We start from the raw sequence: 121,896 nt of genomic DNA, 5'->3' as shown, positions 1-121,896 counted from the left end.
AGATTGTTGGAGGGGGGCTAGTTGGCTGAGGAGGAGGTGCTCAGAGACTGGGATTCTGGGATGAGTTCCGAGGTCGTGCAGTCTCCAGCAATGAACACGGGAAAGGTATGGTGAAGGGAGTGGGGGGCTGAGGTGGACGGAGGAGGAGCACATTGGAAGTGAGGAGTCGAGGCACTAGGAGGCTAGGGTGCTCGACACACGCTCTCCCTGGATGTTCAGTCACCAAGAATGACCAGAGGACTAGAATGCAGAGGGGGCCAGTGAGTGAGCCAGGCACTAACATCTGGGATGACTCAAGAGGACTCACAGAGGTCAGCAGATGATTGCTGCAGGGGGCTGGTGGGGGCTATAGTTGGACGGCATGGGCTTCCAGAAAATCTGGGGTTTTTGAGCGAAGGAGGAGAACCATCTGTCAGCAGCAGTGAGGATCATGAAAAACACCCACTCCACCCCAGGCCGTGTGGTATGTGGGGCGTGGGAGGGAAAAACAGCCGCCTCTTGAGAAGGCTCTGGGGCAGGCTGGTTTCAGTTTTCAGTTAGAGCTGCAGCCAGGTTTCTGCATAAGAGGGCGAAGAAAATATTCAGAAAGAGGTGGAGGGTGTGGAAGATTTGGCAGATAACCTACTGGGGTTCTAGGGGATCTAGTGGAAGGTTTTGGGGGCTGGGGGGAGCTTTTAGCTTAAGTCAAATAGGGGATGAACAGAGCCGTGTGGGGAAAAGAATGTGATGATGATGGATGACACTGGCGGTTTGCCTCTGGGGGGTTCTGACGCATGGTGGAATTATCCTCGTGATCTTTTAGGGGAAAGTTGGGGATCAATTCTAATTTTAGCTTCCTTTTTAGGACTGGCCTCATAAGAAGTTTACAGGGAGGGGTGACTGCCATTGAATCTTCTGAGGGTGGGTCATGGTGGTGGGGAAGGCGGTCTCACTAAGGCCCTTGGGGCTCTGGAGGCTTCTCTTAAGTAGATTGATTGCTCAGGTGAGCCCAGCTCTAAAGGCCATTGTGTGTCCTGCATGGTGCTGGCTACCGTGTCTACCGTAACCGTATTCTGAGTAAGTGATGTTTTGGCGAATGGAGCTTGGACCCTGAGTTGGGACTCTCGGGACACTTTTAATGATTTAAAAAAGGGCACATGGCAGATGATTTGGAATTGGGTCTATCCAGGAAAATCTCAGGCACAGGGTTGCAATAATTATGAGAAATATAAAGAAACAGATGATCTTTCTCCTCAAAGAGGTTATCTCTAGTTGGCCACACAAGACATATTTAAGAATGAAAAACTAGTTCTGAGATGGTGTGAAAGTAAGTGCAAGAAAGTGTCTAATAGAAGTGAGTAAGAGCTAAAATGGGACGTTGGGATTTAACCTCTCCTGGGGACAAAAGGATGAAGAAGGAACTGGTATTTGTTGCATGCTTACTATGTTCTGGGTATTGTGCTTTCACAGAGGTCATTTAGTCTTTGCAGAAACCCTATGGAATAGATGTTATTTTTTAAATTTAAAAATGGGGAAACTGAGGCAGAGAGGTTAAGCAATTTGCCCAAAGTCACAGGACTAGTAATCTGTTTGTCTGGCCATTCTTGTTTCATGTAAATAGTCCTTCAGGAACTTCACTTGCCAGGAAGACCCTGAACTTCCAGAGAGCAATGATTTTCAACCTAACCCGTTTAAAACACTGGTTCCTGTTCTGAAAGAAACACAAAGCCCCTCCCCCCCCTTTTTTTAAAAAAGCAAGACATTTACTTTTTTACATGCTATTGTTATATCATTTACAGTAAATTTTAAAAATAGAAAGTTGCACTCATATTGTGAGAGGACATTGTATTTCTATGAGGAGGCAAAACCACTCCATTAATAGTTGGAAATTGTATAATTTTCTTGAGTATAAATTTTACTTCTATGGAAACTATAAATCAAATTTATAATGCAGTGTTGCTACTAGTAGGTAAGACTGGTAGGAGATGACATCACACTTGAAGCTTGGTCTGGCAGCTGAGGGAGAGCTAGCTGGTAACGGTTATGAAGTCTGTGACCCACCCAGACCACCCCTGTGTCTCTCTAGGGGTAAGACTGTGACCTTCTGGCCTGTAGAAGCTCAAGGAGCCCCGGGGGAGTTTCTCTCCTTATTTAACCTATAACTTACTCCACTTTCTTTAATCTCACTTTAGCACATCAGGGGCCTGAGTTCATGTTTCTGTGATAGAAGAAGAGACATCAGTTTCAGAAAGTGGAGAACGCAAAGTGAAGAAATGGAAACAAGTGTAAATGCTTTCAAGAAGTTTAGCTTTGAAGGGGAGGAGAGAGCAGAGTGTTCACTAAAGGGGAACGAGGAAGTTAAGGCAGATTTTGTGTTTGCTTTTGAATGATGTGACAATTGAGCCTGTTTAGATGACGAGGAGGAGATGATGCGGGCTCGGTGAGCTGAGGAGTCAAAAGAAAGATTTCTTGCACTCTCAAGTTCTAGTAGTAGTGCTCTTTATTCAGAGAATAGCATGGGGACAGGACCCAGGGGCAGTGAAGAGCTGTAGCATGGGGACAGGACCCATGGATAGTGTGGAGCTGCAAGGGTTTGAGGGTCAGGGCTAAATTTATAAGGCATAGGTATGTGAGTTATTTCTTTATAAGACAAAGGAAAGATCATGTAAAAAAGTTCTTAAAATTGTATCAGTGCAGGTGGGGTCTGGTTATCGGGTATTCGTATAACTTTGGATACAAGTCAGGTCGGATCAGGTCAGGACGTCCTATATTTCCTGGAGGATGATATAGATCAGTATGTAGGGCAGGACGCCTTGGGCTTTTCTCCCTGGGGCAGTCTTGATCCTCATCAGAGAGGGAGAGGTTGAAGATATTGGGGAGATGGGGAGAAGGGGAAAATTGGTGGACTGAGGTCTCTAAGGTTTGGGATCCCCCAGACTATAGGTAGAGGATCATAGGAAGAGACACCTCTTTTCATACTGAAAGGAAGGAGGGAGGAGGAAAGGTCAGGAGAGACGAGGCAATCATGGATCTGAGAGTGGAGGTTCTTCCACATGGGTGCTGAGATGAGGAAGGGCGATGCGAGGAAGACTGTGAGCCAGATTCCTGTTTTGAGCGAATGAGCGGGGAGTAACAGCAATAAGGGTGGAGGGGAAGACGGCCGCAGGAGCAGGGGTTTTCAGGAGAAGGGTGGCACGCTAATGGTTTGAGAGGATGGCCAGGATATAGTTAAAGCAACTGGCCAAGGGAAGGTTTGGTGCAGTGGTGGAGGATGTGGGGAGTTTATTTATATTGGAATGAGTAATATTAGTTATAACTCTTCTGGTTGCAAGTGACTGAAAGAGGATATATTGGACTGAAAGTTAAAAGATTCAAAAGAAAAGCTTTGGGAATCAGGGTGCATCGTGGATCTTAGGAATTAGAACAGGCATTTGACCTCAACAGGACTCTCTCTCTCTCAACCTCTTATTCCTGTCTTTTGTTTCAGCTTGGCTTCATTTTTCCCGGGTGTAAATGGACTTTCTTTACATGGCAGAGAACATGGTCACTTGCAAGTTCTATCAGAACAATCCCAAGGAAAGACCTAGACTAAGCTGGCTTGGTTGCATGATTATTTCTGGGTCAATTTTTGTGACCCACCTAGGTCACATGCTTTTCCCTGTGGGTAAGGTAAGTGAGTCTAGCACCAGAAGGTGTGGAGGAAGGAGTGTTGGGCAAATAAGAACATAGACTGCCACAGGGGTCCCAGAGAACATGGTGGAAAGATTCTGGAGGTAGAGGAACAGCAGGAGGTGGTTGGATCAGGAAAGAAAAATCCAATAGTAGTATGAATGTGAGTGAATGAGAAGAATAGATGAATACCATCACCTGTATTTGAAGCAACGGCCAGGGGCTATGGAGATGTGTAGTAGGGTGGATTTCTGAAATAATCTCAGCAGACACAGATAGAGGAGGGGTCTTAGTTTGAATTTGCTGCGCTTTCAAGAGCGTCCTAGTTCTCATGAACAGACAGGAAAATGGTGGTAGGTAACTGGTTCCTGGGGAGGCTGGCACAAGCTGGACACAGCCGCAGAATTGGGGGATGTGTCAAAGGTAATTGGGCACTTACATCTGTCAGGGAGGTCCCCCACGAGATCACTTTCACTTGAGGAGAATGAAATAACTAGAGCATGATTCTGTGCAAAACGCTCTCCTGAACTGCTTCTAAAATTAGATGGTCTTATGCTTCAGGGAATTTGTGACTGCTTGAACTGAGTTGATATCTCACAGCCATCAAAAAATGGCATATGGCTCAGTGCCTGGTAGAACCAAGGTCTTGGAGTGGTGGCCAAGCATTCTTCGGAACTGTTTCCTTGTTTGCATCAGCTGCCGTGCTCTAAGACAAAGCTTACAGCACAAATGAAGACAACTAAAATGTAGACAATTCTTTGCAGTCCTCCAAGCACTGTCAAAATACATGACTAATTTTAACCTCATAGCAACCTAGAACATAATGTTATCCCTGTTTCAAATGAGGAAACAGAGGCTCAGTAAAAGAACTTAAGATTTTACAACTATTAAATTTTAACTCCCAGGATGGAAGAATGTGAATTTTATAAAGTTATGGTAAGATTTTGCTAAAGAGTAAATATGGTATTTTGTGAAACTCAATTGGTATAAGTCAAAGTGAAATAATCATGAGGGAGTATGTGAATGTATTCTGTTAACAACAACAACAACAACAACAACAACAACAACGTAATAGTAAGTAATATCTACTGGGTGCCAGTGACTGTGCTAAACACTATGAACATTTAATACTCGACAACTCATTGAGTTAGGTACTATTACCATTCCTTTTCTACAGATGAGGAATTGATTGGACAGATACTATTACTAAACTGTTACTGCTGTTACCACCACCATCACCGTCACCAAGATGGATGGAAACAGGAAATGGCCATGTACAGGGAAATCAATTAGTAGTAGTTTATTTTAATTTGGGAAATGAGCACTAGGCTGGAGAAGAAAAGAGAAAAGGATTCATCCCCGAGACTGTCTAAGATAAATAATAGGTTTTGTCCCTGTGAAGCAAGCCACTTTCATTTCCTAGGCAATTTATCACTCCTTCTGAGCATCCCTCATATTTACCGGCCTTTTCTTTGGTCTTCAAATTGCATCTACATCCTCAAATGATAGCACAAATATTGCCCTGCAAAGTGAAGTGGGGATTGAAAGGACTGATTCAGCTCGGGACATGGGAGAATGGTGATGCTATTTACCCAGATGGTGAGTTGGGAAAGGGAGGTCATCAGGAATATGAAATCATGCAGTAAGAAGAAAAGGGGCTGGCTTGGTGGCTCAGTGGTTAAGTGCACATGTTCCGCTTTGGGCGGCTCAGGGCTCACTGGTTCAGATCCCAGGTGCAGATGTGGCACCATTTGGCACGCCATGCTGTGGTAGGCGTCCCACATGTAAAGTAGAGGAAGATGGGCACGGATGTTAGCTCAGGGCCAGTCTTCCTTAGCAAAAAGAGGAGGATTGGCAGCAGATGTTAGCTCAGCGCTGATCTTCCTCAAAAAAAAAAGAAGAAAAGTTCACTTTTAGATGTACTGAGTTTCTTCAAGTTGATGCTTGGACTTTGGGAGAAAACCAAACGAGGAGTTTCTAGAGATAGCAAAAGACTTAGGCCTGGGGCTTTGGTGAATGATTCAAGCTCAAGCATCTATCTGGAATTCTTCAGCATGGTGGTAATGGTTAACACCACTAAAATGGATCAGATCTTTGAGGTGGTGAATAAAAAGAAAGAAGGGTGACGTAGTTAGTCTTGCGGGTGCCCACAGCGAAGAGGCTGAAGGGGGATTAGGAGCTTAATTACATATATGGCATTGAACAGCAATGATTTTCAGAGTGCTTTTCAAACAATCATTTCCCACAAAGTCTCCACCAAATCTGAATGACGAAACTTTTGAGCTCACAATATTCTTTCAGTCTATAATCCTAAAAACTGATTTATTTTAGGCTTACATGCTATTGCAAGGAATATGCTGGTCTAAAGGATAGTATTATTATCTGTTATTTCCTCTGAAGTTGAAATTCATTCAAAACATACTACACAAGACAAGTAATCCAATGGGGGGGAAAAAGGAGAATAATTATATCAAATAACTGAATTCCAAGAAAAATCACTGTGAGACTAGCTTCCAGGCAGCCAAGGCAAAAAGTGAACATGGTGAATTAACTAGATATTGTTCCATGCAGATTTTTTGAAACATGGGTGATTAGCAGTGTCACATGGATCCTCCCTCACCTGGGGATTCTGATGAATGGGTCTTACATGGGGACTGGGAAGCCGTGTATTTTTAAAAAGTTCCCCAGGGGATTTTGAGGATTAGTAAGACTTGACAAGAACTCGTCTAATAAAGGAAACATATCAGTTCACAGGAGAGAAAACCTTCTTCCTAGCTCTGAAATCTGAAAGAGATTTTGTTCCACGGACACTGAGGAACACTGACTAATAAAACAGACACTGTTCTCAACAGCATTTTAAAAAACCCCAGATTTTATATGTGTGTATCTCACACTGACCTTTGATAAAACAAAAACCAATAAGATAATACTAAAGTATAATTCTGTTGATGTGGAAAAGAACCATCTGGGTTGATGGAAAAAATTATATTGTTGGTCCTCTTCAGAAATTCTGATTCAGTAAATTTGGGCAGGGAGCAGAAATTTGCATTTGTAATCAGCGCCCCAGCTGATAGTGGAGCAAGTGGTCCAAGACCACATTTGTGCCTCGAGAGAATGGATGGTTAACAATATTCCTTACAAGTTTCAGATTTAGATATAAAATCCTGAGATACACCATTTGTGATAGATATTTTTGCCATTTTTGAAAATCGAGGCAGGGAAAGGGAGCAGGATGAAGCGACTTCCACAAAGTAGGCAGGGAAGACTTTTGGGGTATAAAACCAGAGAGCTGCTTCTAGTGAAAGTTTTTCTTCAACCCTTGGGAAAATATTAAAATCTTATAGAATCATGGGAAAAAACATATGGGAAAACTGACTGACTAGTCTTTTGGTAGAGATCCACTTTACTCAAAACACTTAAGTACCAAAGATATCACAGTATTAATATAATCGTGCACAAAATAAGGTCATAGACACGTATCTTGAATTGCTGCAACCTAACATAGTTGGAAACCTCTGATTTGTAGCAACACATGCTTCTCCACAGTAGTCTTCTTTTTCAAATACATCAGGAAAAAATATTGTTTTTTTCAGAGGAGGGCTTCTTTGTGGTCATTAGCCATCTCAAACTTTAAAGCACTAGTAAAAATAAGTGAGGGAATCTGTCATGTAAGTGTTAGCTTTCCCGCAGATTTTGTAGTGGGTAACTTGGCCAGCCATAGAGAAAAGGTGGTGTTGGCTGCAGACTCTGAGACATACAGGCAGAGTCCTCTTGTCTTTACATTGGCTAGTTACTAAATCCTAATTCAATTTAGACCCAATATGAGAAACTTGAACTATGATAGGTCTTTACTACTCTACCATGCTGTGACTGGAAAACACAGCTGGGATCTCCATAGAGATATGAATAGCACTCTGCTGGATTCAGGTAGCCTGGGGTCTAGTTCTCTTCAGATGGTTTTCATACCACAGTGAAACATTAAATGTCACAGAGGTCTCTGACTCCAGTTCACCTGAATTCTCCAGGTCCTTCAGTTTAGATACTAGGTACAGGATTTCCTCTTAGGGAAAACTATACGCTTGAGGATTGTATCCATTAAGGAACATGAACTTAAAAATTCCTATCCTTAGGCCTAAGGCAACATTCAATAAGCTTGTACCTCTCATCGTTTCCGATTCCTGATAATTTTTTTAAAGATTTTATTTTTCCTTTATCTCCCCAAAGCCCCCTGGCACATAGTTGTGTATTTTTAGTTGTGGGTCCTTCCAGTTGTGGCATGTGGGATGCCACCCCAGCATGGCCCAATGAGCGGTGCCATGTCCCTGCCCAGGATTCGAACCAGCGAAACCCTGGGCCGTGGAAGCGGAGCGCGTGAACTTAACCACTTGGCCACGAGGCTGGCCCCCCAATTCCTGATAATTTTTGCAGGAGAAAATTCTAGGACAAAAGTTTCTCCTCCATTGGACTAAAGAGTTGAAACTCAACCATTGCATATTGTCAGTATTTTGACATTAAAATGTTTCATTTGTGGGGCTGGCCCCGTGGCCGAGTGGTTAAGTTCGCGCACTCCGCTGCAGGCGGCCCAGTGTTTCGTTGGTTCGAATCCTGGGCACGGACATGGCACTGCTCATCAAACCACGCTGAGGCGGCGTCCCACGTGCCACAACTAGAAGGACCCACAATGAAGAATATACAACTATGTACCGGGGGGCTTTGGGGAGAAAAAGGAAAAAAAAAAATCTTTAAAAAAAAATGTTTCATTTGTATCAAACTAATAAATGTACCTAACTTAAAAATTAAATAGTACCAACAGGAAAACCATTTTCTCACTCTCTTTCTCTTTTTAAGATATTTCTTCTGGTGTTAACCAATAAAACGCTTAGACTTCTATTTCTTGATTTGTCAATTTGCCTATTGACTTTCTATCATCCTAGATGATGAGATGATTTAGCATTCTCAATCTCCCACTTCCTTTCCTTTATTATCCTTTAACACATTTTTTAGTCAGTGTTTACATTATTGTCTATGTAAAATCGCAGAGTCAGGGAGTATTTCATAATTAGTTCCTTCCTCATGTAGCTTTTGTTTTTTGGAATCAATAACTGCCTCATTTTTTCCCACCAGTGTAGCGGTCTAGTAACTGGTCCTTGTTTCAACTGCCCAATTAGAGCTGTTGTATGACCACCAGCAGTGGTTTGCCCCCCAAATTCAAACCTACAGATGATTTCTCAGTTCCACATCCCCCCCCGGGAGAGCTCTCTGAAGCCCCCACCTCCCACGGGTGCAATCTGGAGCAGGCTTCGGCACCCCTTTGTCTTAGAACTTCCTTTTGACATTTTCCTTGTTGGATTTACTATTTCAGTTGCATGCCTTCCTTCTTGTTTTTCTGGAGTACATTATTGAGCAATTCCCTAAAGGGAGGCGCATGGCAGATAGACTTTTTGAGTAGACTTTTTGAGTTCTTACATTCACATGTGATCGATAGTTTGGCTGGTTATAAACTTCTAGGATACAAATAATGTCTCCCTCAGATTTTTGAAGGCAGTGTGTCCTAATATTCATTGAAAAAGCCAGTGCCATTTCGATTCATGCCCCCTTCTAAGGGATTCCAAATCCCCAATCCTACCACCATACCCACAACTTGGAAGCTTTTAAGAGCTTCTCTTTATCCGGGATGTTCTGAAATTCTGTAATGGTATGACTTGGTGTGGACTGTTTTCTCTTTTTCACATTGTTGGGCACTAAGTAGACTATTTCAATTGAGACTCATGTCCTTCAGTTCTGGGAAATTTCCCTGTAATTCTTCTTTGATAATTTCTGCCTATTTTCAGTTCTTCTCTCTTTTCTATTTTCCATCTTTGTTTTTCAAACACTTGATCAATTTTGTTTTCCAACCTTTCTATTTATTTTGGTTACATATTTTTACTTTCCAAGGCTTTTTCATAAAGCTACTTTTCATAGTATCCTGTTCTTGCTTCACAAATTATAATAGCTTCCCTTATCCAAGGATACTAATAATTAAAAATTTTTTCTCTACATTTTCTTTTTTCGTTACTCCTGCTTGTTTTGCTCTTTCATTTCTGATGATCTTTGGATTTCTGTTTATATTAAGAGATACTGATTGGAAACTGTATCTATGTGTGTGGGTGGGAGTATCGGAGGATGTGTCAAATTGTAGGTTTCACTGGCGAGAGATGTGGCCATTCTGTTGGAGAACCACATACAACTGTATGTGGTTTTTTCCTCTAGATCATTCACTGTCTGTCGAGACGAAATTTCCAATCGTCTACCTGGCATTCATCGACTTGGAAGCCGCTGTTCTGTGGACAGGTGAGGAAAGGGGAATGGAGGTCTACTGTTGTGACTTTCACTTAACTTTTTTTTCTGCTTTTCACCTCCAAGAATAAACTTTGGTTTCTTTTTTGGGGTGGTGGCTACCTGGCTGTGTAGCACCAGTGCACATATAAGCTTTCAACAATCCAACTTTTAGAACAGAGCGGTATCCCCAGCTTCAGCAGGGCCTGGTGCCTGCAAGGCCTAATCTCAGAGGGCTGTCAGGGTGAAGGGGCTCTCCCCGCTCCTGCAAACATTTTAGGCTAGAGTTTTGTCACTGCCCTAGCTCCATCTGCTGTCTTTCAAAATTTTATTTAAATCTTTGCATTCTCCTTTTGCCCTCTGTCCTCTCAGGTTTATACCTTTTACTACTATTTTTTATCTGTCTGTCTTTTTACTTAATATGTATTTTTTTTTTACTGGGTCTTGGAAAGGAGTAGCAATGAACATATGGTCAATCCGCCATAAATAATCAGCACTAAGAATTACATTTTCAAAGAATAATGTTTAATATGTTTTTAAAAACTGCCTATAATGTTAATGGCTTTTAATGTGGATTTGTTGGTGATTCAAAATTTCAGCATTTATGAGCAATCCTTCAGGATAAAATTGGCAATAAGCAGTCACTTGGTTGAGAATTTAATGTTGTACAATGGATAAAATAAGCATAAACAGTACATAAAACAAGAGTCTTCATTTAATGCTCTTGCCCTTTTTTGGGATACTCTCCTGGGTGCTGTACCACCACTCTCCCAGGGATTGTCCTATCCTTGAGCAAGCTTTCTTAATCTTCCTTGCTAACTTCCCTTCCTGTACACCCACCCCAAGGTCTTCTACACACGCCTCTCCATTGCTTTAATTGCAACCTCAGTGCTGAGGACTTCCAAATACCTCTAACGCAGATCTCTTTCCTAAGCTTCTCTGTACCTTCTATTTTCCCAGTGGTCATGTGCCTCCTCACTGTTTTGGGGGACTAGCATGGGAGATCCTATGAGACTGGCTCAGGCCTTTTATTTTGATTAAAATATTTTATTATGTATATTTTGAATAGGCAATACACTCAACTCCAAATTCAAAAGATATAAAAGGGTATATTGTGACATTTCCACCCCATCTCCTGTCCCTCGGCTACCTGTAAGTTCCCCTCCTGGGAGGTAATCAATGTTATTGGTTTCCTATGTTTCTGGTATCTTTCTAGAGATATTTTATGCATACACAAGTTAATACAGTTATATATGCCCCTCCTCCATTCTCCACTTTACTTTCAAATGTTTCAAAAGGCCCAGCACGAGTATGGCTGGAACTAAGACTTTCACCATCAATATTTCAAATATTGAACTTTTTTTTTCTATCAAAACATCCTTTAGGCATTCCCAAACATGGAATAAGGGGAAAAGACTGATAATGATGAGTTTTCCTGCGCCAACAATGCCTGGGAATCAGTAGCAAGTTTCATGCTGATCCATTGCTCTGGTAGGCACAGAGAGACTCACAAGGGAGGGGATACTGATGGATAGTGCTGGCAGAACTTAAGAAATATCTGCACTTGAATCTTTTCTCACTTTCTCCAGGATTCCAGCTTCCTTGCTACTAGCCAACTTTACTGACTTTTTCTTGAAGTGACAATCTGGAGATATGAAAATATTCCCAAATAACTTAAATACTCAAAAAGTCTCACAGAAACAGAGAGAAAAAGATTCAAGTTGCACGCAGTTGGCCCAAGCATGCTGTGAGCTACTACAGAGAGCTCTGTTTTACACACATTGGAAAGAAACGAAAGCTATTCAGTGAGGAATCAATATTGGTTCAGAATCTTCCTGTGACACTCTTCATCTGAGAACAGACCTCACCCACTCTGGCACAGGGGTAGGCACACGACCAAAGCTGGACCAGACCACTGGGACCAGCCTAAGGAATGGGTAATTGGCCACTGAGTCCTTCGCCTAGGATTTCCCAAACTCAAGCTGGAAGAACCAGCATTTCCTGCTGGTTATGGAGAGGTTAGGATACGTGCCCAGAGCGGCCCATAGCCATGTCCCCTGCTACGTGAGTCGCCAATCTGCCGTGGGGCCTCTGACCCGCAAGAAAGAGAGGCGAAGGTTTGGGGTTCTATTGATGGGATCCAAATCTTCATTCGTGTTCATAAGCCTGGCTCCACTCACATCCTTCTCAGGTTGGTTACATGCCCTGACCGACTTCTTCCCATTTGCTTAAGCTAGCTGAAAATAAGCCTGCAACAAAATATATCCTATGTAGCCCCAGCTCCGTATATCTAAGTGCATACTAGGTATCTCCCTCTGCATGTTCCTCCGTACTTCAAACTCATATCTCTAGTACAATGCATCTTTCCTCCTTTTCCCACTCCACCTACCCCATTTCCTGTATTCTCTCATCCTGATTATCAAGTTAATATCTACCCAGCTGCCTAAGCCAGAGATCTATAGCTCTACCAGCCTCCCTTCCTACTTAATCCCCAGCTCTCAAGATCTAATTGGTTTCTAAGTCCTATTCCTTTTCTTAAATATTTCTCATATCCGTTACCCTATCTTCTGCTACCTTTGAGACCCCTCTGCTGCTTTTTTCTCCTTCCCCCACTGTACTGAAAAGGCCAAATCTCAGGGACCACCAGAAGCTGAAGCTATAAAGGCAGAGGTGATGACAAGGGGAATGTACAAACTCTTGAGTAAACAGAAAATGGGTAAGCAGAAGCTATGAGTAACTCAAAACTACTGGGCATATTGAATGGAGGGTAAAGTAATTGTCCGGAGTGATAGAAACAAAAAGAGGAATGAAATCACCATAATGGCTGGAGACAAACTCTTGCTGTTGAGGAGGCAACAAACTCCTACTACAACTGCCCTGAACCAGGCCTGCTTTCCAATTCCTAAATTATGTCTACTCCAGCCTGTATGAAGCATGGGTGGATGAGAGTCCATTTGTTCCTGTGAGATTTCTGTGTTCTTATCCCTATTACCTTAACCCACAAACACTATATAGTTTAGCCTTATTAATTAGTTCCCCCAACCATGTGATGCTCTGCCATATCTTGTTTATGTGCATACACTATTTCTTCCAACTGAAACAATTCTTCTCATCTCCCAAATATCCCTAACTTCTTCACCTGGCTACCACTTACTCATCTTTTATGATTGAGCTCAGGCTCCTCTAAGCAGCTTTCTATAACCCAACCAGGTTAGATACTCTTCCTTTACTCCAAACAAATTTAATGGTACTGCACATTGGAATTCTGTGTCTCCACAACTAGAATATGAGCTTCTTTTGAGAGCAGAGATGCTATTTTGCTCTCCTTTGTATCCTCAGCGCCTGACCCCAGCAGATACTTAGTGAATGCCATGGTTTTTGCTAAAGCTCAGTTGCCTCGACTCTTTCAAGAACCAGTAAGTTTAACAGTCTTCCATCATCACCCCTCTTCCAATAGACCCACTTGCAGCTTGAAGTGTGCCAGGCTATTTAAAAAGACTATGATATGTAATCATGGCTTTGTGCATATTTCCTCAGTTCAGGAATTCAGTTCAGAATCCTCATCCCTGTCCCCCAACTCCCTCCAAGAAGGGAAGTACGAAGACCAGAGTTAAGGGTTATTGCAGTTGTCCCGGCAAGAGAGGATGATGGCCTGGCCTAAGGAGTACTGGCGCAGTAAGAGGTAGTGATCAATTCTAGAGGTAAAATAGTTAACTACTTGGTGAAGAATTGGATGTGGGATGATGGAGGGGGGATATCAAAGATGACTACTGGGTTTTCTGGTTTAGTCAACTGAATGGTGCTTTTATTCAAAGAGAGAGGAAAGAATGGAGGAGAAGCAAGTTAAGAGTTTAACTAAACATTCACATATCATATAATCAGATTTCTTCTTGTCTGAATTTCGCTGCTGTGTGTTGTACTTAGGGAATGGGAGTACTGATTTTGTCTTTATTGGTGGTGGTGTTGGGGAAGACACTTACAGTTGTTATTATTTTTTAATTTACCACTTTAACCATTTTTAAGTGTACCATTCCGTGGCATTAAGTACATTTACACTGTTCTATACAGTCATGACCACCACCCATCTCCAGAACTTTTTTCATCTTCTCAAACTGAAATTCCTTACCCACTAAACCATAACTCTCCATTTCTCCCTCCCCCAAGTCCTTGGCATCTACTATTCTACTTTCTGTTTCTATGAATTTGACTACTTTAGGTATGTCATAAAAGTGGAATGATATAGTATTTGTCCTTTGGTGACTGGCTTAAATCACTTAGCATAATGTCTTCAAATTTCACCCATATTCTAGTACATATTAGAATTTCCTTCCTTTTCAAGGCTGAATAATTTTCCATTGTACGTCTATACAACATTTTATTTATCCATTCATCCTTCAATGTACTCTTAGGTTGTTTCCACCTTTTTGGCTATTGTGAATAATGCGGCCATGAACCTTGGTGTACAAATATCTGTTCAAGTCCTTGCTTTTAATTCTTTCGGGTATATACCCAGAAGTGGAATTGCTGGATCATATGGTAATTCTATGTTTAATTTTTTGAGGAACCACTATACTGTTTTCCATAGCAGCTGCACCATTTTACATTCTCATCAGTAATGTACAAGGGTTCCAATTTCTCCATATTCTCCTCCAACACTTTTCTGTTTTTGCTTTTTTTTGATACTAGTTATCCTAACTGGTGTGAAGTAGTATCTCATTGTGATCTTAATTTGCATGTCCCTAAAGATTAGTGATGTTGAACATCTTTTCATGTGCTTATTGGCCATTTATATATCTTCTCTGGAGAACTGTCTATTCGATTCCCTTGCCCATTTTTGGATTGGGTTGTTTGTTTTGTTTTCTTGTTGTTGAGTTCACAGTTATTTTGTAATGTGGAATGGTTTCAGGAATATAACAGGTTTCCAGGGCATGAGAATAAGTGTTTAGAATAATCTGAAAGGGGTAGGGACTTTGGGAAAAGGGCCAGAAAGAGGTGAGGATCTCAAAGAAAGTTGACCTCGCTTGAGTTATATACCTGACTTTTAGTATATAATTCATATATATGCTGATGACTATCTATATAGTAAAGCCTACACTTGGAAAGTAAGTTGGTTATACTAATGGATTACAGAAATAATTATTTATTCTATAATGCCTTTAACTGGGAATTTAATACTTTTTGATTAGCAAAAATTGATGTGCATAAATCATTTGTGGGATATCATTATAAGAAAATACACGTGATACAGAGCTTTAGAATTAATACATAATCATGACATAATTGATAGAAACATGAAAACAAAGCTCTTATCTACAGATGTAGACAAAGGTTGTAGAAAAGGAAGGATTACATAGAAGTCTGTGCTGCTAACTGAAGCAGCTAGAGAAAATAGTACATGGGCCAATGGTAATAGATAACTAATCTCCAAGAATAATATCCACTTTAAATTACATAAATTTTACTATTTTTAATGTAACCATTTTACATAATCTATTGAAACTGGATACAATGCTGGATTCTGAATTTTTGGTAAAATGTTGTAAGACCTAGGTTAAATAAATAACCTGTATGATAAATGTGAAATGTGATTTATATATTTTATAATAAATATACATCATTTTAAAGTGTATCTAGGGTTATTTTCAATGCTTTATACTCTATATTCTCTGTAAATAATTAATAGTTAAGAAAACATACCATTCTCTAAAAACAAAACAACAAAATCATCCATTAATCTGACACTAAAGATTAGCTTTCCATTTCTTGTCAGGATCCATGTTGCTAACTGTGGAAAGAAAATTAGAGAGTAAAAATTTAACAACTGATAAGCAAATTCCCTGGATTTTAAGCTATCTTGTGCCTAGAAAAGGCATTCATTCCTAAAATAATTTTGTTGCTCAATTCAGAGTTGGTATGTTTTTTGTACATGTAAAAACATTGCTGAAGCTTCTACACAAAATTCAATCTTTGAACCTCTCAATTTTAAGGATCAAACTTCTACAAGGATTATTAATTTGATGAATTAATCTAACACTAGTAAACAATTATAGAATTCCTGCTGGAATATCTTTGCGTTTACTACTTTTACTACTGCTAAAACCTTTGGCTGTTCTCGAATCTTCTACGTGTAAAATTCTTCGTGGCCTTGTGGTCTGGGAGAAGAGAAGCTGTCCTCCTGCTTTTGACCATCATTTTGGAGGGTGAGGACTGGAACCCTAAACAAGATTCTAATTCCTGTGGGAGCTTTTGGTTCCAATTTGTGGTCCACCTGCCTTTTGCTACTAACCGTTCTTAGTGCCTGTCTCTCCAACTTACTGTGATATTCAAAGGAGAACTCTGATGGGTGTTATTTTTCCTAAAAGGAAACTAGTTTGTTTGTAAAAAACATATTGTAAATGCTGGTAATAAAAGAATTAAAATTTGGAAGTATACTTACATATCTTGCCTTCTTTTTCTAATTTCTTCAAATGAAGCAAGAGATTACGTTCAGCCATTTTATATAAATGCTCAGGAGTATTCTAAAAGAAACACCAGAGTGAAAAAAAACATTTCTTTTTAAAAAAAGAACAGAGTTAATCCTTTTGAAACTTTTAAAGAAAAAATGCAACAGAAGAGAAAATTTTAGCTTAAATACATTTTTATATAGTAATAACCAAAACAATTTCACTGTGTACATGTGTTGCTTTAGGCCACTATATTCTTATACACATTCCTATGGATAAAACAGACTGTAAGCTCCATAAAGATAGCAGAAGTATGTTTTGTTCACTACTGAATACCCAGTGCTTAGCATAACATCACACAGTAGAAACTCAGTATTTTATGAATGAATAAATAAATGCAAAAATTAATCTAGATACTTTTGATGATGCTACAGACAGCTGGCTCTGTGGTTTATTTATTAGGTTACACGATGATATCTCTGCACATTTCTCTTGGTTATCTCACCTCTCTTCTCATTTGGTTTTCATCCTGGATAGTCTTCCTTGGACTTCTCTTAAACATTGATGTTTACAGTGAGTTGTAGCACTGACTCTCCTCTTTCTAGTCAACCAACTTGCCATAGCAATGTCACGCATTAATGGTTCCAAATATAAGCCTCCAACCCTAAACTCTCCCTTAAGCTTCAGAACCATACACTCTTATCGATCAGTGTGATCTTCTAGATCGCATTCTGTGACTCCCCTGCCTAAGATCCTTGAGTGGTCACTCCCAGATTATTGGCTTATTCCCCAGTTTTGTAGAATGGCAGTGAAGGCTTCCCATGATCTGACCATGCCTGCCCTTCCTGCCCATACACATATGCATCTTGTGCTCCAGTCACATGCAGTTTCTTTGTGGGTGTCCAAACACAAACAATGCTCTTTCATCACTCTCAGCGTTTGAACACATCTTTCCCTCCATATGAGCGACTTCCTTTCTCCTGTTCTCTGGCCTGGGAAACGCTGGCTCCTTCTTCCAGATTCAATTAAATGATTAAGTTTCTGAAGCTTTTCCAGACAAACCTCATTTCCCTGCATCTTCATCAGGTAGCATTTATTCCTCTTTCCTTTATGCCCTGACATACTGTGTATAGGCCTTGGAGGAAGCTTGGTGTGATTGAAAAAAACAAGACCTGAATATCTGACACCTGACATTTGAGTATATGACATCTGATAGCTGCATGCCTTTGGAAAAGTTACTTAGCTCATACATTCTGAGTCTGTTTTTCAATCTATTAAATTGGAATAAGAGTATCTTTGTGCAATGAAAATTTGAGGTATTTGTATTAAGTACCTCAAATTATATTTGTAAATGTAAAGCATTTAGTACACAACAGCATGCTCAACAAATGGAAGCTCTGATGACAGAGTCAGGATTACAAGTATCTGTTGAAGGTGAGGGGTTCTTTATCTATCAAGTCAGTCTCCTCACGTTCTTTTACTGGTACCCTCTCCTCTTCCTCCATCGTTAGGCACTGCCGCTGCTTTTCACTGCTTGTATCCCAACTTCTGTCTCTAGCAGATTACCCCTTCTCATTTGCTACAGGCTAGGACATCTGATAATCAAGATGGTTGGAATAATACGTAGATCATTGCAAAACAATCACCAGGCTGTTCATAACAGTCTCGACTACAGAATGAAGTATATAAGGTTCAGTCATGGCTCAGAATGGTTATTTTTGTTCTCCAGGACAGTTTTTGTTTGTCTAACTTCTGTGTTCTAGAAAGTGGAGATTCCTGGTCTGAAATCTATACAAGTGGCGTTACCTATAAAATTAACAGAGTTATTCTGTTCTGGGATGTGATAAGTTTACCATATCTATAGTCTATTAAAAGATTATTCTAATAAAATTGTGGCTATGTACAAATAAGATAAAAATTACCTTGTAAATAATTTTTACAAGCTCCATTGCTGTAAATGATTCTTGAAAGTTCTCACTAAATATCGTAAGAATTTGCTGTTCTCGCATATTTCTGTGAGAAATGTATTGTAGAATTTTAGCTTCAGCATTATGGATTACTGGGCCATGTCCTGAATTAGAATAATTATGAAAATTATTTCAACTAGATAAAACATATTAAGCACAAATGAAGTTAATTTACTCTATTTAAAAATAATTCATACGTTGTATTGAAAAAGCATAATAAATACACAACCAATATGAATTATTTGATTACTATACAGGTATAAAAGATTGAAAAATTATGTACAATGCCAACATTAGAGAATTATGTAAAATAAAACCTATATAAAAGGTTATTGGGTACATTACAAAATATAAAATAAAAATTTAACAACAAAAATATAGCAATGAAAACAGTAACGATAGGTAATATTTACACAGTGCTCATTATTTGCCAGGCACTGCTCTAAATGCTTAATATACATCATTCTTACAAGAATCCTGTGAGGTAGGTACTCTTATTATTTCTTTCTATAGCAGCAGTTGAGGCGCAGGGAGGTAAACAGCCCGCCCACAGTTACGCAGCTAAAGCGGGGGGAGCTGGAGTTCTGACTCAGGAGCTTCTAACTAGTCTATGCTCTTCACCACTATACTACACTTATAAAAGATGGAAAAGGGGAATGTAAAAAGTAGCTTCATGCAAGTGACCAAGAGCTATTAAAAGTCCATAAGAACCACAGTAGAACTTGAAGAATCTTATGTATATAGGCCAGGAATTCAGAAATGTTGCCAACCTAAAGTTGTACTGAAATTTACTTGCTCTTTAAGACAGTGCAAATTAATATAGTACACAAGTCTGCAAGAGGGAGGTTTAAAATAGCCAGAAGCAGGCTGACCTATTATCACGTAAAGAACATGGGCTTTGGTTAGAATATCCACTCTGACTTACTAGTTATGTGGCCATGGAAGTCTCTCAATCTCTGAGATTGTTTCTTCAGCTGTGCAATGAGGACACCGCTACCTACTTCACTGGGTTTTTGGGAGGGCGACAGCTGCAAAGGTCCCTGCACAGAGCTTGGCAGGTAGCAGGCTTTAATGGACGGTAGCTATGACTACAGAACATAATTTACATATAAACTCCTGCTGTGCTAATAAGCTAGTACACCGATTCATTAAAGCAAAGACTCTAAGAGCCTTTCCTAGGAAGCCTCTCATTAGCTTTGCTTGAATGTGAGTGCATCAAACGTCTACTCTCTCCTCTTTAAAAATAGCTGTCAACTTCCAGTCCTTTTATGTCATAATATTAATCCGAATGCCCAGCTCCACGGTATGTTTCCTGTCTCCTCAGCAGGAGAAACTCATGAGAGAATATAAGGGTATTGAACACACTGTATTTACAGATCTTTTCATATCTTTTTGGTTAGGAACGAGTTAGAAGGACTTAAAACATTAGGTAACCCAGTCTCTTTTTCCTTCTGGGCCCTCTTGCTGGGTCCTGTGTCTTTCTTGGCTTTTAAGATGGAGGGTAGATTCACATTGTAGAGCAGTGCAGTGATAACAACAGGTTTCTTTTTCTAGAGAATCAAAATAAATATACGGTTTTACAGTTGATATGGAAGCTACTGATAGTTCAATAGTGTGAGTTAAAAAACTAAAGCTCACAGGTCAAAAGTTACCCAAGGTTACAGGGCTAAAATGTGGTCCACAATGTAAATCAAGTTAACAAAACTGAAGATAGCTTATGGAATGAAAAAATTTTCCTGTTCCAATATAACTTTATTTCCTTTGTTTAACAGTTCCATTGATACCTATGTAGATGTTAAAAAATAACCCTCATATCTTTATAAAGGTTATTAATATAACTCTTGGCCTTCTTTTTAATTGCATGGCTGGACAAGACTTACCAGTATAATTTAAAGAAGCTGTTCATATGTATCTCTTCAAAACTGAAAACAGAAAGAACTCACACACAGACAAACCAAAATGAATCTTCCTCATTATGTGACACAAATGGTTTTTGCTAGTAAAAAATTACCCACCTGGATATATAATATCAGCTTTGATTTTCAATAACTCTCTTAGGGAGTTCATATAATCATAGAGGTCTTCAAATACAGTTGTTCCTTCCCCTAGGATGCAATCTCCAGAAAAGACAGCATTTTCCTCTTCTAAAAGTAAAGCCATGTGATCATCAGTGTGGCCAGGTGTGTATATAACTCTGGTTGAAAGAAGAAATAGTGACAACTATGAACTCTTAGGCTTAGAAGAAACTATGAGAAGTTAATTATTCTCTCTCCGTATCTCTGGACAAGACACAAATAAATGATGTCAACGAGTTAAAAAGCTCCTCTTTTTCTTGTGGCCCACTGAATATTATAATCAGAAAACTCTTTCCTTTAACTAAATCAAATTACTCATGCTGAAGTACAAACTCAATACTTTTCCCATCTTTTTTATTATTTAGTAAGTAATAAGCACTGATTACAAATTTGGAAAGCAGAAAAGGAAAGTACTTAAAGGAGATAAAAATCACGAATCATTCCACTACACAGAGGTAGTGTTTTTATTATTTAAAAATATACATTTTCCATTTTTATTTGCATATATATATATATTTACAATATACTTTATGGCAAGATTATGAGGAAAAAGCACTTATATATGTTGCTGGTGGGAGAACAAACTGGTACAGTCTATATGGAGATGAATTTGGAATTTTCTAGAAAAATTACATATGCATTAAACCCTTTTGCCTATCAATCCCACTGCTAGAAATTTACCCTGAAAATACACCTTCACAAATACAAAAATTATGTACAAATTATTCATTACATTATTTGTAATAACAAAATATTAGGAACAACCCAGATGCCCATCCATAGGGTACTATGGATAAGTTACAGTATATGCCACATGGAATACTATGCAGCCATTAAAAAGAATGAGGAAGATCTCCATGAACTGATATGGAGTAATTTGCAGGATATCCTGTCAAGCGATAAAAAGCAAAGCACAAAAGAGTGTTTATAGTATGCTCTTTGGTATAGAAATATGAGAAAATAAAACCTATATGTATATATTTCCTTATTTTTGCACAAAGCAAGTCATGAAGACTAAATCAAAAACAAACAAATATAGCTGCCTACAGGGGGTAGGCAGATGGGGTGTAGGGAACAGAGGTGCAAGCAAGACTTCCCTGATTAGAACTTTTCGACTAGTTTTAACTTTTAAGCTATATAAATATTTTATATATTCTAAACCTAAAATTAAATAAAAAGATGAAAGAAAACCTTAACCTTGAAAACAGAATGCAGTGAATCTTACCGTACGTTAGATAGATAACATAGCCATAGTAAAAAATGAACTAATTGAAGTAACTTTTAAATATAGTACAAGACTGTACATCCTTAACAGAATATATCTTAAGATCAAAAGAATTGCAAAGATATCTTGAACTTTAAGAGGTTTATTGTTGGCAGTGTTATTGGCTATTGTGTTTCTGAAACTATCTTGTGTTTGCTGTTCAACAGTATAAACAAGTAAATAAACTGATGTCACTAACCAAGGTTTTCACTGTGGGATAAGGAAAAAATATATATGGAATAAGGGAATTATGGTTTTGGGTTGTTTGTTAACTGAATCGAGGAATCATTACTAACTCATCATTTTATTTTTTTTCTGGCTCCGTCTATAAAAAGGCCCAGGAATAATGATACTCACACCCAGAGTATCCTGTGAGCGTATTTCACACTCAGTTCTTTCTTTCTAAATATTGATTCCCACTCAAAGAAACCAGGGCTTCTTACAGATGTGGCTGGCTCCAGGCCTGAGGCAGGGGAGGTAGAATGCGGTATTGAGACACCCCGTATCAGATAGCAAGGAAATGATCAAGATTAATGGGGCTATGTCAAAAGGACAAAGACGCACTGAAGCACAAAAAATCCTAAGTCTCAGAAAAGAAGGATGGGGGAAATCTCTTCTTTAAGAAGAGTGTCAGCAAATAAAGAAAAAAAAGAAAGTGGAAGACATAATAGAAGGAAAATAGCACAATTTGGCACCTTTAATATATTAATTGATTAAAGCAAGTATCATCAACTGATGCTAAAACCACAAAAACAAGTACACAGAAATAAGCTTAAAGTTATTTGCATTAAGCTTAACTCACAGGACTATATTACTAATATGCAACAATGGAGCTCCACGAAAAAGATGTGTAATTGTCATTAGCAACTAAGGGCTCAGTATTTTCACAAGACAATTCTACCAAACATTTAAAGGTCAGGTAATTTCACTACTCCTCAACCTATCCCAGAGCCTAGAAAAAGAAGGAAAATTTATGAATCTCAAACCTAACAAAGGTTGCACAGAATGAAAACTACTACCTAATTTCACTAATGAATACTGTTATAAGAATCTTAACTAAAATATTAACAAATAGAATCCAGGAGCATATTTCAAAATAATAATATCATGACCAAATAAAGTTTATTCAAAAAATGAAAGTGTGATTCAATATTATAAGATCCCTGAAAATAATAATAAGGTTATGGAGAGAACTAGTAAGATCATCTCTCTAGACACTGCAAAGATATTTGACGAAATTCAACTCTTAAATAACACTGTTTAAGACGACTGAAATGACTATAACTTAGAAGAGTTTCTCCTTTGTCAAAAGAAATAAAAACCAATCAAATCCTTAACACTGAATATTGAAACTATAAAGCCTTTTTAAAAAATCTGCTAAAAATGTAATAGATGTAAGGTACAAAAAGATAAGATACTAGTGTAACAGGAGCAACTATTTTTGAGAAGCATTAAGAACTGACATTAATGGGGCTGGCCCCGTGGCCGAGTGGTTAAGTTCATGCACTCCGCTGCAGGCGGCCCAGTGTTTCGTTGGTTCGAATCCTGGGCACGGACATGGCACTGCTCATCAAACCACACTGATGCAGCGTTCCACATGCCACAACTAGAAGGACCCACAACAAAGAATATACAACTATGTACCGGGGGGCTTTGGGGAGAAAAAGGGAAAAAAAATAAAATCTTTAAAAAAAAAAAAAAAAAAGACCTGACATTAAGAACTATTATGCTTTTATGGTTTCCAAGTGTACGCTTTATCTACTGCAAACACTCACTATATTATGGTTGCACCAATAGTGAGATGCTAATGTTAGAAATCATCTCTTTTGTTTGATTAAACACGCTGTGACCTGTTAATCAAAGTATTCAATGTTATATGAAAATAATTCCAGGAGGTCTTTTCCAGCAACTATAAGAACACATGGATGTGGGGATGTATCTTATCTTATGGACAGTCTTATGAAGGGTCACACACAGAATCATTTACAAACAGAACCACTTTACAAATGCATTACAAAACAGAACGTCTTTTTTCTTAACCTACAGAAACTCATTTGGAGAACCACTCTTTTTCAGAGTCTGCAAGCTGTCTTATCCGTCCCTTTGCTCACAATGTCTCCTTTATCATTCCCCTCCCACTCCCCATGCTAGAACTCAGTAACGGTTTTCTTTGATATTTTCTAGGCTAAAGGGAATAAGATTTCTTAAATGAGGGGATCAGAAATTCTAATTCTCCAGTCACCTGGGTGGCTAATGCTTTAATTTTCATAAAAACTGTGTTAAAATTCACTTCACGTAGGCAGGAGGAGAACAGGAAACGACATCAGAGGTGCTTCGCTAAAGATGTGAGGACCTGTTGCTGTGGCCTTCCCATTCATCAGGTAGAACATTTATTGAGCTCTGCCACCTCTTAATAGAGGAGACTTTTTAAGGATGGCTGTCTTAGAAAATTCAGAATAGTCAACAAAAGCTGTCAGACTGACTTTTCTTCCAGAAACTTGGTTCACTAGAAAAGTCCTGAAAGTTATGTACAGAATCAAATCCTTACTGAAAAACCTTGCTAATTTCTACTTTTTACCAAAGGGTTCTAGGTGGGTATTATCTCTCTCTCTATTGTATTTTGTTTTTTTCAAAATTGGCAAGTAGACAAGATCAACTGGACATCAAATACTTGGGGACTGAAGTAGATTTTAACCTTCTGTCATGGAACTTATACTTAACAATGAGTCTCTCCTTAATATTTAAAACTATAGGGTTTTACCCACTTTATAAAAATGGAAATTGGAAACCATGGTCATCACTAAATTAAATGTTTTATTCAGATTTATTAAAATATATTTTAACAAAATGTAAATATTTTAATAAAATGTAAATATAATACAATTTAATAAAATATAACTAGAATTTCTATTTTAAGAAAAGATTTACTGTCATTTTTAAAATGTTTGTCTGTTTTTGATTCTTTGTGTTAGTTTTCCCCCTGAATCTTAAAATAGATAGATTCTCATACTTAATTTATCTTAATCAGAATGCAGTAAAACAAAAATTAGACAGAATTCAGATAAGGCTGAGATCCTGGGCGTCAATTCACTCCCTGAATCTAAGAGAGCATTCAGCCAAGGTGGGGCCAGTGACAGGATGCACCCGGGGAGGCCTCGGGGCACTGATATTGTTGTTTTGGGATCTGACTGCTGGCTACACGTGTAACAATTCACCACGTTGTACAGTGATGGTATGCATACTTTTCTGCTTGCATACTTCAATAAAAAGCTTAAAATATGTGGTCTGTTCATGGCAGATGGGTGGAGGTCAAATTCCAAGGGCTAAATATTCTTAATCTACAAATTAGGTATAGGTCTAATATCCATGATTCTGTGATAACTGATAAACCAGTAATGGGATTCCCAAACTTTTGAGAGAGAAGACCCAATGAACCACCCCTTTCATTCACTTGGCCTAGGGCTGGTGTGCAATGGGGGAAATTCATCATTGTCAAGAATACTTTCTGAAGAAGTAGTAATGTTTGTTTTCCTTTGGTATCATGAGCAAATTATATGAGATACTATCATATTTTCAATAAGAGTATCCTAAAAAAGTTGCTCAGAAATTAGTTGGTTTATAAATTAAATTTTGTAAATCACTGGCAGAGTGGAAAAAAGGGAACACTGAAAGGTGGCATAGAAACCCATTATTTCGCTTTCTTTTTCTCATTCATCTGTTCATCTGCTTGCCTCTCTGTAGATATTCACTATATGTAGGATAAATATTCAGTGCCTTCTATGTGCCAGGGACTGGGGATATGAAGATCAATCTGGTATCTGCCTGTGCTTATCATCAAATCTGTTTCCTCTTTTTCCTGGGCATGAAGTTAAACTATATTTCCAAGCCTCCCCACAGCCAAGGGTGGCATGTGACTGAATTTACAGCCAATGCAACAGAAGACCTGGTCCATGAACACCTCCCATGCAAAGTCCCTTCCATGCTTTATCCACTTGTTGGACTGACTGAGGTGAGCACGGCACCCCTGAAAGCCAAGTATTGAGACGGTGGAATCACAAGATGGAAGGAGTCTGAAACACGACTTGCAGGAGGGCCAAGTGCTAATCAGGAAACGTTTTGGCTTTTATGTTACTGAGAAATAAACATAGTTCATGTTTGAGCCATTATACATTTCTGGGTTGGTTTGCTATAACAACTGGCATTAACTAATATTGTGAACCTAAGGAGCTGATTGCCTTTTAAGGAGAAACCTAAGGGGAAGGTATAAGGAAAGGCAGGAGCACACGTAAGGTGCCCAGGAATATCTGGATACGACTAATGGTGGCTGTGAGGGGAGTGGGAGGAGCTAAGGCCAGAACAGTGGCTTGGGGCTGGACTGTGTAAGGAGAGTAAACATGATCTTTAATGCACTGAGAGTTATTCAAGCTTTCAAGGGGGTATGGGTTTCAAGTGAGATGGGGTACAAAGGGTACACTAGAAAGGGCAGAGCTGGGAGACAGGAATATTAAGCAAGAAGTAGTGGTAGCAGACATGAAGAAAAAGGGACAGCACTTACAAATATTTCTGAGGTAAAAACTAACCTGGCTAGATGCGGTGGGTGGGGGAGGGACGGTGATAAAGGTGAGGAGGAATCAGCTTCTGTCTAGGAAGGAAAAATAAAATCCTAAGTACTGAGAGCAGTAGACGCTCTGAAATCAGAAAGCAAGCACAGATTGTGGGAGAGAGAGGAGAACCACAATTAGTTCAGTTTTAAAATTACTGTGTTTGAAACACCTTTCTGAATCCCTCAAACAGGTCACGGGGGACTATGGGTCTGGCCTAAAGTGTATTTATTTTAGGTATGGCTCGTCTTTTGGAAGTGAGAACAGGAGAAAGCTCTAAATTTAATTGATGGATAGATCCCTAAACCACTTCAGCAGGAAATACTAATCTATTTTTTTAAATTTAAATTACATTTATTAAAAAAAGATAATCATATAATTCAAACAAATAATTAAAAAAGGGTGGATAGAGTGAAAAGCCTTTCTTTTACCATTTCTCAAGCAACTGATTTTCTCTTCCCAGAGTAACCAACGTTAGCAGATCTTTTGTATCCTTCCTGGGACATTCTTCACTCGAACAAGCAAATATGCAGAGATCTTCCTTTCCCCCGTTTTATAACACATGTACACAGACCCCTCCCCTCACTGCTGCCCTCTCTGGCTAAAGGCCATTCGCCTACCTGAGAGTGGCACCCTCAGTCTTAATCACATCTCCATCTTTCAGATAAACATATTGCTGCTCTCCATCTCCTATAATTTCTTCTTTATGAGGATTCCGTGGCAGTTTTTTAATGCAATATACAGTGTCTAGGCACAAAACATGTAAAACATATTAAGTCACCCTTTAAATGAGAATTCAGCCTTTTAAGAGATCAACTTTCATAAAGCTAACACGTGAATGGCTGCAAAAAATATTAACGTTAAGAGACAATAGAAAATGGCATGAATTACAGCAGCTTATCTCTGGGATGGTAACTATTTCTTCTATCTCAACAAAAGGGCTTTTTACTCTCTCATGCCCCTCTAAATCTATATAAAAGCCCTTAGGTTTTTCTAGTTACTCCTATTTTATACAAAAATTTGAAAGTAGTTCTTCATAATCTAGCTAGCTTTGATATCAAGATGGGTGTTGAAGGGCAGTAATACAGAACCAGGGAACTTTTCTCTATCTAGGTGCCTAACAGAGAGTAAAAGAAGTCATGGCGTCATGGCAGTAGTTAACAATAAAAGGATGACAGCATAAAGTTCCTTCTGTGAAAGCTGAAAGGAAGCCCCAAACCCAGGGCTAAGAAATTAAACCATTAAAATAAATTTAACCCATACTACCACTGACACAAAGAAAATCAATTAAAACTAATCAACAGCTGAGTGCCAATTACGTAATCAGTATACTATGTATAGTGAATACAAGCACCATGACAGCGAAGTGCTTAAAAAAACTGTCATAGTTAGGAAGATAAAACTTCCAAACAGGAGATAATTAAAGAACTATATTCAGTACCATTTAATGAATATTAAACAAACAATTTAGCTAAGAAAAGCAACAGGAGTTTAGAGACAGGAGAAAATTAGGAAAGGATTCATAAATATTATAGAACTTGAGGTATGACTTACAGGATGAACAGGATGGGAAAAGGTATAGGGAGAGTTATAGGTAAGAGTAGCATTAGTAAAGGCAAAGAAAGGAGAATGAGATGGCATATGTGCAACAGTGTAATGCTACCAACTTGTCTAACGCCAAACCCTGGCTAGTAAGAGTGGAGATAAAGTGGGATAGGTAAGATGAGCTCAGATCATGGAGGGCCTTAAAGTGCCTTTCACAGAATAAAGGAATTTAAACTTTACCATACGTGGCCACTCTTCAGTAAGAAAATGAACCAGTGTTAACAGGTCGATCAATATGGCGCTATAGATGCAGAGACTGCAGGGGGAGAGATCAGAAAGACCAGGAGGGGATGACTATAATAACTCAGCTGGAAGGTAATGAATATTAGGGCTAGGGTGGTAGCAATGGAAATAAGGAGGGAGAAAAAGACCTTCAGAGAAAAACTGACAAGGCATAGAAATCTGGCTAGTACGGAGGACAAAGAAGACAGAAATATTGCAAATATAATAAAAATAAAACAAAACAACAGCAACTGGACCTTCCCTCTCTAGCCCCAAACTCCATTATTTTGTACCCTAGAGGCTGAAGAAAAAAACAATATGCTAGTCTGGGAAATGACATTACATAACAAGGTTGTCTTCACTATAGAGTAAGATGGTGAGGTTTTCTTGCCTGTTTTTATTTTTAACCTGCATAATTTTGTCTTTCAGTAAAGAAATGAAGGTACTATATTTCTAGTTATGAGACCTTTGGCAGACAATCCTTCCAAAAACTCTCGATCATCTCAAAATTACAAAGCAAATGTTATACTATAAAATAAGTTCGTGTCAGTTTTAAAAATTATGTGGAAATAAGAAAACACATATCCTATTCATAATAGCAATCTATACAGGCAGGATGGAGAAGGGCATGTTGAAAGCAATCATATAATAATTAATTATTACTACTTTTAATAAAAGCTTATTGAGATATAATTCACATACTATAAAACTTACCCTTTTAAAGTGTACAATTCAATGTTTCTCTAGTCAGCAAAGAATTGTACAACCATCACCACTACCTAATTTCAAAATATTTTCAAAACCCCTTAAAGAAACCGTGTACCCAAGGTAGTCACTCCCTATTCTCTTCTCTCAGTCCCTGGCAACCACTTAGCTACTTTGTGTCTGTGACATATGATTATCATTATTTTTGTTTCCCGAGGAATATTAGCCCTGAGCTAACATCCATTGCCAATCCTCCTCTTTTTGCTGAGGAAGACTGGCCCTGAGCTAACATCTGTGCCCATCTTCCTCTAATTTACATGTGGGACGCCTGCCACAGCATGGCTTGATAAGCAGTGCGTAGGTCTGTGCCCAGGATCCGAACCTGCGAACCCTGGAGTGCCGAAGAGGGGCGTGAGAACTTACTGCTATGCCGCTGGGCAGCCCTCTCTATCATATAATTATCTTAACAGGAGGAAACCCTCAGTCATTTGCTAAGGTTTGAATATTGGATTATAACATCATTGCTAATGCTAATTATTTAAGCTGATACAAACGTGATATTGTTCATGTATAATACTTTCCAATAAAAACACATTCTAATTGAATAACAGAAACAAACATTTGACTTCTAGGATTTGAATGTGAGATATGTGGTCAAGAACCAACTTCAGGTGCAAAATAATAATTATGAGATAAAATATATTTTATAAGATTTACTCAAAAACAAACCAGAACAAAACACTTAAGCAGCCTGGAGCTACATAGTTCTTATGTCTAGTAAAATTCTGGCTCCCTGTAAGCAACCAGGAGTTCCCAAATTATACAATGATTGCATTTTAAAATTTTGTAAGCAAGTTGTTTCAGAGTTACCGTATATTTCCATAGAAACCTTACAAATGGCATTCATAATGTCAATGTGGCCTGTAAAAACACAGGTTGTTTAGCGTTGAAAAGCAGTTGAAAAACTTCTCCATACTAATGATTGAACAGAATAGTAAAGCAATGTGGAACAAAAGAAAACAATAAAATAACAAAATGGAACAAGAATGCTAGTGATTAAGGATTTAGAGAGTGAAGAAATACATAGAGCTTTTGGGAGATGAATCTGAAAGGTACCTCTGTACAATTTTAGTGCAGAGCCACTCAAGGTCTGCATGCACTTGTCTAGCTTCAATACAGTTCAGAAAGAAAGACAACAAGCCACTTCTCAAACAAAATATTAAAATTTTAGCGGCTATAAAGCAGTGTCAAATTTCTCCTTGATTTTCTTTAAATCAACTTAATAGGTAATCTATGATGCAAATATTCATTATTTTATATAGTATTCAAAACTATTTTGATTTTTAATTTAAAGAAAGTGGGTCAAATGTCCATTAATTGGTGAATGGATAAACAAATTGTGGTATATTCCTACCATGGATTACTACTTGGCAATAAAAAGGAACAAACTACTGACACACGAAACACGAGTGAATCTCAAAAACATCCAGTATGAAAGAAGCCAGACAGAAAGTGATTCTGTATGCTTCCATTATGTGAAATTTCAGAACAGGCAAAACTAATCTACAGTGAAATAAAGCAGACCAGTGGTTGCTGGAGGCGGAGGGGAAATCACTGTAGAGTGGCATGACCAGACTTCTTTTTGGGGCAGTGGGAGTGTTCTTTATCTTTTTTGCTTTTTGTGAATTTTTTTTGGTGAGGAAGATTCACTCTGAGCTAACATCCGTTGCCAATCCTCCTCTTTTTTTGCTTGAGGAAGATTAGCCCTGAGCTAACATCTGTGCCAGTCTTCCTCTGTTTGTATGTGGGATGCCGCCACAGCCCGGCTGATGAGTGGTAGGTCCGCACCCAGGATCCCAACCCACAAACCTAGGCCACTGGAGTGCAGAACTTTAACCACTCAGCCACCGGGCTGGCCCCTCTTTATCTTGACTGGAGTGCTCACATAGGTGTTTACCAAACTATACACTTAAAATGGGTACATTTTATGTATGTAAATTCAAGCTCAATAAAGTTGATTTATGAAGGAGAAAAAGTGGGCCATAAACATTTAAGTTTTTCAAACTGACCCTCATGTTAAAAGAGTTGACCAAAGCTAATTATAACCCTCAGCATAGTTTTTTCACAAAATTTAATGAGTAGATAGACAAGAGAAAGAATGATGAGAAGTGAGACTGGGAGACAATGACTTGCACAGTCCCCTCGGTTGGAAGAAAGGAGGTCAGAGGGTAAGAAAGTTAGGTTAGATGGTTTTTTACAACGGACAGCCTGGTGACATTGAGTGCTATAGCTGAGAATATCTGGGTGTCCCAATTGTAGTCTCAAGGCCTAAAAAGAAATACTTAAAAATATTTGTTGAATGCATACGTGCATTCCTTTTGTGAAAGAACATTCATTTGTTTTTTAAAGATTGGCACCTGACAACTGTTGCCAATTTCTTTTTTTTCCCTGCTTTTTCTCCCCAAATCCCCCCGAGTACATAGTTGTATATTTTAGTTGTGGGTCCTTCTTGTTGTGGCATGTGGGATGCTGCCTCAGTGTGGCCTGATGAGCGGTGCCATGTCCGCACCCAGGATCCCAACCGGAGAAACCCTGGGCCGCTGAAGTGGAGCACTTGGGCACGGGGCAGGCCCTCTGCATGAACATTCTTGACCTCCTTGTCTTTCACGTGCCTTGAGCATGCCAAGCATACCCCCATTCCAGTAATGGGTCCTGCAATGCCCTCTGCCCGGTGTGCCCTCCTCTCAGATACCCATATAGCTTATTCCCTCTCCCTGTCCACCTTAAATATAACAGACACTGCCCTCCTCTACTTTATTCTCTCTTCCTTTTCTTCCCTTAGCTTCATTTTTCTTCAAAGAACCAATCACCACCTGATCTATTATTTATTTACCATTTACCTTCCCTAATAGAATGAAAGCTCCATGAGAGCAGAGTCTTTGTTTTGCTCACTATATATCACTTGTGTCAAGAACAGTGCCTGGATATAGTGGTCATTTGAGTATTTGTTAAAGGAAGGAAGGAAGGAAGGAAGGAATGAATCCATGTGATGGTAGGATAAGGGAATAAGGAGAGAATGGTCAAGTGTTGGTACTGAATAGGTTTCAGGGACAGAAAAGTATCACCACAATGATCTTTCACCAGTATTTCAGTCCATCACAGTAATTGCCTTAAAGTTATGGAAGACCTGAGATCATGTTTAGAATGTGGACGTTAGCACCTACCTCACAGTATCCACGCATAAGGTGTTCAGCACGGTGCCTGGCCCATGTAAATGCTCAACATTAGTTAGTTACTATTAAATCTGAAGTAGTAACTGTCACACAGACTAAATTAAAACTGACCTTTATCACTGGGCAAAGGGGAAAAATAAGAGGAAAAAGATTTGAAATAGAAAACAGAACTTTTCCTTTCCTCCTTTGTTAAAATTGGGAACAGTATTCAAGTTATATTAATTGCAAAAAGTACAATTTAAATATAAGGTATTCATTCAGTAAATGGTTTACTAGCTTACTTAGCTCTGTAACTGAAATAAATTATTCTGAAAACATAGTTTTCCTCAATGAGATTAACGGCAGTTTTCTCTTTACCATTACTGATGCTTTTACAGATATCTCTTATGCCTCCAGTATGATCACGGTGCCAATGAGTCACTATGATTTCCTGGATTGCTGTGTTAAATTCAGTCAGAGCCTGCTTTAAACAGCTGATATATTCTGGAACTGCAGGTTCTCCAGTGTCAATGAGGATTCTCCTGTAAAGTAAATGGAAGATAATCACACAATTGGAACACAGAGTTAATATTAGCATATTTCTCACATAGATAATTTACATTACATTTAAGAAACTGCATATATTGCTTTGCTTTTAACATGCTTGACAACCAGCTATATGTTACTTCAGCTTAATCATAGTAATCTCCTTAAGAAAGTTCTTTGAAAAAATTTATGGCTAAGTGTAAGTCTGAACAAGGAATAAAATTAATACTGCACCCTTATATAGCACTTAAATATGGCACTGTTTCAAGGATCTTAGATATTTAGACAATCATATCCCCCCTAATAACTATTTAAGGTATGTATTTCATTACTATATCCAGAAATTAAGTAACTTGCCCCAGCTTACTCTGCAAATAAGTGGCAGAACCAGCATTCAAACCCAGGTATTCTGGTGCCAGAATATGTCCTTTTATTCACTCTGCCTTTGAGATCTTCTACAACACCCTCAAAGGTCTCATAGATATGAAAGATTTAATTCACGGGCATCCCTAAAGAAACCCAGTCTTCTGCACTACATATACCACCTCCCACTGACGTCTTCCACTGCCCTTTACACACGGAAATGAGGGCAGCAGGGAGGCACGGGGCAATGTCTGAGGGGCTTGCTTCCTTCACTGAGACAACCCTGTTAGTTATATTTCTCTGCTTGCACTTCTGAACCTTCCTTATATTTTGTCTGCCCTTCCTCAACATCTTATGGGACGATGGTCTTTCTCTATGACGTTTTCCTGAACTAAAGAAATGAAGGGTGACGTTTTCGTCCTCAAGGACCAGTTCAGAAACATCTGACTTCAGGTGGTTTCACAGTAACTCCTCTCTAATGCAGGCAGGGGGGAGATTAGCCTGATGAAAAGTCTGAGTCACTCGTTCATTTGTTAATTTATCAGTAACTGTTTATGAATTATCTACTACATGCCGTGCCTTTCTTGCAAGACAAAAAACCCTGTTTACATTCTAGTGGAGGATGGGAAGGGGAGCTGTAAAAACAAACAATAACAGTAACAGTGACAGATAACAGACAGCATTTTGCAGAACATAAAATGAGGTAAATATGACAGGAAGTAACTGGATGGCTCTTTTATGTTGGATGGTTTGTTTTCCCAAGACCTTCAGCCACAAGGGGAGGGCAGTGGCCTTAGGATTCAATGGCTTCTATCTACATCTTAGTTCCCTAGAGTAGTTCACAAGTACACAGTGTTACAACTGTCCTCTCTGGAGATAGGGAAACCAGGCCAAAGGGTAAGTTATACAGTCCTTTGGCCGTGGAAATGTGAGGAGGAGATGGTTTAAAGAACACTTAGGAGGTGTGATCAAAACGATTTTTTTTAACAACTGGATGTGGAAGGGAAAGGAAAGAGTTGATGATTCTGAGGTTTCTAGGTGGGATGACTGGTGTGTCAATCAAGATTGTAAACACTGGAGGCAGCAAATTTGAGATGGGTTTGGTTTGGGTCAGGGTGAATTTTGAGTACTCTGCCTGCCATCTTCCCTGGCTTTTTCTCCGTAGTACTTATTACCATCTGAGATACAATGTATTTACATGTTTATTTATTTGTTGCCTATTTCCACACCCTCCCCCATCCCACAAATTTAAGCCCCATGAGTGTAGGAATCTTGTTTGTCTGGTTCTGCCAGAGCCTACACACTGACAGGTACTAGGTAATAAGTATTTGTTGAATGAATAAATAAGGCAGTAGCTTTATTTTTATCTTATTTAATTATTAAAACAATTCTATGAGTTTACTCTCATTGTACAGAGGAGGAAGCTGAGGCCTTACAAGTTGACACACATCTAATACATTAACTTGCTCTATGTCACAAACTCTAGCAGAGGATATATTTGAATCCACACCTCTCTAACTCCAATGCCCATTTTCTTTGGATGTGAGAATTACTTCAGCAGGTTTTGATGAACAACTTTACTTTTTTTTCATTTTTCATTTTTTTTGCTGGGGAAGACTCACCCTCAGCTAACAACTGTTGCCAATCTTCCTCTTTTTTTTTCTCCCCAAAGCCCCAGTACATAGTTGTATATCCTAGTTGTAAGTCCTTCTAGTTCTTCTATGTGAGTTGCCACCACAGCATGGCTACCGACAGACAAGTGGTATGGTACCATGCCCAGAAATTGAACCCGGGCTGCTGAAGCAGAGCGTGTCAAACTTTAACCACTAGGCCATCAGGACTGGCTCTGATGGACACCTTTAGGTAATGAGTTCTTAACTATTCTTATGTCTTGGGCCATTTTGGCAGTGTGGTGAAACCTATGGGCCAGTCTCAGCACAATGTTTTAGAGTGCCTAAAATAAAATATATAGGATTACAAAATAAACCAATTATATTGAAATACAGTTATCAAAATAAAAAAATTATGATATAGTATTACATGTGCTTCCTTATTATCATATGAAGTAACAAGACCAGCACCAAATCTTATAATGACTCTAATTTCTAAACAGTGGTGAATATACATACTATTTTGAGATACCTGTCATGACTGTAATATACTATGAAAATATTAGACAAAAAAAATCTCCGGCACGGCCAATTACTACTATGGTTTGTTGCTTATGTTCACACTTGAACAAAAGGTTAATTTTCAGTTTGAGGTTAATAAAGGTGTCATTTTTTTTCCTCCAGCTAAGGTTACATTCTCTGAATTATACCCTTTGGAGGACCAGAGAAGATCCCAGGTTAAGAACCCCTGATTCTGGTAGAGGAGGAAGGAGAAAAGAAGATAATAAAATCAAGTCTGAGCTACTTGAATTGAATTAACTATTAATTGTTTGTTGATGAACCTCCAGTTGTCTAGAGCAGTTCTGGCATAAAATAGGTACTCAATAAACGTATACTGAATAAACTTAGTTCAAATTCTAATGAATGACTACTAGGTACAAGATATTGTGCTATATACCTTATGAGATGAAAAGCTGAGCAAGACGGACTGTACAGTCTAGGAATTTACGGTTTATTTCTATATCTACAATACATTGTGCCATGCTTGGCACTGTGCACATTTAGTCATACAAAATTAAAAATACACAAACTATGGGGCTGGCCCAGTGCCGTAGTCATTATGTTCACATGCTCTGCTTTGGTGGCCTGGGGTTCACAGATCTGGATCCTGGGTGGGGACTTAGCACCACTTGTCAAGCCACGATGTGGTGGCGTCCCACAGAAAATACAGGAAAATTGGCACAAATGTTAGCTCAGTGACAATCTTCCTCACAAAACACAAACAAACAAAAAAACACAAACTATAATATTATAATACTCTCAACAATACTCTCTAGCCTACTATCTTACATTTTGGCTGCCTCCACGCATTTGGGGATATCTGGCATTTATTAACCACAAATTCTTGTTGCCCTTTAATTAGCATCACTTAAAGACTATTTTGGAGGTCTTCTGGCCCTTGAGAAGAATCCTTCCATGTGTCAGCACAAGACTTCTCAAATTTTTTCAAACCACCAACACCCTACCCTTTTTCAATCCTTGCCTCCTCCTCCTCTCAAGGAACTCTGTTTTGAAATGTCCTGTAATCTAAAAATGAGTTTAAGTAATAATGTCCTTATTTTAAATTAAAGGCCAGATTATATCAAGTCGATCAAAAGTCATGACAAAATTAATGGGGTTAATACATAGATTTGATAAAATCTAGTAGTAAAGAAAACAATTCTTTTAGAATGACCATGCTTTCTGTTTGCAAGTGAAAGTGTGAGTGACAGACCTCTGGCCCTACAGAATGTGGTTCATGGTCCTTCCTTCTTAGGTCTCCTAAGGGTGCCGATCTGGTCTAACAAAATTGGTATTGGCAAAGTAAGGACTTTCAAAGTGAGGAAAATAGGACTTTCACAAGTCCTGGAATAAACACAATCTATTCAGAACAGAGGAGAAGTGTCTAGATGCTATAAAACTTAAAAATTAAGTTTTTATCAAGCATTAGGGAAAAAACAGTCACACTGATAACATCTTACATTGACTGACATAGCAATTTAAAGTAACACTTGGCGCTTTCGTATTTCTTATCTCTTTGACCCTCAGAGCAACTCTAGGGAGGTATTATTACTTTTTATTATTTTATTTTATGGAAGAGGAAACTAGCCTTGGGAAAGGCTAACTGATTTGCTCCAAGCTCCAGGAAAAGGCAGTGCTAGGAAGCACCAGATATTCAGATACAAGGTCTAGTGACTTCTCTATTGAAGACACACTGCCTCTGGTGGAAGGGACTGCTCAGGCAAGCCCCTAGATCATCCTTCATGTGCATAAAGAAAACTTCAGCTGTAAATTAGAAAAAAATGTTCTCAGTTTCCTCCTTAACAAATAGCAGTTCCATCAATGACGTTTGGGAGTAGTTATCGCAAAGGATTAGACAGTGTCATCTCTATGTGGGCTGGCTGACTTTGCTGCTCATGGCCACAGACAATATCCCATCTCAGGAGGTCATTTTGCAAATGCAAGTTATGCTAATAAAGGGGGCAAGAGAAGAGTGCAGAACAATCTGTACAGGTCTGTAACAGATTTAACCACTAGACCACACTGCCTGGCACACAGTAACAATCTGCTACGTGAATGGAGAAAAAAATTCTTCAATTGCTGGAAATTAGTGGAATCAACTTCCTCTTTTAGGTATTTTATATCAAGAAAGCTATTAAATAGCCTCTGTCAATGTCCTATCACTCTTACAAAATCATTAACTATTTTCTGGGCACCTACTATGAACCCAGAATTGTCTGGCTGCTATGAGGGAAGAAGTGACAAAAATAACAGCTAACATTATTGTATGCTTTCCACATGCTGCAATTTAAGTGCTTTTGATATGACTTTTCACTTAAATTTCAATGAATCTTTATACCATCCTTATGACATAGGTACTATACAACCCTCATTGTATAGATAAGGAATCTGAAGCTTAGAGAATCAACTGTCTTCTCCAAAGTCACAAGCCAGGGTTAGGAGCTACGTAATCAGAGTCCAGAGTCTTAACTCTACTGCACTTTTCCTATCAATAGGAAATAGTATATTTGCCCTCAAGATATTTACAATTTTATAGTAAAGGTTAAAATTGCAGTCTTTAGAGGTTCTTAGGCAGGGGAGGAATGTGGAAATACTCTTTGGAAGATGTGACTATTATTTGTCCACTCAATGTTTGTTAAATACCTATGTACTAGGTGGGCATCACAGGAGGGCTAGCAGTGCTTTAGGGAAATTCATTTGGTATTCACGGGTTGATCAGAATGAGGAAGGAAGACCAGCTTAAACTGCAGTGATCCAGCAGTCCTAAAATCATAACAGAGAAAATGTAGAGAAGGCTCATTTATTCAGCAAATATTTACCATCCTACCTGTACTACATACAAGGCTCTGTGCTAGCTGCTGGGGATAGAGTAATGAATAAGCCTTCACTGAATTTTTATTCTAGTGGGGAGTGGAGGTGGGGAAAGACACTAAGCTTTTTCTTACACAAAATAATCGTTTTATTATCATTGAGATAAGGGCCACGAAAAACATGGAGTGCTAAGGCAGTGTATTACATAAACCTAACGTAGCCTAAGGGGTCAGGGAAGGCTTCCCTGAGGAAATGATATTTTCACTAAGCTCTAAAGGATGAGTGAGGTTAGCTGGGTGAGGAGGATAGCGATAAGAGGGGTTCAGGGAGGAAAGCATGCATGAAAGCCCTGAGGCAGAATGGATACAATTCATCTGGCTGGGAGGGGAGAGAGGCTTGAGATCAGGCTGACGAGATGCAAGGAGACCAGAACATGCAAGGTCTTCTAATTTTCATTAAAAAAAAAAAAATACTACTTTGGCTACATGGAAGAGAATGGATCGAAGAGGGACAAAAGCACACGCAGAGAACACAGTTAGAGGATATTTTAGAAGCCTAAGCAAGAGTTGCACTGGCTTGGACTGGGCGACAGCAGTGGAAATGGAGAGATGTTCGTAATGGCTTGATGTGTGTGCAGGATGCAAAGAAAAATGTTAAGTATGTACTTAAATATTTGCCTTGATCAAATGTAGAGATGGGGGGCCGGCCAGGTGTTGCAGCGGTCAAGTGCACATGTTCCGCTTCGGCAGCCTGGGGTTTGCCAGTTTGGATCCCAGGTGCGGACATGGCACCACTTGTCAAGCCATGCTGTGGCAGGTGTCCCACAATAAAGTAGAGGAAGATGGGCATGGATGTTAGCTCAGGGCCAGTCTTCCTCAGCAAAAAGAGGAGGATTGGCAGTGGATGTTAGCTCAGGGCTAATCTTCCTCAAAAAAAAAAAAAGTAGAGATGGTTTTGTTTGCCAAGATATACACAACTGGAAAAGGACCAGGTTTAGTTTCCCACTCAACCCCATGAGTTCATGTTTGGGAAATACTGAGTTTCAAGTGGCTGTGAGTCATCCAAGAACAGGTTTAAGAAAGCAGTTGGCTACTCTAGTCTGAAGATCAAGTTTGGATTTTGTCTAAACTGGAGCTATAAATTTGGGAGTTATTAATAAATAGATAATAGGTGAAGTGAAGGAAATGGACAAGATTACCTAGGTAGAGAATACAGCATGAGAACAGAAAAAAGACTGTACTGCATCTTGAGGAACTCAAACACTTAAAAGATCTGGTAAAGAGGATGATTCTAGAAAAGAGACTGGGAAAGAACAGCTAGAAAGGTAAGAAGAAACGAGGACAACGTGATGTTAGCAAATCAAGGAGGGTGGTCAACAGGGTCAAAACAAAGATGCTGAAGTTTGAATAAGATGGGAATGGAAAAATGCCATAGGGTTTAGTGATATAAGAGCCACCTGTGATCTTTACCGGTTTACTGCAGTAGAACAGGTGAATACCAATATCACAAGCTCTTACTTGGACCCAATTAATACTCATTTCTAGCCACTCGACTTCTACTTTGCACAGGAGAAAGGCATCACTTGTACATTAACTTATTCTAGCCCAACTATATGGACTCATCATTTCTCTCTCTCTCATATATGAGTGATTCTACCGGTCACTCCACTGCCACATTCCACTATGAGTTTATGTGAGCTGTAGTGTACGCAGTATAAGATGGGAGACCATGAATCTGCTCTTCCTTTAGTCAGTTGCAGGTTCTTTCCGTCTCTTTTAGCATAGGCACTTTGCTACACTGAGTGTGATTCTAGTGTTTAAAGATACAGAATGTACTTTTCACACAACATGGCCTCTAAACACAACTTCTTCTGGTTTTCAAATGAAATCAGCCATCTGTTCATGTTGGGAGGAAAAGAAGTAAGCACGGGACTTACTGAGAGACAGTACATTGATCTCCAACACAGAGTTCTCCTAAGAGACTTTCTAGGGTAATTCTGACTATCTGCTATTTTCATGTTGGGTATCGACTTAAGAGATAGTTTAAGATGACACCCTGAAGAGAAGAGAATGCCTAGGGACTGCCTGGGGCGGAGTCCCAGCCAACACTGACTCTAGCCTAGACATAAGGTATTTTTTCTGCTTAATTCTCTATCCTCCTAGGTTCTGGAGGCAGCCTAAAGCTCTTGTACCTACCTAACTCATTCTTGTTTACTCTGGACTTAATCTTTGGCCCGCCTGAGTTGCAATACTTTCACTTTTTCCACTCTGCTGCTTCTAAAATTCTGATTTACTGGAAAAAGGCAAATACAGTAGATGCTTCAAATGAAAACTCAATAAACCATACTTATTAATCTGTATTTAGTGATTAGCTATATTTTATTAATTGTAACACGTTGTGACTGCACAATTAAACTCTATGCTCAGGGGGAACTATATCTTTTGTATACTAAAGACTATACAAAAATTGCTCAATGCACTTATTGGGCAGTAAACCTTATCTCCCCATTTCTGCATAATTCCACTAAAACAGAATGCAGATGAACAAGAGAAAAACCTTAGAAATACAGATAGGTTATTCCATCCGCAAAATAACTTAAATAAGGCCACACAGTAACAAAACCCAAAATTAGTCAGCTCCTCTTTCCCAAGGGCTAGGGGGCTCTTTCGGGTTTCAGACTCGAGCAATGTGGAAGCAAGAAAACCCTGCCCTCTGCCGGTGAGTTAAGAAAAAGGCCTCAGCACAATTAATCGCTTTGGCGAAGGGAAGTTACACTTCGGTCAAAACGCTAGTGAAAGTCAAAGGTGAGCCAAGTAAACGCCTTCCTGGGTTCTTAACAACTCTGGGCGATCCTAAATTCTCAACAGGTTAAACACGCTCGCCCTCGCATTCAACACCAAACAAAGCAAACTGGGTTTCAAGAACAGGAAGTGTTTTTTTTTCATTATTTCTCCCTCACAGCCATGGTTAAGTCAGAGAGTTTAGCACCCGGGGTGGTCGTGATTAGGGGAGGTCCTGGGTGGGGCTGCCCGGCCCGAGCAGGACGCCGCGCTCCCGGCTGCGGGCGCACAGCCTCCCGGCCCGCGGCGACCCATGGGCTCAGCCTAGCCCCGTGGGTCTCGAGGGCCGCTGTGCATGTTGGGGAGAGACGAGGGACGTTTACCTGGGGCCGGTCCCCACCAAGTAGGTGTTGGTGCCCTGCAGGGTCATGGGCCCCGGGTTACAGCCCAGGACGCGCACCACCCGGCCGGACAGCCGTTCGATGGGCCGCAGCGAGGCACTCATCTCCGCCGCAGCCGCTCGCCCACTGCGAGAGCACCCGGGCGCAGGCCCCAGCGAGGCCCGGAAGGGGCGGGGCCACGGCTCACGTGACGCCGCGCGAGCACGGCGAGGCCACTCGGCGGCGAGGCCGGGGGCGGGGCCATGGGTCACGTGACGTCGGGCGGGTCTGGCGGGCGGTGGCGGGAGGGAGTCGGCGGGCGCGTGGCTGAGGGGGCGTGAGGCGAGGCTGGCTCCGGGCCCGCCGGCGCTGCGGCTTCTCCCGGGAGGTTGTGTCCCCGCAGAGGAGTTCATCCACGTGGACGAGTTACATTTTGACCTGGAAAGTCTTGTGATGGAGCGAGGGGCAGGCAGGTTTGGGGTTAGTTTCCGATTTACTAAATCCTGGGCAGGATTGCTTGTCAGGTTTGTAGGCAGTGGGTCTGTGTGGGGGTGTGTGTGGAGGAGTCTGTCAATCTTTTATAATAAATAGCAAACTAGTGTTTGCTTCGTGCTCGCTGCTGTGCTAAGGGCTTTTTGGAAACACTACTGTGTTTAATCCTCTGCGTCGGAGTTTTGTCCCCGTCTGCCAGGCACCAACACTTGCCCCCATCTGGCCGACTCGGGGAGCTGGCCTCTCCTCTCTTGTGCCACCCTCCTGCCCAGAGAGCCGGGTGGCCTCGTGGAGGAGCTTCATTCCCAAGACACAGGGACCTATTTTCTCTGTAAGGAGTCCTTTACTGATTTGCTAAGCGTTAACTATTCCGGTGTTAACGACGGCTCCCCTTCAAAAAAATCGAGTCACAGTTTACCTAAAAGGAAACGCGCAGATCCTAGGATGTTTCACCCAGTTATGACAATTGCATGCAACTATTACCCCAAAGAGGTATAGAATATGTCCCCTCTCCCAGCCCAGCCCTTTTCCAGAACAAGTGAGAAACTGACACACTTGGTGCTCGTAGTCCTAAAATTTAGGACAAGCTTTTTTAACATTCTTTTTTTGCAGGTATTTCTGAAGAAAAGACTGCCATTAATTTATAAAATATTTGTTTTACAAATCAGCAGTTTAATAGTCCAGATTTTTTGATACACCTGTATTGTGTGTGACAAATTGCTTTGCCTTCTGTCTCAAACAGGTACTTTTAATGGAAAAGTGTTTCAGAAACCTTCTCTGAAATAATCGTGTAAATTATCCCCCCTGCAATGAGAAGGCAAGCAGTATGCCTTTAAAAAAAATTCTTGGAATAACCGTCAAAATTCCATACATCAGGAATTTTCAACTCACCAAGATTTATTAATTTTTAGCATCATTAGTGGCTATTCAAGCAGAAAAGTACCTCCATCTTCCCTTTTTAAGAGCTCTGTGCTGGAAAGCCAGCAAACCTTTGAGAAGAGGGTGGAACAGTAATTTCTGGACGATAGTGCTCTTCCTGAGACTCCTGGCAGCTCTGTTTTCTTATCCCTTAGCTTTTTTTTTCCTTTTCAGTTAGAATTTCCCTTGAGCTTCCATCTCAGTTTCATTTAGTCCATTGCTAAGTTCTTTATTTGGCAGATGAAGCAACGGGTCTGACAATTTAAGAGTTAAGTGACTTAAGTAGAGTTATACAAGAGACGCTAGCGGAGGAGCAGGAACAGAGGGTAGCTAGTGAACTTGCTTTAGACGAGTTGAAATTGAGGTCATCGTGGGATATTTCCAGTAAAGAAATCTATAGGCAGTTGGGTATATGGGTTGAGCTCAGAAGACAGAGCTTCTTTGTGGATAGTTTAGCAAAGTGACTTTAAGTTCTTCTCCAAGAAGTAAGACCAAAGATTTTTACATTCTGTTCAGTGACATTTATAGTCGTTTATCATCTGCCTACAACGTGCAAAGTGTTGTTGTAGATGTATTGAGGGGGTGTTAGAATGAGTAAGGTAGTAAGCTTTCTAGAGGCTTATAACCAGGAGGGAGTCATACATGATCTTATTTTAAAGCATATGTGGGTAAATCCTAGAGGAGAAGTACAGCTAAAGGATGGGATTGCAAGGATGAAGGGAAGTATCACGTTCATTGGGAATATCTGGGAAAGCTTAAAGGTGGTGGATTTTGAGCTGATTCTTAAAGGATTGATAGAACTTGATCAGGCAGATAGAGGTAGAAGGGCATTCTGGAAAGTAAATAACCTTGAGCAAAGGCTTGGAATTGGAAGAAATGTAGTATTTATTTTGAGAATAGAAACTGACAATCATATGTTCTTGGGGCATCGCATTTGACAAGGTACAAAGTTTGAAAAAGTAGGTGGGGCTACATTAATTATACTTTGTAAGTTCTTCATCGGAGTATCTTAAATTCCAGAATCTCTCTCCCTTTCTGACATGACCACTTGGACATGCTGTGAGGCAAATTGTATATTCTTAAAACTTAATTGATAAATCCAGTAAAAGCTTGTTATGTACTCAACCTAAAAAAGGAGCCGTGTTATTCCTCCTCTCAATGTGATAGTTATGAAGGGATGTACTGACGTTACAATGATACAGACTCTGTTATCACTAGATTAGAAAATCCCACGTGACTAACAGGTGATTTCAGTTTCCTTTTAGCGTTTGATCTTAAAGGTTTACATGCCCTTTAATTATACTTGTTTTCAGTGAAGAAGAAATAAATATTTGCGGGATGAAGATTTTCCAGAAAGGACTTGGATTTAAAGAAGGCTTTTTATATTTGACAAGTAAGTCTGTATTTTATGTATGTTAAATTTGGTTGAAAAATGAAAGTTTGCTGGTTTTTACTTCTTCAAATATTTTCTTTGTCGCAAAGAGATCATATATAGTGGGCAAAGGTTACCTACTTTGGCTGGCAGCCAGGTAGCCACACAGCTGGGTTGACCTCTGAATGAAGTTGGATTGTAACTGTCCTATAAAGTCAGTGAGTGTCACAAGTTCTCTATGAAGTCACATTTTGGAGGTGGCGTTATTTCTCCTAAGGTGGTATTAGAACAGAGATCAACTGAAGGGATCAAGATGAACTATCCTTCATACAAGTTATACCACTATGTGGTTATTGAGAGAGCTGTGTGTTCTCTTTATGAGAGCTGCTATATATATCATCTTGCCATATAGTTTTCTTTCCATTTAGTGTTATGTTCTGCCTGACTAAATTAGGAGTATAAAAGTTTACATATCAGATGAGTCTAAAGGTGTAACTTGTTTTGTTGTGCTTCACTTTATTGTGCTTTGCAGATATCACATTTTTTACAAATTGAAGGTTTGTGGCAGCCCTGCGTTGAGCAAGCCTATCGGCACCATTTTTCCAGCAGCGTTAGCTCACTTCATGTCTCTCTGTCACATTTGGTAATTCTCACAATATTTCAAACTTTTTCATTGCTGCTATATTTGTTATGGTGATCTGTGATCAGTGATCTTTGAAGGTACTATTGTAATTGTTTTGGGGCACCATGAGCCACATATAAGATGACCAGCTTAATCCGATAACTGTTGTGTGTTCTGACTGCTCCACAGACCAGTTGTTCCCCTCTCTCTCCCCCTCTTCTTGGCCCTCCCTGTTCTCTAAGACACAACAATAATGAAATTAGGCCAATTAATAACCCTACGGTGGCCTCGAAGTGTTCAAGTGAAAGGAAGAGTCGCACATCTCTCACCTTAAATCAAAAGCTAGAAATGATTAAGCTTAGTGAGAAAGGTATGTTGAAAGCTAGGCCTCTTGTGCCAAATAGTTAGGCAAGTTGTGAATGCAAAGGAAAAGTTCTTGAAGGAAATTAAAAGTGCAGCTCTAGTGAACACACGAGTGATAAGAAAACAAAACAGCCTTATTGTTGATATGGAGGAAGTTTTAGTGGTCTGGATAGAGGATCAGATCAGCTGCAACATTCCTATAAGCCAAAGCCTAATCCAGAGCAAGGCCCTAAGTCTCTTCAATTCTATGAGGGCTGAGAGAGGTGAGGAAGCTGCAGAAGTAAAGTCTGAAGCCAGCAGAGGTTGGTTCGTGAAGTTTAAGGAAAGAAGCTGTCTCCACAACATAAAAGTGCAAGGGGAAGCAGCAAGTGCTGATGTAGAAGCTGCAGCTGGTTATCCAGAAGATCTAGCTGAGATCATTGATGAAAGTGGCTACATTGACCAACAGATTTTCAAGGTAGATAAAACAGCCTTCTTTTGGAAGAAGATGCCACCTAGGACTTTCATAGCTAGAGAGGAGAAGTCAGTGCCTGGCTTCAAAGCTTCAAAGGGCAGGCTGACTCTCTTGTTAGGGGCTAATGCAGCTGGTGACTTTAAGTTGAAGCCGTTGGTCATTTAGCATTCCGAAAATGCTAGGGCCCTTAAGAATGATATTAAATCTGTTCTGCCTGCGGTCTATAAATGAAACAACAAGTCTAGATGACAGCATATCTGTTTACAACATGGTTTGCTGAATATTTTAAGCCCACAGTTGAGACCTACTGCTCAGAAAAAAGATTCCTTTCAAAATATGACTGCTCATTGACATGCACCTGGTTATCCAAAAGCTCTGTTGGAGATTTACAACAAGATGAATTTTCTTTTCATGCCCGCTAACACACCATCCATTCTGCAGCCCACAGATCAAGGAGTGATTTAAACATTTAAGTTTTATTATTTAGGAAATACATTTTGTAAGGTCATAGCTGTCAGAGATAGTGATTCCTATGGTGGATCTGGGCAAAATAAATTGAAAACCTTCTGGAAAGGATTCACCATTCTAGATGCCATTAAGAATATTTGTGATGCATGGGAAGAAGTCCAAATATTAACATTAACAGAAGTTTGGAAGAAGTTGATTCCAACCCTCATGGATGACTTCAAGGGGTTCAAGACTTCAGTGGGGGAAGTAACTGCAGATGTGGTGGAAATAGCAAGAGAACTAGAATTAGAAGAGGAGCCCGAAGATGTGATGGAATTGTGGCAATCTCATGATGAAGTTTTAGTGGATGAGGAGTTGCTTCTTATGGATGAACAAAGAAAGTGGTTTCTTGAAATAAAATCTACGCCTGTTGAAGATGTGAAGATTGTTGAAATGACAGCAAAGAATGTAGAATATTATATAACTTAGTGATAAATGAGCGACAGGGTTTGAGAGGATTGACTCCAATTTTGAAAGAAGTTCTACTGTGGATAAGACGCTGTCAAACAGCATCGCGTGTTACAGGGATATCATTTGTGAAAGGAAGAGTCAATTGATGTGACAAACCTCATTGTTGTAGTATTTTAAGAAATTGCCGCAGTCCCCCCAGCCTTCAACAACCACCCCCCTGATCAGTCAGCAGCCATCAACATAGAGTCAAGACCCTCCACCAGCAGAAAGGTTCTGGCTTGCTGAGGGCTCAGATGATGGTTAGCATTTTTTAGCAATAAAGTATTTCTTAATTAAGATATGTACGTTGTAGTTTTAGACATAATGTTGCACATTTAATAGGCTATAGTGTAGTTCAAACATAACTTTTATATGCACTGGGAAACCAAAAAATTTGTGTGACTCACTTTATTGCGAGGTTCGCTTTGTTGCGGTAGTCTGGAACCAAACCCTCAAGATCTTTGAGGTGTGCTTGTATTGAGCCTGATGTTCTCCCAATAAGGCAATTTCTAAGTTCCTTAGAAATTATTTTTTCCATCTTGTAAAACTTGACCACAAACTGCTAGTGTTTCCCTCATCCATGCCAGGTAAAGGACGCTCTCTTTGTGGGGAGAGTGGTTCAGAAATGCACACGTGGAGTGCTTAGGTATTGTCTGTAATTGTTTTTTTCTGCTTTACGTCCCCAACCCCCCCCTGTACATAGTTGTATATCTTAGTTGCAGGTCCTTCTAGTTGTGGGATTGTCTGTAATTTTAAGGAAACTATCTACATTAAAATTAGCTTACTCGTTAGGGATACCTAACCTGAATACCCAACATCTCTAAGCCTCGGTTTACTGACCTGTTGAATGGGACCCATAATGCTCCTCTGGTGGGGATTTGTGAGGATTAAATGTAATTATTTTATGTAAAACACTTCACACTTAGTAAACGCTCAGCAGTGGTAGCTGTTGTTATTACTGTCTATTCTTCCATACATATATGGAGTGGTTTTTTTCCTTAGATAGTGAAGCTTAAGACATTACATTTTTTAGAATGGTGTTAGAACACACCCTGGATACACATTAAACACACCCAAGATAACCATGCTAAGAAATCTGCCAACATTTTGTGGAACTTTTGTTTCTGGAGGACATACTCAAAATCTAGTACATTAGACTTTCGAACTAGCTGTTCCTTCCACGTGGAAAGCTTTTACATGTGATATCCACGTGGCTAATTCTTTTACTCAAATGCCACCTTCTCAGTGAGGCCTGCCCTGAGCATTCTAATTAAAATTGCAACCCATAAAATGTCTGCCTCTATTCCAGCTCCTAATCTCCCTTAACATGCTCTGTGTTTTTTCCATAGCACTTACCACCTTCTAATATAATACTGAATTTACTTGTTATTTTATTGTTAATGGACTATCTTTCTCTGCCAGGATTTAAGTTCTGCAAGGGCAGGGGTTTTCGTCTCTTTTGTCACTTGATATATCCCAAGAGCCTAAAACAGCACGTGGTAGATTCTAAGTAAATATTTAATTAATTCAATTGAATAAAACCTTCTGATTAAGTCTCATCCTCCTTAACTCCATGCTTATGTTGGACATGATGTCTTTCATTTTAAGATAAGAAACCTACTGCAGGGAAATTCATGGCCTGCTAGATTGTAAAACCTCCTATATATATATATATATATATATATTTTTTTTTTTCTTTTTGCTGAGGAAGATTCGCCCTGAGCTAACATCCATGCCAATCTTCCTCTATTTTTTTAGTATATGGGCTGCCAGTGCAGTGTGGCTGCTGAGAGAGTGGTGTAGGTCTGTACCCAGGAACTGAACCCAGGCCATGGAAGTGGAGCACACTGAACTTAATCGCTACGCCACCCGGGCTGGCCCCAAAACTCAGATTTTAAAATTATTTTTTCCATCCTGTTGACCACAACATTCTTGACAGGAAAAGTAGTGATAATGGACTCTTGGTTTTTTTTTTCTGTTAGAAGAGTGAAATACTTTCTAATATGATTCTGAAGTCTTTTAAACAAAATACTGCTAAGTGGTAAAATGATAAGAACCCTGTAAATATTAGATTGTGTGTGTTTTTAGTCATACTTTTCCCTCTGGTTTCTGAAGTAATAAGTGTTCTTTATAGGTTACATAAGGGTATTAGTCTAATCAGGCTGCCATAGGAGAAGACCACAGACTGGTGGCCAGAACAATGGCAATTTATTTTTTCACGGTTCTGGAGACTGGCAGTCTAACACCAAGGTGCTGGCGTGGTTCGTTTCTGGTGAGGCCTCTCTTTTAGGTTACAGATAGCTACTTTCTCACTGTGTCCTCACATGGCCTTTCCTGTGTGTGTGTGTGTGTTAGGGGATAGATCTCTGGTGTTTCTTATAAGGACACCAGTCCTGTCGGATTAGGGCCCCAACTTGTGACTTCTTTTAACTTTAGTTACCTCCTTAAAGTCCTATCTTTAAATACAGTCACCTTGTGGGGTTAGAACTTCAACATGTGAATTTTGGGGGGAAACAACTCAATCCATATAGAAAAGAATGAAGAAGGAAAAATTCATCTATAATACAATTAATTTCCCAAATAAAGCCATTATTAACATTTTGTATTTCTGCAGTCATATTTCCTTTGCACAGTCAAAGCTTTGAGATCCTGTGATAGTATTTTTCCACTTAACATTCTTTACAGTGAAGTCAAAGATGGCAAACTTAGATGCTTACAGGGATTAGGCAGACAGGCAAGGTCATAATGGTAACTTAGATTTTTTGAGTCCTAACTGTATGCCAAGTACTCTTCTAGAGGTTTATATATATTATATGTGTTATATTAACCTTCACAACAACCCTGTGAGGTGTATACCATTGTTATCTCCGTATTTCTGATGAAGAAAATAAGGCATAGGGAGGTGAGAGAGCATGTGCAAGGACACACAGCCGGTAGGTAGCTGCATTAATGCTTGAGACCCGGTTGCGGAAGTGACTGAAGTGGGCTGGCCAGCTGCTGTGGCAGGCTCGAGAAGGCGTGTCCCATCTCAGGGAGGGCCCAGAGCTGAGGAAGTACTGCTGGTCTAGTGTAGTGGATCTTCCCGGTCTTGATAGCAGTGAAAAATCTGGATTTTTAAATGAAGTGTTGGCAATTAATAGGAACATTTTTAAAAAACACTGTTGAGTGTTTTTTTAAAAAAATTAAAAAAACATTTTAGAAACACTGTTGAGTCAGGCAAATCTTGTCTGCAGGTTACATTTAGCCACATTTATAAAATAGGGGTCATAATAATAGTATCTACATCTTAAGTTTGGTGTGAGAATTAAATGGGAGCATTTTATATACAACATTTAGCTGAGTGCCCGGCACATAGTGCTAAGTGGATGGTAGCTATCATTAGTAGCATAAACATCTTCTCCAGTCATCGAAATCCTCTATAAATATCACTTACTGTTGTTTTTATTTTAAGAAATTATGTAAGTAAGATGAGTACATGTCTGTTGTAAAAAACTCAAACAATATAAAAGAATAATTAATTAAGGGATGGAAGTTGCATTTGCTTCCTACTCTCAAACTCTTGAGATATATAATTAAAGCCATATATATATATAATTATATATATTATATATGTAATATATAATTAAAAAATATATATAATATATAATTAAAAACCATAAATGTGATATTTATCCTTCTGGCACTTGCTTTTTTCAGTTAATACCTTCTGAAGATCTTCTAAAAGTCAGTTTGTACAAAGCTGCTTCATTCTTTGTTAAAGGTTGCATGGTATATTCTTTAGTATGGATGTACCATAACTTATTGAACTCTCAGTTGTCATTTAGGTGATTTTCAATTTTTTGCTATTATGAGAAAGGTTCTGCAAAGAGCGTAATATCTTTGTATACATTGGTGAATATTTCCCTAGGCTTGATTCTTAGATGGAATTGTTGAATCAAAAGCCTATGAAGAATTTTCACAGCTGTTGCACCTTTGTTAAATAAATTTTTAGTAGGTTTTTAATATTCTACTTTATGAATCTACAATTATTTACCATTCCTTATATTGACATGTTTAAATTGTTTCCAATTTTTTCCCACTATCAGTGGCCCTGTGATAAATATCTTTGTGAGTACGTTATGCTTTTTAAAAGGTAAATAGTCTGAGAGGAAGGTGTCAACTAGTAAGTATATTTCTGAGACTTTACTTTCCCAAAACTGTTATAAGAACTATCTTTAGTGGTAATTATTATTTTTAGAAAAGGTAGAGCTTTGATAAAGTCATGGTCTAGGGTTTTTAATATTATTCTCAAGATTTTTAGAATCTTTTGTATATGTTTCATTTTAGGTGTTGTCATCTGTAATGAAGATCATTGTGAGACAGAAGATTGAATAAATACTTGTAACATTGGCCCAGGATTAGAGATTTAGAAAAGAAAGTTAAAATTAGTGACTTTGGTTTTAGTGTTCCAATTTCATAATATTTATTCTTTCTTCTAAATAGATTTAGGAGGTAGAAATTAAAATTCAGTGCTGTACCAAAGGCTGCACTAATATTGGTTCTGGTACTTTTTTTTTTCTTTTTGTATGAGAGAAGAAAGTGGATAACCAAGAGCCGTAGTGACTCATGATGAAATATACTAAATTGAATTTTATGATGTCAGCTCTTGGCGTTATAATCTATATAACTGATTTAATTGTGGACATTTGGGTATCCGTCAGGTTTTTCTATGAAGGGCAGTACGTATTTGGTGTTTTAACAGTGAGCTTTATGCTCTTTGGAACAATTGTGGTCCAGTGTTTTAGTTACTCTTGGTTCAAGGCCGATTTAAAGAAGGCAGGTCAAGAAAGTCCGCGTTGTTTTCTTCTACTTCATTGCTTGCAAGGAGGAGTTTTTACGAGGTGAGCATACATTTTTGATTGTTAACACTATTTTTCTTTTATCCAAATGGAAACTACCTTTCTGTATCTGGATAGTCAAGAGTACAAAGGTCCCCTACTTGCGTGTAGGCCAAAGGTTGCTTGCCCCTTGCTATCACTGCTTATATGAGTCATTGCTGTACTGTCAGAATGTTCCAGGGTCATTAATAGAGTTCTTAATTTAATTTACCTAATGAAGTTACTTTTTCTGATGTGTGCTCACTTTTTATGGGAAGGAAACAGACTTATTTCTATGTCTTGTGAATCTTTTATCTTCTATTTTATATTCCAAGCCTGATTGTGTAAATATAGCCCATCACTTGCAACTCTGATAGAGCACTTAATTTTTTGTTATTTATACCATCGATTTAACTAAAAGAAATTTTTACTATAATAATACAGTAGCCATGTGGTTAGCTAGGTACGGAGTCATACACAGAACTAAAAACAACCTTAAGAATCATATTGTTCACACCTATTTTGTAGTTAAACTAGGATCTAAATAGGCCCTGAGAATTCTGTGATTCTCTGTCTATCTGATTTCCTATGACCTTTTCATTATTACCTTAAGGGATTTAATTCTGTTAAACCAATGTTTAATTGTTAAAAGCAAAATATATATTAAAGGTAAAGAGAAAAATTAAAGACAGGTTTTGAATTTGGGCTATTTTAATAGCCATCTTTCTTGAGAGAGTTCAGTGACTATAGAATTCTAGACGAGTAGTTACTTTCTCTCTGCACATTTCATTCTCTTGTCTTTTGGTGTCCGTTGTTGTTCTTGAGGAATTAGATGTCATTCTTACTGCTGTTCTTTTAAAAGTATTTTGTCTTTTTTTCTCTCTGCTCTTATGATTTTTCTCTTTATATTTGGATTTCTACAGTTTATGATATATCTAAATATAGGTTTATTTTTATTTCTCTTGCTTGGGATTTGCTGGTGCTCTTGATTGTATGGATTATTATCTTCTATCAGTTCTGCACAGTTCTCAGCCATTGTCTTTTCTAACATTTTCTTTATCTTACTTCTATCTCTTTTCCTTCTGAGACTCCAAGAAAGTGTAAGTTAGACCTTATCACTGTATCTAACATGACTGTTATATGTTAGATATTTTAAATTTTTATTTTTGACTCTCTGTAGTACATTTTGTATAATTTTTTCACAACTCTTTTTTATTTCACTGGCACTTTCTTTTGCTATGGCCAGAATGTTATTAAATTCAACCACTGAGTTTTAAATTTTGACTATTAAAATTTTTATTTTTAGAAGCTCTGTTTTTTTTTCAGGCTGCTATGTCACTTTTTATAGTTTCCTGTTCATTGCAGGTATTTTCAAACTTGGTATTTACATCTTTAAATGTAGTAAGCATGGTTTTTTGTTTTTTGTATTTGTAAAGATTGGCATCTGAGCTAACGTCTTTTGCCAATCTTTTTTTTTTTTTCCCCTTCTTCTTCTCCCCAAAGCCCCTCAGTACATAGTTATATATTCTGGTTGTAGGTTCTTCTGGTTGTGCTATGTGGGATGCCACCTCAGCATGGCCTGATGAGTGGTTCCATGTCCGCACCCAGGATCCAAACTGGCAAAACCCTGGGCTGCCGAAGCAGAATGCTGAACTTAACCACTCGGCCACGGGGCCGACCCCATAAGCATATATTTTTTTTCATTTATAGTTCCAGTATCTGAAGACTTTTCAAATTTGTTCCAACTGGTTCTGCTTCTACTACTGAGTACCTATATTGCCTTGTTTTCCAGTATGCCTGGTATCACTAGTTATGTTCTGGTCATTGCCCTTGAGAGAATTACTTGTGGGGCCTTCCCCAAGCCCTATCTAGAAGCTTTGATTTTATTCCTAGGAGCTAGATGCCTAGAGGTTCTGTCAGATGCTGTCTACACTTAAATTCATGGCTTGAGGTTCCTGGCCGACATAGGTTATGCATACCTGGGGTGCAGCACTGTTCAAGGAAAGTCTGTGTCAACAATACACCAATCAATTTTTAAACAAGTCGACTTATTGAGGTATAATTTTACATACAATAAAATACACATGTTTTAAGTTTACAGTTATAAATGACCTCAACAATTTTGAGTCATTGAGTCTTCAATCCATGAACAAGGTTTTTCTTTCTGTTTATTTAAACTTTCTTTAATTTCCTTCAGCAGTATTTTGTAGTTTTTAATGTATAGATCTTATATATATTTTGTTATAATTGTCCCTAAGTCATTATTTTTGGATGCTATTATAAATGGTACTTATTTTTAATTTCAGTTTCTAATTTTTCATTGTTGATATATAAAGTTATAGTTGGTTTTTATATTGATCTTTTATCCTATGACTTTGCTAGGCTCACTTGTTAGTTCTAGTAGCTTTTTTATATACTCCTTAGGATTCTTTATGTAGATAATCATGTCATTTGTAAATAAATAAATCAATATTTGCTTTATTGCGGTAGTCTGGAACTGATCCTGCAGTATCTTCGACTGATGCCTGTGTATTTAAAGTGTACAACTTGATGATTTGATATATGTATACATTGTAAAATGATTGCCACAATCAAGCTTATTAACATATCCATCCCTCTTAGAGTTGCCATTTTCTTTTCCTTTTGCTTTTTTGTGTGGTGCGAACACTTAAGATATACCGTCTGAGCAAATTTGAAGGAGAGAATACAGTAGTGTTAACTCCAGGCATATTGCTTCACGTTAGAGCTCCAGAACTTATTCATCTTGCATAAATGAAACTTTGTACCCCTTGACCAGCATCTCCCCATTTCCCCCTCCTCCCAGCCCCTGCTAACCACCATTTTATTCTCTACTTCTATGATTTTGACTATTTTAAATTCCACATATAAGTGAGATCATACAGTATTTGTCTTTCTGCATCTGGGTTATTTCCGTTTAGCATAATGTCCTCCAGGTTCTTCCATGTTGTTGCAAATGGCAGAATTTTCTTCTTTTTAAAGACTGAATAGTATCTCATTGTTTATGTATACCACATTTTCTTTACCCATTTGTCTGTTTATGGACATGTAGGTTATTTAATGCTGAAGTGAACATGGGAGTGTAGATATCTTGTCGAGATCGTGATTTCATTTCTTTTGGATATATACCCAGAAATGGGGTTGCTGGATTATACATAGTTCTAAGTTTTTTAATAAACCTCCATACTGTTTTCCATAATGGCTATACCAATTAACATTCTCACCAATGGTATACAAGGATTCCTTTTTCTCCATATCTTTACCAATACTTGTTATCTTTCATCATTCTGAGAATAGTCATTCTAACAGGTGTGAGGTGGTATCTCGTTGTGGTTTTGATATGCATTTCCCTAGTGGTTAGTGAAGTTGAGCACTTTTTCATACACTTGTTGAACATTTCGTTTGTCTTCTTTTGAGAAATATCTATTCAGGTCCTTTGGCCATTTTTTAATGGAGTTATGATTTTTTTTTGTTATTGAGTGTAAGAGTTTATTACATATTTTGGATATTAACTCTTTAACAGATGTTTGGTTTCTTCCATTCCATAGTTTGCATTTTCACTCTGTTGATTGTTTCCTTTGCTGTGCAGAAGGTTTTTAGTTTGATGAATTCCCATTTGTCTATTTCTGCTTTTGTTGCATGTGCTTTTGGTGTCATATCCAAAAAAATCATTGTCCAGACCAATGTTGTGAAGCTTTTTCCCCATGTTTTCTTGTAGTAGTTTTATGGTTTCAGGTCTTAGGTTTAAGTCTTTCATCAATTTTGAGTTGATTTTTGTATATAGTGTGAAATAAGGGTCTAATTTCATTCTTCTGCATGTGGTTATGCAGTTTTCTCAGCAGCATTTATTGAAGAGTAACCTTTCCCAATTGTGTATTCTTGGCATGTTTTCTAAGATCAATTGATCATAGATTTGTGCATTTATTTCTGGGCTTTCTATTTTGTTCCATTGGTCTATATATCTGTTTATATGTCAGTATCATACTGTTTTAGTTACTGTAGCTTTGTAGTATATTTTGAAATCAGAAAGTGTGATACCCCCAGCTTTGTTCTTCTTGCTCAAGATTGCTTTGGCTGTTCATAGTCTTTTGTGGTTCCATCTGAATTTTAGGATTTTTTTTTCTGTTTCTATAAAGGATGCCATTGGGATTTGGATAGGGATTGCATTGAATCTGTAGATCACTTTGGGTAGTGTAGACATTTTAACAATATTACTTCTTCCAGTCTATGAACATGGGGTATTTTTCCGTTTATCTGTGTCTTAAATTTCCTTCATGAGTGTTTTATAATTTTCAGTGCACAAGTCTTTTACCTCTTTGGTTAAATTTATTCCTACATATTTTATTCTTTTTGTTGCTATTGTCAGTGGGATTGTATTCTTAATTTCTTTTTTGGATAATTTATTTTTTGTGTATAGAATTGTGACTGATTTTTGAATGTTGACTTTGTATTCTGTGACTTGACTGAATTCATTTATTAGTTCTAATGGTTTGTTTTCATTGAATCTTTAGGCGTTTCTATGTATATGATCATGTCCTCTGCTAACAGAGATAATTTTACTTCTTCCCTTTCGATTTGGATGCCTTTTATTTCTTTTTGTTGTCTAATCGCTCTGACTAGGACTTCCAATACTATGTTGAAAAGAAATGGTGAGAGTGGGCCTCCTTGCCTTGTACTGGATCTTCAAGGGAAAGCTTTCAGTTTTCCCCCATTGATTATGATGTAAACTGTGGGCTTTTCATAAATGGCCTTTATTGCATTGAGGTAAGCTCTTTCCATACCTACTTTGAAAGTTTTAATTATGAATGGATGTTAAACTTTGTAGATGCTTTTTCAGCCTCTATTGAGATGATCATGTTTTCTTCCCTTTCATTCTGTTAACGTGACTGATTTGCCTATGTTGAACTGTCTTTGCATTCCTTGCTCATGGTGTTTAATCTTTTTAATGTAGCCCTGAATTTATTTGTTAGTATCTTATTGAGAATTTTTGCATTTATGATCATCAAGGATATTGGCCTGTAGTTTTCTTTTCTTGTAGCATCTTTGGTTTTGTTAGCAGGGTATTGCTGATCTCATAAAATGAATTTGGAAGTGTTACCTCTTTTTCTGTTTTTGGAAGAGTTTAGGAAGGATTGGTATTAATTCTTGGAGTGCTTGGTAGAGTTCACCTGTGATGCCATCTGGATCTGGGCTTTTCTTTGTTGGAATATTTTTATTTACTGACTCAATCTTCATATTTGTTGTTAGTCTGTTCAGCCTTTATATTTTTTCTTTATTCAGTCTTGATAGGTTCATGTTTCTGGATTTATCTATTTCTTCAAGATTATCCAATTTGTTGGCATATAATTGTTCAGAGTAGTCTTTTATGATCCTTTTTATTTCTGAGGCATCTGCTGTGATGTCTCCTTTTTAATTTTTGGTTTTATTTTTATGAATGTTCTCTCTCTTTTCTTAGTATATCTTAAGAGTTTGTCGATTTTATCTTTTCAAAAAGCTAACTCTTAGTTTTGTTAAGTTTTTCTATTATTGTATTCTCTACTTGATTTATTTCTGCTTTAATACTTCTATTTTCCTTCCTTCTGCTAACTTTGGGCTTTGTTTGTCCTTTTTCTAGTTTCTTGAGGTATAAAGTTAGGTTGTTTGAGATCTTTCTTCTTTTCTAAGGTAGGTATTTATTGCTATAAACTTTCCTCTTAGTACTGCTTTTGCTTCATCTCATAGGTTTTGGTATGGTGTGTTTTCATTTTTGTTTATCTTGAGATACTTTTAAAATTCCCTTTTGATTTCAGTGTTGTTCAAGAGTATATTATTTAGGGGGCCAGCCCAGTGTTCAAGAGTATATTATTTAGGTTGTTCAAGACTGTATTATTTAGGGGGCCAGCCCAGTGGCATAATGGCAAGTTTGCACACTCCACTTTGGTGGCCCAGGGTTTGCAGGTTCAGATCCTGGGCATGGACCTCCACACCGCTTATCAAGTCATGCTGTGGCAGGTGTCCCACATATAAAATAGAGGAAGATGGGCACAAATGTTAGCTCAGAGCCAATCTTTCTCAGCAAAAAGGTGGCAGATGTTAGCTCAGGGCTAATCTTCCTCAGCAAAAAAAAAAAAAAAAAGTGTATTGTTTAGTTACCACTTATTTGTGAACTTTCCCAATTTTATTGCTGTTATTGATTTCTAACTTCATTCCATTGTGATCAGAAAAGACAGTTTGAGTGATTTTGATCTCCTTAATTTGTTAAAACTTGTTTTGTGACTTAGTATGTGCTCTACTCTGGAGAATGTTCTTTTTGCACCTGAGAAGTATGTGTATTCTTCTGCTGTTGGGTGGAAAGTTCTGTATAAGCCAATTAGGTCCTTTTGGTTTATAGTGTTGTTCAGCTTTTGTTTATTGATTTTGCTGTCTGGATGTTCTATCCATTATTGTAAGTGGGGTATTGAAGTCTCCTACTATTACTGTATTGCTGTTATGTTGCCTAGAGATGTCTGTCAATGTTTGCTTTATATATTTAGGTGCTCTGATGTTGGATGCATATATATTTATAATTATTATACCTTCCTGTTGAATTGACACTTTTATTCTTACGTAATGAGCTTCTTTGTCTCTAGAGACAGTTTTAGACTTAAAATATATTTTGTTGATATAAGTATAGCCACCTCTGCTTTCCTTAGGTTACCATTTGTGTGAAATATTTTTTTTCATACCTTCATTTTCAGCCTATGTGTCCTAGCATATAACTGGATCTTGTTTTTCTGTTTGTTTAGCTACTCTATTTCTTTTGTTGATGAATTTAATCCATTTACATTTAAGGTGATTATTCATAAGTGAGAACTTAATATTGCCATTTTGTTAAGTGCTTGCTGTCTGTTTTATAGTTGTTTTGTCTCTCTTTTTCTTGTTCTCTTTGTTATTTGATGATTTTTTGTAGTGATTTGTTTTGATTATTTTGTCTTTGTCTTTTTATATCTGTTATAGGTTTTTTATTTGTGGTTGTCTTTAGGCTTGAATAAAATATCTTGTCATTGTAACCTCCTATTTTGAGTTGATAACAACTTAACTTCAATTGTATACAAAAACACTAAACTTTTACTCCTATCCTACACTTTGTGTTCTTTTAGTCGGTTTGCTTTTTTTTTTTAATTGTCTGTCTGTTAACACTTTTTATTTTTTAATTTTTATATGTGTTAAAAGTAATGCATGCATCACCATTACACTGTTACAGCCATCTGTATTTGTCTATATATTTACCTTTACCTGTGAGATTTATGTGTTTGCATTATGTGTTTTTGTTTCAATTTGGAGAACTCCTTTAAGCATTTCTTGTAAGGTAGGTCAACTGGTGATGAACTCCCTCTGTTTTTGTTTGGGAACGATTTTATCTCTTTTTAATTTTTAAGGGAGAATTTTGCCAGATATAGTATTCTTGGTTGTCATATTTTTAATTTAAATTCTTTGAATATATCATCTCACTCTCTCCTGGCCTGCAAGGTTTCTGCTGAGGAATCCACTGATATTCTAATGGGTGCTTGCTTGTATGTGGTGAGTTGTTTTTCTCTTGCTGCTTTCAAAATTCTTTGTCCTTGACTTTTGACAATTTGATTATAATGTGTCCTGGAGTAGTCTTCTTTGAGTTGATCTTGTTTGAGGACATTTGATATTCATCAATCTGAATGTCCATTTCCCTTCATGATTTTGGAAGTTTTTAGCCATTATTTCTTTAAATAAGCTTTCATTCCTTTTCTCTCTTTTCCTTCTGGGGCTCTCATAATATGTATATTGATTCCTTGATGATATTCCATAAGTTCCATAGAATTTATTCATTCTTTTTCATTCTTTTTTCTTTTTTCTCCTCGGACTGGATAATTTCAAATATCTTATCTTTGGATTCTCTGAATGTTTCTTCTGCTTGATTGAGTCTATTGTTGAAGCTCTCTCTTGCATTTTTCATTTCACTCGTATTATTCAGCTCCAGAATTTCTGTTTGTTTCTTTTTTTATGTTTTGTATTTCTTTATTGATCTTCTTGTTTTGTCCATGTATTACTTTCCTGATTTCATTGAGTTGTCTATGTTTTCTCATAGCCTGCTCACTTTCCTTACAACAATTCTTTTAATTTCTTTTTCAGGTAATTTGTAGGTCTCACATTCTTTGGGATCAGTTATTAGAAAATTATCGTGTTCCTTTGGTGGTGTCATGTTTCCTTAATTTTTCTTGTTTATTGTAGCCTTGCATTGATGTCTGCACATTTGAAAGAGCAGTCATATCTTCCAGACTATGGACTGGCTTTGATGGGGAAAGACCTTCAACTGTGGGTGGGTGTGAAGGTACTGATTGAGTGGAATGTGGTGGCTCTAGCTGTGGGTAGGGTGCAGCAGAGTGTTCTCTGTGCAGCTCCATCAGCTGAGGTCAGCATTTGCAAAGACTACACATGGGGCACAGTGATGGCTTCTTCTCCACAGTGGCACCACAGGGTAGACTCTGGGAAGCTCCATCAGCTGGAGTCAGCATGGGTGAAGACTGTAGGGGTCCTTGGTGGTGAAAGCCACAGGTATCCATAGTGGTGGCAAGTGCTGCTAGGGTTCTCCTGCTCTTCTTTTCCCCAGGTGGGTAGGTTATGCTGAAGGGATCTCTCTTGGATTGGGGAATGGTATGACACAGGTAAAAATGCTTCCTATACTTTTCTATGCAGCCATCCTTGGTTTTTGTGCTCCTCTCTGTTCTTTTTCTTTCTCTTTGTTTTTTCTTAGTGCAACAAGTAGGAGAATACATAGATGAATAATGAGAAATAAGCAAAAATTAAAGCAATTCATAAAAATGGGCCAAATTATCCAAGGGTTTGTCCAGACTAAGTATGGAAAAACTTGAGATTTACTAAATTATAGATTTTTTTCCCTGCAGTATAGATAAATTGAGTTTGTGTTGGTAGATAAAGATGAGGCATATCAACATGAATTATTTATTAGGTATAAGAGCCTGTTGATACTAAGTATGCTATTGTTGCTCATGGGTCTGTGGAGTAGAATGTTTCATTTTCCAGAATATAAATTAGATGACACTCTTGCATTTTCATTTTCTGTATGTTTTGTGATAAAACTTTTCTCTTTGCCAAAGGAGACTTTCCTTTGATGGATATATAAAAGCCATTTGAATTATTTAAAATATGGAAGTTATTTTTGCTCCTTTTAAATACATGGTAAAAAAAGTTCAAATTGTATAAAAGAGAGTACAATGGGAGACGAATCTTCTTCCTCCCACAGATCCATAGGCCCTTCTTTATAGAGTTTCTTAAATGAGCATTAAACAGTTGAACCCTCTTTCTTATCTATTTTTCTATTTAAAATTCCTTAGAGAGAGGTCATCTAGCAATGTTCAAATTTCCTAGGGTGTAGCATATGAAACTTTAGGATCTAGGCCTTTTACCTCAATCTCTAAATATTTGGGGATTTTCCTAGATATCTTATTGTTATTGATTTCTCATTTAATTTTTGTTTTGGTCAGAGAGCATACTTTGTATGATGACAGCCTTCTTAAATTTATTGTGACTTGTTTTATGGCCCAGCATACAGTCTAACTTGGTGAATATTCCATGTGCATTTGAAAAGAGGTTTTAATTTGCCCTAGTTGAGTGTAGTAGTCTATAAATGTAAATAGGGCAATTAGGTTGATAGTATTATTAAAATCTATATCCTTACTGGTTTTTTTTGGGCCTACTTTTCCTTTCAGTTACTGATATGTGAGTGTTAAAATCCCCAACTAAGATTATGGATTTGTCTTTTTCTCCCTTTACTTTTACCAATTTTTGCTTCATGTATCTTAAAGCTCCATTATTAGGTACATAAAGATGTCTTCCTAAAGAATTGATTCTTATATCATTGCAGCATGACCCTCTTTATCTCTGGTAATATTCCTTGATTTGAGGTCTTTTTTTGTCCAGGATACTAATATAGCCATAGCCACTATTTTTTGTGATTTCAGACTATCCATGTCTCTTGTAAATCGCATAAAATTGAATCTTGATTTTTTATCCAGTTTGGCAGTTTTTTTAATTGAAGTGTTTAATCCATTTAAATTTCATGTAATTATTGAGGTAGTTGTTTTCTTTTGTTTTTTTCTGATGAGAAGTCAGCTAACATTGTTTCCCAGTATGGAATATGTCTTTTTTCTCTGCTTTTAATATTTTCTCTTTGTATTTGATTTTCAGCAATTTGAATATGATGGGCCTATGAATGGTTTTGTTTGTATCTTTTCATTGGGTTCATTGAGCTTTTTGGATCTGTTTGTTGTTGTTGTTGTTGTTGTTGTTTGAGGAAGATTAGCCCTGAGCTAACATCCGCTGCCAATCCTTCTCTTTTTGCTGAGGAAGATTGGCCCTGAGCTAACATCTGTGTCCATCTTCCTCTATTTTCTATGTAGGACACCTGCCACAGCATGGCTTGATAAGTGGAGCCAGGTCCGTGCCTAGGATCTGAACTGGTAAACCCCAGGCCACTGAAGCAGAATGTGCTAACTTAACCGCTGCACCACCAGGCCAGCCCCTGTATGTTGTTGTTTTTGATCAAATTTGAAAGATATTTTTGGCAAGTATGTCATCAAGTTTTTTTTTCTTTTGCTGCCTCATTGTTTCTCTCTCTTTCTTTGGAGATTTCAGTTACACTTGTGTTATTGAGGTTCAATTTTTTTTCTCTCTGTACTTTGCTAATTTCAACATCTGGATCATCTGTGGCTGTTTCTATTAACTAATATGGTTCTATTAACTGACTTTTCACTTCGCTCTGTCACGTTTTCTTGTTTATTTGCATGTCAAGTGATTTTTTATTGTGTAGTGGACATTATGACTTATACTTTGTAGAGACTGGTTTCCGTTATTTTCTATTGGAGAGAAAGCAGAAAGTTAAATTATTGGCAGATTACCTTGGTGCATTACGGAGGCTTGGTGTAGGCTTTGTTAGGGAAGGTCTCTTTTGCTTTTGTCCTTACTCCTAGGAAAAAAGTCTTAGACCTGAAATATGGTCTTTACTCCTAAAATATGACCCTTTTGGGGTATCAGTGGGATGCCTGAAGTGTTTACCATGCCCCTCCAATTTGATGGGACTCAGACTCCAGGTTCTTCCCTGTGGTTGACAGCTGCCAGAATCTCTGCTCAGGTTCCTTCTAGTCATTTTTCCTCAGTTCCTGGAAGTCTCACTCCACATGTGCATAGTAAGGGGTCAGCCAAGGACTTGAGGAGAGTATATGCAAATTTTGGGGTTCTCTACTCTGTGGCTTCCCCTTTTCTGGGATCCTCCTTTAATTTCTGATAATTCTGGCAGATTCAAACTCAGTCTTCTAATTATTTGGGCCAGTAGTATTCTGACTTTCTGCTTGAGCTGTATCTGCTTTGTACCTTTGGACTGTGGGATGCCTGCAGAGGAAAAGCCAGATAAATGTGCATCTCATGCAGTATGGTTCCCTTCTTTCAGGGGTTGAATGCCCTCGTGTTTCTTCCTACTTTTGGTTGCTCTTCTGTGCCTTGTTTTCATTTATATTTTGTCTAGAATTTATCGTTGTCATCAGTAGGAGGCATAGCATGATACAAGGTAATCCATCATTACTGGAAGCTGGAGCCTCTTAATCTCTAATAAAAGAATGTATGGTGATAAAATATGCTAAGAAAGCTCCCTCTGTTTCTTTGGCTTCTTCATCATTTCTCCCATAAAACTGAAGCAGTATCCTATTGATTAAAAAGTTATATTCCTACCTTCCCATGAAATTATCATCAGATAAGCAGAAGTTTGCATAGATTTTCCATTAACTGCTACAGAATTGAAAAGCATTTCTCCTTAAAGTCACTGGAAATGTTAAAGTCACTGGAAATGTTAATGTGCACATCTATAAACAGCCTTATCTTTTTTTTTTTTTGATTAGCAGGCACCTATATAGCACTTAACATGTGCCAGGTACTGGTCTAAGCATTTTAAGATCTTATTTTTTTTTCCTTTTTCTCCCCAAAGCCCCCCGGTACATAGTTGTATATTCTTCGTTGTGGGTCCTTCTAGTTGTGGCATGTGGGATGCTGCCTCAGCGTGGTCTGATGAGCAGTGCCATGTCCGCTCCCAGGATTCGAACCAACGAAACACTGGGCCGCCTGCAGCGGAGCGCGAGAACTTAACCACTCGGCCGCGGGGCCAGCCCCTGGTCTAAGCATTTTATATGTATTAACTCCTTTAATCCTCCCATCAACCTAGTGAGGTAGGTATGATGATTATCCTCATTTTCCAGATGAGGAAACTGAGGCACAGAGAGATTAAGTAGGAAGTGATGGAGCCAAGATTTGAACCTAGGCATTCTGGCTTTACTAGAATCTGTACTCTCAATGACTGCTCTGCTACCTCTCCCACTCCACCTGCCTATACTAATTATGCTCTGGGTTTGTACCTGTTAGTATTTGTGAATTTTTCAAGTTTTTCAATTAGTGGTATCTATCCTCTTGGTTTATAGTCTTCTTTAAGAACAGGAAGCACATACTGTGTTACATAGTGGTATTATATAATATACATCCAGGGACTCCCTATTGTGTCAGATACCCAGAAAAGACTCAAACACAACTTCCCCTAAAAATCTTGCCTATAAATTCTAGGGGGTGTTAGTCATTTTTTTTCTTTTGTACTTTCACAACGTACTATTTACATTTCTATTGAATGGTTATTTTTTCTGCCTTGTATTGCAACTAGTACTTAATAGGCTCGACCTTCCTATTAAGTTGAGGTCATTAAAGGTGGAGATTATGCCTTCCATCATTTTTGTGGACATTCTGTCCTGGCGTCTAGCCCATATTGAATAGAAATGGACCATGTTATTCTAAAGCTGTGATAGTAAAAATACACTTCTATTTGCCAGATGAGAATCTTTGCATATCCATATATGTGTACATCTTGTTTACAATAAAAGTATCTTATATTTGTGTTTTACTTTCAACTTTTGAAAATCTTTTCATATCTACTATCTTTTTATATCTTTATGGAAAAATGGCATAAGCTTTCACTTATTCATTCAGTAATTATTTTCTGAGAACCTACTATGTGCCAGGTACTGTTCTAGTTGCTTAGCATATAGCAATGAACAAAACAAAGTCCCTGCTTTCATGTAGATTTCATTCTTCTGAGAAGGCAAAGATAAACAATAATGTGTCAAGCGGTGATGAAGAAAAACAACATAGGATAAAGAGAGAATTATGATGGAGAATACTACTTTAGATGGTGTGATCTGGAAAGACCTCTATGAGGAAGTGACATTTGAGTAGGGACCTGAATGAAGTTAAGGAGTAAACTTGTAAAGTTTCTGGAGTTTAGAAGAGTTCCAGGGAGAGGGAGTAGCGAAGACAAAGGCCTTTGCATTAGGAAAAACAGCAAGAAGGGTACACTGGAAGTGGGGGAGAAATGAGATGGAAAGGTTGTGGTGTAGTGCGTGTGGGAGGCAGATTATGGAGGGTCTTGTAAAACATGGTAAAGACTTTGGCTTTTATTCTAATTTTGATGCAAATCATTGGAACATTTTGAGCAGAGGAGTGACATCTGAATTATGTTTAACAGGTTCAATTTAGGTGCCGTGGAGAGAAAAGGATGTATAGGGAACAGGAATAGAATCATAGAGACCAATTCTGAGGCTATTGAAGTAATCCAGGCCAGAGATGTTGACTGCTTAAACTAGGATGGAGGCAGTGGAAGTGATAAGACATGTTTAGATTTGGATATATTTGAAGTTAGAACCAAGAACCGTGATAACCTGCTGAGGACTTTTTATAGGATATGAGAAAAAGAAAGGAGTTGGAAATTACACCCGTGTTTTTGGTTTGAGCATCATAGTGAATGTTAGTACCATTTACTGAAATGGGAAACACTGACAGAAGGATCGGGTGGAAACAGGATATATATCACTGCCCTTATTTTCTGTTTGAAGAAGTTGAGGTGTAGATAAAGAGTTTTGGTAAGCATTGGGCTAGAATGCTGGTTGCCTTATTGCTAGCCTCAGATTTATTCTAAATAAGAGTCTCAATATTTTTGTTACTAATTTTACTTGCATGATGATAACTCATGTTCATTTTTAAATTCTTCCGAAGGAAGAGCCTGAGCAAGGATGTTTTAAGTCTTTGGGATGTGAGGGCAATCTGGCTGTGGCATCTGTCACTCCACTGATCACCAGGGTTGATTTGGCTGGGCTGGCTGGCTAGGTGGGTGTCCCCTTCTTCCCTCACCGCTCCGTGTGCGTCCCTCCTGAAGCTGCACACTCTGGTTGAAGAGGACGACCTTCCCGATAGAGGAGGATCGTTCTTCCATCAGGGGTATACGAATAGCTGTGCTCTCCTGCTAGAACCTCCAGACAAGCTCTCAAGGGCCATTTGTAGGAGAACGTAGGGTAGTCAAGCTTCCAAGACTCCAGACACATCCCAGTGAGGTGCTGCATGTGGCAGTCTGCCTTTCTTTAAAAAAAAAGTCTTTGACGTTTTATCTATTTTCTCAGATAGTAATGTTTGCTGGATTAAATTGAAAGGAGTTTCAATCTCCCCTTTAACCTTGACATTGTCGTAAGGTGTGTATCTGTCTTGTGGTTAAGATAAATTGCATGAATTGAAAATTTCCGTGTGTATTTCAGAAAATAGTGGTTAAGACTAGGAATGATAGGATCTAGGTTTGGGCTATAGGAGTCCCTTACACTCTGTATAACTTTCAGTGAATCACTGTACTGTTTTCAGCCTCAGTTTTCCCATCTGTGAAATGGGAATAATACCTACTCATCTTACATAATTATTTGGAAGATGAAATGAGATCATGCATGCGTAACAGTGCTAGCACACAACTGACACATCAAATATGCATTAAAGTTTATGGAGTCTGAATCTCAATAAAGCCACCATGAGATGTTCACAAAGTTGGGAGAAATTTGTAGTAGAGAAAGTTTGTGGGAAAATTCTCTACTTAAATACATGTTGCTTTTTTCGTATTATGTATATTAACTTACATGTTATAAAGAATATATCACTGAAGATTAATGTTCGTGTTTGCTTTACAGGTATTGGTTTGTTTTGAAAAAGGTCTATCATTTGGCTTTCAAAGATGGCAGCCAAACTGATAACTTCATGGAAGAGCAGATTGATCCACATAAAGAAGTTCTAGATAGAGTGACTGATTTGAGTATGCTCAGGCTATTTGAGACCTACCTGGAAGGCTGCCCACAACTTGTTCTTCAGCTCTACACCTTTCTGGGATATGGTCAAGCAAATTTCAGTCAGTGTAAGTCTTTCTCAGCACCCTGTGTTAAATGGATGCCACTGAGGTCTCATGTCAACTACCTAACTCTTTGGCAGGTTTAGAACATATTCTTTTATCTTTGTTCCTTTCTGAAATCTCACTAAAAAGGAGAGCGAAGGAATGAAGACAATATAAACCCATAAGGACAAAGAGACTGCAGAGTAGAATACCAGATTAGAAATATCAACAGATGTTTAGAAGATGGAAAACTTAGGTTATTCAGATTAACTCTACCACTGAAAGGCTAAATTATTTGAATCAGTCCTCCTTCTGAAAACATATAAAACAATGGGATAAATATTTTCAAAAGCCTCCATAAAAGCACAAAATAATCTGATACAATAGGCCAAAACGTGTGAAAGTGGGAGTGCAACAGGGTTAAGTAGGACTCTGAAGGCATTTATCCCCTGAGGGTTGGTACTGAACTTTATAATTATAAACAGTAGATTCAGTTTTGATGGCTTCCCAGGGTATGGAGGACTGAGGACAAAACTCATGGTCCTCACGGGGAGGGACGTCTGGTAGAAAATCCTAATCCATAAAGCTGGTACTTCAAAAGGCACCTTCCTTGGGGTAAAAGTGAAGTTACCTACCTCACTCTCTACTTCCAAGAGACTCCAAGGTGTATTGCCTTGCTGCTGCGTACTGCAGGAAGAAGCAACCCGGAGAACAGTATGATTTGCAGCCAAAATTCATACCTTCGGGCTAGTTCAAAAAACAAAGTAATAGAAACCGAGTTATGAATATGTTTTCAAGGATAGTACCCCTACATGTCTGGCAGAAATGAGTGGAAATCCTCCCTGGAGGAATCCACCTTTTCTTAGGCCTCAAACAAGTTTTCCAAACAGTTTTCCAAGGAAAATGAATGGTTTACAGTAGTTTATAGCACGAAACAAAATAAGGCACCATGAGTAAGAAAAAAACTCGTTAAGACTTTAGATATTGGAAATTGCCAGATGCAAAGTATTAAACATGAATCCTGTTATGTTGAAAGAAGTAAATGATGAACTTGAAAATATGGAGTAGGAAACTAGAAAAACATGAGTTGTGTATTTGAAAAAGAAAAAAGTAGAATTTATGAGAATGAAAAATTTAAGAATTGGAATTAAAAATCAGTAGATGAGGGGCCAGCCCTGCGGCCTAGTGATTAAGTTTGGTGTGCTCTGCTTCAGTGGCCCAGGTTCAGTTCATGGGTGCAGACCTACACCACTGGTTGATGGCCATGCTGTGGCAGTGACCCAAATACAAAATAGAGAAAGATTGGCACAGGTATTAGCTTAGGGCAGATCTTCCTCAGCAAAAAAACAAAACAAACAAAAAAAAACAACAAAACCCAACAAAACTCAGCAGATGAGACAGAAGTGTATAGACAGTGAGTCAATGCTAAGTCAGAAGAAATTATCCAGATTACAGCTTACTGAGACGAAGAGATGGAAAATATGAAAGAAATATTAAGAGACATGGAGGGAGCCGACCCTGTGGCGAAGTAAGTTTGCGATCTCTGCTTCAGGGGACTGAGGTTTTCCAGTTCAGATCCTGGGCACGGATCTAGCACCACTCATCAAGCCATGCTGAGGCAACATCCCACATAGAAGAACTAGAAGAACCTACAACTAGGATGTACAACTATGTACTGGCGGGTTTTGGGGAGGAAAAAAAAGAGATAGATTGGCAACAGATATTAGTTCAGGGCCAGTCTTTCTCACCAAAAAAAAAAAAAAAAGAAAAGAAAAGAAAGAAACCAGAGGCCAATATTTAAAAAAAAAAAGACATGGAAAATGGGATGAGAAGATCTCATATAGATCTGAGCAGAGTTTGTAAAGGAGAGAAAGAATGGAGGAGAGGCAAAATTTGAAAAGTTAATGGCTGAAAAAATTTCAGAACTGATGAGAGTGACCTACCCACAGATTTAAGAAGCCCATCATCTCACAAGCAACTATGTAGAAAGAAATCCATACTACAGAGTATCATCATCATATACTTTAGACAGAATAACGCTATGTGGTAAAGAAAAAGATAAATGAAAGTACAAGGCAGCAATAACATGTAAGTCAGATGGAAGACAAATGGAGTTAAAATGTTTTAAATTTCTTGTGTGGTCCAGAAGACAGATGGATCTGTGTTAATATACATATATATATATGTATATTAGATAGATATAGATATATAGATATATAGATTTTTTTTTTGGTGAGGAAGATTGGCCCTGAGCTAACATCTGTTGCCAATCTTCCTCTTTTTGCTTGAGGAAGATTGTTGCTGAGCTCACATCTGTGCCAATCTTCCTCTATTTTTGTATGTGGGATGCTGCCACAGCATGGCTTGATGAGTGGTGCATAGGTCCATGCCTGGAACCCAAACCCATGAACGCCGAGCTGCTGAAGCAGAGCACGTGAATTTAACCATTATGCCACTGGGCTGACCTCCTGTTTTTTATTAGTTTTAATTTAGAAAAGTTTCTTTAACTTCACAAATTAGTGATAATATCATGTATATTTTTGGATCATCTTAAATTTGGGAAAAACTTTACCAATTTCTTCAGTAATATGCTGTAAGATCAGAGTATAGCAAGACTTCTTTTTTTGGATGAAATATCTAGTTTTAAATACTGTTTGAATTGACAACTCTAGTTAATTGTGGAAGTCTCTTTTAGAGAATATTGGGAGTCTTATGTTTTCTTCACTGGTGTCAGTAATGTCAAAGCAGAAAGAAATTAAGGAGTCTGCATAGATGTGATTGGGCAGGTTCATTTCAGACTGAGCGAAATGCGTAAGCAAAGGCGTGGTTTGGCAAAGACAAGGAATTTAGTTTGGCTAGGGTGTAAATGTACAGGTTAGGTTGCCAAAATGATCAGAAAAAATATGTTGGAAGCAGGTAGGTAAGTGGGAAATGGGAAATAGCTTCAAACTAAGTGTCCACTGGATGAGGCTAGACCGTCAGGCCTTAACGTGCTAAGGGATCTAAAGGCTGCTGATGGCAGTATAGTGGAGTGTTAAGATCAGGCAAACTGCCTGAGAATCCTAGCTCTCTCGCTTACTAATCTTAATTATTCAAGCAAATCTTGTAAATGTATCCCCTAAACCTGAGCTAAATGTACTCTCAACTCAGTTTCCCTTTAGCCAGATCCCCGAAGTGGCCACGGCTGCTTTAGTACACCAAGGGAAAATGAGAGAGAGTAAGCAGGAGTAGAGACAGGGAGTTTAATCAACTGCAATTAAAATGTCTTATTTTTCCAAATTTTATAAAAACAAAAGGGCAAAGTGAACACATTGCTAGGGCTTTGCCAGGCTTTGAAGGTAGGTCTCTGACATTTAAGCTTCACTGCCTTCGTGATAAGTTCACCTCTGAGGTGATGTTGATTAACTTGAAACTTTGCTGTGTTTAACATGCATGTTGTGATTTCTGGGGAAACCACCAAAGAATGAAAACAGCATCTCACTGAAGGACGTGGATTATTAGATTGAAAGGGTGAATAAAAATGGCCCATACCAAGCCCCTCATTATAACATTTCAGAGAGGCAAAGATAAAGATAAGATTTGGAAGATTTAAGAGAAAAAAGATCACATAAAGATAGAGAAACTGAATGGCATTGAAATTCTTAACCATGACACTTGAAATTAGAACCTAATAGAGCAATGACTTCAAAGTTTCAATGGAAAACATTTTTAAACTTTGAATTCTATTTCCAGCAAAACTGCGTGTCAAATATGAGGGTAGAATCAAGACATTTTGAGACATACCTGGTCTTAAAAAATTTAGCTTACGTGCGACTTTTTTCAGATATGTCTGGAGAATGCTTGACCAAAACATAAGAATAAAGCAAGAAAGAAATATGAGAACAGGAAATAGGAAGTCAACACAGAAGACAGGTGAAGGAAAGTTCTGGAAAGACAGGAAGTAAACCTTGAGAACAACCATCTTAGAACAGGAGGATCATATTCTTAAAAAAAAGAAAAGAACTAGTAGATGTATATAGGGGAGTTTTATTAATTAATTAATTTGAAGACTTTTCTAAGAAATACAGTAGTCCCTCCTTATCCATGGTTTTGCTTTCTGCAGTCCGAAAATATTAAATGGAAAATTCAAGAAATAAACAATTCTTAAGTTTTAAATAGTGTGCCATTCTGAGTAGCATGATGAAATCTTGCGCCGACCCACTCCATCTCACCCAGGATGTGAATCATCCCGTTGTCCAGTGCATGCACACTGTATACGCTGCCTGCCTGTTAGTCACTTAATGGCCATCTCAGTTATCAGATTGACTGTCGACGTATCACAGCGCTTGTGTTCAAGTAACCCTTATTTTACTTAATAATGGCCCCAAAGTACCATTAATCTCTTACTGTGCCTAGTTTATAAATATGATTCATCATAGGCAGGTATATATAGGAAAAAACATGGTATATAGAGGCTTTGGTGCTATCTGCAGTTTCTGGCATCCACTCGGGGTCCTGGACCGTATCCCCTGTGGATGGGGGGACTGCTGTACTGAGAGGGTCATGAAAAACTGAGCAAGGAAGGAAACAATGAAAAGTTTTAAAAGAAAGGAAATATAATCAGAGTGTAGTAGTTGGCTGAGCAGTAAAAAAAAAAATGCTGTACTTATATAGTTATAATAAGGTACACAGTGAATATTGATTTTACCAAAATCGTGATGTTACCCTTTTGGGCAGATGGAGGGAGAGGACAATGCAAGGAGGGTGTGTACCTATGTGTGTATGTGCTAAGTTTTTTTCTTCCCAAATAGGAAATCAATGAGCAGTGTCTAAAGCAGATAAATTAAGAAATAGCACGGTATGTGTTTTATTTACAAATATGGCAGTAAATGTCAGAAGAAAAGCTAGAAGAGTTGATAGCGATTTTTTCTGGGGGTTGTGACTGAGAGGTAAGGGGGTAGACCAAGGTTCTGTTCTTTTTCTTACAAGTTCTGTAGTACTTTGACTTTTTAAAACTATATATATGTGTCAGTTTGATAGAAATTAAAATCAGTTATAAAAAAGAAATTTACAGGAAAAGGATACTTTAATTCAAGTATTTTTGAATTAACAAAGAAAGAAAAGAAAAGAAGTTCAGCTAATTGTGCTGTCCAGAGTGGTATTTGCTAAAACCAGGAGAGTGGACAAAGGCATTTATAATCCTCATAATTCTCTTCAGTAGATAAATCCAGCTTAGGTCTGCCTTTCTGTCCTGATAGATAGGCCTCCAGTGAGGCTAAGTGGGGATGGCTAGCATTCTGTATTCTGCTCTAAATTATTTCTTTCTCATTCTCTAATATCTTTGCTTTCAGCTTTATAAAAGTCTTCAACTTTGACAGTGGGGCTAGTGACATGCCTTTCCAAAGTAGTAATGAACTTACTCTTGTTATTTGTTGGGGAGAAAAGGGGGTAAAGATGTCAAGCCTACAGAAATGTGTAAGTTTTAGAACATGTTTGTTCATTTGATCCATCGTCTTAAAGAGATGGTGAAATTGAGCTTGTTGGTACCTTGTACTTAGGTTAAATTTTCTGTTTAACCTCCCTTCCTCCCTTCCTTCCTGCCCGCCTCTCTCTCATGATGCTGTCTCATAGTGAATTAGGTATATGCCCAAAGTCAAAGGCAAAATGTCTGGAAAAGCTAGTCTCTTAGAGAACTTCCAGAGTATGCAGTTTCCACAATACCAATTGCTCCATAAAATCTGTCAAATGAATTTATTCAAAATCTTATAAAGCAGTCTGATGTCGTGGTTAATACCAGCTTTGAAATCAGGCAGATTTAGGCTCAAACCTCAGCTCTCTGCCACTTGCTAGTTGTGTGACCTGGGTCGAGTAATACATATATTCTCCAAGCACCAATTCCTTCCTATGTAATATGGCAATATTAACATCCATTTCAAAGGATTGGATGAAATGAGTATATAAAGTGCCTGACTTTGTGAGTGTGTGTATATACAGATAAGGCGTGTACGGCATATAGTAATTTAATATTGCTATTATTATTCCTATAACAATATCTCTTTTTTAAATTTTCTGTTTTGTAGATGCAGCCATCGTGGTCTCTTGCTGTGCTATTTCTTGGTCGACTGTTGATTACCAAGTAGCTTTAAGAAAATCCTTGCCTGATAAAAATCTCCTCAATGGATTCTGGCCCAAACTTGCATATCTCTTTTACAAGTTGTTTACATTATTATCTTGGATGCTGAGCGTTGTACTTCTTTTATTCTTAAATGTTAAGATTGCTTTATTTCTGTTATTATTCCTTTGGGTTTTGGGTATATTGTGGGCATTTAAAAAGCAAACTCAGTTTTGTGCTTCCATGGGTATGGAATTCTTATACAGGATTGTTGTTGGGTTCATCCTTGTCTTTACATTTTTTAATGTTAAGGGACAGAATACCAAATTTCCCATGTCTTGTTATTATATTGTAAGGGTACTGGCCACATTGGGGATATTGATTGTGTTCTGGGTTTGCCCACTTTCCGTTTTTAATTCAGACTATTTTGTACCTCTCACTGTCAGTATAGCTCTTACTCTTCTCCTTGGAATTATTTTTCTTATTGTTTATTATGGGACTTTGCACCCAAACAGAAGTGAAGAAACAAAACCAGATGAAGTTGATGGAAAATCAGTTCAAAGAGACTGTAGAATGAAGTATTTCCTAATGGAATAAGCTATTTGCTTATATGTTTCCTTTTTTCATTTCATTGGTTAGTAAAGAAAATGCTGTGTGTATGTGTGTGTGTTGTTTCTTATTTTTACCTTCTTCAATTTGAGATCAGTTCTGGTGCATTAGTTATGAATGTGAGAGAGCATAATATTTTTATTATTTAAATTAATTTCTTATTTGGTTTTGAAGATCTTGGGTGCTCAGATATATTTGCCTAATGTCTAGTAGAGTTGCCCTTGGAGCCTGAACTGGAAGAAATGGTCTGGTTCCCATAATTAGAAGGCTGGAGTTGAACTTCCCTCCAACTTTTTCCTCATTGTTCCCCAACTAAAACTGATGTAGCTGTTGTGAAGAATTGCAAAGGGAAGAGCAGAGAACACTCGTTCTTTCCTCTATTTTCTTGATTCATTTGCGTATATTTTTGAGTTGGGGACAGATTGAATAGAGGAAAAGGGAAAGGAGAGAAAGAGAAAAAACCCATAAAATTTACCATCTTTTCTTTTTTTTTTTTTTGAGGAAGATTAGCCCTGAGCTAACTGCTGCCAGTCCTCTTTTTGCTGAAGAAGACTGGCCTTGAGGTAACATCCGTGCCCATTTTCCTCTACTTTATATGTGGGATGCCTACCACAGCATGGCATGCCAAGCAGTGCCACGTCCACATCTGGGATCTGAACCAGTGAACCCCGGTCTGCTGAAGTGGAACCTGCGAACTTAACTGCTGTGCTACCAGGCCAGCCCCCAAATTTACCATCTTAACCATTCAAGTGTACAGAGTAGTAGTGTTAACTATATGCACCTTGTTGTGCCTCTCTTTTAACTTTTTTTTTTTTTTTTTTGGTGAGGAAGATTGGCCCTGAGCTAACATCTGTGCCGATCTTCCTCTATTCTGTATGTGGGATGCTACCACAGCATGGCTTGATGAATGGTTTGTAGGTTTGCGCCCAGGATCTGAATCTGAGGAACCCTAGGCCACCAAAGAAGAGTGTGCCAACTCAGTCAATATGGCACTGGGCCTTCCCCTCTTTTAACCTTTTTTTTTTTTTTAAAGATTTTATTTTTCCTTTTTCTTCCAAAGCCGCCTGGTACATAGTTGTGTATTTTTAGTTGTGGGTCCTTCCAGTTGTGGCATGTGGGATGCTGCCTCAGCATGGCCTGATGAGTGGTGCCATGTCCATGCCCAGGATTCAAACTGGCGAAACCCTGGGCCGCTGAAGCAGAGCGTGTGAACTTAACCACCCGGCCATGGGGCCAGCCCCCTCTTTTAACCTTTTTATCTTGCAAAACAGAGATTCTGTTCCCATTGAACAGAAACTCCCTTCCCCATTGCCTTCTCTTTCCAGCCCCTGGCAACCACAATTCTATTTTCTGTTTCTGTGAATTTGACTACTTTAGATACCTCATATAAGTGGAATCATACAGTTTTTGTCTTTTTGTGACTGGCTTATTTTGCTTATCATAATGTCCTCAAGATTCACCCATGTTGTAGTATGTTACAGGATAGTCCATTGTATGTATGTGTCATGGTTTCCCTATTTATCCATCTTTGGGTTGCTTCCACCTCTTAGCTATTGTGAATAATGCTATAATGAACAGGAGTTTGCAAATCTCTCCCCAAGATCCTGCTTTCAGCTCTTTTGGATATATACCCAGAACTGGGATGGCTGGATCATATGGTAATTCTATTTCTAATCTTTTGAGTAATCTCCATACTGTTTTCTATAGTGGCTGTACCATTTTATAATTCTACCAACAGTGCACAAGAGTCTCAATTTCTCCACGTCCTCACCAGCACTTGTTATTTTCTGTTTTTTTGATAGTGACTATCCTAATGCGTATGAGGTGATCTCTCTTTGTAGTTTTGATTTGGATTTCTCTAATTGTTAGTGATGTTGAGCATCTTTTCGTATGCCTGTTTGCCACTTATATATCTTCTCTGGGGAAATGTCTATATCTGATCGAGGGTTAACATTCCAGAATATAGAAAGAACTACAGCTCAACAACAAAAAATCCCAAAATAGCCTGATTAAAAAATGGGGAAAAGACATAAAGTAACCACATTATGTTTTTTCTGCATTATTCCCTCTAGTAAGAAGTAAATTTTGGTCCTAGGAGGAATAGGGAGGACAACTGGATTAGGCTGAACTCCTGGAAATAATGAAGCTTTTTCCATCAAAATTTTTTTCTTTTTCAGTTCTTTTTTCTTTCCCTTGGGTAAGCTCTTAGTGAACGAATCCTCAAAGAATAGCCTTCTCTATTAACAAGAGAAAAAATTGCCATTTCCACATTGTCTTTTTTCGTGTGTGTGTGAGGAAGATTGGCCCTGAGCTAACATCTGTTGCCAATCTTCCTCTTTTTGCTTGTGGAAGACTGTTGCTGAGCTAACTTCTCTGCCAGCCTTCCTCTACTTTATGTGGGATGCCGCCACAGCATGGCTTGATGAGTGGTGCTAGGTCGGTGCCCGGAATCTGAACCTGTGAACCCCAGGCTGCTGAAGCAGTGTGTGTGAACTTAACTACTGTGCCACTGGGCTGGCCCCCCACATTTAGTCTTATAACTTTATATAAAACTACTATATAGCTTTTGGAAAGAAGGGTGAATTTACTGGATACGACTCTCCAGTAAGATTTCAACTATCAGATTTCTGATAGATCCAGATAGATTTCAACTATCAAGCTATTTCAAGAGAATAAGTAGATTTCAATTGCTAGCTCTGTGCCCAGCACCCTCCTAGGTACTGTTGTGGATATAAAACAAGTCCAGAATAGAGTTCTGTTCCTTGAAAAGGTTACATACCAAAGCATTTACAGAAACTGACAAGCTATCTTTCAGAAGGTTTGTAATTTTCATTTTGTAGTAAAGCAAATAAATATTGAATAACAGGTTGGTTGTACTTATATGCTTACATAGAGTATTTAAAACTCAATGAGATGGCCACTGTGCTGCTCTTTGAGAAAGTTAGGTGGTGTGGATGAACCATTTACTTTTGCAGGAGCTAGAGAATCTGTAGTTTACTTTGGGCACATGATCCTTGTATGTGTGAGCCCCACTTATGCTTATCTCCTTATCTCTTCATGTTTGGTGTGTATGTGTACGTGTTATGTTTGAGAGAGTGAAGATGAGAAAAGAGGTTCACTTAGCACTTGAGTCAGGATCAATGAATCAAAAAGGACCAAAAGACTTTGAGTGATACAGTGAAAGTGGTCTTTATTCCTTCCTGAAGGTTTGAATGTACATGTGTCATCATTTCCCTTTAGGCTAGAAAAGTTCTTTTGGGATTTTCTCTAGTATAGGTTTGTTAATGATGAATTTCCCCCCACCCCCCTTTATCTGAACATATCTTTCTTTCTTCTTCATTCTTATAAGATATTTTTGCTGGATATAGAGTTCTGGGTTGACAGGTTTTCTTCCTTTAAGCATTTTAAAGATTATTCCACTAATTTCTGGCCTCTATTGTTTCTTATAAGAAGGTAGTGATCATTCAAATCATTGTCCCCCGATATGTAATTTGGTTTTTTTCTCTGGCTGTTTTGAGATTTTACCTTTAGTTTTTGATTTGCAGTAATTTGACTACTGTGTTAACAGGTGTAGTTTCTCTTTGTATTTATCCTATTTGGTTCTCTGAGCTTCTTGAACCTGTAAATTTTAGTCTTTCACCACATTTGGAAAGTTTCCAGCAATTATTCTTCACATATTCTTTCTATCATTTTCTCTCTCTTCTTAACCTCCTCTGAAACATATGTTAGACCTAGTGATATTATCCTATGGACCCCTGAGGTTTTGTTCATTTTTTTCCAATTTATTTTCTCTGTCTTTCATATTGGATTTGTCTTCAAGTTCATTGACTTTTTCATTCACCTTCAATCTACTATTAAACTCATCCAACAGATTTTTTTTTAAAGATTTTATTTTTACTTTTTTCTCCCCAAAGCCCCCTAGTACATAGTTATATATTTTTAGTTGTAGGTCCGTCCAGTTGTGGCATGTGCCATGCTGCCTCAGCATGGCCTGATGAACGGTGCCATGTCCACGCCCAGGATCCGAACTGGCAAAATCCTGGGCCGCCAAAGCAGCGTGCATGAACTCAACCAGTTGGCTGACCAGTGGGGCTGACCCCCAATGGACTTTTTAGAAAATATGTTTTTATGTTCTAGAATTTTCATCTGGTTCTTTTTTATGGTTTCTATTTTTCTGCTAAGATTTTATATCTTTTTATTCATTGTGAGCATGTTTTCCTTTGTCTCCTTGATCATAATTACAATAGACGCACTGAAATCCTTGACTGCTAATTCTGCTATCTGGGTCATCTCAGGATTGGTTTCCATTGATTGATTGCCTTTTCACTTGAGTCTGAGTTGCATTTTCCTATTTCCTCATATGTCTACTAATTTTGACTTGTGTCTTGGATACTATGAATGATGCATTTTAGACCCTCTTGATTCTGTTTGTTCTTCAGAGGAGTATGTATTTTTTTCTTTTAGCAGGCAGTTAACTTGAACTTTAAACTCTGAACTCTAAACAATCTTTGTTTGCTTAGCCTTCAGTGTGTTGCTTGGAGTTAGTATTTGGGAAGAGTTAATATATGGAGTGAGGATGTTGACTCACTCCTTTCTGGGATTTCCACCCTCACTTTTCAGCTGCTGTGGTTACTCTGTACTCTGTCCTCTGGACCTTAAAACCATTAAGACTGCACGTTTTCTGAGTTTGTGTACTCAGTGTGCTGACTGGAACCTATCCTCGTTCACTGCTGTTTGTTCTTACAAATGTTGACCCCTCTCCAAAGTTTTCCTGCTTCTTTGTTCTTGAGTGCTTTCAGGTAGTTGTTTTTCATATTTTTTCCAGAGTTTTTAGTGGTTACTTGTGAGAGAGTTTGTGTAGTAGGAGCTATACCTATCTTTTTATTAATAACATTTTCAATAATCTTTCTGTAACATTTGCCATTCTTTCTGTGATATTTGCTTAAACATGATATGAAAATTTCTTTTAACGTTTAGTCTTCTCTTATCCTTACTTATTTGATCCTCACAAAAACTGGGCACTATAGATATTATTATCACTACCCTTTAGTTGGGAAAGCCAGGCCTCTTAGAGTTTAGGTAACTCACTAAGGTTCATACAGATCAAATCTCATACTTTTTGACCTCAAGTTTAGTTTACTTTCTGTGGAACCATACTGTCTTTATCTGATGAATAGATTAAATGACTGTCAGCAGCCTAGAGCTGGTACTAGGTTATACAGGATTTTAAAATTATTATTAAATTTTTTATTTGCCCATGATACAGTTTTTAAAAAGTCTGGCCCAAATCTTTTTTGGCCTTAGCTCAGAACAAGGCTGAGATTGTGTCACTGATAGTTTGAATAATTCGTTTAGCATATAAGTAATTGGAAGTAGCAATTTATGTAATGGAAAAGATGGATAAAAAATAATATACATCTACTAAAGAGCTTGATTATTAAATGCCCCACACTAACCTGGATTGAATATTCATTCAACAGACATTTTCCCATTGATTTTATAGCTGAGAAACAAATGGGTGGATCCTGGTCAGATATTTAGCTAGTTAGCAAGTTCTTAAAATGAACTTTTAATATCTAATATACTTTTATTTTATCCTATTGTTTTCTATATCATTCAGTCATGAATTTATAGCACTTTTAAATCTCCCCAACTAATCGTAAGCTTTTTCTAGATTATTTACATATAAAAAAAGCCTTTTGAAATTTAGAAAAAGCATAGGAATAATTATGAGCAATACTCTCATGAAAGAACACTCATAAGCACTGTGCTAGTCAGGGTTCTCCAGAGAAACAAAGCCAATAGGATATCTTAGATACATATAAGAGGGGATTTGTTACAGGAATTGGTTATGGTTATGGAAGCCCAAAAGTCTTCTTATTTGCTGTCTGCAAGCTGGACCATAAAAACTGGTGGTATAATTCAGTCCAAGTCTGAAGGCCTGAGAATCATGGGGCTAAGTGATGTAAATATTGATCTGAGTCTGAAAGTTTGAGAACCAGAGCGCCATGTGTGAGGGTGGGAGGAGATGGATGTCTTAGCTCAAGCAGAGAGAGCGAATTTGCCCTTCCTCAAACTTTTTATTCTATTTAGGTCCTAAACAGATTGGATGGGAAGGGCACATTGGGAAGGGCATTTTCTTTACTCTGTTCACCAATGTAAATGCTAATCTCTTCAAGAAATACCCTCACAGATACACCCAGAAATAATGTTATACCATTATTGGCTTCATATACCATTATAAGCATCCCTTAGCCCAGTCAAGTTGATACATGAAATTAACCATCACACACACCTGTATGCTTTTACATTTACTTCAAATACAAATAGAGTGCTTCCCTCAGACTAGTGGTTCTCAAATGTTAGTGTGCATCAGAATCGCCTGGAGGGTCCCTTAAAACAGATTGCTGCGCACCATCCACAGACCTTCTTTTCAGTAGATCTTAGGTGGGGCTTGAAATTTGTATGCCTAAGAAGTTCCCAGATGCTGCTCTTGCTGCTGGTCTGCCCACCCTACTTGAGAACCACGGCTGATCTTTGAAGGCTAATATCCTTGTTAATAACTAGTTTCAAAATAGCCACTAGAGGGCAGTGGAACCACAGACAAATTGTGCCACTTATAGGTTCCCTGGTTTATACTATCAACTACAGCATTACTACAAGCCTTGAGGATACCAAAGTCAAACATTAATTTCCTGTACAATATCTTGAGGCTTATTCTCAATTATAATATAAATCAAAGCTTGTCCTTATGATTGTGAGGGTCAGAGATGTATAATGCAGCTCTAACTTTGGCTGATGCCTGTTTCGTGATCACAATTAATTAAAAGTTGGACTTTTCTAAGTGGGCATTTCAACTTAATACCTAGTAATCTTTGGGGTTAACATGGACCATTTGTGATTTTCCAAAGAGACTTCATTTGCGTAATAGATTTAGTTTGTTATGGAGATAATTTTACTCTTAAATGTATTTATTTTTTAAGACATGCACCTTTTATTCTGTGAAAGTGACACCTAAGTACTTTTAAAAAATGTTCAGCTTAGTATGTACTAAGCCTCAATTCACAGAACATAAAGATCCACAGAGTGTTGGGAATTTGTAATTCTTTTCTCCTAGATATATTGCTTTGATGGTAGAAAAGGACTAGAGAAAAATCAAAAGATGTAGTCTCTCTGCGCTGTTGTGAAAAATCGGTGAGACACTATACGTGATAGTGTTTTATAGATTGTAACTATCCCTGAAATTTTCTATTTTTGACATTCTTCCACCAGTATGCTGTACATTTTGGACTTGGTTTTGATGTCATTATTATACCTCTGTAAAATTGCTTCCACTTGTGTGAAATAGCAGTACTCATATACAAAATTTTGAATTATATGGCAAAGAAGTTTAATTCTTTTGCAGGTAACATCTTAATCTTTCATTAGTTTTTTCTTGTATGGCGTGTATTGTTTCTGATATATAGAAAATATAATCTACAGAGACTGCTAAATACAACTAGTTGGTAATGAGATCAGGATTAATGCTTAAATTGCAAATCATTTTCTAGCCTTTGGTAATATGTGTGAATGTGTGTGTGGTGTGCGTATGTGTGCATGAACTTATATGAATGGTAGTATTTCACTAAATATTTGTTGGTATTATTTATTTTATTTTTTTCTGGACCATAGAACCCCTTAGCTATGGTTGCTTTAAGATTAAAAACACGAGTTTTACTTAAAGATTTGGTTTTGTGTCTAGTGGTGTGTCTTGCTAACTAGACTCTAAGCTTATGTAGATCAGGGATTGTATTTCTCTGTCCCTCAGAGGACTTTACATTGAGTTTCCAGTGGTTACCAATAGCAGCAGAGTATTGTTACTTTTTCCGAACGCCTGGAAAAGTGAATAGAGTCTATTTTATTCCATAGACCACTAGGAAAATCATCTGATTCCTTTTTGGGGTGATGAATCAATCCATCAGCACGTACTTTTGAGGCCTTTCAATATGCTCAGCACTGTGCTGAGATAAGGCTTGGTAAATACCTGTTGCTTAATTGATTGATCGCCACTCCAGAGAGTGATTTGTGTTTTCCTGGTGGTCTGTGGATGAAAAGTGCTTTTAAAAAAATTGTAGGTATAATAACTTTTTTGCCCTTTCCATGCATATGAAGATTCTTGTGGTAGTCTGTTTTTTTTTTTTTTTTTAACAAAACAGCTTTATTGGGATTTAATTCACATATAACTCACCTATTTAAAGTGTACAATTCAATGTTTTTAAATATATTCACAGACATGTTCAACCATTACCACAGTCAATTTTAGAACATTTTCATCACCTCAAAAAGAAACCCCATACCTTTATCTATCACTCCTGTAACAACTAACTTGTGTGTCAACTTGGCTGGACCACGGTGTGAAGATATATGGTCAGACATTATTCTGGATGTTTCTACGAAGGTGTTTTTGGATGATGTTAACATTTAATGGGTGAAATTTAAGTAATGCAGATTGTCCTCCATATCATGGGTGGGCCTCGGCCAATCAGGTGAGGCCCGAATAGAATAAAAGACTGACCTGCCCTGAGCAACAGGGAATTCTGGCCTCCAGACTTGAACTAGAGCATACTGGGTCTCCAGCCTGCTGGTCACTTTGCAGATTTTGGATTTACCAGCCTCCGTTATTGCTTGAGTCAATTTCTTAAAATAAATCTCTTTCTATATATATACACATCCTTTTGGTTGTTTCTCTGGAGAACTAATACACTCTCCCACCCCGTCTTGCCTTCCATCACTCCCAGCCCTAGGCAACTGCTAATCTACTTTCTGTCTCTTTAGATTTCTCTATTCCGGATTTCCGTATGAGTGGAATCGTATGGTATGTGGCCTTTTGTGACCAGCTTCTTTCACTTAACATAATGTTTTCAAGGTTCATTTATGTTGTAACATGTATCAGTACTTCATTTCTTTTTGTACAGAATAATATTTCATTGTATGAATTTACCATACTTATCTGGTTGTCCATTAGTGGACATTTGGGTTGTTTCCACTATTTGCCTATTGTGAATGATGCTGCTGTAAACATTTGGTACCAGTTTCTGTGAGGACATAGCTTGTCATTTCTCATGGGAATGTACCTAGGCGTGGGTTGCTGGGTCATATGGTAACTGTTTAATGGCGTGAAGAACTGCCAGACTGTTTCCAAAGCAGCTGCACCATTTTACATTCCTGTCAGTAGTGTATGTGGGTTCTGATTCCTCCGCATCTTCACCAACACTTGCTGTTATCTGACTTTTTGATTCTAGCCACCCTAGTGGGTAAGAAGTGGTATCTCATTGTGGCTTTGGTTTGTATTTCCCTGATGACTAATGATGTCAGGCGTCTTTTCATATACGTATTATTGGTCATTTGTATATCTTTCTTGGGAAATGTCTATTCAGATCCTTTGCTCATTTCTTAATTGAGTTATTTGTCTTTTGTTACTGACTTGTAAGTATTCCTTATATATTTTAGATTCAAGTCCTTTATCAAACGTATGATTTGCACATATTTGCTCCTATTCCATGGATTGTTTTTCACTTCCTTGATGGTGTCCTTTGAAGCACAAAAGTTTTTAATTTTGATGAAGTGCAATTTATCAATTTTTTTTCTTTTGCTACTTGTATTTTTGGTGTCATATCTAAGAATCTTTTGCCAGATCCAACGTCATGACTATTTGTCCCTGTGTATTCTCCTAAGAGTTTTATAGTTCTTGTTCTTATATTTAGGTCTTCCATCCACTTTAAGTTAATTTTTGTATATCATGTGACATAAGAAAGAATCCAACTTCATTCTTTTGCATGTGGATATCCAGTTGTCCCAGCATTTCTTGAAAAGATTATTCTTTCCTCATTGACAGATCTTGGCACCCTTGTTGAAAATCAGTTGACCACAGATGTATGGGTTATTTCTGGAATCTCAGTTCTATTCTGTTGGTCTATATATCTGTCCTTGTGCCAGTACCAGTCTCTGTCCTTGTGCCAGTGCCAATACCACACTGTTGTTATTACTGTTGCTTTTTGAAATTGGGAAGTGTGAGTCCTTCTAGTTTTTTCTTCTTTTTCAGGATTGTTTTGACTATTCTGGGTCCTTTGCAACTCCATATGAATTTTAGAATCAGCTTTTCAATTTCTCCAAAGAAATAAGCTGGGATGCTGATAGGGATGGTGTTGGCCTGCAGATTAGTTTGGGGAGTGTTACCGTCTTTACAAGGTTCAAGTCTTCCAGTACATGAATGAGGGATGTTTTCCCATTTATTTAGATCTTTAATTTCTTTCAACAATGTTTTGTAGTTTTCAGAGTATAGATTTTTCACTTTTTGTTAAATTTATTCCTAAATATTTTATTCTTTTTGATGACAATATGAATGGAATTGTTTTCTTGATTTCATTTTCAGATTGTTCATTGCCAGTGTATAGAAATACAACTGATTTTTGTGTATTGATCTTGTATCCTGCAACCTTGTTAAACTCATTTATGTTTTAGTAACTTTTTAGTTGTACCTTAGGATTTTCTATATACAAGAGCTTGTCATCTGCAAATAGAGATAGTTTTACTCCTTCTCTTCCAATCCTGATGCCGTTTTTCTTTTTCATGCTTAATTCCTTTGGCTAGAACTTCCAGTATAATGTTGTGTAGAAGTGGTGAGAGCAGACATCCTTGTCTTGTTCCTCATCTTAGGGGGAATGCTTTCAGTTTTTCACCCTTGATGTTAGCTGTGGGTTTTTCATAGATGTTCTTCATCAGGTTGAAGAAGTTCCCTTCTATGCCTAGTTTGTTTCATATTTTTATCACGAAGGGGTGATGGATTTTTTTCAAGTTCTTTTGAGATGATTATGTGATTTTTGTGTTTTGTTCTCTTGGTATGATATATTATATTAATTGATTTTCAGATGCCAAACCAACCTTGAATCCCTGGATAATTCCCACTTGGTCATGGATCTCCTTTCTCCTCTCCTCTGGTTTTGCCTTTATCTATATGTTAGTGTGCTTAATGGTGTCTCACATTTCTCTAAGGCTCTGTTTATTTTTCTTCATTTTTTCCCCTCTCTGTTCTTTAATTTACCTAATCTCTATCAATCTATCTTCAAGTTTCCAATTCTTTCTTCTGCCAGTTCAAATCTACGGTTGATCTTCTCTAGCAATTTTTTATATCAGTTATTTCACTTTTAAGTCCAGAATTTCCATTTGGTGCTTCTTTTCATAATTTCTGTCTCTTTATTGATATTCTCTGTTTGGTAAAACGTTGTCACTATACCTTCCTTTACTTCTTTAAACATGGTTTTCTTTAGTTCTGTGAACGTAAGTATAGTGGCTAGTTTGAAATATTTTTCTGTTAAATCAGACATCCGTTTGCTCTCACAGGAAGTTTCTGTTGTCTGCTTTTATTTTTTCTGGAATATGGATCATACTTTCTTGTTTCTTTGCATGCTTCATAATTTTTATTGGTAACTGGCCATTTTAGATAATATAATGTAGCAACTCTGGGCACTGGTCCCCTCATTCTGGAGCTTGTTATTGTCACTTGCTTGTTTATTTGTTTAGTGATTGGCTGGATTATTTCCGTGAAACCCCCTTCCCCCGCCTCAGTATAAAGCTTCTGATGTCGCTCCTCAGGGAGGCACAGCCTTAGGAGTGTCCACAGCACTTGGGGATGACAGCAGCACTGGTAGGGCTCCCTTCCACTCTTTTCCTGATCACACTCAGCTGTTAAAGCTCCACTAATTGCTAGCTGCTTGCTCTATTTTTTACACAAATGCCCTGGGGCATAAATTCCTCTACAAATGAATCCAATTAAATTGTGGCTCTTTGGACAGAAGAGTTTCTGAGCTCAGGGTTTGATATTTGTTCTGACTCCGGGAGGGCTCATCCCAGCTGTCTTTATTTCCCAGTTCTCTCCTGCAAACCAGTCAGCCTAGAGTCTAGGCTTTTTCTTCCAGAGATACACAAATCTGCTCCTGACTGCCTGTCACCACAGCCTGCACTGTTCTTGAGAGCGCTGTTACGTTAGGCTTCTCCAAGCTCTGCTGCAAATGAAGTCAGCTTCTTTGGGAGGACAGCGGGAGCTATCTGTTTTATGGCTGCTTTTCCCCCAGGCGAAATCTCTGAGGCAGGGCGCAGCAGTCCCGAGTGGGGCGTCTGCCTCGCTGGCTGGGCTGGGAGTGGGTGGGGAGAGTGCTCGCGATTCAAATACCGCAGACTCTTAGCTTTCTTATAGAAAATTTCTTAGGTTTTCTTGAAAAGATGTTTCTTCATTTGCTGTTAGGACCGTTTCTAGAGGCTTTAGTTGCTTGCTTTTTAATAATTCTCAGCAGTTTCACCAGTGAGTGAGTCAGTGCAGCTCTTTGCACTGTCATGCTACTATTCATAGCAGGCTGTTGTTCTTGACAATTGTCCGTTAATCTGACATTGTGAAGATTCATACAACTCAAGCCAGTAAGAGAATCTCTTGATCCATTGTTGGAAGTCAGGGCCCTTCAGGCACCCGTTTAAACAGAGCTCTTCCGTATATGGGGCCGCCCAGGTAATTTCACATCAAGGATGCTTTAGGAGACCCAGCATCCCAGTGCTGTTCCTTCCGAACACTTTCCTATGATATAATGGTGGCATTTGTGTCTTTTCACAAATAACAGCTATATTTAGACATTGTCCTTTTAAAGTCAGTCTTGATGACATAATTTCTTGGGTTTAAGATTAGAGTAGTTCAACAGCTAGCTTTTTAAGTTGTCACTCACCCTCTTGTTTATATTATCACCAAGAGTCAAGCCAGCAGGCTTGAGCAGTGCAGTTGTAGAGTTATAGCAGAGCTCTGCATGTGTGGCCTTACCCTACTGACACTTCACGTGGAGCTGCCTGGCTGGTCTCTAGGCGAATCTCTGAGTGCTGACCTGTGTTATTTGCAATTGTTTTTGATGAATTATGCAGAGGTCTGTCTAGCAATCTGTGACAGGCAAGGATTTTTCAGTTTCCACTGCTAAATAGTGTTGTGTAAACAAAAAGAGCAGAAGCACTTTTTAGCTATATTGTACGGGAAAGCATAAAATCTCTATTTTCATCACAGAATATACTGAAATATCGTCAATCATATGTATCATTCGTTCTATAAAGGAAGAGATACTTTGCCTACATAGGAAGCAAAACTGAGTCAGTTAAGGACTTAGAACAAGGAAAGACTTTAAATAGTGATAATTACAACAAATTTGTCAATATTGATAGGAGACAGAATTCTTAGGTTTTATTTTATATATCATGTCAATCACTTAGATCTGATTTTTCTACATTTTTTACTGGGCTTAGTCAAATGTCAAGAAAATTTCCCACTCTTGGCTATAATGTGCAAATGCCTTCTTTCATTAAATACCTCATTTCCCTCCCTTTTCATGGTTGGTACATGTGGCTATGTAGGGACTTCTAGAAGTCTTTAGAGTAAAAAGTTTTTCCAATTTTCAGTTGACAGTGGGTTTATTCTTTTGCCAGAATTGTCATGCCATCTGTTTTCTTTTTGATAATGAAGACCTTAAGCTTTTTTTTTTTAAAGATTTTATTTTTTCCTTTTTCTCCCCAAAGCCCCCCCAGTACACAGTTGCACATTCTTCGTTGTGAGTCCCTCTAGTTGTGGCATGTGGGACGCTGCCTCAGTGTGGTTTGATGAGCAGTGCCATGTCCGCGCCCAGGATTCGAACCAACGAAACACTGGGCCGCCTGCAGCAGAGTGTACGAACTTAACCACTCGGCCACGGGGCCAGCCCCCGACCTTAAGCTTTTATGATGGAATTTTTCATATGACTTAGGTCCATGTAATATGCAACTGAATGCACATTGGCCCAGGTACACTAGGCATTATTAGTAGGACTCACTTCTTCAGGAAATAACAGCTATTTAATAAGAGGAGTGGAGGGCAGGAAGGGAAGGAAAGGAAAGACAAAAAAAGGAATAAGGACATGGTTCTAAGGACATGGTTCAGTCATGGGCTATATTCAGATAAGTTTTTTTTTTCCCTTTTTATTGTGAAGAATGTTTGAAAACCATGTCTGACAGATCATGCATCATTCTTGACCTTGTCATTTTAAAATAGTAAAATAGTAAATAGAAAACAAATGGCTTTGTTTCCTTGAAGGTGTGATCATGACATCTTACAAAAACATTTTAAGTAAGTTAAAGATAATGATATTTCTTCCTCTGTTTTGACTACTGTCGTCGTATAGAAGAGGGGCAGCATTCCATGGAGTTGTTTTAATTACCCTATCGGTATGCACCTTGACATCTGGTGGCATGGGTGAGCTCACCTGATGGACCACAAAAAACTCTGATTTATGAACCCATAATTGGATTTCCAATAAACATTAGTCAAAATAATGTATTAGTTCCAACCAAAGCCTTCTTTATTTATTCATATAAAAGAGCACTTAACTTTCAACAAAGAATTGCCTATCATCAAAAACACTCCATAAATGATCAAATTTATGAAGACACAGTTCTAGAGGGTGACTGCTCAGGCTACAGCTTATTTTAACTCCTTAAAGGACTTAGTGCTCTAACTTGTTCATTTTCACCATATTCTTTCGTATTTGTACTTTCAAATAATGTGTATTTTAATGCTCACTTGTCAAGGTACTTGTTACAGAATGAATCTAATGACTTTTAAAAATATTTAATTATGAAACTAGCATATCTTTAGCAGGTATCATCCTATAGCTATTTCAAATTCTGTTATGACAACATATTTTTATCCTTTCTTATTCAATTTACTTCTAATTAAGAACAAATCGTACACTGCGGTCAGACTAGTTTGTAAAATGGAAAGGCTACTGATAAAGAAATTATTATTTGAGTATTTCGGCTATTTTACCTGTGTACTCGTTAACAGATTAGTCTTTGTTTCCATTGGAGGGTCACAATAATTAGTAAAATATGTAGTTTACACAGCATGTGTGCCTTGGAGCCTTCGCCTTGTAGAGCACATGATTACAAAGCACTTTATGAAGCTTTATTTTAATATTTAATAGTCACTGTCCTCTTTTTAATTGTGGCGTAATATACATAACATAAAATTTACCATTTTAACCAATTTTAAGTATATGATCCAGTGACATTAAGTACAGTCACAATGTTGTGCAACCATCGCCACTCTCCATTTTCAGAACTCTGTCATCATCTCAAACAGGTACCTGTTAAACAAGAACTCTCCATTGCTTCATCCCCCTCGCCCCTGGGAACCTCTATTCTACTTTCTTGCTTTATGAATTTGGCTACTTTAGGTACCTCAGACAGTGGAATCATACAGTATTTGTTCTTCTGTGTCTTGCTTACTTCACTTATGTTTTCAAGGTTCGCCTGTAGTGTAGCATGTATCAGAATTTCATTCCGTTTTATGGCTGAATGGTATCCCATTGTATGTATAGACCACGTTTTGTTTATCTGTTCATCTGTCGGTAGACATTTGGGTTGTTTCTACCTTTTGGCTCTTGTGATTAATGTGGCTATGAACATTTGTGTACAAGTATCTATTTGAGTCCCTGCTTTCAATTCTTTTTTTGAATGGAATTACTCAAAAATTACTAGAATTACTGGATCATATAGTAATTCTATGTTTAACTTTTTGAGGAGCCTCACTATCCCCTTTAAATACTGATTGAGTGTGTCATTGCTCCTGCTAAGTATTGAAGTCATCCTAAGCCATGACATTTTTTGAAAATGTTAACGTATAAACAGATTAAGTTCAGCTGTTCACATCAGTAAATATTTAAAGAGCACTGACCATGTTCCAAGTACAGTGCTAGTCACTGAGGTCACAAAGATAAATAAGGTAAAGTCCCTCATCTTAAGAGACCCTTCCAGTCCCCAAGTCTTAGGAAAATTTGGTCACTAGTAATAGTCTCAAGTCTGCTGTGAAACTTGGTGAGCTTTACTTAGCTAAGAAGCAGAAATAAGTTTTTCATACTTCTGTTATCCTTTTAAGAAAAATATAGAGACACCATTGAAATTATGAACTATATGTGGTAGATTTTTGGTCAAGAAAGGTTGATCCTGAATAATCTTGTGATCAGATCCTGAATAATTTTGTGATTGAGGATGTAAAAAAGGATTTAATTGGACAATAATTTCTACCGTTTGCTTGATACGAATAAGAAAGAATCTCAGCTTGGAGTCAGTGAGAAATGGGTTAGAAAGTAAAAATTGTGGGCTGTAAGGTGGACTAAAGGATTCCCACTGGTATATTCTCTGCTTAGAATTTGAGTGAAGGCTTAATCCATGTAGGAGTGGAACAAGATTCAGCACTGCTTAGAAGAATGGTGATTCATTTTGAAAAATGTCCTGAGACGACGGGCTTGCTTGCTTAGTCTGTTTGTTCGTGGGACCTTCTGGGCCTTTACAGGATGCAGCAGGGATCATCCAGCTAACGTTGTTTCAGATAATCTCTGAGCATCCTGTCAGTTTGTGTTCTGCTACTTTTCAGCCTTCTAGATATTTGAATGTGAGGTTAGAATCACCCTGTGGGCTTCACCTAAGATAGAATTTGAGAGTTCATGGCTGGCTGCTCTGGCCCCTGGGAGGTCTCAGTAATGTTTTCCTTCTATTGGTAATACATCATTTTAATAAACAATGCATGTATTCAATTTATAGATGTTTAAACTTTTTAGCCTAAATGGAAACTTCAGATTAAAAAGCAGATCTAGAACTCATTTCTGAAGAAAACAAAAAGAAATTCTTTTTCCTGTCTTCTTATAGTAGATATTAAAGCCAGTGAGCTGTCTCTCCCTCCTATTTAAAGCACAAATGCGAACTGTGGTGTTGCTCCTTTTCAAATTAGTATTCAAGTGTATTGGAGGAGAGGGACTTATAGCCTGGCTTTGTGCTGGTCCTTAAGTATACACTGGCTGATAACTGGTGAGCTGGATTTAGTGGACTCCATCCCTAGGTAATATGTTGGCATCTGCTCCTGAAGTCTGAAACTGATAAAACTCCTGATGGAACTTGAGACTCAGCTTTGTCAGGACCTGGTGGTCCATCCTGTCTCGCAGTGGCTTTACCTTGGCTCTCACTGACACTGCATTTGCCTCAAGTCTCTGGCATCTACTGTGGATAACGTTGGCTACCTCCTACAGCCTCCTCTATGGGTCCACTTGCTCCTCACCATAGAAGGCCCAGGTCATGACTGCTATTCTGTTACTTTCTCATTCTTTCCTCAAGGGTATTTGGAGATCTTAGTGTTTGCTCCACCAAATGAGAGATGAGGAATGACAATTAGGCCTTCTGTACTCTGCTGAGGCTGTACTGCATTAGCATAGAGTTGCCTTGCACAGCAGTTTTGTTCTTGAGTCTCAAAGGGCAACGAGCCACTTTGCCCTCAACATTCCTTTCATCTTTATCTAAAAGTTTCTTTTCTCTGGGTCTTCAGTCTGGAGAGGGTAGGTCAGGAAATACTTATTTCTTTTGCTGCTTCCCTTCCCTCTCTCTTCCTTCCTGTTCCCAGAATCCACTTGCAAAGGAAGACAATTTTTGTTGTCTTATCTGGACCTCTTTTATGTAAAAACCTATGATCAAGTCAGCCAGATCTGCCTCTGCATTAGTTACACGGGGAGATAAAGGAATTTAGACTCCTTTTCTCTCACACAAAGCTTGAATTTCAAGACTACTTCTTATCGTTGGTGACTTGAAAATTTTATTTTGTGGTCCAAGTGATTGTTAACTTTTATTTCTGTTTATATTAATGCTGCAACAATCTTAATCTCCTCACTCTGCTTCTCAAGGAAGGTGGATACATTAGGATGTCTGCAAGGTATGGGAAAGAGGAAAGCCTGTTAATATACATCAAAAAATATTACACTTGTCATTTGTAGGGCAGGAAGAACTATTCCTCTACCCTGTAGGTCCTTCTGGCTGGTCTAAGAATTAAATTGACATGAGACAGAATAAGAGGAGAAAATTAAACAAAGTTTAATAACGTATACATTTGGGAGAAACCTGGCAAAACTGAGTAACTCACCAAAATGTCTGGAGCCACCACCTTAAATACCATCTTCAGCCAAAGACAAAGGAGGATGTTGGGGGTAGTAGTTTGGGACTTCAAAGGGGAGGAAGGCAATTTACATGGAGATGGAAATGCAAATGTTTGATAAGCAAGTGTTTGCTGGGCTGTCTATAGACAATGTGACTCAAGAGACAGAAATCTGACAAAAATGGGCTTGCTAGTGCCTTCCTGTCTATCACACCTAGTTTACATTATACTATCGTTATCTTATGGTGTTAGCTCCTTCCTGGAACAGGCCTTGTATCTTAAATTCTTTTAGACAACTAGGGGGAAGGTCAAAGTTTCTTTCAGAGCCCTTTGTCCTTAAAAATAGTCAAGGCAGGGGCTGGGTCCCTGGTGTAGTGGTTGAGTTCAGCATACTCTGCTTCAGAGCGTGGGTTCTTGGGTTCAGATCTTGGGCACAGACCTACACCACTTGTCAGCCATGTTGTGGTGGCAACCCACATAGAAAATAGAGGAGGATTGGCACAGATATTAGCTCAGGGCTAATCTTCCTCACACAAAAAAAGTGGAATATTGGCAACAGAGGTTAGCTCAGGGTGAATCTTCCTCAGCAAAAAAAAAAAAAAAAAAGGCAATGAGGAACATTTTGGGGTGGACAATTCTGATTCCCCACCTATCTATGGATCAAGTGACTGTTTAGTTAATCTGGCTTGCATATGACATTAGTCTACAGGTGAAGACAGGGTTAGATTACCACAGAAGAAAATGTGGCCTATACCCTTGATATGTAGAGTAGTGGTAGCTGAAATGTTCCTTGACTGCGTCCACTAATAATATCTTATGGGTTGACATTCAGAGAACCCATTCTCACTTTTCAAGTCAAGTTTTCTGAGATTTGGATAAAGCAGATGGTCCAGTTTTGCTTAGCATGAATCTTTTAGGACCTGGGAAAAAGAGAATTTGCAATATTGACAGACCTTTGCAGGAGTCACTTTTTAAAAATAAATAAAAATTGGTTTATGAAAAAAACCAAGAAATTTTCTAAATATGTTTTAGATAAACAAAACGTACCAAATAAAAATGTTTTGCCAGCCAAGTGTAGTATATTGAACAGTTTTATGGTTAGACTTTATTTAAGATGGTTCAGTCAACAACCAAACTTACATTATATGTGGAAAGTAAATGCCATAATGCCATGAGAATGCCTCTATCTTTGCAGAATTAAAGTATGTTTTCTCCACTAGACTATAAACAACTTGAGACCAGGATTGTGTCTTATTTACTTTTATAACCCTGGAGTCTAGCATGGTAACTAGAACATTGTAAATGCTTAACACATGTTTGCTGTCTGTGTAGATCTTTGCTGATCTCTGAACAAAAGGCTTGTGAAAGAGGACACAAAGGCAATGATGTACATTTCTTTTTAGTATTGTATATTTGGGACAAAACTCCATGATGAAGGAACCTAAGGATTTGATTTTCAACTTGTGTTGAACCCTGAAATGATTTTGAATGACCCAATTTAATAATAGATAGGGATAGTTGGGGAGAAACAGATTTCTTGGCAATCCAATCTAGTTTAAAACACCTGTGAAATGCCTTGGTTATCACAGCCTCCACAAGCTAACAAGCCAGGAATCATAGAACATTTATGACATTGATAGGAGTTTGAATGTATGCTGTGTAAGGTTTCATTTGATGTATTATGAGTACTCTAGATTGTGATATCTCCTGGTCTTAATCAAACTGAGATACCATGGCAACTTTTTAAATTAATACAAAAGTTTAAAAAAACTTTTAAAAAAGACCTTGTGAGAAGATGAGCAGAAAAACCAGTCCTCTTATTTCTAATTTATGAGTTGCAAGTCTGCACTTTTTAGGACTTGAAAGTATTTCATTTTCCCCATTTCTAACTAGATATAAAGTCAAGGAAAATGTTTTGGTATGAAAGTTTGAAGAATTTTAATGGCAAGGATAAAGCATTGTTGGTTCCAGTTGAATAGTCTTGAGAATTATTTACTTAATGCTGTGTCCATGGGCTCGATAGGAATCAATAGATCATGAAAATATTAAAATGAAAGGTTACTTGTATACAAAGGGAAATGTATTTTTGTGATAAATGTATTACATAGTCATTGTATTATCACAGAAGTCTTATTACTTTGTAAAAAGCTGTAGTATTATGCTTCCTGAGCTCTCAGGAATGTTCTTTGAGTGGTTATAAACAGATCTGAACAATAGATATGGTGAGGTACGCAGTTTATAAATGTCTTTGAGGGACTTTTAGTTTGTGTTGCCTAACTAAAAAAAGCAGTGTTCTTGGCATGTCTATGGATATAATGGTGAGCAGGGCAGCAGGGCTTCGGCCTAATTCAGTAAGAGAACGTGCTTTCTCAAATTGGCTCTGTCAATGATGAATTATGCTGGAAAGAAGTTGACTGAATGCAATCCACTGGCCGCAGTCATAGAGCCACACAGCTTTTTTGTTTCTTCCCATCAGGATGACTTTTCTCTTGGCTCAGCATTTAACAAGCTCCACACGCAAAACTGGATGATCCTGGTTGTTGTAAAGTGGCCTCAATGTGTGCATTTTGGGAAAGGGAAGAAATACATGGATTAAATTTTGTGTTAATCTTTTAGAATGTGCGTGGATCAGAATCTGGGAAGGAAATTGATAGCTTCATGGTGAAGTGTTGATATATCATTTCTAACTTCCATTTGTCAGTTAAAAAGGGGAAGTATTTGGGGTCAAAAGCACTGATTTATTTGCTACGTACGAAGACAATGAAAAGACAAAGTAAGTGTGTCATTGTAGTATTTAGAATTAAAGCCCAGCGTAAACTCAAGCAATTTAATTAGTCTTTAAGCCAGTTGGTTGCAATGGACTCTTCATTTTTTGGTGATTTTTCTTAGGGTTAGTAAGAAGGCAGAGCTTGGCTGTTAGTACAAGCTTATCTTTATGTGGAATAAAAGTATAGAGATTTAAAATCTAGAGCAGTGGTTCACTAGAAATGATTTCATACTATTCTCTTGGATCTCTTTAATAATGCTTTTCAATTTTTATTTGCACTGCCCAGAGGGTGGACACAAGTCACCTTTAACAACACATCTCTTTATCGAGGTTGTACTTTTAATTTCATGCTTGATAGAAGTTCTCAACCAATGATCTGCCAGCCTTCTAGATTAAAAATACCAATAAGACCTTACATTTCTAAGAAAGATAGCATATGAACTGTGTAACCAATACATTTATTACTGAAAGGGCTAGAATATGCTTCAGTAACAAATAATGCTTAAATTTCAGTGGCTTAACATAACAAAGGCTTTACTCTCACTCGTGCTACTTGTCCTAAAGTGATTGGCAGGATCTCTGCTTGTCATATGCACCCAGGGGCACAGGTTGACAGAGGTTCCATTTTGACAGATACTTTCATGATTGCCTGGAAAAGGGAACATGGTAAATTATGCCCTGGCTCTTAAAGCTTCCACTTCATACCCATTCACATTTTGTTGGCCAAAGCAAGTCAATAATTATCCCAAAGTCTCACAGATTTTCTCCTGTATTTTCTTCTAGAAGCCTATAATTTTAACATTTAGGTCTCTGAGCCTTTTGGGTGATTCTTCTATGTGGTATGAAGTAAGGATTGAATTTAATTTTTTCCCTGTGGGTTTCCAATTGTTCCAGCACAATTTGTTGAAAATATTGTCCTTTCTCCACTGAATTACTTTAGCACCTGTGTAAATAATAAATTCACCATATATATATATATATATATATATATATATATATATATATATAGGCCCATTACTGGACTGTCTGTCATGTTCCATTGCTTTATATATCTATCCTTAGGCCAATGCATACTGTTCTGATTACTGTTGCTATATTGAAATAAGTAGTGTAAATCCTACAACTTTGTTCTTTTTCAAAATTGTTTTCACTGTTCTAGGTCTTTTATAGTTCCCTATAAATAATTAAGTTGTCAGCCTTTACTTTATGTGTCTGTAGGATCTTAGTGATTTTCCTTCTTTCAATTCTAATATTAGTAATTGAGTTTTCTCTTTTTTTTTAACGAGTGGTTCTTTTCAATTTTGTCAGACTTTTCAAAGAACTTGTTTTTGTTTAATTGGTTTTTCTCTTTTGTCTTCTGTTTTATTGTGTTCCACTCTTATCCTTACAATTTCTTTTCTCCTATTTACTTTAGGTTTAATTAACTTTTATTTTCCTAGCTCCCCAATCTGGATTCTTAGACAATTGCTTTTTGTGAACCTACCTTCTTTTCTAATATAAGCATTTATAGCTATAAATTTCTCCCTAAACATTGCTTTATATGTTGACACAAATTTTGACATGTTGTAATCTCATTTTCCTTTAGTTCAAAATGTTTTCAAAGTTCCTTTGTGATTTTTTTCCCCACAAAATTAGGCTGGTTCCTTGACATATGGATTATATAGAAATGTATTGCTCAGATTCCACATATTTTGGAATATTCCAGATATCTTTATGGAATTAATTTCTATTTTAATTCAGTTGTGGTGGTCTCAGAATATACTTTGTATGATTTTATTTCTGTTAAATTTATTGAAATTTGTTTTGTGGCATTAAATTTATTGAGACTTATTCTGTGTTCCAGAATTGAGATTTATTCTATGTCTATCTTGGTGAATGTTCCATATGTGTTTGAAATGAATGTGTATCCTGCTGATGATATGTTGGGTCAAATTGATTGATAGTATTATTTAAGTCTTCTTTACACTTACTGATTTTTTTCTGACTATTTCTATCAATTATAGAGACAGGAGGTTTAAAATATCTGATAACAGTTGTGGACTTGTCTGTTTCTCCTTTTAGTTTTATCAGTTTCTGCTTAATGTATTTTGAAGCTCTGTTATTAGGTGTATACATATTTATGATTATTATGTCTTCTTGGTGAACTGATTTCTTTATTATTATGAAAAGTTTCTCTTTATTCATGGTAATATTCCTATTTATCTGAAGTCTACTATGTCTGATATTAATATAGCCAGCTTTCTAATAAATAGTTTTTATGTGGTATATCTTTTTCCATGTTTTTACTTTTAATCTATCAGTGTCTTTAATTTAATGTTTCTTGTAGACAGCGTACAGTTGAGTCTTGCTTTTTATTCAGTTTGACAATCTCTGCCTTTTATTTGAAGTGCTTAGATCATTTACATTTAATGTATTTATCAATATATTTGGGTTTACATCTTCAAAGTGAGTTGGTTTTCTATTTGTTTTATCTGTTCTTTATCATTTATGAATAATTAATAGACTTTATTCTTATAGTTTTAGATTTACAGAATAATTGAGCCGATAGTATATGGAGTTCTATATACTTATTACCCCTACCCCTACAGTTTCTCCATTATTAACGTGGTACATTTGTTACAATGAATGAACCAATTTTGATACATTGTTATTAACTATAGTTCATAGTTTATATTACGGTTCACTTTTTGTGTTGTACAGTTGTGTGGGTTTGACAAAGGCAAAATGACATGTATCCACCACTACAGCTTCATACAGAATAGTTTTACCACCCTAAAAATGCCCTGTGTTTCACCCATTTACCCCTTTCTTCCTTCACCCAGAACCCTTGACAACCACAGATATTTTTACTGCCCCTATAGTTTTGTCTTTTTAAAAATGTCATTTAGTTGGAATTATACAGTATGCAGCCTTTTCAGACTGGCTTCTTTCACTTAGCAATATGCATTTAAGGTTCCTCCATATCTTTCTGTGGCTTGAGCGCTCATTTCTTTTTATTACTGAATAAAATCCCACTGTACATAAGTACCATAGTTTGTTTATCCATTTACTTATTGAAGGACATCTTGGTTACTTCTAGTTTTTGGAAATTGTTAAATCTGCTGAACATTCGTGTGCAGATTTTTGTGTGAACATATTTTCAATTCAATTGGATAAACACCTAGGAGTGTGATTGTTGGATCATATGGTAAGACTATAATTAGCTTTATAAGTAAAAACTTTATTTTTTAGAATTGTCTTAGATTTACAGAAAAATTGAGCAGAGAGTACAGTGTTCCCATGTACCCTCGATGTGGTGTGGTGAAAATGAAATGTCTCATATACCTTCCCCAAACACAGTTTCCCCTATCAATAATATCTTACATGATTAGAATGGGATTATAGGTTTTTTGGAATAAATACCACAGAAGTAAAGTACCATTTTCATCACGTCATATCAAGGGTGAATACTACTGTGATGTTTATCACTGTTGATGTTGACTTTGATCACCCAGCTGAAGAAGTGTTTGTCAAATTTCTCTACCCTAAAGTTACTTTTTAAAAAAATTTCCTTTCTTTACTTACTCTTTGGATGGAAATCACTATTGCAGCCCACAGTTAAGGAGTGAGGAATATACTCCCTCTCCTGTAGGGTAGCGTTTCTGTATAATTTATTTGGATTTTTTTCTCATGGGAGATTTTTCTCTTCTCCCCATTGATTAATTTATTAATCATTTATTTATATCAGTATGGGCTAATGGATATTTATTTTAAACTTTGGGTTATAATCCAATTCTACTTTATTTTCTTACTCAAATTGTTCTAGCTTTGGCCTTTGGAAGCTTTTTCAGTTAGCACCTGTTCCCCCTCGATATACGCCCATCAATGTGTTTTCCTCTTTTTTTTTTTGTTCATTTATTTATTTGCTGAGGAAGATTCACCCTCAGCTAACATCTGCTGCTAGTCTTCCTTTTTTTTTTTCTTTAGGAAGATTAACCCTGAGCTAACATCTATGCTAATCTTCCTCTATTTTGTATGTGGGTTGCTGCCACAGCATGGCTGATGAGTGGTGTATGTCTGTGCCCAGGATCTGAACCCATGAACCTGGGCTGCCAAAGCAGAGCACACTGAACTTAACCACTACACCATGGGGCTGGCCCCAATTGTCCCTTTATTTTTAATTAAAATTTTCATTTTGAAATAATCGTAGATTCATATGGAGTTACAAGAAATAATACAGAGAGATCCCATCTACTCTACCAGTGTCTCCTAATGATAAGATCTTTCAAAACTATGGTACAATATCCCATTCTTGACACTAATATAGCCAAGATACAGAACATTTCCATCACCACAAGAACCTCTTATGTTCCCCTTTTATAGCTACACCCACTTGCCTCCTACACCCATCCCCTCCTTAACCCCAGCAACCATTAGCTGTTGTCCATTTGTGTAATTTTGTCATTTCATGAATCTTATATAAATGGAATCATACAGTATGTAAATTTTGGGATTGGCTTTTTTTCATTCAGTATAATTCTCTAGGATTTCCTTTCTGAGTAATATTTCATGGTAAGGATGTACCAAGTTTGTTAACCAATTGTCCATTGCAGCACATCTGGGTTGTTTTCAGTTTGGGGCTATGATGAATAAAGTTGTTTAAACATCTGCATACAGGTTCTTTGTGTAAACATAAGTTTTCACGTCTCTGAGATAAATGCCCAGGAGTACAATTGCTGGATCATAAGCATTTTTAGTATTTGTGTTTAGTAGCTGCATTTTTAGAATTTTAAAAAATTTCCAAACTGTACCACTCGATATATCTACCAGCAATGTATGAATGACCCAGTTTCTCTGTATCCTCACTGCATTTTGTATTGTCACTGTCCCTTACTTTAGCCATTCTGATAGGTGCCTAGTGATATCTCATTGTGGTTTTAATTTGCATTTTCCTAGTGGATAATGATGTTAGACATCTTTCATATGTTATTTCTATCTGTGTATTTTATGTGAAATGTCTGTTCATGTCTTTTGTCTATATTTTAATTGGATTGTTTACTTTTTTGCTGTTGAGTTTTGAGAGTTCTTCATATATTCTAAATTCTAGTCCTTCATTGGATATGAAGTTTGCAAATATTTTCTCCCCATCTGTAACTTGTCTTTTTGTTCTCTTAGTCTTTCATTGAGTAGAAGTTATAAATTTTTATGACGTCCAATTTATTAATTTTTTACTTTATGGATCCTCCTTTTATGGATTATCCTTTGGTGTGAAGTCTAAGAACTTTTTGCTTAGCCCTAGATCCTGAAAACTTTCTTCTGTTTTTTTTCCTAAGAATTTTACAGTTAAAAAATTTTCATTTTATGATTTATTTTGAGTTAATGTTTATAGATAGTATGAGACTTAGGTTGAGGTTTTTCTTTTTGGTCTATGGATGTTCAGTTGTTCTAGGACCATTTGTTGAAGAGGCTATCTTTCCTCCATTGAATTGCTTTTGCAATTTTGTCAAAATCAGTTGGAAATATCAGTTTGAATCCATTTCTGTGTTCTCTATTCTGTTCCATTGACCTACATGTCTGTTCCTCTGACAATACTACACTGTCTTGATTAATGTAGCTGTATAAGTCTTGAAATCAAGTAGATTGATTCCTTCCAATTTATTCTTTTTAAAACTTGTTTTAACTATTTCAGTTACTTTGCCTTTTCATTAAAATCTTACAATAATCTTGTCTGAATCTGCAAAAACTCTTACTGACATTTTGAGAGGAATTTTGATGGGAATTTTGTTAAACCTGTATACCAATTTGGGGAGAATTGGCATCTTTGAGTATTCCAATCCGTCAACGTGGTTTGTGTCTTTATTTATTTAGATCTTCTTTTATTTTCATCATAAATGTTTTATAGTTTTTAGCATATAGGTCCTGTACATGTTTTGTTAGATTTACACCTAAGAATTTTTTGAGTGATTGTAAATGGTATTATATTCTTAATTTCAGCCACCACATATTTATTGCTACTATATAGAAATGAATAGACGTTTGTATGTTTATCTTTTATTTTACAACTTTCCTGAACTCACTCATTAGTTTTAGGAGTTCTTATTTTTATTTTTGTAGATTCCTTGAGATTTTCTATGTGGACAATCATGTCATCTGCAAGTAGGGACTGTTTTATTTCTTCCCTTTTGGTCTGAACGCCTTTTATTTCCTTCTCTTACTTTATTGCACTAGCTAGAATTTCCAGTACTATGTTGAATAACAATGGTGATAACAGACATCCTTGCCTTGTTTCCAGTCTCAGGGGGAAAGCATTTAGTCTTTCACCATTAAGTATATTGTTAGTTATAGGGTTTTTTGTAGATGCTCTTTATCTAGTTGGGGAAGTTTCCTTCTATTCCTGGTTTGCTGAGAGATTTTTTTTAAAAAAAAATCATGAATGGATGTTGAAAATTGTTAAATGATTTTTCTACATTTATTGAGGTACTTGGATGGCTTTTCTTTCTTTTATTCCGTTAATATGATGGATTGCATTGATTGATTTTCAAATGTTGTTGTTTGTTTTCTATTTGCCCTATATGTTCTTTGTGTTTTGTTTTCCCTTTTTTCCTGCCTTCTTTGCAATATTTTTAGGGTTTTTTTCCCTATTGGCTTATCTGCTTGCTTGTGTGCCCTCTTTTTCTCCTTTTCTCTTTCTGTCTAAGTAATTGTACTAGGCCTTGGGTTTATAAGACGGATCTTTTACTTGTCACAGTCTACCTTTGAATAACATTATGCCACTTCTTGGATAATGTAAGAACCTTACAATAGTATAATTCTATTTCCCCTCTCCCATCCTTTGTATTAGGCCAGCCCTGATGGTCTAGTGGTTAAGATTTGGTGCTCTCACTGCCACTGCCTGGGTTTGTTTCCTGGTCAGGGAACCATACCACCCATCTTTCACTTGTTATACTGTGGTGGTTGCATGTTGCTCTGATGCTGAAAGCTCTGCCACTCGTATTTCAAATACCAGGAGGGTCACCCATGGTGGACAAGTTTCAGTGGAGCTTCCAGACTAGACAGACCAAGAAGGACCTGGCCACCACTTTTGAAAAAATTGGCCATGAAAACCCTGCGAATAACAGTGGAGCATTGTCTAATATAGTGCCTGAACATGAGAGGATGGTGGAAAAAGATGGTATAGGGTTCTGCTCTGCTGTACACAGGGGCGCTAGGAGTTAGAATCAACTTGTCAGCACTAACTACAAATCCTTTGCATTCTTGTTGCCATTCATTTTGCTCTTACATGATTAGAAACCCTGTAGTATGTTATTATTATTTTTGCTTTAAACAATCAATTTTCTTTTAAAAAACTTAAATAAGAAAAATTCTTCCTAAAAATTCTTCTTAAGTTATTCCAGCATTTACCATTCCCAGTTATCTTCATTCTTTTGTGTTGGTCTGTGTTTCATCTGTTATCATTTTCCTTTTGTCTGAAGAACTTCCTTTAACATATCTTGTAGTGCAGGTCCTTCTTTCATCTTTTGTCTTCATTTAGGAAAAAAACAGCTTTATTGAGGTATAATTGACATACAACAAACTACTCATATTTAAAGTGTATAATTTGATACATTTTGTCATAGGCGTACACCTGTGAAACCACCATCAAAAACAAGATAGTGAAATATCCATCACTCAAAAAGCTTCCTTATGCACCTATATAATCTCTTTCCAAACTCTCCGTACTTCCCATCACAAAGAACCAGTGATCTGTTTTTGATCACTATAGATTAATTTGCATCTTCTAGAATTTTATATATGTGGAATCATATAGTATGCACTCTTTAAGAAAAATCTAGTTTCTATCACTCAGCGTAAATTATTTGAGACTTATCCAAGTATCAATAGTTCATTATTTTTAATGCTGAGTAATATTTTGTTGTATGGATATACCGCAATTTGTTTATCTATTCACGCATTGATAGACATTTGAGTTGTGTCCAGTTTTTGGCTATTACAAATAAAGTTACTTTGAACATTTGTGTGCAAGTCTTTGGATGGATATATCTTTTCTTTTCTCTTGAGTAAATACCTGTGGGTGGAATGGCTGGATCCTAGAGTGCTTGTATATTTAATATTTTAAGAAACTGACAAACTATTTTCCAAAATGATTATACCATTTTACATTCCTACCAGCAGTGCATGAGGTTTCCAGTTGTTCTATATCTTTGCCAACACTTGGTATGGTTGATCTTTTTAGTGTTAGACATTTGCTTTGATGTGCAATGATATCTCATTGTGGTTTTTGTTTTTTGAGGAAGATTAGCCCTGAGCTAACATCTTTCGCTAATCCTCCTCTTTTTTGCTGGGGAAGACTGGCCCTGAGCTAACATCTGTTCCTGTCTTCCTCTACTTTATAGGTGGGACGCCTGCCAAGCATGGCTTGACAAGCAGTGTGTTGGTCCACACCCGGGATCCGAACCGGCAAACCCTGGGCCGACCAAGCAGAATGTGTGAACTGAACCACTGTGCCACTGGGCCAGCCCCTCTCACTGTGAATTTAATTTGGGTTTTATTAATGATGAATAATGATAAACATCTTTTGATATGCTTATTTGCCATCTGTATATCTACTTTGATGATCTATCTGTTCAAATCTTTTGCACATTAAGAAAAATGGATTGTTTCTTTTCTTATTGTTGAATTTTGAGAGTCCTTTATGTATTCTGAGTACAACTCTCTTAGCAGATAGGTGCTTTGCAATGATTTTCTCCCAGTCTATGGCTTGTCTTTTCATTCTCTTAACAGTGTCTTTCAAAGAATACAAGTTTTTAATTTTGGTGAAGTCCAGTTAATCAATATATTCTTTTGTGGATTGTGCTTTTTGTTTCATATCTAAGAAATCTTAGCCTAACCCAGGGATTAGCAAACTATGACCTGTAGTCCAAATCTGGCCTGCTGATTATTTTTCTATGGTCTTTGGGCTAATGATTTTTTTAATTGAAATTTTTATTGAGATAACTGTAGATTCACTGTAGATAACAAACAATAGAGAGGCATCCTTGTTCACTTTTCCTAGTTGCTCCCAACGGTAGCAGTTTGCAAAACTATATAGTTTAATAGCACAACGAAGATATTGACATTGATACAATCTATGAACCTTATTCAGAGAGTTCCACAGTTTTGCTTACACTTGTTTGTGTGTGTTAGAATGGTTTTTACATTTTCAAAGGGTTGAAAAAATCAAAGGAATACTATTTCTTGATGTACATTATATGAAATTCATATTTCAGTGTCCATAAGCAGTTTTAGTGGAGCATGGCCACATCTATTTGCTTATGTATTGTCTGTGGCTGCTTGTGCACCACAATAGCAGAATGGAGTCGTTAGAGAGACCATATGTGGCAATCTCATTGCCTCCACAGCTGTTCAGTGCCATTTTGTTAACAGATTAGATAGTAAATTATTGTACCTATTGTGCAATGACACTATAGCTGTGCTGAAAGAATGCAGTATGCATTGACGTTACCAGACTATTCATCACAGTATTCCCAATTCATAGGAAACAAACAGGAAAAATTAGAAACTTCAATATACAATCTCATCGTGGCAAAATTTCTTTCCAAAAATAAAAGATGAGGCTGCAACCTCATCTTTTTCTGAGTGGCCCGTTTGTTAGCCAGGCCAGGACTTCCTGTGTTGAGTTAACTGAATCATGTTTGTAGTAGTTGAAGAAGAAATATGTCCAGAGAAAACATTTGTTTGAGATTATTAGTCTTTTGACAAAAGCAGCTTCTCTAAGAGTTAAGAACATTAGGGGCAACATCAATAGTTAAAAAGCAAGGCGGATGATTTCAAGTAGGTTCCTGGGGTCTGGGTGAGTTGAAAATGTTACTGATAGTCCTCAATTGTTGTTGTTTATTCAAAGAATCAATACCAAGCTTGAAGTGATAAAGTATTAGACCTGTGAATAGTCTGCATGAAACAACTACAGGTGAGACTATTTTCAAATAAGTTATGAAAACACTAATTCAATACTACCCGAAGGTGGTATTGGCTAAAATGTGTTACACCTGTTGGTGGTAAAAATATGTGTGAAGCAGGAAAGGTATGGTTGAACAAATTAACAAAGTTTTTGAACATAAAAGGTGTTTAAAGCCTTTGGTTATTCAGTAGTACTTTGCAGGAAATATTTGTAATCTGTCACTTATTATTGAACCAGTAGTGTTAACTGTGAATTTCATTCACTCTTGTGGACCTAACCTTTGTGAGTTCTGTGATTTTTGTCAGAAACAGAAGAGGAATATCCTGGCTTGCCCTTTCACACAGCAGTTCAATAATTTAGTAGCGGTAATGTTTTATTGTGATTTTTTTAAGCTCAGGGCCAAGACTGAATTTTTTCTGAAAGAGAAGAACCTCTTTGAATGTTACTGTTAAACAGTGAATACTTCTGGAAATTAACTTTGCTGCAACTTAATAAAGTTTATTAATGAATTCAACCTAAAATTATAAGGAATATAGTGTTCACATGAGTAACTTACACTGAGGCAAAGTCATTTTGATTTTTGTTGTTTGAATCACAAGTGATGTCAAGCTGCTTTATGCACTTCCTGGACTGTCCACAGTTAAAACAAGAAATGAGATATTCCTTCCTATACAAATTTGTGGCAAATATCTTTTCTAGCAGCATTTTTTGGACCATGATACGCAAAAGAAATTCCATATTTCAAAATCCACTCAATTTTGCAATTGTGGAGCTTACCCCAACCTTCAATTGGATCTCTAATGTAATAACATGCTGAAAGGAAAATATCAAAAAAACAAATTAATAGAATTCTATAAATGCTTTCCAAGTGATGAATATACTCAATTAAAATCATGTGTTTATGGATTGATATCAATATTTGGTAGTACTTATCTGTGTGAAAGACGTTTTCAAAGATAAAAACCTGTAAAATCTCATTACAGATCAGCATTAACAAAGATAGATTTGTAATTAATTTTTTAAAATTTATTTTTTATGTTGAGATATAATTCATATATCATAAATTCATCAGTTTAAAGTGTACAATTCAGTAGTTTTTAGTATTTTCACAAGGTCATACAATTCCTATCTAATTCTGGAACATTTACATCAGCACCAAAAGAAACCCCATACCTGTTATCAGTCACTAATTTCTCCCTTCTCCTATCCCCTGCAACCACTATCTACTTTCTGTCTCTACAGATTTGCTCATTCTGAACATTTCACATAAACGAAATCATATATGTGGCTATTTGCGTCTGGCTTCTTTGACTTAGTATAATGTTTTCAAGGTTCATCCAGTTGTAGCAAATTTAAGTACGTCATTTCTTTTTATGGTTGAATAACATTCCATCGTGTGGATATAGCACATTTGTTTATCCACTCAGTTGATGGGCCTTTGGGTTGTTTTCACTTTTTTTGCTATTATGAATAATGCTCCTATGAACTTTCATGTACAAGATTTTGTTTGAACACCGATTTTTAATTCTCTTGGGTATATACCTAGTAATGAAATTGCTGGGCATTGTGGTTGAATTTTATCCTCCCAAAAGATATGCTGTAGTCCTAACCCTTGGTGCTTGTGATATGATGTTATTTGGAAATAAAGTCTTTGCAGATGTAATCAAATTAAGATGAGGTCATCCTGGGTAAGGACGGACTCTAATGCAATGATGGATGTCCTTGTAAGAAGAGAGAAATTTGGACAAAGAGAGACAGACATACAAAGAGAGGAGACAGCCAAGTGAAGACTGAAATTGAAGTGATGCAGCTACAAGCCAAGGCATGTTAAAGGATTGCCAATGACCACCAGAAGCTAGAAGAAACAAGGAAGAATTTTTCCCTAGAATCTTCAGAGGGAGCATGGCCTGAAATTGCAGCCTGATTTTGGATTTCTAGCGTCCAGATATTTCTATTGTTTCAAGGCATTCAGTTTGTGGTAATTTGTTATGGAAGCCCTAGAAAACTAATGTGCTAGGTCATATGATATTTCTGTGTTTAACTTTTTTAGGAAATATCAAACTGGCTCAACAGTGGTTGCACCATTTTATAATCCGACCAGCAGTATATGAGAGCTCCAGTTTCTCCACATCCTCATCAGTAATTATTTTCTTATTTAAAATTAAAATATAACCATCCTAGTAGGTGTAAATTGATATCTCACTGTAGTTTTGATTTGCATTTTTCTAATGACTAATGGTGTTCAGCATCTTTTCATGTGCTTATTGTATATCTTCTTTAGAAAAATGTCTATTGAAATCCTTTGTTCATTTTTAATTGGGTTAATTGTCTTTTTATTGTTGAGTTGTAAGCATTCGTTATACTTTCTGGATATTAGACCCTTATCAGATATGTGATTTGCAATATTTTCTCCCATTCTGTGGATTGCCTCTTCACTTTCTTGATAGTGTCCTTTGATGCTTAAAAGTTTTAAATTTTTTTTATTGAAGTAACATAGGTTTATAACATTATATAAATTTCAGGTGTACATCATTATATTTCGATTTCTGTGTAGATTACATCATGTTCACCACCCAGAGACTAATAACAATACATCACCATACACATGTGCCCAGTCACCTCTTTTGTCCTCCTGCCTCCCTCCTTCCCCTCTGGTAACCACCAATCTAATCTCTGTATCTATGTGTTTCTTTGTTGTTGTTGTTTTAGTCTTCCACCTATGAGTGAAACCATATGGTATTTGACTTTCTCCTTCTGACTTATTTCACTTAGCATAATACCCTCAAGGTCCATTCATGTTGTTGCAAATGGCAGGACTTTATCTTTTTTATGGCTGAATAGTATTCCATTGTGAATATATACCACATCTTCCTTATCCATTCATCCATGATGGGCACTTAGGTTTCCATATCTTGGCTCTTGTAAATAATGCTGCTTTGAATATGAGGGTGCAGATCTCTTGGAGATAGCAATTTTAATTTCTTTAAGATATATACCCAGAAGTGGAATTGCTGGATCCTATGGTAGTTCTATACTTAATTTTTTGAGGAATCTTCATACTGTTTTCCATAATGACTGCACCAGTTTGCATTTCCACCAGCAGTCTATGAGGGTCCCTTTCTCTCCACATCCTTTCCAACACTTCTTATTTCTTGTCTTGTTAATCACAACCATTCTGACGAGTGAGAAGTGATATTTCACTGTAGTTTTGATTGGCATTTCCCTAATAATTAGTGATGTTGAACATCTTTTCCTGTGCCTGTTAGCCATCTTCTTTGGAAAAATGTCTGTTCATATCCTCTGTCCATTTTTTAATTGGATTGTTCCTCTTTCTGTTGTATGAATTCTTTATATATTTTGGAAATTAACCCCTTGTTGGATATATGATTTGCAAATATTTTCTCCCAGTTGGTGGTTGTCTTTTCATTTTGTTGGTGGAAGAAGCTTTTTAGTCTAGTGTAGTCTCATTTGTTTATTTTTTCTTTTGTTTCCCTTGCCTGAGTAGACGTGATATTGAAAAAGAAACTGCTTGGGGGACAGCCCCGTGGCCAAGTGGTTAAGTTTGTGTGCTCCACTTCGGTGGCCCAGAGTTTTGCCAGTTCGGATCCTGGGCGCAGACATGGCACTGCTCATCAGGCCACGGTGAGGCGGGTCCCACATGCCACAACTAGAAGGACCCACAACTAAAATATACAGCTATATACTGGGGGGATCTGGGGAGTAAAAAAGCAGAAAAAAAAGTTTGGTGAGATTTCTTAGCTCAGGTGCCAATCTTTAAGAAAAAAAAAAATGATACTGCTAAGACCAATGTCAAACAGTGTACTGCCTGTTTTCTTCTAGGAGTTTTATGGTTTCCGGTCTTACATTCAAGTCTTTAATATATTTTGAGTTAATTTTTATGTATGGTGTAAGATAATGGTCTACTTTCATGCTTTTGCCTGTGGCTGTCCAGTTTTCCCAACACCATTTATTGAAGAGACTTTCCTCTCTCCCTTTTATGTTCTTGGCTCCTTTATTGAAAATTAGCTGCCCATAGATGTGTGGGTTTATTTCTGGGCTCTTGATTCTATCTGTTTATCTGTTTTTGTGCCAGTACTATGCTATTTTGTTTACTATAGCTTTGCAGTATATTTTGAAATCAGGGAGTATGATACCTCCAGCTTTGTTCTTTTTTCTCAAGTTTGCTTTTGCTATTCGGGATATTTTGTTCCGTATAAATTTTAGGATTCTTTGTACTATTTCTAAGAAAAATGTCATTAGGATTCTGATTAGGATTGCATTGAACTGTAGATTGTGTTAGGAAGTATGGGCATTTTAACTATGTTAATTCTTCCAATCCATGAGCACAGAATATCTTTCCATTTCTTTGTGTCTTCTTCAATTTCTTTCAACAGTGTTTTATAGTTTTAGTGTGCAAGTCTTTCAGCTCTTTGGTTAAATTTATTCCTACATATTTTATTCTTTTTGTTGAGATTGTAAATGGGATTGTATTCTTGATTTCTCTTCTATTTCATTGTTAGTGTATAGAAAGACAACTGATTTTTGCAGGTTTATTTTGTATCCTGCAACTTTACTGTATTTGTTTATTATTTCTAAAAGTTTTTTGGTGGATTCTTTAGGATTTTCTATCTATAACATGTCATGTGCGAATAGTGACAGTTTCACTTCTTCCCTTCCAATTTGCATCCCTTTTATTTATTTTTCTTGCCTGATTACTCTGGCTAAGACTTTCAATACTATGTTAAATAAACCTGGTGAAAATGCACATCCTTGTCTTGTTCTTGTTCTTAAAGGGATAGCTTTCAGTTTTTCACTATTGAGTATGATATTAGCTGTGGATTTGTCATATACGGCTTTTATTGTGTTGAAGTACTTTCCTTCTATACCCATTTTATTGAGAGTTTGTTTTCTTTTTTAAAGATTGGCACCTGAGCTAATATCTGTTGCCAATCTTTTTCTTTTCTTTTTCTTCTTCTCCCCAAAGCCCCCCAGTACATAGTTGTATATTCTAGTTGTAAGTCCTTCTTGTGCTGTGTGGGACACTGCCTCAGCATGGCTTGATGAGTGGTGCCATGTCCAAGCCCAGTATTCAAACCGTTGAAACCCCAGGCCGCTGAAGCAGAGTGTGCGAACTTAACCACTCAGCAATAGGGCCAGCCCTGAAAGTTTTTATCACAAATGGATGCTGTGTCTTGTCAAATGCTTTCTCTGCATCTATTGAGATGATCATGTGATTTTTATTCTTCAATTTATTAATGTGGTTTATCATGTTGATTGATTTGTGAATGTTGAACCATCCTTGCATCTCTGGAATAAATCCCACTTGATCATGTTGTACAATCATTTTAATGTATTGTATTTGATTTGCTAGTATTTGGTTGAGGATTTTTGCATCTATTTTTATCAGTGATATTGGCCTGTAGTTTTCCTTTTTTGTGTTGCCCTTGTCTGGTTTTGGCATCAGGGTAATGTTGGCCTCACAGAATGGGTTAGGAAGGGTCCCCTCCTCTTCAATTTTTTGGAAGAGTTTGAGAAGGATAGATATTAATTCTTCTTTGAATGTTTGATAGAATTCACCAAAGAAGCCGTCTGGTTCTGGACTTTTGTTTTTTGGAGGCTTTTGATTACTGTTTCAATCTCCTTACTGGTGATTTGTCTATTCAAATTCTCTACTTTTTCTTGATTCAGTTTTGGAAGGTTGTATGATTCTAAGATTCTTCTAGATTATCCAATTTTGTTGATGTATAGTTTTTTGTAATATTCTCTTGCAATCCTTTGTATTTCTGTGGTGTCCATTGTAATTTCTCCTGTTTTGTTTCTGATTTTACTTATTTGAGCCTTCTCTCTTTTTTTCTGGTGAATCTAGCTAAAGGTTTGTCAAATTGTTTATCTTCTCAAAGAACCAGCTCTAAGTTTCATTGATTTTTTTTCTATTGTTTTTTTAGTCTCTATTTTATTTACGTCTGCTCTGATTTTTCTTATTTCCTTTCTTCTACTAACTTTTGGCTTTGTTTGTTCTTCTTTTTCTAGTTCCTTTAGGTATATTCTTAGATTGTTTGAGATTTTTCTTATTTATTGAGGGATGCCTGTATTGCTATAAACTTCCCACTTAGTACTGCTTTTGCAGTATCCCATGAGTTTTGGTATGTTGTGTTTTCATTTGTTTCCAAGTATTTTTATTTTTATTTTTTTGGGGAGGAAGATTGGCCCTGAGCTAACATCTGTTGCCAATCTTCCTCTTTTTGCTTGACAAACATTGTCCCTGAGCTAACATCCATACCAATCTTCCTCTATTTTGTCTGTGAGATGCTGACACAGCATGGCTTGATGAGTGGTGTGTAGGTCCAAGCCTGGGATCTGAACCCACGAACCCTGGGCCACCAAAGCAGAGTGCGCAGACTTAACCACTATGCCACTGGGCTGGCCATTTGTTTCCAGATACTTTTTGATTTCTCGTGTGATTTCTTTGTTGACTCAATTGTTGTTTGGTAGCATTTTGTTTAATCTCCACATATTTGTGGCTTTTCTAGTGTTCTTCTTGTAGTTGATTTCTAGTTTTATGCCATTCTGGTCAGAAAAGATGCTTGGTATTATTTCAGTCTTCTTAAATTTATTGAGACTTGTTTTGTGGCTTAATATGTGATCTACCATGGAGAATGTTCCTTGTGCATTTGAAAAGAATGTGTATTCTGCGATTTTTGGATGGAATGTTTTGTATATATCTACTAAGTCCATCTGGTCTAATGTGTCATTTAAGGCCAATGTTTCCTTATTGATCTCCTTTTTGGGTGATCTATCCAGTGATGTAAGGGAGTGTTAAAGTCCCCTACTATTATTATCTTACCATCAATTTCTCCTTTTATGTCTGTTAATAATTGCTTTATATATTTAGCTGCTCCTATGTTGGGTACATAGATATTTACAGATGTTATATCCTCTTGTTGGATTGTTCCCTTTATCATTATGTAGTGTCCTTCTTTGTCTCTTGTTACAGTTTTTGTTTTAAAGTCTATTTTGTCTGATATAAGTATTACTACCCCAGCTTTCTTTTCATTTCCATTTGCATGGAGTATCTTATTTTGTCTCTTCACTTTCAGTTTGTGGGTGTCTTTAGGTCTGAAGTGTGTTTCTCATATCCAGTATATATTGTTTTCTTTTAATCTATTTCAGCCACCTTGTGTCTTTTGATTGGAGTATTTAGTCCATTGACATGGAAAGTAGTTATTGACAAGTATGTACTTACTGCCATTTTGTTACCTTTTTTTCTTGGTCTTTTAGTAGTTCTTCTCTGTTCCTTTCTTCTTCTCGTGCTTTCTTGTGATTTGATGGCTTTCTTTAGTATTATGTTTGGGTTCCTTTCTCTTTATTTTTTGTGTATTTGTTATAGGTTTCTGATTTTTGGTTACCATGAGGTTCATATATAATGACATATGTAAATAGTGCTCTATATTAAGTTGATGGTCTCTTAAGTTTGACCTCTTACTAAAAGCCCTACACTTTTACTTCCCTCCCCCACATTTTATGTTTTTGATATCATATTTTACCTCTTTCGTGTGTGTATCCCTTACCTTATTATCATGGAGATAGATATTTTTAGTACTTTTGTCTTTTGACCACCTTCATGCTAGCTTTATAGGTGATTGATCCACTACCTTTACTGTATATTTGCCTTTACCAGTGATTTTTTTCTTTGTTAATTTTCTTATTCCTATTTGTGGTATTTTCTTTTCCACTTAAATAAGTCCTTTTAATATTTCTTGTAAGGCTGGTTTAGTGGTGATAAATTCTTGTAGTTTTTGCTTGTCTGGAAAACTCTTTATCTCTCCTTCCATTCTGAATGATATAACTTTACCAGGAAGAGTATTCTTGGCTGTAGGTTTTTTCCTTTCAGCACTTTGAATATATCATGCCACTCCCTTCTAGCCTGTAACGTTTCTGCTGAGAAGTCTTAGCCTTTTCAGGTTTCCATTGTATGTAACTGTTGCTTTTCTCTTGCAGCTTTTAGGATTCTCTCTTTATCTTTAATTCTTGACATTTTAATTATAATGTGTCATGGTGTGGGCCTCTTTGAGTTCATCTTGTTTGGTGCTGTCTGGTCTTCCTATACATGGATGTCTGTTTCCTTCCTGAGGTTAGGGAAGTTTTCAGCTATTATTTTTTCAAATAGTTTCTCTGCCCCTTTGTTTCTCTCTTCTTCTGAGACAGTATAATAGTAATGTTAGTATGCTTGATGTTGTCCCAGAGGTCCCTTAGATCATCCTCATTCCTTTTAATTCTTTTTTCTGTTTGAGTGATTTCCTCTACTCTTTCATTTAGATCACTGATCCACTCTTCTGTGTCATCTACTCTACTGTTGATTCCCTCTAGTGAAATTTTCATTTCCAACATTGTATTCTTCAGTTCTGATTGGTTCCTTTTTATATTTTCTAATTTTTTGTTGAAGTTCTCACTGTGTTCATCTATTCTTCTCCCAAGATCAGTGAGCATCCTTATGACTATTAGCCTATACTCTTTATCAGGTAGATTGTTTATCTGTATTTTGTTTAGTTCTTTTTTGAGCATTTATCCTCTTCCCTTATTTGGAATATGTTCTTCTGTCTCCTCATTTTCCCTACTTCTCTGTGCTTATATCTATGTATTAGGTAGATCAGCTACATCTCCCAATCTTGGAAATGTGCCCAGGTGTAACAGATGCATTCTGGGGCCCAGCAGTGTGCTTCCCTTTCATCACCCATTTCAAATGTTCCAGGAATGTCCCTTGTATAGTCCTTCTGTTGTGGTGGGGTTGCTCTTGCTGTGGGCACATGGGTGGGCTAGCCTGGCCCCCAGGTTGGCTGGCTGTAAGGCTCAGCCATGTGTAGCTGCTATGGTCACTTTGTTGGGTGGGGCAAGCCCTGGCACAGCTGGTTGCAAGGTCTGAGAGCACACAGCTACTCGTGTTTTGCTGTTAAGTGAGTCAGCCTCCCAGTGTGACTAGTTGCTAGGCTCAGGGGCTCACAATTGCTGCAAGCCTCTGATGCAGCTCTCTGCAGCATACAGCTGTTGTTGGCTCTCTCAGTAGCACACATGGGTGAGGCCAGCCCCAGATGCAGGAGTGCATAATCATTTCAGCCATTGGAAGGTGGGGCAAATCACCTGTGTGGCTGTTCGAGTTGGCCAATGGCACAAGTCTGCTGTGGCTAACATGCCCCACTGCCCACAGGCCCACATGCCCTGGCAACACAGGCCTGCTCATACAGACCTGTGCACACAGGCCTACCCACATGCACACCCCACTAAGGAGGACCCACCCACCCCACTGTAGAGGTCTTACACACCATACCACACAGGCCCACAAGTTCACCATAGGCTTGCTGGTGGATAGGGTCAGTCCCTGGGGCAGTTGCCTGCCCTGGTTGTGCTGGAAAAATTGGTGCCCTAGTGGATGCAGAAACCCCCTGTGCTAACAGGCTAGAAGAAGGAATCCAATAGCTTCTTCCAGCATCTGTGTCAGCATGACTGAAGTAGGTCACAATAATGCCTGCTGCCAGTGTCTCAGTCCCTGGGAAGATGGGCCCAGCTGCCTCCTGCTCCTCTGAGATGCACTCAGAGCTTAGTAAGTGAATCTATTTTACCAATGGACAATGCACTTTTCTTTCTGGTGTTTTTGTGTTCATTTCCGGAACAGGTGAATCTGTGTATGGGCCCTTTAAGAGCAGGTTTTTCTTTCTTTGAAGTTTGATAGTTTTTCAAGGGGTATTCCTCATTGGTTTGCAAAGCCAACAAAGCCAGGTATTATGGGATCTCATCTTGGTTGTACTGAATCTAAAGGGTGGAACACCTATTGTTGCAAAAATCTCCTGCTTAGATACCCCCTCTCCTCTGGGAAAAATGTCATACTTTTAAGGTTGCACCTAGCCATGAAGCACTGCAGCTAGGATCTTGTTTTTCCCTCAGCAGAGGTGTATTTCTGCCTCTTCCAGCCCTGTCAGTGTTGTCCCGTGTTGTGGGGGTTCTTTTTTAATCCATTTTGAGATCTCTCTCAGAGATAATTCTTCCACAAGTAGGTGTAGGTTTGTTCTGTCCACGAGAGGAGATGAGTTCAGTGCCCTCCTATGCCACCATCTTTCCAGAATCCCCAAAAGTGTTTAATTTTGATGAAGTCCATGTAACAATATTTTCTTTGATTGCTTGAGCTTCTGGTGTCATATCTGAGAAACTGTGTGTAATCCAAGGTCGTGAAGACTTACACCTGTTTTCTTCTAAGAATTTTATAGTTTCAGCTCTTACATTTAGATCTTTGATCCATTTTTAGTATGGTGTGAAGTATGGGTCCTAATTCATTCTTTTGCGTGTGGCTATTCAGTTGTCCCAGCACCATTTGTTGAAAAGATTATTCTTTCCTCATTGAATGGTCTTAGCACCCTCATCTAAAACCAACGACCATAGATGTATGGGTTTACTTTTGGAATCACAAGTCTATTCCATTGGTCTATAAGTCTGTCTTTATGCCATTACCATACTGTCTTGATTACTGTAGCTTCGTAGTAGAATTTGAAATCAGGAAGTGTGAATCCCTGAACTTTGTTCTTTTTATTCCAAGATTGTTTTCTCTTTTCTGGGTCCCTTGTGATTCCATGTGAATTTTAGGATCAGCTGACCATTTCTGTATAAAACAAGCAGTTGGAATTTTTAAGGAATTGTGTTGAATTTCTGCATCAATTTGGGGAGTATTGCTATCTTGACAATATTAAATCTTCCTATCAATGAACACAGTATATGTATCCACTATTTATTTATGTCTTTAATTTTTTTCAATGAGACTTTGTAGTTTTCAGTGTCCAATTCTTATACTTCTTATGTTAAATTATAACTTTTTTTGTTTGATGCTTTCATAAATGACTTTGTTTTCTTAATTTCATTTTTAGATTGTTCATTGGCAGGGTATAATTGATTTTTATGTATTGATTTCGTATCCTGAAATCTTGTTAAACTCATTTATTAGTCCTAATAGCTTTTTAGTTGTACCTTAGGATTTTCTATATACAAAAGGATATCATTTGCAAATAGAAATACTTTTACTCCTTCCCTTCCAATCTAGATGTCTTTTATTTCTTTCTCTTGTCTAATTACTTAGGCTAGAATTTCCCTTACAATGTTGCATAGAAGTAAAGAGAGCAGACATCCTTGTCTTCTTCCTCATCTTAGGGGGAAAGCTTTCAGTCTTTCACTCTTAGTTATGATGTTAGCTGTGGATTTTTCATAGGTGCCCCGTATCAGGTTGAAGAAGTTTCCTTCTATTCCTAGTTTGTTGAACGTTTTTATCATGAGGAGTGATGTATTTTGTTAAGTACCTTTTCTTTGTCTATTGTGTGTTTTTTAAAACCTGTATTCTATCAATATGATGTATTATATTAATTGATTTTTAATCAATATTGGATTTTCAGTCAGTATGTTGAACCAACTCTCGAGGGATTCCTGGGATAAATTCCTTTTGGTTGTAATGTTTAATCCTTTTTTTTTTTTTAAAGGTTGATGCCTGAGCTAACATCTGTTGCCAATCTTCTTCTTTTTTTTTCTTCTTCTTCCTCTCCCCAAAACCCCTCAGTACATAGTTGTATATTCTAGTTGTGAGTGCCTCTGGTTGTGCTATGTGGGATGCCACCTCAGCATGGCCTGATAAGCAGTGTCATGTCTGTGCCCGGGATCTGAATCTGTGAAACCCTGGGACACTGAAGTGGAGCACGTGAACTTAACCACTTGGCCACGGGGCTGGCCCCTCTAATTCTTTTTATTTTGCTTGTTTTGGTTTGCCAGTATTTTGTTAAATATTTTTGTGTCTGTATTCATAAGAGGCATTGGTCTTTAGTTTTCTTTCTTTTTTTTTTTTCAATGTTTTTGTCTGATTTTGGTGTCAGGGCAGTACTGGCCTCATGGAGTCAATTAGGAAGTATACTCTTCTCTTCTGTTTTTTTTGATGAATTTGTAAAAAATTAATGTTAATTCTTCTTTAAACATTTGATAGAATTCACCAGTGAAGCCATTTGATCTAGACTTTGTGGGAAGTTTTTTGATTGCTAACTCAATTTCTTTGCTTGTTATAGGTCTATTCAGATTTTAAATTTCTTCTTGAGTTAGTTTTGGTAGTTTGTGTCTTTCTAGGAATTTTCCCACTTCATTTAAGTTAGCTAATTTGTTGACATACAACTGTTCATTGTATTCTCTTGTAATCCTCTATATTTGTGTGTTGTTAGTAGTAATATTTCCTCTTTCATGATTATTGTAATTTGAGTCTTCTCTTTTTTTTTCATTTGTTAATGGTCTGTCGATATTGTTTATCTTCTCATAGAACCAATGTTTGGTTTCATTGATTTTCTCTATTATTTTTGTATTCTCTATTTCATTAATTTCAGCCCTACTTTTTATATTAGGTTATTGATTTCAGATCTTTCTTTTTTGTTTTTTTAAATGTAGGCTTTTATGGCTATAAATTTCCCTCTGAGCACTACTATTGCTACATCCTGTAGGTTTTGGCATGTTGCATACAATATTTTATCCAGAGATTTTTCTTCTATGTTTCTTCTAGAACTTTTTTTTTTTGCTGGGAAAGATTTGCCCTGAGCTAACTTCACTTGCCAATCTTCCTCCTTTTTTTTTTTTCTCCCCAAGCCCCAGTACCTAGTTGTATATTCTAATTGTAAGTCCTTCTAGTTCCATGTGAGCCACCACCACAGCATTGCTATTGGCAGATGACTGGTGTGGTTCCATGACTGGGAACTGAACCTGGGCTGCTGAAGCAGTGAGAGCATCACACTTTACCTACTAGTCCATCAGGGCTGGCTCTCTTCTAGAAGTTTTATAGTTTAGATTTTACATTTCGGTTATTATCTCACTTTGAGTTACTTTTTGTATACATTGCAAGGTATGGATCAAATTCATTTTTTTCTATACACATATGCAATTATTCCATCACAATTTGTTGTTCTTCATTCTATTTTCTTTGTATCTTTTTCAAAAATCAATTGTCTATGTCTGTGTGGTTTTATTTTTGGGACTCTATTCTATTCCACTGATCTGTTTGTCTTATCTTTATGCCAGTACCATGCTCTTTTTATTATTGTAGGTTTATAATAATTCTTGAAATTGGGTAGTGTGAGTTTTTCAACTTTATTATCACTTGTTTTTCAGAACTGTTTGGCTATTCTAGGTCTTTAACATTTCATATGAAATTTAGAATTAGCTTGTCAATTTCTATAAGAAAGCCTTGCTGAAATTTTGATTGGGACTGTGTTGAATCTTTAGGAGAACTGACATCTTAACAATATTGAGTCTTTGGACCTATGACCAAGGCATATCTCTTCATTTATTTAGGTCTTTTTGATTCTCTCAGCAATATATTTTTTCTAATCTCAGGGTCTTGGGACCTAAGGACTACACATACTATTGTGCTAAGTGGGAGCCTATTAACTCTTGGGCTAGGTTGACTGGTTTTCAATTCCAGCTTCACTACTTACCAGGAATGTGATGTTGGGGAACTCATTGTCCTTTGTTTGCTTCAATTTACCATCTATAAAATAGGGGAGTAGTAATAATTATTCACAGAATTAATATGAATTAATGTATATAAATTGCTTAGGACATTTCCTGGCACAGATTAAGTACTATGTCAAGATCAGCTTTTGTATGCTGTGATAAGGAACTCATGTACATAATTTGACTAATACTGTTACTACTGAGGAATAAATATGTCTATAACTTTCTTATTGTATAGGGATAAATAAAAATTAGAGATAAAGCAAGTGGCAATAACTGTAAAAACGTTTTTATTGTAAGCACAATGTTTAAATTTATAGGGTGGTGATGAGGCTAAGTGATAGTAAAGTCCTTTGAGCCTTGTGGATAAAAACAGTTTTACAACAATAATAGTTTACATTTTTAAAGAGCTTTTAGCCATTAACCACTTTCACATATATTATTTGAGCACATGATGACTGTGACTGGCTTTTAAACTATTCCAGTCATAGAAGAGAAACTCTAGATTGCTGGCCAAATAAGATGAGTTAGACTACTTCTCATTTTAATTTTTAAATAAACAGCAAAGATCTTTAACTTTAACTAATAAGTGTTTTGTATATAACAGTGGACTAATAGACTCTGTGATTTATAGTTTGTGTAGCATAATGGTTAAGAGTACAAGCCTCTGAAGCCTGACTGACTGGGTTCAAATATCTGCCTTATCACTCCCTAGATGTATAATTGTGGGCAGGTTACTTAACTTTTCCATGCCTCAGTTTCCTCATCTGTAAAACAGGGATAAATAATAGTAGTAACTCTCATAAGGTTGTGTGGTGATTAAATGAATTAGTATATGTAAGCCATGTTTGTATACTGTTAGTTATGTACTGCTATTTATTAGTAGTAGTAGTACCGGTAGGAGCATTTTGTTGTTCTTATTGTCTATTATTTTTAAAATAATATTTTTTTCTGATTATAAAAGTCATGTCTGTTTATTGTGGAAAATATAAATAATTCTTAAAAAAGAAAAGAAAATCACTTATAGTCCTATCTCTTAAGACAATTGTTACTAACCCTTTGTTTAGTGTATACACATCCAGACTTTTTTCATTATTACCATATGGGTATACTTTTTTCCTTATGAAAAATGTGAGATCACACTATATATATTGGTTTTGTGTTGGTTGTTTCAGGTGTAAGCTTCTAGAAGAAAACAAAGTTTGGTCTACTGAGGTTCCCAGCTTGATAGGTTACTAATTATATGGCCACAGGCAAGTTTTATTACCTTTCCATGCCTCAGTTTCCACATCCACAAAATGGGATGATCTTAAATAAAATTAAATGATATTGTGCATGTAAAGGTCTCAGCACACACCTGGTATAGCATACATCTGGTATATTGCTGTTAGATAAAAATTGGGAAACAAATTGGAAATATAAGGTATAGTAAAGGCAGATGGTACGTATATTTTCCATGCATAACAAACAGGGCCAAGGATTTATGAAACATACTCTTTTCTCTAAAAAATTGTTTCATACTAAGAGTTTTTATATAGTAACTGAATCTGCTATGTGTGATTGCCTAGCAAACTATGCTGGTGTAGAACCTAAACCCATTGGCTAGTCAAATAATATGAATTAGTTATTTCTTATTTCTATTTGAGCAACTGGAGAATCAGTGAGATAGACACTCGTTTAAAAATGTGTGGTGAAGTAAAAGTGTAGGAACTAGGTCTATTGGGGCACCCTTGATATGGAATTGGAAAGGTGAGTGGGAGGTCTGTACCAAGCAACCACAACGGTGAGGGAGGCTGGGTACTGAGAGGAAGGAAGGAGGGGTGTGGATGGGACAAATCTTGCTTAGGATGTCAGTAGATGCAGAAGACTTGGTTTCTCTTGAAGGGTGGATACAATTCTGGCTCCATGCAAGGATCTCTTCTGTACATTCAAATCCCAGGCCAGACGTTTGGGTAGTGGAGAGGTGTTTGTGATAGAAAGGTGGGAGCTTGATAGATATCTGTTCTAGAAGCCAGTTGGCTTTAAAAATATGAAGAATTTCTAAGAAAATAATAATGGCCAATATTTACTGAGTGCTTTCTTTGTGTAATGCACCTTTATAACTCATTAGAATATTCTTAAGAAGTACTAATTTATTTGATCTTCTTTCAGCCCTACAAGATAGCTATTAGTATTGCCCTTATTTTCCGAAAAAGAAACTGAAGCACATATAAGTTAATCAACTTGCCCAAAGACACATAGTAAATTTAAAAGCTTCAATAGAAACCGTGTTGTTTGGCTCCAGAGCCACACTCCTAAACATTATGTGTACTGTCTTTCAAGAGCTTCAGGGCTCCTCTGGGAAGGAGGGGATAGGAAAGGCATGTTTCAATGTGGTTTGAGGATGAGGGGTTTGGTAGACTCTACTGGAGTTGCCCAGCCCGATATCAGTTCTCTTTCTCCTTCAGAGTAGAATGTCATTATTAACTGAGCATATTGCTGCCCAGATTTAAAAAACAAGAAACAAAACAAAATAAAAATATCCTTCCCTGCAGCTACAGACTGCTACTTCTGCACTTCATTTATGGATTTCATTTATAAGCCTGGGAAATACATTCTTATCTCATTTAAACAATATTATTTTGGTGTTGTGTCTTAGATGTGGTTGAATCTAATCTTGAATGGTATAGGAGAAAATATGTCTGATAAGGCACAACTCAGCTGTTAAAAGGGACTTTCTGAGATTGACCAAGTGAATTAACTTCTGCTTAGCCTTCTGCTCTCTCCATCCCCTGACAGCTTTTCTTATACTTGACTTCTAAGTGTTGGGGTTCCTCAGGTCTTGGTTTTAGATCCACTTCTGTTCTCTGAATATTTTCTTCCTGGATGATATCATCTATTCCCATGACTATATATACACTCTCTATGTTGGTGATTCTCAAATTTATATCTTCAGCATGGACTGTTCTCTTATAGATGTAGCTGCCTACTTGATATTTCCCCTTGGGTGTTTTACAGGCATTTCAAAGTTAATGTGACTGAAACAGAATTTTTAACCCTTATCTCCACCTTGCCATCCTGCTGATACCTGTTCTTCCTTCAATCTTCTCCTTCTAGGTAAATGGCATCATTCAAGCCAGAAGCTTAGAAGGCATCTGTGATTCTTTCTTCTGCCTCAACCTTTAACCCCTTCTTCTATCCATCAGTAAGACTTGCAAGGTTTATCTCCAAAATATATCTTGATCTGTTTAAATTTCTCCATTTCTGCTGCCATTGTGTTAGCCAATCCACCATCATTTCTTGCATAAACTACAACAATGGCATCAGACTTCTTTCTACTTGTCTAATCTCCTTCCAATCTATTTCCACTTAACAGTGAGAGCAAATGATCTTTTAAAGTGTAAATAGGTTTATGTTGGTCTTCAGCTTCAAACACTTGACTGATTTCCCATTGTATTTATTAAAAAAAATAAAAAATTTGTGTCATGGACTAGAAAGTCTTCTACATCAGCACTTGCTGCTTCACCTTGAACTTTTATATTGTGGAGATGGCTTCTTTCCTTAAACCTCATCAACCAATCTCTACTAGCTTCAAACTTTTCTTCTGCAGCTTCTTCATCTCCCTCAGCCTTCATAGAATTGAAAAGAGTTAGGGCCTTGCTCTGGATTAAGCTTTGGCATAAGGGGATGTTGTGGCTGGTTTGATCTTCTATCCGGACCCCTAAAACTTTCTCCATATCAGCAATAAGTCTGCTTTGCTTCCTTATCATTTGTGTGTTTGCTGGAATGGCGCTTTTAATTTCCTTCGAGAACTTTTCCTTTTCATTCACAACTTGACTAACTAGAGCCTAGCTTTTGGCTTATCTCCGCTTTTGGTGTGCCTTCCTCACTAAACTTAATCATTTCTATGTTTTGATTTAAAGTGAGACTCTTCCTTTCATTTAAACACTTAGAGGCCATTGTAGGGTTATCAGGTGGCCTACTTCTCAGGGAACAGGGAAGCTCAAGGAGAGGGAGAGAGACAGAGAAATGGCTGGTTGGTGGAGCAGTCAGGACACACGACATTTATCTATTAGGTTCACCATCTTATGTATGTGTGGGTCATGGTGCCCCAAAACAATTACAATAGTACAAGCAAAGATCACTGAACACAGATCACTGTAACAAATACAATAATAATGAAAAAGTTTGAAATATTGCAAGAATTACCAAAATGTGACACAGAGACATGAAGTGAGCAAATGCTCTTGTAAAAATGGTGCCAATAGACTTGCTTGACAAAGGGTTGCCACAAATCTTCAATGTGTAAAAATGCAATATCTGCAAAGCACAATAAAGTGAAGCACAATAAAATGAGGTATTTCTGTAATTATTTTTCTTTTGTGGCTCCTTTCTTACCTTATAATTACATTCCATTTATTTACTAATTTACCTGTTATTGACTATCTCTTACCTAGACTGTAACTTCCATGAGTTTTAGAGATTATGACTTTTATTTACTGTAATGTAACTGACATTTAAACTATGACTGTTAACCACCATGTAACTAGTGTTGGGCACTATTTGTTAAATGAATGGTTTAATGAC

At 37.5% G+C, this 121,896-nt stretch overlaps 2 protein-coding genes across 4 annotated transcripts; one reads left to right on the top strand and one right to left on the bottom strand.

The window, feature by feature from the left end:
- Positions 1 to 4,933: 4,933 nt before the first annotated feature.
- Positions 4,934 to 41,395, bottom strand: LACTB2 (lactamase beta 2). 2 transcript variants are annotated; one of them, XM_023648480.2, is made up of 7 exons: positions 41,112 to 41,344; positions 32,436 to 32,599; positions 26,934 to 27,060; positions 20,389 to 20,567; positions 18,329 to 18,477; positions 16,400 to 16,481; positions 4,934 to 5,528 (listed from the first exon to the last, which is right to left on the bottom strand). In XM_023648480.2, exons 1-7 carry the CDS (start codon positions 41,231 to 41,233, stop codon positions 5,518 to 5,520), a joined length of 834 nt encoding a protein of 277 aa, XP_023504248.1. In that variant the 5' UTR covers positions 41,234 to 41,344; the 3' UTR covers positions 4,934 to 5,517. The 2 variants fall into 2 exon arrangements, with proteins under 2 accessions (XP_023504248.1, XP_023504247.1); XM_023648479.2 differs by lacking the exon at positions 4,934 to 5,528 and adding an exon at positions 13,739 to 15,748 and having other exon boundaries at positions 41,112 to 41,395.
- On the top strand, positions 41,360 to 73,155 carry XKR9 (XK related 9). 2 transcript variants are annotated; one of them, XM_001492967.4, is made up of 5 exons: positions 41,360 to 41,588; positions 43,832 to 43,911; positions 50,613 to 51,166; positions 66,205 to 66,425; positions 72,461 to 73,155. In XM_001492967.4, the coding sequence occupies exons 3-5, from the start codon at positions 50,892 to 50,894 to the stop codon at positions 73,087 to 73,089; spliced, it is 1,125 nt and encodes a 374-aa protein (XP_001493017.4). In that variant the 5' UTR covers positions 41,360 to 41,588; positions 43,832 to 43,911; positions 50,613 to 50,891; the 3' UTR covers positions 73,090 to 73,155. The 2 variants fall into 2 exon arrangements, with proteins under 2 accessions (XP_001493017.4, XP_070077543.1); XM_070221442.1 differs by having other exon boundaries at positions 41,379 to 41,577; positions 72,461 to 73,151.
- Positions 73,156 to 121,896: the final 48,741 nt, after the last annotated feature.

Source organism: Equus caballus, chromosome 9 (genome assembly GCF_041296265.1).
Source record: "Equus caballus isolate H_3958 breed thoroughbred chromosome 9, TB-T2T, whole genome shotgun sequence".
Classification (NCBI taxonomy): Eukaryota; Metazoa; Chordata; class Mammalia; order Perissodactyla; family Equidae; genus Equus; species Equus caballus.
The sequence above is the reverse complement of the archived record's forward strand: the minus strand, read 5'-3'. Positions and strand labels throughout refer to the sequence as shown.

Excerpts from the sequence above, each read along its gene's own strand:
- LACTB2 (XM_023648479.2), bottom strand. The coding sequence starts at position 41,233 with ATGAGTGCCTCGCTGCGGCCCATCGAACGGCTGTCCGGCCGGGTGGTG. Across the intron at positions 32,600-41,111 it reads TTGGTGGGGACCGGCCCCAG|GAGAATCCTCATTGACACTG; the intron begins GTAAACGTCCCT and ends TTTACTTTACAG. Across the intron at positions 20,568-26,933 it reads ACTGAGGGTGCCACTCTCAG|AGTTATATACACACCTGGCC; the intron begins GTAGGCGAATGG and ends TCTTTCAACCAG.
- XKR9 (XM_001492967.4), top strand. The coding sequence starts at position 50,892 with ATGATGAAATATACTAAATTGAATTTTATGATGTCAGCTCTTGGCGTT. Across the intron at positions 51,167-66,204 it reads CAAGGAGGAGTTTTTACGAG|GTATTGGTTTGTTTTGAAAA; the intron begins GTGAGCATACAT and ends TTTGCTTTACAG. Across the intron at positions 66,426-72,460 it reads TCAAGCAAATTTCAGTCAGT|ATGCAGCCATCGTGGTCTCT; the intron begins GTAAGTCTTTCT and ends TCTGTTTTGTAG.